The sequence below is a fragment of the Copadichromis virginalis genome, linkage group LG8, assembly GCF_057382275.1.
Source record: "Copadichromis virginalis isolate Kocher_CV1m ecotype Utaka linkage group LG8, C_Virginalis_male_GT1.1, whole genome shotgun sequence".
In the NCBI taxonomy this organism is placed as follows: domain Eukaryota; kingdom Metazoa; phylum Chordata; class Actinopteri; order Cichliformes; family Cichlidae; genus Copadichromis; species Copadichromis virginalis.
Window position 1 is genome coordinate 28,467,277 of NC_140625.1, and position 135,163 is coordinate 28,602,439.

Genomic DNA, 135,163 nt, shown 5'->3' on the forward strand with positions numbered 1-135,163 from the left:
TTTTGCAGTACGAGTCAGGCAATTAATCCTGAACTTTCTGAAATGTGATTCAATACCAAATAAAACAATTTTTTATGCTTGATGCTTTGAAAGGCTGTCTGTTGTACCTCAGGTCTAAACAACTGAGCATATGAAAATCATTTTTGACACAAATAGGGCAGGCGGGCAGACACACACAGGATATATGATAGCAGATCACGACACAGACAAAGGAAAACACAGGGCTTAAATACACAGAATGGGAAACAGGAGGGAAACACAGCTGGGACAAATCAGGGCTAACGAGACAAAGGAAGTGAAACCAGACACATTAACATAAGACATGGACCTTCAAAGTAAAACAGGAAACACAGACTGAACTTACAGACACAGACTCACAAGCGGACTGCAACAGAGGGAACAGAGATGTGAGACCAGGGCAGACACAGACACTGACTGGACACAGAACAGAGGGAGTATGGAACCAAACTTAAGAACTACAAAATCACACACCAAGAAGAACTGGGGAAAAGAGAAATGCAAAACAGAAACCAAAACCTTCGCAGTAATAAACCAAAATGCGAACACATAAAGGTACAAAACTGAAAACACTGGGTCAACGACCCAGGTACCCTAACAATTCCAAACTGCTGTCCATATTTATTACCAGTATAGGTTCATTTATGTCTAAAATGATGTCTTACTCAGAATTCAATTTTCTTTTTTGCACTCCTTTAGCACTTTTGTTTTGTGCTAAAGGAGTGCAGATTTGATTCCATGTTATCCAGTTGTGTGTCTGTGTCCATCGCCGTTGCTCTGATTTCAGATTGACCGCTTGACCATCTTCTTTGTGAGAGCTGATGAAGCCAAATATCATCTAGTACAGAAATATCAGGCTCAAATGTCAGAGCTGCTGGACGGCTCAGCTGGTCGCCTCTGTGGCTTTTCGTGCAGAGGCTCAGGGTTCAAGTCTGGGTCTTTTTATTTTTTCATAGATCATGTTCATTTTTAGTTTAGAAGAGCACAATGAATGAGTCCAGCTTAGAGTGAAGACGGGAAACAAGCACGAAATAGAAGTGATCCTTTACTGTGGCTGATACAAAGCCCCAAAACTATAAAGTCCATAACGGTAAAAAGGAATGCAAAAGCATGAAAGACAGGCAATAAATGAATTAAACACCCAAGAGTAAAGTGTGCTGAATGAGAGGAGAACATAACAGAAACACATCTATATCTAGATGATCGATATAGATATCTATCTGGCTCAAGAATCTTAAAAATTACTATTCTTTGGTCGTCATAAGAGCTGGAGAAATTGTTTAGAACCTTTCCTTTAGTAAAAGTAGCAAGAAAACACAGATAAACACAGGTACACCCAAGTGAATTCTCAGATACTAACTGATACAGCATATGCATCTGTTCATATTGCCCTTTTTTTTTAAACCATATATGGCAGGAGTTCCCCTCTCCATCTCTAAAAACTTCTTTACACTGCACTCCAACTCCTCTACATCACACATGTTGCCTGAGGTGGCTTGCAAGAGAAAACACATCTGTCAAAACAAATCAGAGTGATTGTTTCTTTGCTAATGCTAGCACTATTCCACACAAGACACAGATCGTTTCTGATCTCAGAGCAGTAAAGGCAAAGCCTGGGACAGTTTATCCGGCATGCTGCTCTCAATTAAGGTTCTACGGATGTAAATGGAATCAGAAGCGAGCGGAGTTAATCCAGCTTCCGGAGACAATAGCCAACTGTGGCCACAAGATGGCAGAAATTTAATTAAATTTTCTTGTGCAAACAAGCTAGAAGCTTTATGACAGTGCAGTCTTTGCATGTAAGGCGAGAGATTGCTTCAACTTTGGTCTTAATTAATGTCTGCTTTTTACATTCCATGGGGCAAGCCTGCCTACACACACACACACACACACACACACACACACACACACACACACACACACACACACACACATAGATACAGTGTAATTAAGGGCACAGGTGCGGTCAGAAAACAAGAGAAAGCAATTATAAGCGGGTGAAATACTCACAGAGAAACTGCCTTGCCCTTCCCCACAAAGGATTAGGTGGGAAGTAAAACTGAACACAAAAAAACCCTGAAACATAATCTTAAAAGTACACTGGATGCTGATGGCATGAACACAGAAAAAGAAAGAAAGAACAGAAATATGGAATGAACAAAATGCATAAGAAATAACCAACTCAGAATATAAGCTAGGACTAAATAAAGACCAAGGGCTCTAATATTTATGGAGTTTAGAGGCTTTCCTGCTTTAAGCCTAATCAGCAATTAGAACAAACAAACAAAAAAAAAAAACCCCAAAGAATCAAAATAATAATAAAAAAACTAAACAGAAACGCATAATGCACCATAGTAACCATAATACACAAAGTTAATAAATGAAGAAACTTGAGATTTACATGCAGATTGGCAGGAAGTATCAGACAAGCTGGAGAATTCAGCCGGTCATCTCTCTGTGGATTTTAACTCAAAGTTTCAAGCCCAGAAAAACTTATATTATATCATTTTATAATCACAATGTAAGAACCTCCAGGTGCTACTGATTTAGCACCTGGCTCCACAGCTGCACATCTCAGTAGGTTAAATGAAGGGTTAGAGATCAGAGGGTGAGTGTTTCAGACTTCTTGTGCACTCTCCATGAGGAAGTCGGTACTCATCTGTAGTGTCCAGGTAAGAGACACTATAGATGTATAAACCAGCATAAACCAGCATACTCATGCTGGTTTATGCTGCAAGTTAGATTTTATGATGGTGTATCCTAATTGCATATGACTCGTGCTCAGTGTCTCGCTTTAACAGATAACCCATCTCTGATGCTTCATATGATGATCCACTCCACCCCCTCTTCCTTTCAGCCTTTTTATGTGGCAGGTCTAATCTGCAGGCACTGGAGGGCTGGTGCAGCTCGTTTTCACATCAGTGACACTGATGTGCCAAAAGCCCTCAGAGCCTCTCCTCCCTAGTATTAGTATTTATTTATTTATTGTCATTGTCAAGAACAATGAAATTGCGTTTGGGGCTTCCATACAACCCAAAAAAAAGAAGAAAATAATAAATACCCCTTAAAACCCAAGTGTACATATTTAACCCAGTGTGACTCCAATGCAATAAGACAATCCTTAGCAATAATGTTCGTAGAAATTCAGACAAAGACCTGAGAAACATGACAAAATACAACAATGCAACCCATTCAATATTATTGTACTGTGAGATATGATATCAGATATGATAGTTATCTATTTAAGAAAGAGGGGGGGGGGGGGGGGAAGAGAATAAAGATATGATGCACCAATGCAGACCAGTTCATTGCTATTAAGAAGTTGGATATGGTTATTGTCCGTGAGAGGGGGGCAGAGAGTTCAGGAGCCTCACAGCCTGTGGATACAGGCTGTTGGCCAGTCTGGATGTTCTGGCCTGTATAGACCTGTACCTTCTCCCTGAGGGCAGCAGATGGAAAAGGTGGCGCGCAGGGTGATGTTGGTCCCGCAGGATACTGTGCACCCTCCTCAGACAGCGAGTGGGGATACCGTTTTTGATTTTGGTTGCTCTTTGATTTGACTTTTGCATACATCATTTTTTTGTTACAACACACTTATTTATACGACTAATTCTGCCGACTACAGACACCATAGTTAGCTTGAGTTTGTCATGAAATCAATATCCTTAGTATCCTTATTTTCCTATTATATTGTTTTATGTACTTTAATAATGAAGGCTTGTAGAGCAAGGCCACTTTTGACTCACAAAGTGCTCACCCAGACTAAAAAACAGGAAGTTTTAGTGCACAGGCATATTAATAGATAAAGACACAGAAAAGAGGAACTTTGCATATAAGCAATGTTTAAAAAGAAATATAAATGTTTTAACACACTATGAGTCGGTTTTCTCTGTTCTATCATGGGGACAAAAGAATCGGGGATAAGTTCTTTCCTTGTTTATTTAATTTAAAATAAATAGTCTTAGTCTGCATTTGTGTAAGTCTCCCTTTTTTAAAGGCCTTGTGACTATTTGTTCACCTGTAGCAGAAAATCCAGCTTGTTTGCACACTCTCCTGGTATAAGTTCCTACATAAGCCCTCTGACTCCCTGTTGGCATCTTGGTCAGACTGACTGAGAGAGTCTCGCTCTCCCTTAGGGTTTGCAGTATATCGAGTGGAGCAGAGCCTCATAGTTACCATTTCATCAAACATGAAGCATTTTCAAGCACATGCCAGAGCTGTCAGTGTCCACGCTTTAAGCAAGACTTGTGTTTATTATTCTGCATTTTCTTTATTAAACTCACTTTGACCCTCCAGACCTGCTCAGACCTGCATCTCTGGCCCCTGCTTTCCACTCCTCTTGGTACATTCCCTCAGCTTCTTTGCTACAAAACAACAGCCCCCCTTCACCCAGCCTGCCAAACTACCCGCTCTCTTTCTTATTCCCGGGGAGTCAATTAATGCTGTTTTGTCAAAGCTGCTGGCGTGTCTCTGTTACGCAGCAGTTAGTGGTGCATTAGGGCATCACAGTCCGTTCATCTGGGTGTTTTTTTCACACAAGAGATTGCCTCGCTTCACAGCACTGGATACTTGATACACAATCCACTAGACAGTGATGATAGATGATTGACAGGTGTGGTCCTTCTCATACAGTCTTCTGCAGAAGTACAGTAAGGTGTACCTGACTCACAGGTGCTGTCTATGTCCAGATTTTAATGTCCAACATGTCTCCTCATCCTCCGTTCATTTTATCCAAGCTGTCATGGGGTGAAATGTAGGTGCACCCTGGACAGGTCTCTAGTCTATCACAGGGGTAACACTGAGAGACAGCTATTCACTCTCACACCTATGGGTGATTAACCTAACCCATGCATGTTTGGAGTGTGGGAAGAAGTCAAAAAGGCCACTCAACCACAGGGAGAAATCTACTGGCTTTATAAAGTGGGCTAGATGTTGACTAAATATTCATCGATCCATCTTATAGATAAAATGACAAAACAAAGGTGAAATGAAGTCAAAAGCTAAATACAGTGCAACAAAAGACAAAGACAAAAAACTGCAGTAAGTTCATTCATTTAACAAGTGCATTAAAGCTTTAAAGAAAAAACATCCTGACATTATTCTGCAAGATTTCAATTTTCTTTTTTTGCTCTGTCCTTTGCACTGAAGTGACTGGTGCAGCAAAGAATGAGTCCTCTGTGAAATACCCAACAAATGCAATTTTGCACAAAGCATCTGTATGAAAATTAATGTCCAAAGATAGGAAATAGTTTAATATATGTGAGTAGGTCATGTTCCCCTTGTCCTCTCAGGCTGAGACCAACCACCTTTCTATCGTTTCTGCATGTGTATGTTGTTAACTGTACTTATCTCTGCTCGCACACCTGTTTCTAATCAATACTGACCTGCAGTATTTAACCACAGCTGCCCTTTCATCACCAGATCAGTGGGATTCTTCCTGATGTGTCAGCCTGCCTGTGCAAAAACCTGTGGAAAGCTGAAAGAGCTTATCTGTGCCAAAGCTCGTTAAACTGCATCCAAAGTAACTTTGAATCCTTGGATTGAATATTATTTAATATCTGATGTAACAATTGGTTTTTTTTTTGTCTCATCCTTTGTGTAAATTTGAGTTAAAACTGTAACATAATTATCAGTCATCAACATAATAGATCTGGCTAACAACCTTCACATAAGGAATTTCAGCTAACACAGGTTAACATGGTCAAACTTTAATATCTAAATCATATCAGTTATGCACAAATGAACATATAATTAATTTTTATTTTTTATTTTATTTTATTTTTCTAGAAAAATTTGTAGAAAAATTAAATCCTTTGTCATGTATAGGAACACACTGTACACACCTATTACAGTCTCCTAGTATACATATCACAGTATAAAACTTTTCAGATCAAAATACAAAATACAATAGAATAAAAGTTGTTTATTAAATGCAGCACAGCAAATTTAAACTGCCTCTGTAAAGCTAGATCAGGATGTTTAGTGAGCATTTAATGGCACTTTCTCACTTCCACATATAAACCAGCCTCTGTCACTTTATCGTTCATTTCCTAAGGAGACATCGAACAGGCGACCATCTGCCTTTGATGAAATATATGCTCACTAGATGAAAGCAGCAGAAAGACTTAAATGTGTGCTGACAGTTTCCACATTTACAGTCCTTTGATTCCTTCATGGATGCCATGTTGCTGCTTTTTGTTGCTCAACAGCTTTCTGGAATATCACTTGACTGTTTTCAAAGAAACAAAATGAAGCAATATCAAACATGTGATGGAGAGGCCTCCAGGAGAACAATGGCTGATTGTGTGTGCCCAAACATCCCCCTCCCCTGCTGACTCAAGGATGCTTCCTGATCTGAGAGCTGAAGAATGTAATGCAGAGTCATCACTTCACTCATGAGCTTAATTAAAAATCCCTTTGTCCGTTCAAAAGTGTCAGCAGCAGCTTTAATCTGTTTTATTATGTTCCAAGCAGCAGCAGACGCTGGCAAAGTTTCAAAACTCATTTTCCTCCCACTTCTTTGTGCACAGATTCAAGAGATCTTTCAGGAACAGTGATGCTATTTTCCAGAGATTTGATTGGTCGGTAGGAGATTTAAAGCGGTGAGCTCTAATCTGGCACATGACCTCCTCCAGAGCAGATAATGTTGACAGTATGATTAACCATAGGAATGCACTCCGGTGAGAACAAGTTACCATGGTGATGTATCAAACACGGGTTAACCCCAAAGTTTAAGATGAAATCCTGCTGATGATTTCAGATCCTACTTATAGAACAGGTCTCAGAGAGTTCTGGTGGATGTTAAGCCAAGATAAGGCCTGCAGTCAAACAGTTAAAAAAAACTACTCCCCCTTCCTAATTACATTACCTTGAAGTAAAATGTCATGAGTAGATGGATTTATACAGACTTAGAAAAACTTATACTGGGCTTTATAGTTTTTGAAGCAATTCTCATACCAGAAAGTTCATTCTCACCACTTTTAATCCATTTCTCATAATAATCTGTACAAAAGACACTGAAGCAATCTGAACCTTTCTCAAATGTCAAACCACTCAAAGTCCATCACTTAGCGACTGAATTAGGACCCAAATCCAAACAAAGGTGAGCTGTTTATTCTGGCACGTGTACAATAAATCCAGGACTAATATACATAAAGTGTCAAAATCCAAAGATGTGCACAGGTGTACACAACCAGAAACACATAAGGGAGGTTAACAGCATGCTGAAACAAAGACTGAAGAAAACATTTTGTACAGGAGGGTAATTATGAGAAGTGGACACAGCAGGGTGATGAGAGGCAGGTGAACAAAGATGAGACAGAAGTTAAATCTAACAAAGACACTAGAGACACATAACAACAGAAATATGACAGTTAAAAACAGCTAAGTTATCAGAAACTAGATTCAAGGAATCGCAACAGAAAATCCCAAACTAAGAGCTAAACAAGAAAAACATTTAAAATAAATCTTACAGACCATGATGTTGGCCAATGAATAAAAACTTCTCACCTCTGTGTTAAGATCCCAAATGTTTTGATATTTCTTCCCAAACCTTACTGTACTCTTTGAAGAGAGTACTGCAAAAAAGTACAGGCCTAATGTAGAGTAACAAGTGTTCAAGTGTTAACACAAAAATGAAACTTTAAGGATTTATTTCAAACTTTATACAAATATTGCAGATCCATTCATTTGATCCATTTTCTGCTTCTCCAAGACCGGGTTGTGCGGATAGCATCCTAAACAGAGAAGCCCAGACCTCCCTCTTCCCAACCACATCCTCCACCTTATCTTGGGGAACACGAGGTGTTCTCAGGTCAGCCAGGAGATCTAATCTCTTCAGTGTGTCCTTGGTCTATCCCAGGGTCTCACGGTAGGACACGTCACCCAGATGGTGTCCGTGTAAAGTGCCTGAACCACCTCAGCTGGCTCTGAGCCCCTCTTGAATGTCTGAACTCCTCTAACTAAAGTGAAATTGAGAAACGCAAAATGACACGTGAAACTATATGTCTTAGAAACAAAGAAAAAAAGGCTCCAACATAGAACCCAGCAGCAGGAGCTATATAGTACAGTAGAGTCAACACACATGTATATATACAAACATAAATGTAAAATTACCATAAAAGTAAACAAAATGAAATATTACAGGAACATCCTGTCTGTCATCTGTGTCACACCACATCGCTGTTCCTACATCACATCCAATCACTTCCCTTGAAACACAGAGGGGAGTGTCTTTTATATGCCTTCCTGAGCCTCAACAAGTCGGTGGCGTGATGTCCTCACAGTCAGAACATCTGAATATGAATTTCTCAATCATACACCTTCCACCTCGAAACAGAGAAGACTTCCTTACTAGGGTTTAAATGACTTCAGTGGCAGGAACTTCATTATTATCTGTTGGTGGCTTTCAATCCGTTCCCTCACATGGTTCGAGTGGTGAAAACCTACAAATTTCCACATTGGGTGGCATATTGGCTTTCACAGTCAGCCTCTCATTTGGGGGAATGAGGGCACTGGAGAGGCCATGTACAACAGCTGAAGAAGCCAGTCTGTGGAGCAGCTCCCAAGGATGCAGCATGGTAAATTACCCCATGCTGAGCATTAGCAACACTCATTGTGGTGGTCTGGCACATCCACTCAGGCCTCTTTACTTTATTCAAGTCAAATCCTGCCTCATCCACACACATAAAAATGTGCAGCATCTCATTTGCATCCAACTCAACTATCTTAGCTTTGCAAAAAAAGAAAGCGCCTAAGCTTGACGCTTGTGCAGTCAGACATGTCTGTCTCAGGTGGAGACACTTTCAGAGACGATGCTTTGAAAAATCCCACCTTCCTCCACAAGATCTTTTAATCTAATGGCATCATTTTCTCTCACCTCTGCCACCTGCTGCTCGTCTTAAACATGAGCCACGTGTCTGTGTTTGAAGTAAACCTCTTTTTACATTTGCATGAATCCATACAACCAGGACTACACTGAACTCCATAGCAGAGCGTTAAAATATCATAGGTTTGTTTTGTCCTGTTCCTTCATATTTGAGCTCAGCCAAACAGTTTCTAAATTTTCACCTGATTTCATACATCAATAAAATCCTCTAAGCAGATGTGAAAAACCATTGCAGCCCCACAGACAGGAGATTTGATTTCTGTAATGAAAATGAAATACCACTGTGTCAAATGTATCACTTTTTTTTATAACAATAAATCTACAAACACCTCTGTACATCGCCTGGGAAAAAAATCCTCAAGCCAAAGAATTTTAAATTAAATAATAAAGATGATAAATATGACAGCCGGCTGCCGTTGGTGAGTGATGAAAGCAGACAGAGCGAAACCTGGATCGAAGGGAAGATCTGAACAGAGTCCAGCACTAAGCCCGTCTGTGGATTTCTGCCCTGATGTGAATAACAGAGCGAGAGAGAAAAATCACTGTGCTTTAACTTTTCTGCTCAAAGAAACCAAAGACAGACAGATTTATAGTTAGATTTACTGAGCTCCTCATCAGAATAGCAGACATCGCAAAACCAGAAGTCGTTAAAAGTCACCACATTTATTTATTTTGAAGCATTATTTAGATTTAGCATAATTTAAATGATCAACAACATATAAAAGGTGTGTGCATAGAATCACCAGTAACAAAACAGTGAAAAAGTTTAAAAACTTTGCATCAAAAACACTTTTTTCCTCCTAAATTCTGCTTCTGCTGCCATCTTTTCTGTTACTGATTTCAGTTCAGGACTCTTTGAGCACTGCCTCTCTCTCTTATAACGTCTCTGACTGATCTTGGTTGGTTTTCCTTCTTTTGTGATCGTTTCCCCCCTCTGATTAGTTTCACCTGTGTTGTCCTCAACACCTGTTTCCAGCCAGTCAGCCTCCGCAGCTACTGGAGGTTTTTGTTATTCTTGTAGTCAAATGTCCGAGCATCCCTTGTGTTTATAGCTATTCCTTTTGACTTTACAACAAGAGCCACACACAGCTCACACTGATATCACATCATATTGTATCATATCATATATTTTCACATTAAATCCTCTAAATGTCTTAACATGAGAAAAGGAAATTTAATTTCAGCAGTATGTCACATTTTTTCTCCATGATGAAGAAATGCTGCTGCAGGATATGAAAGACATCTATCAGCATGGCACGTGCCAATTCTGGCCCCCAGGCCTTATGTTTGACTCCCCTGCTCCAGCTCAGCGCCACATCTAGAGTTGACTTTTGTTTTTTAGCTGGACGCTAAACAAGCATACTTTCAGAAACTAGAAAGTGTTACTTTCCTACATTCAGTTTTGCATTACATTGTTCTTGTTATAGGCTTTTCATGCTGGCTGGATATCAAATTTCCTTTGATATTTACTGTAAATGCACAAATTAAGAGAAATACTGAAGCCTCTCAAAGTTAACGTTTGAAAAAGATTTAACCACTAAAACACCCGAATACACACACTGACTCATTAGGGCTAATTATTGGACCTGAAGGTGACTTCTTCCTTGCAAATGAGTGGTGACTAAAATGAATAAAGCTAGATTTTAAAAGAAGAAGTCCAATTTCAAGAACTGGGGTCACAGAAAAAGTTTCAAAGGGATAAAAAAAAAGTTAGATTATCGTATATCAATCAGGCTCAGTCAGTCAGGCATATATAGTCATGTAAGATAAGATTTAAAAAAAGGTGGGAAAGTTAAAGATAACGTGCCAAAAATATTTTAAGGTGACTGATAAATAATTTAGTGAAGTTTTTATACCTGTCCACAGAAGAGGAACTCATTATATTAAAAAACAAACAAAAAAACGTTTTTGCAGAACTCTGCAACAAACAAAACCAAGTACAACCTGTGATTGAATACTTTCAGAACTAACTTTAACAGCAATAACTTAAAGTAATAGTTTCCTGTAGGACCTGATGCAGGTCGATGGACACTTGGATGAGCTGTGACTGAAAGGCTTTTGTTTTGTTTCAGTTCATTGAGGTTGAAGAGCTTTAGCTCTCAGACAGCTGCAGTCTCATTTGAATCCTTTGGTATACAGAGGAGTTCACGATCGACTCAGTGTCTGGAAGACACCCAGTCCTGTGGCTGCAGAACAAGCCCAACTCATCAGCCCTCCGTGCCTGTGCTGACAGTCAGTATGGTGTGTTTGTGCTGATGTGCTGTGTTTGGTTTTCTCCAGATGTGGTTGGTCATTGACAAACATCGCCATTTTGGTCTCATCTGTCCAAAGGACATTGTTTCAGAAGTGTTGCGGTTTGTCCAGATACAGATCGAAGCTATTCTGCATTATTCTTTTCACAGAGAACAGCTTTCTCTCTGCAGACCTTCCAAATAAACCACACTTGTTCGGTTTTCTTCTAATTATACTGTCATGGAAAAACATTTTGAGGCCTGTAGTTTTTTTGAGCATTGCAGTCTGACCTTGGGATGAATTTGCTGGGACGTCCGGTAACAGTTTAGATTCTTTTTATCATGAAAAAAAGCAAAAAACTACAAAACATTTAGCATCTTTTCAGGTGGGAATATTTGATGGTTTTGTATCATTAAACTCCAGCTATCAGTCAGTTTGTATGGAAGCCCGTTTCTGCCACAAAAAACAAAACAAAAACAAAAACCAAGTATCCATAACTCGAAATTTCAAGTTATTTTCTTGAAATTTCGACTTATTAACTCAAAATTTGGAGAAACGGAATTAGCTCTGCCAATCAGTAATCTACATGAATGAGATCACTTTTTGTTATCCGGAAGCATATGGCGCAGAGTAACGTGCACTCAAAACCTGATCACAATAAATTGGCGCTTTCGCGAGTACTTTTGCTGATAGTAACGCCATGTGATTCCGCTAATAACACAAGGATTTCATCATTTTTGAAGCCACACTGAAAATACTCAGCAATCTGTGCATTCATGACTGGATGTAATACCGGTAGCTTAGCTGTAGCATTTATACCTGGGGGCTAACAAGGAAATGACGTCATTCACATAGATTACTGATTGGCTGCCCTAACTCGAAATTTCGAGTTACTTTTCTCAAAATTTTGAGTTAATAAGTCGAAATTTTGAGAAAATAAGTCGAAATTTCGAGTTATGGATATTTTTTTTTTGTGGCGGAAACAGGCTTCCATAGTTTTGGCCTCTAAAATACATGGTTAGCAAAAGGTCAGCACCTATTATGACGGATGCCATCAGAAACAACACTGCATTATCCTGCTGTTATATCTGTCCTTGTTTAATGCTGATGAACTAGATTATTATTTTGGTTGAAGTAATTACCGGTCTGTTATTGAGGTTTATCCTAATACAGGCTTTTAAAGATGCCCTCTGTTTCACGCATTGATTGATTAAAAAAAAGATGAAAAACTGAGATTAATAATCTAATAATTAATAATCACTATTTGAGCAGGGACTTTGACCTCCCGATTCAAGGTCCACGAAAGGTCCAGATTGGTATCAGAGTAGTGCAGATGGGTCGCTGTTCCACTGGAGATCAGCAGAGGGAAACGTAGCTCTCTTTCCTGCGCTCCTCCTCAGACAATAAAAACAAGGCGAAGCCCACACAGTCGGCAGCATCTCGGCTCCATTCAAAGACGTCTGAAGGGGGGGAAAAAAATCAGAAATATGGACACACGGCCGCCGGTCTGGGACTAGAGATGTAGCTGCAAGGATGCCAGCCAACTGCATCTCCCGTTTGCTCCTCTTCGTGTCGGTGTGCGCGGTCTGGGAGGCGCTGGCCAAATCTCTTCCAGATCAGGGAGCACTGGGTAAGCTCGCCATACGGGGGATGCGGCACAATGAGGAGATGGGAGTGGTTGCATTTTTACGGCTTTTGTCGACAATCAGTCGATCTGTGCAGCGATGCGCCCTGATTTTATGGCAACCTGAAAGATATTTACGGTTAATTACAGGCGAGGCTTTTTGCCGTGCTTGCCCCGGGATAGCGTCGTCTTTTGGCGGTATAGATTCTTTAATATCTGCGAGTTGCTTTGACAGAGAGGCCACGCTGGTGGCCGTGAGCTGGTTATGTCCCCGTGCTGTGCAGATGTGAGAGATTCAGATGTGAGCGCAGGCCCGAGTCTGTTGTTCCTGTGCAGTGTCAGGCCCAACTAAGCCGGGCCTTCATGTGTGTCATTGTTGCTTTGCACAGTGAGTAACGGTGAGAGCAGGAGGGCCTGCGGTCTTGGAAATGTGTCAGTCCCTGAGCCAACATTTTAGATTTCTTCACTCCAAAATCAATTCCCCTGCATGAGAACCCCCCCCCCCCGCTATTGTTCCGTTAAATAATGCTTCAGCAGAGGCCTTAACATACTCCGTGTTTATATTATTGTGGTGCATGTTTAAGGACATTATGTAATTACATTGCATTATGCATGCCTGAAGCTATTTTTGACATGCATGAATGGTCACAGGCACAGAGAGTGCAGGAATGTAACTGAGTATACAGTATTTGAGTTACTTGCACTTGCAGTGCTTTCCTGTTGTGACCTTCTCCGTTTACAGCTCCACACCGTAGAAGGAAATGTTCTTCTTTTTAATCATCGTCCTTATTTGTAGAGTCTCAAAAGCAAGCTAATAATAACCTGGAACTACAGAAGATTGCGAAACCGTTCCTAAAATGTTCTTTAGTGGTCCTGTATCTTTTATTCTGTGCAGTGAAAAGTGGATTTCTATTGATAATTCTTCACTTTAGTTTTCATATTGTCACTTTTACTTTTAGAAAAAGGTTCTGAATGCTGCTTCCACCTCTCCTTTAAGAAATGTTTTGTCTGTTAAACTAACTTTTTAACATAGATTTTGCACCTTTGCCTCGAGGGAGGAAATTGTCATTTAATTGATGCGTCAGGCTTGTTTCGGGAACAGCTCAGCAGTTCTCCTGACCTACAAGCATTTGCACAATGCTACAAATCTATTCCTGTATTTAGAAATGTCAGATTGCTGACACATTCGGGTCTAAGTTGTGCCGCTTTATGTACTTACTGCTCGGTTACAGCCCTGGCAGGTGTTCTTTGGGTCAGCTACTGTCACGACACATCTGAGATCAGGCCCTTGCACTGTGGTCCTGTGACTGAGTCAGAGCAGCCAGATTCACCCTCAGCCAACATTGTTGGTCGAAGACAAATGTGGCCCATGAGAAAACTGCACATGTGGCTGAAAGCAAGTCCAAACATGTGTTAGTTAAAAAAAACAACACATTTTTTTAAATCATTTTCTTACCCTGTAAGACCAAATATTGGCTCACTCGTTCCTTTTTATGATGTTACACTGAATTTCTGTGAACATTTAACTCTTTTCTAACAGTTGGTCATTTAATTGACAAAGCCTGAGTTAGTCGAGGCCAAACATTACTAATAAGTAAACTCCAGATGTGAAACACAGACCATACATTGTTTGCTATCTGGGTTGGTGGAGATGTTGCTTGTTTTGGAAGGAAATAGATTAAATCAAAACAAGCTTACACCAAAGCGTAATCCATCTGCAGATTTTTCTTTGCATCCGTATTGAGTCAGGTTTACTCCTTTTTGCATATGACTTTAAAACATAACGTCAGAGATAACAGAAACAGCGCAGGTATGATAAACACAATCAGAGCCTTTAAATAATCTTCCTGTAAAACATATAATGGGTTCAAAAACAATGGCACTTTGACATTTCAGTCCCTAAAGAAGAGTTTATGGCGATTATATTAAAAGAAAAGCACAAACTGTACAAGAAATAAGAGGCTTCCTGCCTTCGATTTTGACAACCATTCGGTGAATTTAAGTTGTGTTTTGAGATGCGTCTACTGAATCACTTCTGAAGGACACTGAGGGAGTGAAAAATTCCCACTGCGTCTCACTGTGACTCTCTGTGTTTGTGTCAATGGAGCTGCTTCAAGCCTTCAAGTGAGGAGCCCAGATTGAGGAAATCCTCTCTACACACACACACACACACACACACACACACACACACACACACACACACACACACACACACACACACACACACACACACAAAGGAGCCTTTATTGGACAATTTATGTTAATGGATGGCAGCATTTATGCATGCACCGTGGATATGGACACACAAACACCCACACACAAACATACTGCTTATTATCTGAATGTAGCCATTAGCTGCTGTCTCTGGAAGAGTTGTGCATCGAGGGGTTTGTCACTGGAGGCCTGCGCGGTTTTAGCTCACAGTCCTTCAGGGACTGAAACACAACAAGCCAGCTTTTTGGAGTGTCAGCTTGTATCCATGGGAACATCCCCAGCATGACCCACATCTACGTCGTCCAAGAGACGAGATGAGAAAATGTTCCCGAGCTGACAAGAATGATGAGGGGATGAGGGGCGGAAATAGCCACGCAACGGATTTATGGCGGGTGTGGCTGTGATGACTACAAACATCATCATCAAACTAACAACAACAATCATCCCCCGCTGGAAGTGATTAGTCTGCAGCAGCAGCGCACACAGCTCACCGGTCAATACATTTAAAACTCTGAATGCATTCTTCATCAGTCACATCTGTTGACTCATAATATACATGCTGTGGGGTCAACATAAGTTACACCTCCTGGTGATGTTATAGTCGCCGATGCCCTTAAAGGAGACCTATTATGCTTTTCCTAATTTTCTGTCACGTAGATATATTGTTACTATGGTGGATGCACAATAGATCATGCTGCAGACTGACCTACACATTCAGCTTTAAGCAACTTTTTTCTGGTCTTGGATCTGTGTGATGTCAGTAAGAGGAGATACCTTTAAGCTCTCATCTCAGGCACAGAAGCCCCACCCACCTGATGTTCAAACCTTCAGTTTACAAGGGTCAGCCAATCAGAAGAAAGCCGGCTTAAAGTGGGAGGGGCTAAAATGCTTAGTAAAGGATAAATAAGATTATTTAGATTTTTGTTCCACTCGCTGTGTGTTTATACACCACTCTGCTTTTAATTACTACTTATTATTTATCTCTGGCTTTCTTCCACAGCGGTTCTTTGTCCTGTCCCCCTCCACTCACCCCCGAGCCAGTCGTGGCAGATAACTTCCCTTCCCTTAATGGCTATGCCAGAGTTTTCTTCCTGTTAGAGGGGAGTTTTTCCTTCCTGCTGTCGCCAAAGCACTTGCTCATCATTGCGGTTTTTGCTGTGTTATTTTATAACATACTTCAGAACATAAAGCACCCTGAGGTCACTGTTGCTGTGATTTGGCGCTATACAAATAAAACTGAATTTAGTCTAATAGAGTCATGCAAAAGAGATTCATTGTTTTAAAAAACGAAACTACCTTTTATATACATGAAAGTAAGTTAATACTGAGAATCACCATGACTTTTTTTCATCAGCACAAAAAATATTATTGCCAGCTAAACATCCTGAATATCTATGAGTCGATATGAACTGTTAGATGATTTAACAGTGCTGTTTGCTAACTATAGACAAAAACACATGTTTTTAAATATTGGGCCATTTTGCTTCTATTATCTTTCTTTTATGGAAAAATGAAGTTAAAATGTTTATTTAACCCAATTTTGTCACTTGTACGTATGTAATTTAATACTTACTTAATAGGAATATATTTGCATATTTAAACATAAACTTTCTGAACACTTATAGCAAAAATCATTAATTACTTTAATTTGAACTTATTTAATGTAAGTAATTAACTGAGGAAATTTAACATTACCATTTTTAAACATAACTTTTCAGAAAACTTTTAATACAAAAACCATCTCTGTTAATGTGATTAAACCTAAAGCCTGATTATCTCCTCAGGCAATTCTAATTATTATAGTAAATAAAATACAAAGTGTATTTAATGTTTTTATTTCACCTGTTGGGGCACATGCTGTGTTTCATGGTAATTATGCGGCCTTCGCTCCGTGTAGGTCATTTTGAATGACATTGTAACGCTGCTGCATAAGTATGCCGTCCTTGTAGGACAGCTGAGGGTGACTTGATAAATTGAGCCATACTCAAGTGTAATTAGATCTTTAAAACTGCAGTTTAATGAGACGACACAAGACACAAGACTGGTGAATCGGAAAGCTTCGTTTTTAATATGACAGAAATGTTATAGAAGAAATATCTTTTATTTTGTTCAATAACTGACTAAATATTAGCCTTGTTTGTTCAAAACACTCATCAGTTAGCTACTGGCTAATTACTCTCCCTATTTTTCTCCTTGCAGAGGTGCAAATAAGAGTCCAGGTGTTCGACAACAGCGACCTGTCCCAGTTGGCAGACGCTCAGGTGGAAGTACACGGCAACCAGACCCTGTTGGCGTCCAGCCGTGCTGGCAAGGATGGCGTGGTGAGAGTCAACTTCCTGTACCGTGCGGGAACATGGGTCATTATTACAGCCTCCAAACAAGACTACGTCACCAACTCTGTGCCCTGGCACTCCAGCCGCATCCCGCGTAAGTCCAGCGCATTTTACGACTTGTTTGCTTTTTTCTCTACTTGGCAAGTACCGTAACGGTAACGTTGAGCCTTTAAAATGTCGGCTATAGAAACATTAGATGCTATGTCCATCTTTTATATACATCCAGTAGATAATAAAACCTAAAAAGTATAAAAAGTATTTTTTACCTGTTGACCTACCTCATCCATTTTAAGGTTACTCCAAAGGGTGCGCTGGGCTTCAATACTGCTGTGATTAAAATGGAAGCAGCATTTCTGTTGCATAAAGCCTGGTAGTGCCACAGCTCAGGTTTTTTTTAGAACAGGATCACAGGATCTCTTGTTTCTAATTGTGGGAATAAAAAGATGTCTTTTTTGTTTTGTCGCTGGAGTTTTCAAATCTCAGTCGGGCCTGTCAATGAGGACGAGGAGACTGGATTTAAAAACTGCGTCATGTGTAATTCACCCACAGAATCCAGTTTTTTTCCTTTAGCCTTGAGGTTATGGAGCTGCTTTTGCCTAGATGATGGTTATTTTTATTATTTTGAGTCGTAAAACAAACTCTGTCTCAGCAGTGTTCCTGCACCTGTGAAATCTGCTGATTTCATTTTCTTCTTCTTGTAGTGTATGCAGCAGTCAGCCTGTACCTGCTCGTTCAGAGGCCGGGAACTCTTATTCTGTACGATGACGTCCTGCAGGTGCTCTCTGGGTCTCCAGGTAAAAACAGCCTCTAAAAAAAGCCTCATGCAGAACATATTTAATATAATATAGACTCATTAGAAAACGATAGTCCTGTTGTGGTGATTTGGATTGTTCAGTTTGGCCATTTGAGTTTTTATTTTTTATTTTTCAATACCAGAATTATTGCAAATCATCACAATCTCGCAATCTCGTTGCCTTTTAAATGGTTGTTTTGAATTGGTTCTGCACCCACTCCCAATCAGTTGCTGTCTTGGTCTTGAAAGCAATCTTGGTGTGTCAAATTAGCAATAAAATTCAGTAAGAAGAGACAGACGGATATAAATTTGCATTTGAAAGGAGGCAAGTTGCTAATTACATGCAATCTGTTTGTGACATTTTGGTGATTAACTGCAACAAAATGCGGAAAATAGCAAATCTGTTGCACAGAAGTTCACACTAACTGGCTTATGTTCAGAGTTCAGCCTGAAACTCAAAGATCTGAAACAGAAATGTAGAAATGAATCCACAGACAGCGATGCCGTTGCTTCAGGGGCACTTTAACTGCACAATTACAATGGTGCTCGACAGCCTCATGTCAGGTTTCCTGGGTCGTTGACCCGGTATTTTCAGTTCATATTCACTGTTTATCTTCCGTATGTTCCACTTCCTGTTTTATTGTGTTAGCCCTAGTCTGTGTGCATTATGTTCTAGTTATCTTCCCATTTATCATTAGTCAGATTGAGTCCAGCTGTTTACTCACCTGCCCCTAATCACTCATCATTTAGCCTGTGTATTTAAGTCCCTCAGTTTCATCAGTTCATTGTCTTGTCATTGATGTTGTCACTGCTGTTTCTGTGTGTGTTTTCAGTTCAATCAGTCAGTCAGTCAATATTTGTTCATCCAGCCCATAATAAACACCGTGGTAATCCTTCATAAATTAATGTCCTGCGTTTGGGTCATCTCTTCCTCGCATCCACACACGACACCTCTGACACCTCACCTGTGTAGGAATATAACCAGAATACAACCAACTGGCAACCAGATGAGATAAGATAAAGATAAGATAACCTTTATTAGTCCCACATGTGGGAAATTTGTTTTGTCACAGCAGGAAGTGGACAGTGCAAAAGTTATATAGCAAAAATTAGAATACAATATGAATAATATACTGTAATGTACACAACTGTACAGAATAGAATAAAATATACAATAAGATAAAAATAGAATACAAATTCGATACAACTTTGTATTGAGAGTGGACAGGTTGAGGGCGTTGCACATTAAACTTCTGGGTGAACATTTGGTCACCACAACTATTGTGATCAATTACTGAGCATGAAACAGTTCAGTGGTTCCTGTTTTTACCCTCCTGTGACTGAGCCGTTACACAACAGCAGAGCTCTGAGACTGTACTGTATTCCCTCCACACCCTGTATAAATGAAATTCCTGGATCCCAGCAGGTATTTTGATCAGGTTTGTTTTCTTTTTCCTAATTTTACTTACTTCAGTGCGAAGTAATGCATATTTGTGAACGTGTAACCAGTTTTTCTTGTCTATGGTTAAACAGTTACTGGATCCAGGGTTGGATCCACTCCAAAAATTAACCACTTCTGAGTTGTAGCAGTCTCCATCTTTCAAGAAATTTTGTGGCAAATCCTCCACAATCCTGCTAATAATGAGATAAACAAACAAACAGATAAGCCATAATTAAGGATTCACACCCCTCTCCACAACCTTAAGCCTAGAAGAGCTGTGCGTTATTATTACAAATATAGCTCAGTCGCAGCCGCCTCCGTACAGCTGTGATGCACTCACACATATATCGTTACACCTTTTTGAGCTTTAGAAACAAACACGGTGGTTGTAGGCGTGATAGACTGTGAGGAGGGGGATTGTTTCTTTTTCAGGGGCTCGTAACCAGCCGCTGGTGCAGCTCCAGAGGAAGTCCATTCAGCTGCCGTCCAGCTCCAACTACACAGCACTCACTGCTGTGCTGACCACAGCCAGGAGCCAGTATGAAATCGGGGGATTCCCCTTCCTGCTGGGCCAAGAGACCAACAGCTCAGGTCAGTGTCAGTCTGTCAAACTGATGTTACAGTGTGGTCCAAGTTTCTGTGCCTTTCTGGATCATCTGAGGAGGTTTCATTTCTAGGTCTTTCCAATAAAATTTTGCACCGCAGTTTGCATGGATATTTTAGTGTGTTTTAGAAATAGTTGTCCCAGATCTGACTATAAGCTTGCTGTAAATAAATTGCTGCTACTTTGCTAATTTATTGTCATTTATAGTCACTCGTATACCACCCTCTGGTAGCAAAATGAAGATCAGAGTTATTATTCTGTTCATTTTTAGCTATTTGTATTTGTGCCTCACCACCAATACAGGTGCAGAAACTGGGTGGATGGACTTGACGGCGCTGGCAGTGGTCAGCATTCAGCTTTTTGATAAAGATGGCAGCGTGATCCGCGTTTCAGATCCGATCCACATCTCTGTGCCGCTGCCATCAGACACCCGAAACAGGATGGCCACGAGTGTGCCCGCTTGGCTGTATCAGCCAAAGACAGGTAAGCTGTGTGCTAAAACTTACAAATAGTCTTTTATTAATGTAAACTATGTATGTATGACTGTACTTAGAGGCTGCTGATCATTTTCTTTCCTCCAGGGCTGTGGGTTCGGAACGGGACGGGCTACATCAAAAAGGACGGGACGCAGTTTGTCTGGAACGTCGTGGTTCCTCAGATGGGATACTGGTTGGCTGCCTTTCCGACGTCTTCAGGTATTGAAAATGAAATGGCTGTTATTGGTAAAATGTTAACTGGTGACTCTTCATGTGCCTTTTTACTGCTGTGGAAACACAGATAACAAGAAGCTGGAGAAGCCTTTACTATAAGATTCACTTTATCGTCCCTGAGGAACTCAATAATAAATCAATAAACAAGGTGATTTTGTAGGACAAGGTTAAATAGCCTTGAGTTTGAAGCATTGATCGTATGAAAAATGATAGCTTCCTTAAACTTGCATCCGTTTTTAATGGCCACCAGGGGGTGACTCCTCCGGCTGAAACAGACACCAAGATGGTGACAGCAAAACCAATGGGTGGTGTCATGTAGCTATTATCAGCTGAACCAAGTTCCTGATTATTTCATGATCAATGTAAATCAAATTCTTTCCTCCTCACTCACTTTACAGACAAACTAGCAGTTGTTTGGACAGCATAATAGGGAGCTGACATGCTATGAATGAATCTGAGTTAACTTTTGCAATGATGTCTTGCAGGTTTAGGTTTGTCTCATCCAGGCTTGAGGGATATCACCACCTACCACACTCTGTTCCTGCTCTCCATCCTGGGATCGCTGGCCCTGTTGGTGCTCATCTTGCTCTGTGTGCTGCTCTACTACTGCAGGTGTGGGGAGCATAGGTCCAGGTCTCACTTTTAGGTTTCTATTTGTAGCAAAACGTGGGTTTATTTTAGTCCTGCAAAGCCTATTTTTTTCTACTATCAATAAATTAGGACCACACCCACCTGCTGTTTATGAGGGGTGACCAATTATAAGGAAAATAGCTTACCAGAGGACGGGCTTGTTCTACACATCCAAAACAGCTTATTTTAAATGTGGGCTTAATTAAGGTCCGAAGAAAGCTTATTTTGAGCAAAGATACTCCAGTAGACATGTTTCCTTTTTTTTTTACTATAAAATAACATATGAAAAACTAATTAAAAGTTTACTGTGTACAATAAGCATTCATACTTTATTTGAAATGGAACTTTGACAAATTAAGGGAGCTATTGAGTACTGCAGTACACAAATAATCCACCAGAGGGCAAGAAGCATGCGTCAGATAGTGTACCTGTTTTTTCCAGCGATGTACTGATCTTGCCTATGATAAAGGTCTTAAAAACTGGCTTTATGGGGTTCCTGCTTCATTAGACAGTTTTTGAAATCCCTCCCCTTTTTTGCAGCTGTTTTGCTTCCTTCTGACTTTCAGTTTTTGTTTATCTTTCAGACGGAAGTGTCTGAAACCACGTCGACAGCAAGGCAAACCTCACACGTCCAATCTAAACGGTGCTAAGAGAGACCAGGGCACATCCACGTCACGGCTAAATCTGATCTGTGGAGGCCATGTCGAATCAGGCCCCTCCAATGACAAATCTGACTTGTCGCCATCGCGAGACTACCAGAGTTCAAGGGAGGATTTAACTAAGCATGTTCCAGCCCACATGCTACGACACGCAAAGGGTAAAAATGCGTCAGGTTCCCAACGGGGTGAAAGCTTCCCCATGAAGGTTACACGTGCCACAGAGACCAACAACTTGGACAGCCCTTTGCTGCATGACGACTACAACCGGAACTACAGCCCCAAAGACAACAAGGAGTCCGACTATCACAGACACCACAACGCCAACGACAATCGAGGGTACTCCTCCGATCCCCCATCCCCACCTCGCTTCCAAGGCTACGTCCCAAGCCAGTCCGACAAGCCTCCGGATTATTCCGCAGCAGCAGCAGACAGCCTTGCCCGACCTACTTCCCTCAACACCCAACCAGGTCAGATCATCTTTTGCAGCTCCATTGACCAGATGAAGGAGAACATGTACCGTAGCATGGTGCCAACCCTGGTTATCCCCGCCCACTACATGCGCCTGCCATCTGAGTTTTCTGGCAAAGATGGCAAGGACCAGAAGGATCACGACAAAGATGGCACACAGATGGGAGGGGGCCAGCAGCACCATCACCACCACTCCCAGAAACAAGGCCAGCAGCAGCAACAGCAAGGAGGATCTCAAGGCGACGACTCTGAAGAACCGAGCTGGGCATCTGACTCATCCGGGGGACCTGTGACCATCCCAGTGCTATTCAACGATTCCACCATGGCTCAAATGAACGGGGAACTGCAAGCTCTGACAGAGAAGAAGCTCCTGGAACTTGGAGTTAAACAACACCCGAGGGCGTGGTTCATCTCTCTTGATGGTCGAGCTAATGCTCACGTGCGCCACTCCTACATAGATGTTGGGAATGACCTCAGTGGCGGTGGTGGATTCGGAGGTGGCTCCAGCAGCACTCCACGGGATGTCAACCTGGAACCGCCTCTGGAGGCCCAAGAGCGAAAATCAGCTGGAAATAGAAAGGGAAAAGATGAGCGCTGGGGGACGGGAGGACGGAAGGGCCACGGTGTTAGCAGCAGCGGCGGGAAGAGTTACTCCAAGCTGGCCTACCCTGACCACAGCGAGCCCAGCAGCAGTGAGGGACGTCCCGTCTCTCCCGAGGAGAACTCCCTAACCCCTCTTCTGGACGAAGGCCCGTCCTCCCGAGGATCCACCATCCCTAGAAGAGGACGCAGCCGCGTGAACAGCAGCCGCAGCAGCAACAGCGAGAACCGCCGCGACTCCATGACCAGTCCAGAGGATGATTCCGAGGACAAAGATGAGAACAAGAAGAGCCCCTGGCAGAAGATCGAAGACAGGCCTCTGATGGTCTTCCACCCCAGGAAGTGAGCTTTTTGAATGAACACTGGAACTATAACAGCCTTGTGAAAGAGGAGTCTTTCACATCACCGAGAGGGAGGTCACAATAAGCACAGCCACTGCTTCACCAATCCATATCCAGGTTGTTGTTTGACCTTTGTGTTTGCCAGTTACTCTCGTAGCCTCACTGTCAGTTAATCCCTCTGGTTTCCACTGAGTTGTAGATTGAAATCTGTCCAGTTTATTGTGAACCCCGTCTCCTATCACCTGTCACTGAACCATGGTCTGAGCCATTGCACATACTGACTGTGGAAATAGCCATTTTATAGAGCAAAATATAAGAATAGAGCACTTGCTAATAATTTGATAACTTATTGATTGATACTTACAGAGTATTTGGAAGTGGATGGCATTTTTTATGGGACGGATGGGAATTCTTGGCAAATTAGGTTTTTTTCCCTGGACTAATTCTACCCAGATGCTCACAATGACTGTAGAAGATGTGAGTTTCTTTTTTCTTCTCTACTCCGAAACAGCTTCCCTGTCTGAGGAAGTTGTGAAAGTTTGTCATTGAGCTCTTGTGAACAGATTACAGAAATATTATAAAGTCCAACGTGCAACTTGCATTTTGCTCCTTCAGGGATGTTCTTGATTTCCTCTTCCTCCTGTACTGTGTTCATGTGTTGTAATTACTTACTCAAATAGTAATGATTTGAACTGTTCAGCATCATCTCCATCTTCTCTGTAATATCACAGTGATCTACTGTACAATTTTGCCAAAAGTACGCATTTCTGCCTTTCTTCTCTTGGTGAGAGTTTTGGCCAGCAGAGACTTTGTTGCATTTGGGTCATTCCAGTAAAAATCAGTCAGTGCCTCCCACCTGACCCTGTTTGAATCAGCAGATTTTTTATACAACAGCATCTGTAATAAAGAAATGTAAGGTTTCACCTTAATACTGTGGATATTTTTACAGTTATAAGCCCTCAAAATACCTAAGAGTGGTTTAAAATTCAGCTCCTTTTAATTCACATTAAAGCTCTGTTAAAAACTTCAATTTCACACCCACTCTGTCACAACCCAAAGGGTCTCAGGACGAGTGGATGCTCTGAGTATAGGTCAACATATGAGAACACTTGCGCTGAACAAAAGTAATGGCCAAAGAAAATTTGGAGACCCTCAAGGATTTTGAAAAACTTCTTTAGAACCTAAAATTTTTGGATAAATGTGATTTATCAAAATGATTAAACACAGTATGTGAGCACCAATGTCATTTCTCTGGTGAAATATTAGATTTGTTTATGTAAAATCTGTGTTCATCAAAAGCAACATTATGGCTTTTAGACTGTGACACTTGGAGATGGTGTAACATTGATTTGCTCACAGTTTCTAACATTTATGATGTTAAAAACTCAAGTAAAACCCTGTGTACTTTGAGGGCCTTTAACTTGGACAGTATTTATAGAATGAAGGTAAAAATTTGCATGGCCTCATTAAATTTGAGGGGGGGGGGGGAGCCGTGGAAGCTTCTGAGGGGGTCAGGTGGGATTTTTTATTTTTTTTTTCAGATTGGGCTGATTTTATATGGAATGACCCATTTATCTTGTGTAAATACATGCCCAGATATTTGAAAGACCATTTGGTATAGAAAGGTTGCATGCATATGAATGTATGAAATAAACAGAAGGCACCAAAAGCCCTCCCCTACAAGTTCCTGCTAGACAACCCCTAAACGCCAAGAAACAAGCGTAGTTCCAAACCGCTTTTACTTGAAGACTTACTATTTCTGAAATATCCTACTGAGATCAGCGGGGGTTGCCTGTAGACAGAGCCTGAACCACTTCTCTCCTGTAAGTGCCTTCTTTCACATAGGATCGAGTGATAGGCATGCCGGTCCCTTTTTAAAATGCAGTCAGCGGTCACCTAAACTCACTGTCGAGATCGGCAGGCACTGATAAGCACACTGCATTGCGGTAACAACAACAGCAACACGCGTCACTCTGGGGAGCATGCCTGCCAAAACAGACAACTTTTCTTGCGGCTATTCCGTCCTTGGATATCTTAATTTCTTGTATCTATCCTCTTTTTTCACGGAACCTGTAAATGGTATGATCTATATGAGATTTTATGTGTATACAATGTGCATGTTAAATGTAGAATAGGGTGTTTTTAATGATTTTTTTTAACTATTATTATTGATAACAAGGATGTTTGGCACAAAATGATGCATTGGACTGTGTTGCCAAATGAACTTTATGAAGATACACTGACTTTTCCCTTAATCCAGTTCTAACGAAATTCACTTCCGGTCGTAAATGTTTACAACGATAACATACTGACCAACACGCTCCTGCTGTTACTAGCATCACCACTGCCTATTCAACAACTGTGAACTTAGCGAGGCTGACGGCTGTTTTGTTGGTGGTTTTTGCAGAGTAATGGGTTGCTTATGAAGGGAAAACGGCTGTATAAAAGTCATGCTGACATGTTGGTCCTTTGTACCATTCGCTTGCTGTTCATAAGCCTGTGTCAGTAGCCTATGGAACAAGCTGAAAATGTGATGTAAATCAAAGTCTGAAGAATAGCACAACCATGAATCGAATCCTGCTAAAATGTTGCGCCCACTGCTGTAAGTGTACTTTTATTTTTTTGAACCAGATATGGAAAGTATTGAGTTGTGCAATCGTGGCTTTTCTTGCTTGTTTATGTTTTGCTAATGAAGTGTTTTCTCAGATTTGGTGAACGATTTGACACCGAATCCCTGAGAGGAAACTTCAAATCTGGCAACCTACCGCGCTGGATGTTTTTGATAGTTAAGAGCATCAAGAGGACTGAGCTGTAGGCCTTCATCCTGTGCAGTAAATCATCGGCTTCATTCACCTGGTCAGTTGTTTGTAAACTGTAAATTGATTCAACTTTCTGTACATGAGACAAAATAGAAATAAATTTGTTCCCACGGTCTGTCTGTGTTTGGGATTTTATTTTAAAAAACCACATCAAAACTAGCCTCTAATTAGGTCAAAAGTCCATGAAGAAAAATAGCAAACTCAAGCTGTTGGAAAAGTGAATGTAGCAGAACAAATAGATGGCAAATAGATGTTCCACCAAAGGATACTGAGGGCAATCAAGGAGAGAGGAAACAGCTGGAGGAAAAGAAACAGCTGAAATTAATCAAGATCAAAGATACAATTAAAGGAAATCTAAATACAAGACACAAAACACAACTCACTGCCAAACTAAATCAGGAAGCAGGCAAAAAACCTGACAAGAAGATAAAAGAATAAAGTAAACCTGAGGTATCAAATATTTAGAAAACTAAGTGTTTTCAAATAAATAAAGTAAAATAAATTAATTTACTTTGATTTAAAAAAAAAAAACCCAAAATAAAGTATACAATAATAACAATAATGTTTTACATATTCTAATCATCTAGGAGTGGAAAGTATGCACATATAATTAATCCTTCTTCATAAGTGCTGAAGTATTGTTTCAGCTTCCTTGTTGATAGAAACTTCAGGAACATCAACATACATATTTGCACAATTTTATTTCCGCACGTCAAAGGAAAATGCCTCCAATTTTGGAATGTTGACTGCAAAATCTGAGTAGAAAAAGAATATAAAAACTAAACAAACAGAGATATTATTTGAAATTCAACCATCATTATCTTTTTATTATACCTAATAAAGACTATGTGTTTTAAGCAACTTTTGCCATGGTTTTTCTCCACACACACACAAACACGAAAACCGTAGGTTTGACGTTGCCCACCGCTTTAAGTTATAACGTCCTTCTCTTACAGAAAACATGCTTTCAATACTTTGTGATGTTTGAATTCTTACCACATCTGTGCCAGTGTCGTAAGTTTTCATAAATTCAAATAATGCAATAGATAAAAAGTTAATTTAATATTCTATTTTTATATTATTTTGTTGTTGTTGTTTTATTTTCCTAACCCTGGAACGCTGCAGTGTACTGGCCCTTTAAGACGCTAGCCTGTAGAGTCACGTGTCAGGCGTCATGTGATATAAGTATTATCAGAGACTGTTTGCTTTGTGCGTTCTGGGTGTTGCAGGTTGTCACTACCACATCAAACGGTACATGTATGTGACCCTTCAGGCGAGGTAAGAGGATGATTTCCGTTTCGTACGTTGATTTAAAAAAAAAAAAAAAAAAGAAAGAAAAGAAAAGAGAACATCCGCTTAACTTCATTTAAACCAGCTAGCTTTGTTTTTAGCTGCATAGCCTGCTACGCTAACTTGTATTTTTATTATAAAAGCTAGCGTTAGAAAGCTCTCTCCTTTCAGCTGGTATTTTTTATAAGTTCCAGGTTATTTTTCTTAAACGTTGTCACTCCTTTTACCCCCTGTAGTATAATGCAGTATTTCCTAAAAGCATAACATCGACTGACAGTGTACTGTTGTTTTTCAGGAGTATGCAGAAAAGTGCCCAGTGCTGATAACGATTAAACTCTTTCTACCTGCTCTCGGGATTCCTGCTAATCATGGTAAATGTTTTATTTCGTATATATTGCTTCAGTATTGGCTTTGTAAAGGTTTAGTTTGTATATTTAAGAAAAAATAAATAAAAAGTGGGCGGAAAGCGACTAAACCCCATCCCCGAGCTTTACCATATATTGACATATGCACAGGTGAAGTTTAGCAATCTTTCACGTTATGAATTGTTGCAGTTGTTCTTTTAAAGTCGTTGACAGTAATGTTTGTCTTTTATTGAAATGTGAGCTTAACGTGTGTTTACAAAGAAACTAGACCTTCCATTATTGCCCTGTTGGTGCAGCCTTTTCTTATCTATTTTCATTTGCTATGTACCAGATCTGTTTATATTGCCCTCCCACGTTAGATTTAAATGGGTGTCGTGGCGTTGCCCTTTGGCATCGTGTGTAGGTTGTCTGTGTAGGTTCCCACTTATCTGGGTCATGGTAGTCTTTAGATCTGGAATATATGGCAGCTGGACTTCATAAGGTTTTGAAGATATTTTACTTGTCATCCAAGAGGCTTCTTGAGTTTTAGAGAGGGAATGCTGTCCTTTCACACCTTGTCTCAGGTGACTGACATCATGCTGGGCTGGAGCAATGCCTGAGGTTTTACTTGTCTGCTCAGGTGACAGGATTGACCTGCACAAACACTTTGGGTCACTGCTCCCAAAATGACCTGGGACAGTTTTTCTAAACCTAAAAAAAAAAACTGGGTAGAAATTTTGAGATTGAGCCACTATATGAGCCATCATGACTCCTTTCTAGTTTGTAGCCAGTGTGACGATTTGGTAAAAGTTAGAATCTGGCAGGTGAAACTAAAGTGGATTACCTGTTTGAATTTACTTTAATGATTTGTGCTCTTGAACTAAATGCCATGAACAGCACGTCAATCCAGAGCTGAAAGATCTTATGAACTGATCAGATCGTTTCAGCAGCACGTTACTTATAGATCTGCTCTCTGATTAAGACAGTGGATCTGTATATGACCGTAGTTAACATAAGCCAGGAAATTTATCAAATGTCAGCATCCTGAGCAGTCCCTAATCTTTAATCTTCCCCTCATGTTTGCTTTTTTTTTTCTCTCTCTACATCTTCTTGATCTCTGAGAGTATTGCACATTAATATTTTATTGTTGGACAGTCTCTCTAATTGGAGATCGGGCTGAGAGACAAACTGCACAGAAACAGTTTGTGTTTTGTGCTTTTAGAAACATTGCATTTTAATTCTTGCGCCCCTTTTTTGCAGTACTAGTAGCTACTTAAGAGGGACTATAGGATCTTTGAAATTGAACATGTCTCTATTACAAACCAGGTGTCTTACTTAGGTTAAAGAAAAGAGAAGGAAACGAATAAATAGAAACCTGTGAAATGCAATGATGTAAGATCTTTAAATAATAGAATGCAATGATTCTAGTAGAACAGGAACTCATGAAGCTAAATGGGTATTGAGGTGTATAAAATTTGAAAGGTTGCATTTGCCTGTGCTCATGGCAGTGGAGCTGAATGCCATCAGTAATAGATATGGACGCTATCCAGAGTGAGAAGTGCAAAGAAACACCCCAACGCTAACCTAGTACAAAAATATGAAAGTGAAAATTGACGTTTTGAGCAGACGCATAACGCTATTTTAAACATGTTGCATGTGTTCAGTTTGAACATCCCTTTTTCATTCTCAGTACAGAATCTGCAAAAGATGAGAAGTCCTTAACTACAGCAAAATGTATTTGTTGGAACTTGGTCTCAAGTGACAGAGCTGTAAAAGCAAGCTTCATTTTCATATTTGGGCAGTTTCAGGCGTCATCTTTGAATTGAACTGTAATTAGATGTAAAATGAGGAGTTCTATAAGGCTAAGCTTTTATAAAAGTTAAAGTTTATGTTTGGACTACTTAAAGGCTTCTTGTTAACAAAATTAAATTCCAAGAGGCTGCATGAGGCAAACTTTTCACTTGTATTAAAATTAAAGCATCTCCATAAACTGCAGCTGTCTGCCCTGAGTTTAAAATCCCTGCCACAGATGCTACTGCTTGCCGTCTACAGTGCATACTGTTATTAAATTATATTTGAGGAAATATTTGTGGTTTCAGCCCAGAATTGCCACCTTGTCAGAAGCATCCAGAGTTTTAGGAGACATTTCAGAGTGTTTTGTGTTTTCTCGTGATTTCCTCTTAACCTGTGTTTTAGCAGTGTGTATCATCAAAGTGGTATTAATAATCTGTTTTCATTCCTGATGCTCATTTGAGGAAAAACGAAGACAAACAAGATGAACAAGAGCTCTTCCAGGAACGGTGATGCCATTTTTCTGAAGACTTAATTGGTCTGTAGGTGGCGATTTCTTACCTGTTCTCTAACGTGGAATCTAACCGGCACTGGAGCAGATAATAACATCATGGCTATGTACTCCAGGAAGAAGTGAACCACCTTCATAACATGGAAAACTTTTTATTTATTTCCATCCAGCCTGTAAAATGTATAGCAATTAAAATGTTATCACAAACTTGTGACATGAGCCAGCAGGAACGTCCAATGAGTTTAGTTTTTCTGGGACAAAAAGTCACTGCTGTATCACAACAGTCCAGAGGAAAATCAGTCTTAAATTGGCACTAAATCTTTTTTCATTACATATTCAGCAGTCGGTTAAGTCTGTTATTCTGTTCTTTCTGCTTGAGCTAAAAGGCCGTTAATGATGCTAGCGGCCAACTAAAAATAATAGACATGAGTCACTTTCAGTCTGAGTTTTTGCAAAAGCCAATAATTGAATCTTGAACTCATGACTTGCCATTTATAGTGCTGCTGTTTAGGACATAAAGTAGTTATGATATGAAGGGAACGTCAATCTCAGAAGGATCTGGGTTTGTTTAGTGGCGAAATCCAGTTTCAGTTGAAATTCTTTTGCAGCTGCTAAGCATACTTGTCTTTGTTTCCCCCCTCCTCACTCACAGCCAGAATAAAACCCAGAAATCCCCATAAGGGTTTGTATTAATCGCTCACAGCCCTGTCCTCTGTTCCCTGTGTTCAGGCTCTGCAGATGGGGTTCTTGTGTTTGGCCCTGCTGGGTCTGAGCTCGGCGCTGGTCTGTCCCAATGGACACACATGTCAGAACAAAAACACCTGCTGCAAGAATACTGAGGGGGGATACGGATGCTGCCCGCTACCACGTGTGAGTTACCCGTCACTGTTGTGTCTGACCTGGATGTTAATCAAGTACACTATCGTGCTTCTATAAGTTAAGACGAGGGTAGCAGCCAGGTACTGCTAACCAAATGCACTTGATTCATCGATCATCAGTGAGTGTGAGCGACGAAGAGTTTGCTAGTCTAAAGCATTTGTGTGTTTAACACAGTGCTGAAGAGGGAAGATGCCAGTAATGATCTCAGAGGAGCAGTTGTTGCTGCCCATCAATCTAAGGGAGGGTTAGAAAGCAGTTTCCAGTCAGTCTGAAGTCTGTCATTCTACATAAGTGGAAAACATTGGATACAGTTGCCAGTCTTCCCAGGAGTTCAGGTCCCGGCACGTTTACCATGAGATCAGACTGTCCAGTGCTTAAACTGAAAAAACCAAGATCTGCATCTCACACTCTACATGCCTCAGCGTGTTTAAGTTTGTGACGCACAATTTACAAAAAAAAGAAACGGGTATGACTTGTTTACAAGTGTCAGGAAAAAGTGCCTTGTCATGGCAGCACAGCTTAGGTTTGCAGAGTTGCATGTGAATATTCCACAAGAGTTGCAGAACAATGTTTGTTTGGCACTGTATAAATAACGTTTGATGTAATCTGTCCAAATGACAAAAGCACCTCAATGCACTTTATATTATATGATAAAGACCCTACAATGATTCAAAGAAATTCCCAAAATTGGATGACCCTGATGAACAAGCACTTGGCAACAGTGGGAAAGAGAACTCCCTTTGAACAGGAAAGAAACTCCTGGAATCAGGCTCAGGGAGGGGCAGCAATCTGCCACGACCGGTCGGGTGTAAGGGGAGGAAGACGTGACAAAAGATGCTCTGTGGAAGAAAGCCCGAGATTATTAATAACATCATCAACAATCATGGGACGTGCCCAGCAACCTAGGCCTGTTGCAGCATAAATAAGGGAGGGTTCAGGGTCACGTGTTCCAGCCCCAAGTACATGCTTTATCAACTCTAATCTTAAAACGTCATTCCAAATGTCAGCACAGTGGTGGAGAGCTGAGGGTTTGTTTCACAGCCACAGCGTTGTACTCTAGAGTCAAATGGTCAAAGCGTGGTCCAAACTGGATCATGCACCAGCACAATGATTGTAAGCACAGCAGCAAATCTACAACAGAATGGGGGGGGGGAGAAAAGACTGAAGTTATTACAGTAGTAGGTCAAGCTGCAGACCTCAACCCATTAGAGGGCCTTCAATGGCGCAGTAGGCGGGGTCACATGGCAGTTTTACCCACAGACACCACTCTGGCTTGTTCTGCCACAGTAAATGAGTAAAACTGGAAACCTGCAGCATGTAAGCTGTAGAGTACAATTTTCCTAGAAGCTAGCTGTGAATAAGGCTAGCGCTCAAACTCGGGCCGTTTCTCAGCCATAAAGCGCTCTCACTGAGAACTGAGTGTCCGTTGTACTGATCGAGGATGACACGGGGTTTTATTTCCCTCTGTGCAGGGGCGTCTTCCTCCTGACGGTGTTTTAATTTTGAGAGCTTGTTCATATTGCTCACACGCTGAAGGGGAGTTCTTTTAAAAATATAGTATTAGAAAGTTTAATAGAACAAAACAGTCAACATACAGTTTCATAGAATGACCTTGAACATTATGCATATTATTGACAGTATATATTATATGACTTTTGTACAAGAGTTGCAGGATATTTTGTACTATAAACTAATAAAACTCAGTATTTATGTTCTGCTTGGGAAAAATAGTACTGTAAAATAAAATGTCAGTTTGCTGTCACTTAAAATTGATTTCAATTTTTAAGTTTCCTCTCAGTGAACCTGTTTCTCTTACACTCTGTTTGAATCCCTCTGTAGGCAGAGTGCTGTTCAGACCACCTCCACTGCTGTTACGAGGGCACCCTGTGTGATTTGGTCCATGAGAAATGCGTCAATAAAACAGTTTCCCTGCCGTGGATGACCCGACTCCCGACCCAGCCTCAGGTGAAGGGGGTGGGGCAAAGCTTAGCTTCTGTCTTTAGACATCTTAACGTTGATTACCCCACCAACAACCATTGGAAGATTATCTTAAAGGAATCTCCAGTGAACCAAGCTCAGTTTTGTTATCTGGATACGTTTGCTCAGTTGGTGTTATTTGTTAAAATAATGGAATTGTCTGATCTGCTTTGTACGTTCCTCCCACCCCAAAAACAAATGACTTAAAAGAACAACACTCATGGGTAAATAAGGTGTTTGAAGAGGTGCGGGGAATGTTTTTGAAACGTGCAGAGTATTGAGAGGTGCAATAGTGTTGGTTTCACGATGGCACTACAAGCACAGATGCTTCGACCTCCCCCACACAGGCTACCTGATCTCTCTTGGTGCAGCGCCAAGATGTTTCCACGGACTTAATCTCTCCAGCAGTTGTTTGTTCTCTTGTCTTGCAAGGAAAATCTATATTTTATATATGTATATTACGCTGTGGCTGGAGTGATTTTCAGTGTGTTTTAATTGATTATTGATTCCTTGAACTGTTCATATTTGAGTGTTTTTAAGCCTTTTGTTTGTTTGACCATGTGGCGTCCTTGCATTTGTATGCGTTGGCTGTGATGTGATTGCTTCAGCTCGAGGAGACGGTGAAGGCAGTCGTTTGTCCGGACCAGGTGTCTGAGTGTCCGGATGACACGACTTGCTGCCAGCTTCCTGACAGCTCCTGGGGCTGCTGCCCCTTAGCCAAGGTGACACACATAAGCACAAACGCCATCTCTTTGCCTAAAATCACTGACTCACACAAGCCCCAGGTTTCTCACACCAAAAAATGATCAGCTGTTTCTTGCATGAGTTCTTGACAGGCTGCCTATGAAAGTTTGTAGCTGTTTAAAATGAAATGTGATGTATTTCTTCACCAACACTGTATGTTTAATACGCACTTCAGTTTGCCTCAAGTTTCACACACACATTGAAATGGTTTCAGACCATGTTTATAGATGATGTAAAGGATGCACAGGCTTAGAAAATGCAACAGCTTTAAGAATCTTTAAGTTTATTTGCAACCCTTCTACTACCACAAATTCCTGACACTTCATTTAGTGATGACTCTGTTTTAAATCCTTAGCGGTGATCATTCATTTTATATTAAAAAAACAAACAAAGTGTCATTGGACTTGTGGTTGTCTGTGTTGCGTCTATTTGCCAATGTCTTCAATCATGTTGCCTCAACACTCATTGAGGGGTGGTTGTGTGGTTCTGAAGTTGCTTCATGAACAAATTGGCTGGCAACACAGAATGACACTGCACGTCTGCCACAGACTGCACATTTTCTGAAGTCAAAATTAGTGAGTCTGACCTTTTGCTGAATCACTCATAGCTGCTGATGTCAGCACTCTGCAGCTGCCAGCAAAGGCAAAGAGGGGAGAACTTGATCGATCCTGAAAGCAGCTAAAACTATAGAAATGTCAGAATCTAAAGTAAGTGTTAAAAATGTCAGACACTTAGGATTTGATTTAGACACACCAAAAATGAAAACTTTATACATTTCAGCTTTTTCATATTCTGATAATGGCTAATACTGTGTGAATATAAGTCTTATAATCTCTGTATACTCCTGGTGGAAAATAAAATAAATGTCTGTTCAGAGTGAAATGACCAGTTTTAGACATTTATTTGCTTCAAATGAAACACTTTGAATTTCTTCAGTATTTAAAACTCATTGAAGCTGCAGCATTTCCTTGGAATCAGATGGTGTTTGTTGGCTGCACATTCAGCAATCAGTGCTCATTTGCTTTAATAGAAAGGCACATCTGCCTGTTTTATTCAAACTACTCTATATACTGAATTAAAATGTCTCACGTGCATCAATTGTTCATTTTTCATGTCCCAGTTGTATATCTATAGTGCTGGTGTGCTTCACGATCCCGTGATCTTCTCTCTGCAGGCGGTGTGTTGTGACGATAGGCGCCACTGCTGCCCTGAGGCAACAAAGTGTGATATCGCTCACTTGCGGTGCGTCTCTGCCTCGCTGGAGTCTTTCCCTCTGCTGGCCAAACTACCTGCTAGAAGGAGAGGGAATAACCCAGGTGGGGATTACATCATATAAATAAACAGTGAAATGTGATGATCATGTATTCACTTACGTTTCTAAATTTATATGCAGATGATACTGTAGTGTTAACAGAAGACTGCGTTTCTCTTTAGGTCTTACTACTTTTGTAGCTTCCATTGGCAGTTCAATATCGTGCCCTGATGGGAAACTCAGCTGCCCGAATGCTTTCACATGCTGTCTGCTACCCAGCGGAGAGTACGGCTGCTGCCCATACCCAAAGGTGCATATAAATGCTGTAGATGTAGTACAAGTGATTTGAATTAAAGTATTCCAACAGTTTCCAGCATTTTCCATATTTTTATGTTGCTGAATTAAAGCTGTTTGATTCTTACTGTACTGATTGGAAGAAAACATTGACACGAGGGTTCCTAATAAGGCTAAAACATCCTGTGTTTGAATCTCATGCAGGCCACATGCTGTGAGGATCACCTTCACTGTTGCCCTGCCAACATGGAGTGTGACCTGAAGCATTCACGGTGTAGGCGTGGCGAGACCGTCATGCCCCTGATGAAGAAGATCCCTGCTGTAGCCAGTGACAGTAAGTCTTATCTTTAAATTAAAAAACAAACATTGAATAGGATTTTATTGATGGATCCCGTGTCACTTCTGTCATCCCCTCAGTCAGTTGTCCAGACAAGAAGTCATTTTGTCCTGATCACACCACATGCTGCAAGATGATCAACGACACCTACGGCTGCTGCCCGATGCCCAGTGTAAGTAGTATGAAGTCACTGAGCGATGGGGTCAGTTTAGATGAACAGGAAGTTGCAGAGAGACCGACTCTTACTAGCTAAAGGTCATTGTGAAGCTTTTTAATATTTTATCAGGTGTTTAGTCTTTTTAGATATCAAATAAGTGGCATATCTAACAAACTGAAGGCTGCTTTTGCTCAAATGTAATGAGTCCCTGTTGGAATTTCCTTTCATTTATGAATTTGAAATACTTATGGAGAGTTGATTCAAAGTGTTAAGACTTCCTTTTGGTAGTTTTCCTCTGAAAGTCAATACGAGGTTGAAAGAAACGCTACAACATTGCAATGAATGAAGTAATCATTAGACTGAAAAACCAGAATAAGCTGCACAGTGCTTCAAAATGAATGGATAATTAGCCAAAAACACTGCAAAATCGAGGCAGGGATATTCTTCAGTGTACGTCCTTCACCTGAGCTCTGCTCAAAAGCTTTTCAGTTACTGAAAGCACAAAGACTCATAAATGAAGGTAGTTGCAGTAAAGGCCCAGGAGAGCAGCTCGGGGGAGGAAATGCAGTATTTGATGAGGTTGAGTTCTCACTTTCACACAATCATTGATTGCAAAGATTTACTACTTCTTTCAGGCCATCTGTTGTTCAGATCGCATCCACTGCTGCCCTGCAGGCTCAGAGTGCGACCTGTACCACAGGACCTGTGAGTCTACCCAGAGAAACCCCACCATGACACTGGCAGAAGCTGCAACCGAGCTCCTTAAAGTCCAGAGAAAAGGTGAGTGAGACGGCCATCGTCACATCTTCTGTGATCAAACTCTAAATATTTAATGTGTTTCAGAGAAAAACATGTTTTAATACAAATGTTTTATTAATATCTTCAGTAATGTTGCCTTAATCTGTTTGACTGAAATTCGTCAACTTTAACGTTTTGAGTGGAGTGGGAAGAAGCTTTTCTCCATCTGTTTTCATCTTGTCAGTGATTGGGTTTCTTTGTGCCAAAATTTGACAAGGAGGAAGAAGAATGTGTGAAATGTATATCTGGTTGTGCTGCATTGTGGGGGGGGTTTCCCTCAAAACGTTTCATTGAGTCAAGCAGTGTTACAGGAATCTAAAAATGTTAGCTTCTGTGGTGGTGATTTTTATTGTTCTGCAGACCTTTCAGTCCATTCCATCCCCTGCAACGACTCTGTGGCCTGTGCTGACGGAAGCACCTGCTGTAAAACACTGAAAGGAGACTGGGCCTGCTGTCCGTTACCACAGGTACTTTTCCTTTAATGACCTGTTCTCCTCTCCGACAGGGAGACTGTAACTCATGTGAGTTATTGTCCATTAATAAACACGAGTAGAGCTTATTAATGGACTCTCCTTTAGGTAATGTAGTAGTTCATTTGCAGACTCTAAGTCTGGGTTGTTCCTCATCCCTGAAGGCTGTGTGCTGTGAGGACCACCTGCACTGCTGCCCCCACAGCACCATTTGTAACCTGAAAAGCTCCACGTGCGACGACTCCACAGGTAACGCCGTGACTCCCATGCTTGGACACGTGCCGGTATTTCCTTTACTGGAAGACGGTAACAACAGGTGCGACAAATCAACGACATGTCCTGGGAAATCCACCTGCTGCAAGACTGCGAGTGGCGGTTGGGCCTGCTGTCCGCTGCGTCAGGTAATCCGGGGCTGAAGTGAGGACTGCTTTCTTCTGTCTTGTCTCTAGTATTCAAAATGCTGAGCTCATGAAAATCCTGTAACCACAAGTACATCAGGCTCAAACCATCAACAGAGAACTGAGCCAGATTTTTCTGAGGAGGGCAAACTCATGCTGATGTGAGTGGGCGAACAGTGGCGCAGGTCAGCGGGTGAGCTAGTAACAATGAGCTAATTCGTAAACAAACATGCCAATTTATTTCAAAGACTCAGAGCAAATTGGTGTGTGTTAAACAAGCAGACTCGATGAGGGAGCGGGTACCGATCACCGCCTTTGGAAAGATGTGCTAAATTAATGCTGCCCAGGACGCTCACACAGGAGATTTATGATCTTAAGAGTTTACATTTGTAAATTAAAAAAAAAAAATCAATTGGCTTACATGGCTTTCTAGTAGTTCGGTGTAACACTCCTCTGGTCTGTATTGTGTGTACCTGCAGGCTGTGTGCTGTGAGGACCACCTGCACTGCTGCCCCCACGGCACCATTTGTAACCTGGCAGCCGAAACTTGCGATGACCCTCGGGGCTTCTCTCCGCCCGTCTCCTGGCTGACAAAGGTAGCAGCTCTGACCTTGGAGGTGGAGGATGAGAAATGCGATGAGAAGACCAGATGTCCGTGGGGCTCCACCTGCTGTAAAATGAACTCCGGACAGTGGGCCTGCTGCCCTTTACCACAGGTCAACATCTCCTTTCTGCCTCCTGATCATATGTGCTGGCCAGATTTAACTTTGATGTGCAAATAGCCAAGGGTTTGTTTGTTCTTGGTGTCAGCTGTGGTTATTTCTGACATCCTGTTCTAATTTTTCTTACTGATACTTGAATTATTTTTATCCACAGCACATTCAAACACGACAGAAATTGTAATGATTTGGTTAACATTAACCACCGAGCCTCTGTAATTTCTCTTTTTTTTTTTTTTTTTTTTTTTTTTTTGTCTGGCATCATCTCCTAATTCCTGTGTGATCCCAGGAGTGCTTTCATGGTGCATAAGTGGCTCATCTTTAGGTCATGACCTATTTCTGGGTGGTTATTTGTTTACTGTAGTAGTAGTAGTAGGCTTGTAGATTCCAGCTTCCAGGTCTTGAAAGTTCATACTCATCTGTTAAGCCCTATTTGCACAGGATTAGTAGTACCAGGGGACCTTATGTGATTTAAACACATGCACGCCCCTCCTAATCCTGAATTAAATTCATTAGAGGTCCCCAGGTAATCCTAGATCCAATGTGAACAGTGATTACAGTCCAGCTTAAGACGTGTGATGATTAGAAAATGTCAATCAAACCCAAGTCTGAGGATGGAAAATAAGAAATCAGCTGTGGCTCTGAGTGCATTTCAGTAATGTCTCATTCACACTAGTTTAAACACAAAATGGAACAGGACAGCAGCCTGCTTGTAACTCAGGGAAACTTCATTTTTTTTTTTTTTTTTTTCGGTGACAGTTTGCTTAGAAATATAATTATGATCTGTTCACAGAATTTCTGTTATGAAGCAAACAACAGGTTTCCAGACCATTTTTTCTTTTGAAACTTTCTTTATTTCTCACCACACTCTCAAAGCCTGACCTATAATTATATTCTAAAAACTCTCCCTCCCTCCGACATTGGGGTCTTGATTGATTATTCTGGACCATATACTGCATATACTTAGTGTTGACAACATCAAAGAAATACCAAATGTAATAAAAATTCTACACCCACAAAAGAAATATTTAAAGATGACAATAACATCCTGGCATCAAACTCTCTCCATCCTACTCCGCTGACCGACCGACCAGCCCGGGTTGGCCTGCAGGCTCACGATACTCAGGGCCTCCTCTGTGCGTTCCCTGAAGTGAGTGGCCACTGTGGAGCGCAGCTGATCCGCCCGTATGGCATACCGGTGTTGCTGCAAGCGCGCTCCCAAACAGGCCCAAATTCCCCCCACATACATTAAACCACAATACTACATCGTAAGACCCACGCTGAGTCGCAGGCCTTCACACCAGCTGTCAAAGATACTTTTAGCAGTCTCACTCGTCCAATGAATGCCATCAGCTATGGTATGGAAGTGTTGTTGAGGTATGCACGGTAAATAATTATAATGTGTACTGATGAAGTTATTGATCATAGTGAGATTTGACTGTTGGAGTTTGGATAGTGATCTGGAAAAGTGGATGTGGGCTACAAAAATGTCCGCATTCGGAAACACGGCTTTCGCCCCATTCACCACCTTGCGTAGTTGTTTAATTGAGGTCTTCTGAGGGTCCTGATCCTTATTATTAAGGCCTACAGACAAGATCACCATTTCCGTATTTTCACACACCGGCGTCATTTCCAACAGGTTGAAGAAATGGTAAAAGTTCGCACCCGGGTAGCTCTCCACCTGAATCTGATCATTCTCGAAGGGGGGTATTCTATTTAGATTGGAGTCCCCCAAGAAAACTACCGGTTTATCAACTTTGATTCTCCAATCCTGTAATTTCCTACTAGGCCTCGCCCGATGGTAAGTAGGTGTATGGTAACCCCCCTCTGCGCCCCTCGTCTCCGCCCCCGCCCCGACCGGCTCTCCCTTTCCTGTAAGCCCGCGCCCGCTGTGAGACTCCCTCTGCTTTATTTGCCACACGGTTTTAAACTCTGCCGCCGAGCCATTGCTCTCATTATCCTCCTCGCTCAGGTGAAAATTACTCTCAATATTAAAATAGTGGGGATCAGCGCGGTCCAATGAGTCACTGCTCAGGTTTCCCGCTGGCTCCTGCTGTTGCAGGGCCTCAATCGTCATTTCACCCACTACCTTGTCACCTGTTTCAGCAGAGGTTTGGATTTTTACTCGCTTTTGTTGTTTCATTATAGGGTCCGGACCATTTGTCCGGTCTCCTGCGCGAGACGTGGAGCAAGAAACTGGAGGGGTGGCGGGCTCAGATGGCAACCTGTTCGCGGCCGTTAAGAGCAAGTCGCGGCGCACAGTATTTCTAGGACACACAGGGGGGGAGCACAAAGAGGCAGGCAGAATGTCATCAGCTTCATCCAAATCTACCACAACATTTGATCTAACTCTGGCTGTTGCCTCCACCCTACTCCCACCCTCTCCCGTCTTCCCCCCATCTACATTTCTCCCCTTTTCTACAATTACCCTCGGGAGGGCTCCCGAGGTGGCCGGCGCACGGGCATTAACAGTCTGAAGCTCATTCAGCTCCTCTAAAATAGTTTTCCTTTTCCCCAACGATAGGTTTTTCTGATGGGAAACATTTTGTGTATTACTGCTACTAGCAGTCTGGTTTTTCACCACTGTAGGTAAGGGTGGAAATTCATTATCATCTCTCAAATCAATCGGCATTACCCCCGATCTTCCCCCCCCTCTGTACTGTGTTCTGTTCCCGTGTGTGGCCGGCCTCCGAGCGGGCCCTCCCTCCACCCTCTTCCCCTGACGATTTAAGCAGAGTTTCAACTGTTGACATTGTAGAAACTCGTAAGCGAGCCCCGTATCTTTTAAAAGCCCACGTCTTTGCCACCTGAAATGACACCTCAGTCTTTCTAGTTCCTTTTAAAGATTCAATAACAGTGGCATAATGATCATAAAGAATATCTAGATTTTTGGACATCCAAGAGTCTGTGTTTTGCTCAAGTTGCCTCCTAACTTGTTCTGTGGGCGCAGCCGGTTTTATAAAACTAGAGAGCCTGGACACCTGTTTTATCATACCCCTGGGGTATAAGCCCGTGTCGCGTGCTTCTTCAATCACACTTTTATGGTGTACAGTCTGTATTAATTTAAATATATTCTTCGCACTCTTCCTTGTGTCAGCATCAAGTGCACGCTTTGGTGCGGGAGCATCTTGTCCTCCTTGTTGTCTAACACGTCTCATGTTCGGGCGACCCCATCCCTCCCCGTGCCTCGTCCCCTCCCGACCCCCAGCATGCGTAGCCAGACCACCACCAGACGAACTTTCACCTAAGGTTTCAAAGTTATTGTTTTGTACCTTATATTTGTCAGTGGGGAGCTCACCTGAGTTTCTTTGTGTTTGTTGGACCACTCGATTCAGGCTCAGTGATCTCTGTCTCCTCCGTGCTTTTCGCTGGTGGCGTGGAAACGTCCATCCGCCATCCTGCATGTCGTTTTCTTGCAGTCGTGGCGTTTCCAACCGGTGTGCTTCCATCCTGGACCCGAACAATATAGTAGTCCCACCGATCACGGGCGTCCCCGCGTCAGTGTCTGTTGGTCGGTTGAGACTCAAAAAACAAGAGGGTTTAGGTGCACACACCGATGCCTCGCTCAGATCCAACGCCACCTCTCACTTCCCGTTTAGAGTTCACGGTCAATTCGCTACAGGTGAATAAAAACTCCCCACTTTACAGTTGTAAAAAAAGTTCGTCAATTAAAATAGTCTTTCATGTGACTGGGCTAAACAAAGTTACTTGTCGCCCATCTCTGGAAGGGCTAAAAAAGTCGCCTTTCTTCCAACAAATTTGGTCTAGCGTCCCTGACGTTTCGCGGAGTTACCGCTTCTTCAGAGGGATACATGCTACTAGGTGTCCGGAAGGAGCGAGGCATTTAAACACATTTCCTGGGAGATGCCCAAGTCCTGGGCCCCTATAAGAAAGAATAAAAATAACCATAGAAATTTGTAAAAGATAAAAATAAAACCCATGATAATACCATTCAAAACCATAAAATTATTATTTATAATCTTTATGATTAAAACATCATCCTGCTGAGGATGGTTTAATAAAATATGTGTATGTGTGTGTGTGTGTGTGTGTGTGTGTGTGTGTATATGTGTATATATATGTATATGTGTATATATCAATCAATCAGCTGGATAGCGTAGTGGTTAAACTACACGCCTTTGGAACAGAGGATCGCAAGTTCGATTCCTGCCTGGGGCGTCTGTATCCAGTAAGGGTCCTAAGGCTAGACCCCCTATGCTAAGCAAGCCTACCGCAGACATGAGCGAGACAGATAAATATGAAGGCATGCCGGCTCGGACGTCGCCCGGATCAACAAGGTCCGCGTCAGGTGTTGAGGAACCAGGGCACCCTGACGAAAAGTGGGCTACTGGAACAAGAAGGCATCGGTGGGCAAGGGACGAAAACAGGGCGTTGTTGGAATGCTACTACGCAAGTAACCCCGGCGGAAGGGGCTACATGAATAGGATGAGGGACCTATGGATTCTTCGATACCCAACATCCACAATGACGGCGAAACAACTAGTAGCTCAGTGTTCCAACATTCGAAAGAAGGGACTGCTCTCACAGCTAGAGATTGACGAGGTACAACACAAATGCTACGGCAAGGAGGAGTCAGGACGCCAGGTCAGGGGGGAGATATCATCACCCCCACCTGAGATTGGGTACATAGCCCCAAGTGCGATAGGACAAGGATCGTTGAGTGCGAGAGGAACTGACCTGAAAAATAGGATCATGGCCAAGCTTGAAACCTGGATCCCCCGTAGCCGGTTACCAAGATTACGTGAAGTACCCTCAGAAGGTCTGCTAGATGATGTTAATGCAGCACTACGGACAATACCTACAACCACGGTTACCGACACTAACAAGCTGATCTACAATACGGCAGCAGTGATCAGTGAGATGCTTGGCTACAAGTTGAACAGCCACAAGGGGCAGTACCCTCCATGGAGAAGGAGGCTAGAGGGCAAGATCAAAGTAGCACGGAGGGAGGTTAGCCAACTAACGGAGTTGCAGAAAGGTGCGACAAATAAGGTGCCTAAGAAATACAGCAAGCTGTCCATACCTGAGGCCTTGGAAACTGCCAAGCAAAGACTCACAGCCTTGGCCAGCCGCTTGAGGAGGTACACCAGAGAGATAGAAGGCAGGAGAATAAACCAGCTGTTCTCCACAGAACCAGCAAAGGTGTACTCTCAGTGGCAAGGGAACAATAAGAGAACAGCACCACCAAGGCTGGAGACGGAGCAATACTGGAAGAGCATATGGGAGAAGGATGCAACCCATAACGGCAATGCTCAGTGGCTAGAGGATCTGAGGGCTGACCACAGCGACCTCCCTGAACAGGGTCCAGTAACCATCACAGTGGCAGATATCCAAGAAAGGGTCTCCAGTATGAAGAGTTGGACAGCACCAGGGCCCGACATGGTTCACGCCTACTGGCTGAAGAAGCTGACTGCACTCCACGAGCGTCTGGCAGCACAAATGAACCAGCTGCTAGTTAACGAGAGACACCCGGAATGGCTAACTGAAGGCCGGACGGTCCTGATCCCCAAGGACCCCAAGAAGGGACCGGTCCCCTCCAACTACCGACCAATAACCTGCCTCAGTACTACATGGAAGCTCCTGTCAGGCATCATATCGGCTAAGATGAACAGGCACATGGGTCAATACATGAGCGGGACACAGAAAGGAATTGGCAAGAATACCAGAGGCGCAAAACACCAGCTACTGGTAGACAGAACAATCAGCCGAGACTGCAAGACCAGACTGACCAACCTGTGCACTGCCTGGATTGATTACAAGAAGGCCTATGACTCAATGCCCCACAGCTGGATACTGGAATGCCTAGAACTGTACAAGATCAATGGGACCCTAAGAGCCTTCATCAGGAACTCAATGGGGATGTGGCGTACAACACTAGAGGCCAACTCCAAGCCCATAGCACAAGTCACCATCAAGTGCGGGATCTATCAAGGAGATGCTCTGTCCCCACTGCTGTTCTGCATAGGCCTGAACCCCCTCAGTGAGATCATTAACAAGACTGGCTACGGATACCGACTACAGAACGGAGCAGTTGTCAGCCACCTCCTGTACATGGATGACATCAAGCTGTATGCCAAGAGTGAACGAGACATCGATTCACTGATCCACACTACCAGGCTATACAGCAATGACATTGGAATGTCGTTCGGACTGGAGAAGTGTAGTCGGATGGTAACAAAGAGAGGGAAGGTAGTCAGAACTGAGGGGATTGAACTACCAGAAGGCAACATTGCAGACATAGAGGACAGTTACAAGTACTTGGGGATTCCACAGGCGAATGGGAACCATGAAGAGGCCGCTAGAAAAGCTGCAACCACCAAGTACCTGCAGAGGGTCAGGCAAGTCCTGAGGAGTCAGCTGAATGGTAAGAACAAGATCCGGGCCATCAACACGTACGCCCTGCCCGTGATCAGGTACCCTGCTGGGGTAATAGGCTGGCCAAAGGAGGAGATAGAAGCCACTGACATAAAGACAAGAAAGCTCCTTACCATGCATGGAGGGTTTCACCCCAAATCCAGCACCCTGAGGCTGTACGCTAAGCGGAAGGAAGGGGGCCGGGGACTGGTGAGTGTCAGCACCACAGTCCAGGATGAGACAACGAACATCCAAGAATACATTAGGAAGATGGCCCCAACTGACCGAGTGCTCAGTGAATACCTCAGGCAGCAGAAACCCAAGAAAGAGGAGGGAGACGAGGAACCATCATGGAAGGACAGGCCCCTGCACGGTATGTACCACCGGCAGATAGAGGAGGTGGCTGATATCCAGAAATCCTACCAGTGGCTGGACAAAGCTGGACTGAAAGACAGCACAGAGGCACTAATCATGGCAGCACAAGAACAAGCTCTGAGCACAAGATCCATAGAGGCTGGGGTCTATCACACCAGGCAAGACCCCAGGTGCAGGCTGTGTAAAGATGCCCCAGAGACAATCCAGCACATAACAGCAGGGTGCAAGATGCTAGCAGGCAAGGCATACATGGAACGCCATAACCAAGTGGCCGGCATAGTGTACAGGAACATCTGTGCCGAGTATAACCTGGAAGTCCCGAGGTCAAAATGGGAGATGCCCCCAAGGGTGGTGGAGAATGACCGAGCTAAGATCCTGTGGGACTTCCAGATACAGACGGACAAAATGGTGGTGGCGGCTAACCAACCGGACATAGTGGTGGTAGACAAACAGAAGAAGACGGCCGTAGTGATCGATGTAGCGGTTCCGAATGACAGCAATATCAGGAAGAAGGAACACGAGAAGCTGGAGAAATACCAAGGGCTCAGAGAAGAGCTCGAGAGGATGTGGAGGGTGAAGGTAACGGTGGTCCCCGTGGTAATCGGAGCACTAGGTGCGGTGACTCCCAAGCTAGGCGAGTGGCTCCAGCAGATCCCGGGAACAACATCGGAGATCTCTGTCCAGAAGAGCGCAGTCCTGGGAACAGCTAAGATACTGCGCAGGACCCTCAAGCTCCCAGGCCTCTGGTAGAGGACCCGAGCTTGAAGGATAAACCGCCCGCAGGGGCGTGCTGGGTGTTTTTTTTTTTTTTTTTTTTTTTTTTTTTTTTAAATAAATAAAAGACATTATTTTGTAAGAAAGAAGGTGAACACAAAAAAAAAAATATCTCTGAAAAGCAAGAGGGATGGGGAAAAAAAACAGAGCTAAAGTTAAGACAAATATAAATCAATTGGGGATGGAGAGGGAAAATATAATAAAAAAACTAGGTAAGGGAGTGGGGTCCGGAGGGAGTCTTAGGGCTGTCGCGGACCAGGGGGAGAACCCGACAACGGGTAACATCCGGAGCAGGAACGTGAAAACAGGGAAAGAAAGGAAAAAGAAAATACATAAAAAAATCTACAAAAACTAAATAAACAATCAACCCATATTCACCTTCATTCCAAAACTAAAAAGGCTATGTAAGGCAACCCATAATAATAAGAACCCTATATTAAGAATGGCTTTTTAAGAGTAATTGAACAAATAATCAACGAAAACCACAACTTGAAGGGCTGCTTTTCCTATTGCACTAGGACAGCCATTATACTCCCCAATAGATGATGGGGGGAAGACATCACTATAACGAAATCAGGTAAAAGGTCCAGTCGGTCAGCGGAGGCCTCAACATAAATAAGAGGGCAAATTAATTCTTATTTCATGGCCACCTCAACCCAAATGCTTGGCATTTTTAGATATTCACTCCCCACTATAAGGTTTAAGTTTCCCAAATGCAGTTACCAACTGTTAATATTTCCCCCAAGATGTTAAATTTAGGGTCATGCGGCCTGGGCAGGGTCATCTTCCCTTTTAATTCTCCAGTTCTAATAGTATCTGCCAAGCCAAAGTGGTTAGGTTTAGGGCCATGTGTCTAGTTAAGACCATCCTCCAAATTATCCACATTCTAGGGACACTTTCTTAAGGCAAAATGGTTAGGTTTAGGATCCAGTGGCCTGGGTAGGATCATCCCACAGGTTATACACAATGAAGATACAAAAAAAAAGAAATTGTTAAATTCAGATTATTAAATCTTTTTGAGAAAAACAATTCAATAAACTCAGTAATCTCCATTTGTCCCAAGGAGATGCTGTTTTATATTTCAAGGAGTAATCAGTCTGTTTACTAAGAGGTCCTTTTAGGAATCGTGGATGGATGTCAGATACAAATTCCTGGCACAGGCTGGTTAGGTGTTAGGAAACTATAGCTTAGATGTTTTTTAATTCAAACTTTGGTGCACGGTCCTAGGAATTACTGAAACATCCCATCTCCACTTACTCCGCTCTTCTCCTTCTCTCCAGCATACTCCTCTTCTTCTTGGGTGCGTCTTGTACCTTCTTCCATATGTTGTCAATCATAAAACCGTCCCCCAATGTCTTTATTCCCCCCAGGCCATAAGGCAGACTCATTGAAAGTTCCAGCACTGTCACCAATACTAAAAAAGGTCCCAAAGCCATATTTCTCCCATAACTCCCTGGAGGGGATGTGACCTCCAAGAGAAAGGGTTTTTATCGTTTTTGATTTTCTTATTCATTTTCAACAATAATCACACTCCATGCAGTTAGTAATTATAATGAATCCTCACACTGTTAGTGTTACACTCTGTTCAAAACAACCTCCATGCAGTTCTGTCATGGGGACTTATGGCAATCAGGGAAACATACTCAATATTGACAAGTAGTCTTTGTATTTCATTTTGAGCTCCTTAACTGCAGGACTACAACGCCTGTGGATTTATTTCCAATATTTGTCGCATCTGCGGCAGATTTACTGCTGACTCTGATCAGGAAAGTGAGACGTCGAAAGAGAGGTAAGCGAGCCGGCGTACTCGTGCGTTTGAGGAAACGCGGACTGAGAACGGCCCTTCCTGGGATCTTCCTTTCTAATGTACGCTCACTCTGGAATAAGATAGACGAACTGGCCCTGATGAGAAGCATGAACAGAGACTTTGCCTCCTCCTGTGTCTTATGTTTTACGGAGTCGTGGCTCAGTGAGGACATCCCGGACTGCGCGCTCAAGCTGGAGGGCTTTCATCTGCTGCGCGCGGACCGGCAGGCCGCTCTCTCCGGTAAAACCAAAGGTGGAGGTGTCTGCTTCTACATCAATAGTGGCTGGTGCACAGATGTAACAGTGATTGCTCAGCACTGCTCTCCCTCTCTGGAATATCTTTTCATTCACTGCAAACCGTTTTATTCTCCGCGGGAGTTTGCTTCATTCATCCTGGCCGCTGTTTACATCCCGCCAGACGCGGATGCGCAAGCAGCTCAGTGCGCACTCGCAGAGCAGATTCTCCACATGGAGCGGACATACCCGGACTCTCTCATCATTGCTCTTGGGGACTTTAACAAAGCCAATCTGAGCCATGAGCTTCCGAAATACAAGCAGTATATTAAATGCCCGACCAGAGAGGAGAGGACATTGGACCACTGCTACAGCACGATCAGCGAGGCCTATCGCGCGGTGCCGCGCGCTTCACTCGGACTTTCTGATCACGTCATGATCCACCTAATCCCCGCGTACAGACAGAGGCTGAAGCTCTCCAAACCTGTCGTGAGGACCAAAAAACTGTGGAGCAACGAGGCTGTGGAGGAGCTTCGCACGTGTTTGGAGACCACAGACTGGGACACAATGAAGGCTGCTTCTAACAGCTTGGACGAGTTTACGGACACTGTCACCTCCTATATCCACTTCTGTGAGGACAGCATTGTGCCATCACGCACCAGGGTGAGTTATAACAATGACAAACCCTGGTTTACTCCTAAACTCAAAAAGCTGTGGCTGGAAAAGAGTAAGGCGTTCAGAAGCGGAGACAGGGACTGCTACAGAGAGGCCAAGTACAGGTTCACTAAGGAAGTGGACATTGCCAAACATCAGCACTCTGAGAAGATGCAGCAGCAGATCTCAGAGAATGACTCGGCCTCTGTGTGGAAAGGTTTTAGGAATATTACAAACTACAAGCCTAAAACCCCCCACTCCACTGATGACTTGCTCTTAGCCAACACCCTTAACGACTTCTACTGTCGTTTTGACGAGCCATCAGGCAGCCTTCACACCTCCAACGACCCCAACAATAGAGGCACTTTGGACACTCATTCCCCCACCTCTCCCCCCTCCATAGAGCCATCACCACCTTCAAACTGTTCACCTGCAACACCCGCCCCCTCACCCCACACAAAAGAGGATTTCACACCACCTCCTCCGACCACAACTCTTCATATTCATGAAGCAGATGTGAGGAAGCAGTTTAGGAGTCTGAATGCTCGGAAAGCTCCCGGCCCAGACGGTGTGTCTCCTGCCACCCTCAGACACTGTGCAAACGAGCTGGCCCCAGTGTTTTCTGGCATCTTCAACTCCTCACTGCAGGCATGTCATGTGCCTGCCTGCTTCAAGTCCTCTACCATAATCCCTGTCCCCAAGAAACCTAGGATCACTGGACTAAATGACTACAGACCCGTGGCTCTGACATCTGTGGTCATGAAGTCATTTGAGCGCCTAGTCCTCTCCCATCTCAAGACCCTCACGGCCCCCCTCCTGGACCCCCTGCAGTTTGCATATAGAGCCAACAGGTCTGTAGACGACGCCATCAACATGGCCCTACACTTCATCCTGCAGCATCTGGACTCCCCAGGAACCTACGCCAGGATCCTGTTTGTGGACTTCAGCTCTGCCTTCAACACCATCCTTCCAGACCATCTCCGAGGCAAGCTCTCCCAGATGAATGTGCCTGATCCCATCTGCCGGTGGATCACTGACTTCCTGACGGACAGGAAGCAGCACGTGAGGCTGGGGAAGAATGTCTCGGACTCCCGGACCATCAGCACCGGCTCCCCTCAGGGCTGTGTTCTTTCTCCTCTACTCTTCTCCCTGTACACCAACTGCTGCACCTCCACCCACCAGTCTGTCAAGCTAATCAAGTTCGCAGATGACACCACCGTCATTGGGCTCATCTCTGACGGGGATGAGTCTGCCTACAGGAGGGAGGTTGAACGTCTGGTGTCTTGGTGCAGCCACAACAACCTGGTGCTGAATGCCCAGAAGACAGTGGAGTTTATTGTGGACTTCAGGAAGCACACAGCCCCACTCCCCCCCCATCATCCTGACTGACACCCCCATCACCTCTGTGGACTCATTCCGCTTCCTGGGTACCACCATCACCCAGGACCTGAAGTGGGAGCCCACCATCACCTCCGTCATCAAGAAAGCCCAGCAGAGGATGTACTTCCTGAGGCAGCTGAAGAAATTCAACCTGCCAACACGGACGATGATGCAATTCTACACTGCAATCATCGAGTCCATCCTCACCTCCTCCATCACCGTGTGGTACGCTGGAGCCACTGTCAGGGACAAACAGAGACTGCAGCGTGTTGTGCGCTCTGCTGAGAAGGTGATTGGCTGCAGACTCCCATCTCTGCAGGACCTGTACACCTCCAGGACACTGCGGCGTGCAGCCCGGATCTCAGCTGACCCTTCTCACCCTGGACACAGTCTGTTTGACCTGCTCCCCTCAGGCAGGAGGCTCCGGTCCATTTGCACCAGAACCTCTCGCCACAAGAACAGTTTCTTCCCCTCTGCTGTTGGACACATGAACAATAACCATATGACTGTCCCCGCCACTAACACATGACCCTACGCTGTGTCACTGCATCATTTCATGTCTGGCACTGATCACCACCTGCACTCATGTATATATCTTTCTACGTAGCACTCATAATTCTTATTCTCATGTATATATCTCATGCACATATCTTTCTTTCTACATAGCACTTTAATTCTTATTGTCTGCACTGAAGCACCGCAGCAATTTCCTAATGTTGTAAACCTCAACATCTGGCAATAAACCCATTCTGATTCTGATTGAATCTTTATTTGGTCTGTAACTGTTGGCAATTAGATGTGTTGACCAGCCTGAAAAATGCTCAACCTTTGGACGACAACCCGGCCATAAGCTGACTACATGGGCTGCCCTCCAATAGGCAACTGGTCTCAGTTGAAGGCTGACCACATCTCATCTTTGTTTGTTCACAGGAATCAACTTAACTGGTTAACAGCCAGTTGTTTTGTTGTTAATCCATAAAAATGGGATGTTGCCAAGCGCTACATTGTAACGTTGCAGTTAAGTTTCCATCCTGCAGCAACTTTGTTTTTAAAGGGTTTTTTTTTTTTTTTTTTTTTTTTTTTTTTTCTCTTCTGAGTGCAATTGTCTACATGACCCCCATTCAGTCACAGACCGGTATCAGACTAACTTGATCCTTATTGCTGTTTCAGTCACATGGCAGCTGACCGGGTGATCGGGCATGGGCCCGTCAAAGTGGCTGTTTCAGTGACTTCATTGCACAGTTTCAGTAATTTTGGTCAACCTATGCTCTCAACCCTGTTCTCCCTCATGTGACTGTAGAGATTTTCTGTACTTTGAGACAGCTGTTATACCTGAGTGGATTTTTCAGAGGCAAAGACAAACTGATCGAAATTCAAAAGTCTGAATTTAAATGTATAGATGTGTTAAATCATCCAAAATACTCCTTCTCTTTTGGGAAGATGTAACAGGAAACACTGAGATTTACACCTGGAACCAGTGGTTTAACAACAGAACTCTTAATAGTAGACAATTAGTTGGTGTTTTGAAGCTGACTAGAGGTGGATCATATGGTGTCAAATAAAATGAGGATAACTTTTCAGCTGTTTCATCAACAGAAGAGCAGCCTGTGATGTTTTGAAGGATTTCAGTCTGTGATGTAGAACTCGTTCCTTGTTTCGTTCCAGGCTGTGTGCTGCAACGATCACGAGCACTGCTGCCCCAAAGGCTACAAGTGCAATGTGGCAGAGGGCACCTGTGACAAACCCGGTGGCCTCAGTGTGGCCTGGCTGCAGAAGATCCCAGCCCTGCAGGAGGAGCTCGGCCAGACTGTTTCCCATCCAACTCAGAACATGTGCGACACCCAGACCAGCTGTCCCAGAGACACGACCTGCTGCTTCATGGAAAAGGAACACAAATGGGGCTGCTGCCCTCTGCCGAACGTGAGTTTAACCCCTCCCTTTTTTAAATTATTAATTCTTTTTAAATGGGAGAGTGTCAGTTACCCGTGTTGCCCGTCAGGCTGTCTGCTGCAAAGATGGAAACCATTGCTGCCCCAGCGGACACACCTGTGAGCCCCACCACTTCTCCTGCTCCAGAGGTTCCCATGTTATACCGTGGTTCGCCAAAGTGAGCGCTGTAACAGAGCCGGGCGCCGTGATCGACGTTAAATGTGACAACAAGAGCAGCTGCGCTTCAGGGACGACCTGCTGTAAGCTGAAGACCGGAAAGTGGGGCAGCTGCCCGCTGTTCAAGGTTTGTGCATCAGTGATGTTCAGACTGTCATTAAATCCTCGAGTTTTCCACAAAGGTGCTCATTTGATAAGATCACAAACTGATCTGTGACATTTCTGCAGTGTCTTGCTGATGTAGAATATCATTTGGTTTCACAACAGACTAAAATGAATCAGACAGCAGTTTCAATAGTGATGTAAAACTGGCTTTCTTTCCTGTTTAAACAAATTTGGTGCTTACAGCAGGAAATACAATTGCCATTTAGACCATATTTTTGGAGTGTTCAATAGTGTATATAGGGAAAAGCTTAATAGGAATCACTGAAATGCTTCACTCGTGGCTGTAACATGTTAATATCTGGCATCGTGGTCTCTTCTCAGGCTGTTTGCTGCACTGACCACGAGCACTGCTGCCCTCAGGGCTACACCTGCAACATGCAGACAGGAACATGCGAGAAGCAACGACACTACCACCACCTCAGCACCATCCCTCAGATCGAAGTGCTACAGTCTGTGAAGGAGGACGAGGAGGATGTGGCGTGTGATGGCAGGGGCGAGTTTCGCTGCTCCAAACGAGACACCTGCTGTAAGATCTCCGCCACGGAGTGGAGCTGCTGCCCCTCCCCCAGGGTACGTTCACCTGTCAGTCCCTCCCACTCATTTACATTTGAAGTCATTCTTCCAGCCGTGACTTTGGATGGTCCTTGTTCTAGGCTCGATTTTGGAATGTTTATGTTAAAACTTAGCAGGTATACTATATGTTGCTGTGCTACTACTCATCTTTGATAATCGACTTTTATTGTTGCTGAATTCATTCAGCTCATATGTTTGTTTAGAATAAAATAAGTTTGAGCCTTGCCGATTGATTCGGTGCTGAACACGCTGTGTCTGTTCTCAGGCCGTCTGCTGCTTTGACTCGAAGCACTGCTGTCCTGCCGGGTACTCGTGCGACCTCAAGGCCGGAGGCTGCACCTTGCAGACCCAGCTGACCTGGGACTCGTGGTTTGGGGACCGAAAGAGAGACACTGTCCACCACGGACTCTAATCCACTGAAGTGCAATGATGATCTCAATCTTTCCGTTATGTCATCTACTGGTGTTGTCTGTGGACAAGAAGGGCTTCTTCCCGTTTCATTTCGTGGAGGTGCATTCACTGAGTTTTTTGCACTCTTGCGTATTTTTGAGTTTTGTGTGGTTGGGGGGGATTTGGTCCACATATGCAGGAAAAACATTTGTTTAATTGCTTTTTGCCAATGAAGGAATTTTAGTGAAGTTGAAGTAGTTTTCAAGGGGGAAGCAGGTGAAACCTAGCCTGCATTCTGGTTGAAAATATTTATTGCACTCCTTCAGAACCACTCTACATCTAGGTTCCAGGACAGCTTTACAGTGCGTCCGTTTCAACCTGCGGTGTTATCTGTTAATGTCAGATCTGAAGTTTTCTTATAGGTAACAAACCCCATTTCAAAATAAACTTCAGTGAATTCGTCTCTTTTGAAAGTCTATTGTTTCTGCTGATATTTTTTCTCCCCCTTTCTTCTTCAGACAGAGTAGCTTAGCATGAGTGAACTTAAAATAATGAACCCATACAGGGAGCTTGACACCTGCTCTCAGTTCATTCTGTCTGAAATTGGCTGCTTCACTCCTTTAGCTCTACGTATCTTCTGATTGGCTGCCCAAAACTTTAAACAACAGGTGGGTGCAGCGGGTGGAGAATGCGCTCTTCAACCTTTAAGATAGAGGAGCATGTTTTTGTACCAAGGTTGGCAGTTCCTTTGAGTTTGTGTAACAAATCTTATGCATATTTTGATGACATTTGTTGATACTTTCATGAAAGAAACTCCCTGATCATTAGTGTTTAAACATGAGTGCACAGAGCTGGTCTACTCTCTGGAAGAGAATCATGAATGTACAAACTGCCTTTTTGTGAGCAACATTTCCTAAATAATCTGACTTGAACCACGTGTCTTCTCTAAAAGGCAGTTTTTGTTAAGTCAGCAGAACTGTATCATCTTTCCTGATGGTTTATTCATTAAAATGGCAAAGTTGCAAATTAACCACTTTAACAGTGGAAAAACCACAAATCTGGACAAACTAACAGGTAGCCTTTGGAATTGTTTCCAGTGTTTCTGAATTTATTAATGCAGTTGTTAATTTGACTGTTTCAGGCTTAGAGGATGAAATCGAGCTGTCCGATTAGAGCTGCTGTGATTGTGGGCACATTTACTTTATGGTAAAGTGGTTTTGGTGTCTGGAGACTCGATGTTTCACTGACTCTTAAGAATGTCAAACATTTATTGTTGTACATGCAAACTGAAATGTAGGCGTCTGTAAAGGTGAGAGGAAAACTTTAGACATTTCACTTCCAGAAACGAAGGATTTATCGGAACGTTTCATGGCTGAGCCAGTTTTTAATCAGGTTTTCATAACCATTTCACGCTTTCGCCACAACTTGGCTGCTTGTTGCTGTTTTTAATGTTGCCGCCAACAAGCAGCACCATTAATAAAAAAATAAATAAACAACAATAATTAAAAAAACATTTCTTTCCTCATTTGGAAGCTGACGGGACACGAACGAGCATCGAGCAGTTTGTGCCTTCTTCAGTAGGAGTTACTTGTATCCTTTGGAAAGTCTTTTGTTTTGTGCAGTTGTAACATTGATTTGCATCTTTGTCTTCATAGAAACGTAACACAGGCGCTCAGGAGAATCTTTTGGAGTTATTTGTGAATTGAGACTTGGTCAGTGTCACAGTTGGTAATATGTTTGAGTTTGTAGATTCAGGAGTTCCTAAAAAGCTGAACGATCTCTTAAACTTAAGTAATTTCAATGACTTTTAAATAACTGTCATGTAAAGTGGTTTACAGATTGGCTCAATCTGAAAATAAAAGTTCATTTCGCTGATTTCCTTTGCTTGTTTGTGGTGTTGTTTTGTTAAAATGTGTGCAGGTGTCACTCAAAATGAAGGAAGCACTTAAACTGTGTTGTTTAACTCCAAATCAATCACACTTCTGTGAAATCAAACTGTCCACTTGGGAAGCAACACTGACAATCAATTTCACATGTTCTGCAAATGGAACAGACAACAGGTGTAAATGATGGGCAATCCCCAGTAAAGGAGTGGTTCTGCAGGTGGTGACCACAGACCACTTCTCAGTACTTGTGCTTTATGGTTGATGTTTTGGTCACTTTTGACTGCTGGCAGTGATTTCACTCTAGTGGTAGTATGAGGCGGAGTCTACAACCCACACAAGTGGCTCAGGTAGCACAGCTCATCCAGGATGGCACATCAATCTGGGGTGTGGTTAAAAAGGTTTGCGGTGTCTGTCAGCGTAGTGTCCAGAGCATCAGAATCAGAATCAGAATGGGGTTTATTGCCAAATGTTGAGCAGGTTTACAACATTAGGAAATTGCTGCGGTGCTTCAGTGCAAACATAGTGTCATAAATAGCACTTAAATAGACATGGAAAAAAATAAAAGTAGGGATAAGAATTAAAAGTGCTACATTGAAAGATATATACATGAGTGCAGGTGGTGATCAGTGCCAAACATGGAATGATGCAGTGACACAGCGTAGGGTCATGTGTTAGTGGCGGGTACAGTCATATGGTTATTGTTCATGTGTCCAACAGCAGAGGGGAAGAAACTGTTCTTGTGGCGAGAGGTTCTGGTGCGAATGGACCGGAGCCTCCTGCCTGAGGGGAGCAGGTCAAACAGACTGTGTCCAGGGTGAGAAGGGTCAGCTGAGATCCGAGCTGCACGCCGCAGTGTCCTGGAGGTGTACAGGTCCTGCAAAGATGGGAGTCTGCAGCCAATCACCTTCTCAGCAGAGCGCACAACACGCTGCAGTCTCTGTTTGTCCCTGATAGTGGCTCCAGCGTACCACACGGTGATGGAGGAGGTGAGGATGGACTCGATGATTGCAGTGTAGAACTGCATCATCGTCCGTGTTGGCAGGTTGAATTTCTTCAGCTGCCTCAGGAAGTACATCCTCTGCTGGGCTTTCTTGATGACGGAGGTGATGGTGGGCTCCCACTTCAGGTCCTGGGTGATGGTGGTACCCAGGAAGCGGAATGAGTCCACAGAGGTGATGGGGGTGTCAGTCAGGATGATGGGGGGGAGTGGGGCTGTGTGCTTCCTGAAGTCCACAATAATCTCCACTGTCTTCTGGGCATTCAGCACCAGGTTGTTGTGGCTGCACCAGGACACCAGACGTTCAACCTCCCTCCTGTAGGCAGACTCGTCCCCGTCCGAGATGAGTCCAATAACGGTGGTGTCATCTGCAAACTTGATTAGCTTGACAGACTGGTGGGTGGAGGTGCAGCAGTTGGTGTACAGGGAAGGTGCTACCAGGAAACAGGCCAGTGCATCAGGAGATGTGGAGGATGCTGTAGGAGGGCAATAGGAGCAGTAGGACCACTACCTCTGCCTTTGTGCAAGGAGCACTGCCAGAGCTCTGCAAAATGACCTCCAGCACGTCACGAATGTGCATGTGTCTGCTCAAACAGTCAGAAACTGACTCCATGAGGGCCCTACGTCCACAGGTGGGGGTTTTGCTTACAGCCCAACACGTAGCAGCATGTTTGGCATTTGCTAGAGAACACCCTGATTAGCAACTTTGTCCATGGTGACCTGTGTTCTTCATAGATGAACTTTATCATATCTCTATCATAATATTTCGAGCTCAAATTTTTAATATAGAAAAATATTAATATGCACTTGTAATAAATGTTACAATATACCATAAAAGTACAATTGATTATCACAAAACAAGAAACAAAAGCAAAATCCCAAAGTAGAAACTAACATTTTCTGTGTATGTGTACATATTAAAAATGCAAACTTCTTAAAAAGGAAAAGCACTCAGATTGGAAAACTAAAACAAATGCACAATAAAAGATTGTAGTTTTTTGGCCAAAAATGACTTCCTTACTGATGATATTGGGCACAACTGGAGAAACACTGCCAAAGTTGGGTTCGCATCTTAACTTTGTAAAGCTTTAACCATGAAATAATTGCTACAACATTCTGGCATTTAATTATTCTGGCGTGTTTACATAACCTTCAGACTTTATATACACCCATCATTTTTGTGCAGTTTATTGCTCACAGTAGCGCTGCATGGGTCTGACTGTATACAGTGGGTTTTTGAGGGGAAAAGGAAATCGCACTGATGTAAAGGTCTCATTTTGACCTTCTGGAGATGCACAAACACCGAGGTTAGTGTCAATCAGCCCACTGGTCTCCTGTCTGCTCAGCATCTGCCCCCTGCGGGCCTGGAGAGACATGACAGCACATGCGTCAGACTGACTGCGTCACTTGTCTTTTCAGCCCAATAAAGCGTTCATTCTCAGCACAAAGATGGGTTCAGTACCTTCCAGTAGAAATACGGGACGATATTCTCCAACAGCAGAATCAGCGGCAGGACGACCACTGTGATGCTAAGATCTGATCAGACACATTCAGTCATCAGTAGTCCGACAATCACTTCAACACAGAGTTGATTGATTCACGCCCATGTTTGTATCTAAAATTTCACCAATTTCTTTGAATACTGACCATCACAGCCCAACTACAGTTTGTCATTGTGCATTCAAAGAGCAGCGAGGGGAGTAACCTCCTCTGGATAGATTAATCAAGGTTTGTTGTTTGGCCACATGTTGCATCATGAAAGTGAAAATATAACCATGAATTTGCATCTTAGCAAAGACTGCTGGAACATAATGTGAACACTTCTATCATGGCCACCAGCCTATAAGGTACAGGAGTGCCTGCTTTTTATGCCAACAGGCTGCTCAGTTCCCACAAACTTTAAAGAAACGATACTGGTAGATTTCATATTTGTTCAGTTATTTAAAAATCAATATTTATTATCCATGACCTACTCCTACGTAATATTTTTAAACAAAATACAATATACGTTATAATTCCCTTAAAAGTAAACACTGCCCCAACAGTGAGCTGTCTTGGAGAAAGTTTTGTGGTGTTTATGAATTTACTTGTGTCTGTGTTTTTTGTTGTCTTCTCCGTCATGCTGTTTGCTTTTTCTCTTTACAAAAATGACATCTGGGTTTAGAAGAACACCTGTCAGCATTTCCTCACAAACACACAACATAGGTGTTAAACACATGTACTATCAGCACTGAAGTCATTGCTGATGTCACTAACGGGCTTACCTGAGCAGGTGAGATCCAAGGTATTGACAGAGGACGATGATGTTGCTCATTCTCTCAAAGCAAACGCAGACTGAACACAGTCATGTATGAGCTCCCACACAGTCCTGTCAGACACCCTTTTCTTTCCTAAAGAAATAGCAGAGCCACAGCCCAGATGTTTACAGAAAACAGCTGCTTGTCTCAGAGTCCAGCCAATACTGTGCACTGCTCTCCATTCTCCCATATTTTTCACCTCCACTGTGCCAGCACAGCGACTGGCTCCGCCCACCACCCTGACATCAGGGTCTGACGAGAAAGCAGAGTATCAATAGTAAAGAAGTCAATGTACTTCTGCAAATAATAAGTTAAAAAAAACTTTACTGCTCATTCTCTTCTGTGATTCATTTTTTCTTTAATTTGTTTATTTACCTGCTGAACTGTGTGTCCCTATAGGCTGGACGCCTGTGGAGAAAAGCAATGAATCCATCAGTATTAAGCAAGAACTTGACTGGGGCTCAGCCATAGACAGGAAAAAAATAAATTATTCCCAAAAAGTTGATTCTGTTCATCTGGATGTAACATTTTCAATGGGAGAAACGTTTCATCACTCATCCAAGTTCCTTTGCACAATAACTGAAGCCAGCCTACTGAATGAACAATGGGCTGTGAGGTCAGTTCCTTGATCATTAATGCAGTACTATTACATGCACTTTAAATTGTTTCTGTTACAGAGTGAAAAACAATGTTAATAAAGTTATTCTTTGTTTTAAGGGGTTTTTTTTGTTTTCTTTAATGTTAATAAGGATACAATGTTGTGCAGAGATGTACTTATATTAACAATTTAGACAAATTATACTATTTATAGTTGCGGGGGAGAGTGGGGGATGCAAAATGTTTTCTTGTTCCTAAGGGGGGCGTAGCAGAAAATAATTGCGAAGCACTGCCCTAAAGTATCCAAATCATAGACTCATACCACCTCTCCATCAGTAAATTTGTCATTTTGCCACGTACTGTAAACCTAAATACTCTTGCTACGACGCTCCCGCATCATTTTAAGCTTTTCCCGGCTTCTCCTCACTTGCCATTCCTTCCTGTTCACCTCCATCCTCTTCCCTGCTTCAGTACATTCACTTTCGGTTCAACACATAAAATACTTCCACACATGACTCCGTTTACGCTCAGCCATTGTTGTGAGTGGGCACTAGTGATGTGTGGATCAATACTGAAATATCGATTCCTGTGATACCAGTTATTTATATTCTAGAATCGGCTGTATAAATGCGTCGGGGAGTCCTTTAGTGCTGCAGGCAGGCAACGTGTTCAAATAGCGCACAACTGCAGGTTTTTTATTTCTATATGATAATTCTGCATTTTTAAGCAATAAGAACAAGTAGTCTGTTGTCATGTAATCATTATGAAGCTATCATTTGAAATACAATAAAACATTACGTTTTTGTACAAATTATCGGAATCAGATCAGTATCGTCGATACCACCCTGAATTTTACTTGGTATCGGATCGGAAAGGAAATCAGTGGTCTAAGGGGCTGCGACACCTTTATACAGCCATATTTCACATGTAGTTCCTTCCAAGTTAGATAATCCGAATGATAAAGTTTCTTTCCACTGTCTTCCTGTTACTGATAAAGTACAAATTACTCAAATTACTAAAATATCGATATTTTAATATGAGAATTGATTCTAGAACATAAATACCAGGTATCAGAGGAATCAATATTTCCGTATCGATCCGCACACCACTACTGATTTCCTCTTCAAGGCCAGCTGGAACAGCAACTCTCCACCAGATCGTCTGCTAACCAGCGTTATTGTCGCCTCACTCATGCGCTTCATTGCAATTTATGCTTGTACTCGTTTTGTTTCTCTTGTGCCTAGTTGTGTCCACGGATTTTTTACCTCACCGCCTACAGTTTCCTTTCCTTTGCTGCTGAATTTGCCCCTCTCACTTTGGTTCGGACTCCCTTCTTCTTATCACCTGCCTGCCTCCCTGCTCTCACAGTTAGACCACCTCACAGATTGGACCCCCTTAAACTTTTGACCATATAGTGCAACCTTGGGTCTAGTAATGGAAGCGAAGGGCTTCCATCAGTATTTTATCTTTCCCAAATTACAGTTGCTGATTGATTTTGAGGGTAGAAAGACCAGTGAAAATGTCAGGCTTCAGATTTCATTGTGCAAAAAAATGGTTTGAAAGTGGGTCAACAGACATTATTACCTTTCCTTAATATTCCTCCCATAGCACCAAGATAAACACAATGTTTTTTTCCTACCCTTTCTCTTGTTTATGTATGCTTTTGCATTTACACACACACACCAACGCAAATCCATGGAAATGCACATTTAACAATTATAATCATCTTAGCACCCATGACCACAACGGTCTTCTACATATAAAAAGATATACCAAACATATTAAAGCTGACTTATACGTGTTGGATGTCTTCTTCTGTGCTTCTTGTTCTTTTTTAATTTAACAGCAGCTGGTATTTAACACAAAGCATCCTACCTGAGCTCAACAGCAGCATCACCATCAGAACCACAAAGTGATCCATTTCAAGGTGGGCTTCTCTCTGCACTGATCATTACATGTGCTACACTCGCTATTTATCTTCCAACAGGAAGAACTGGAACTTCCCTCTTCTTTATCTAATTTTGGTGGTTTTTGATTCGATGTAAAGCGTCTTCATTTCACTCACGCTTGCTTTTTTTGAATTGACACAGATCTGTCGGTTCAGTTTGTCTCTGCATTAAAGGAGTCCATCATCATATCAGTCACAGCTCAAAGTCACAACATGTATTTTATTTGACATTTATTTTATATCAGAATTAGGGGTGGGCGGTATAAACGGTATATGATACAAATGATACGAACTTGGCCAAGAGATTTTGACCATACCACTGTACCGCGAAAACACATGTTGATGGTGTCATCAAGCTGTGCCTGTTTTGGTCAAAAGCATTGCAGTGGCTGCAAACAACATGATCTGCAAATTACGCCAGGTTACAGTAGTCGCGAAGAGACGAAGCACATTTTAGAATATGAGGAAAGCCAAAAACGGCGCTTCCTCCACTTCCGTACCATTGATTCATTAATGTTGAATTCTCTCGCAGCTGTTCTATTCCCGTGTTGTTGCAGTAAATTAATGACTAACCTCGTATTGTGGATGGATTATCTCAGTTGTTCTCCTGACTGAAGTTTGGTCCGTTTACAGCATCCTGCCATGCGATTACATTTGTCCCTAACCATCAGGAACCCTCCTGTTAACTTTTATCGAGTGGAAACGTGTTAGCGTTCCTCCTCCAGCTTCACAGTGACTCCAGCTATTTTAGCATTATATTGTGCTAAAATTACTTGTAATTAATCTCTGTTTCTCTTCCACAGCATTTCTTTTATCCTGTCTTCCTTCTCTCACCCCAACCGGTCCTGGCAGATGGCCCCGCCCCGTTTCTTCCTGTTAAAAGCAAGTTTTCCCTTCACACTGTGGGTGTGCCGGGTCATATGATTGTGTGGGTGTTTTTTTTTTTATTATTGTAGGGTCTACCTTTTAATATAAAGCATCTTGAGGTGACTGTTGTTGTGATTTGGTGCTGGATAAAAAAATGTTTTAGTAATAAAAATAAATACAAAAATAAATGAACGTGAACATATTCGTCTATAGTGGAAAAGTATGTATTATTTAAGCTTTTTCAGCAAGACAATGAACCCAAACACGCAGCCAAGGACACTCTTGACTGGTTGCACAGAAAGAAAAAAAATAAAGCTGTTAGAATGGCTCAGCCAATCACCTGACCTGGATCCAACAGGAAATCTGTGGAAAGAGTTCATAGAAAGGGCCCACAGAACCTTTAGGATTTGAAGACTGATTGTGTGGTGAATGGGCCAAAATCACACCTGAGGAATGCATCCAACTAGTTTCTCCATACAGGAGATGTCTTGAAGCTGTCATCACATATAAAGGCTTTTGTACAAAGTATCAAATACATTTAAGTAAACATGTTAAATAATTTTTCACTGTGTCATTTCTCATTATTACACATAATTTATGGGCATCTGTGGTTTGGTTTCTTTCTATGTGTGGACTGGATAGGTTGTTATCTACATATGGTGAGAATTTCATGTCAACAGAATCTTTAGAAATGTATTTATGCAGAAGAGAAAAAGTCACAGTAGGTAAGTGGGATGTATGTTTTGCTTTTTGTGTAAGGATGACCTCACCAAATTTAATGATCACATCATCAGCCAGGCAGATTTTCTAAAGACGTTTATTTCAGCCTTGAGTCTTTGCCTCCCAACCTGCTGTTAAAAGGTCAAATTAAGATTACAGGAGGAGGAAAAAACAACCTCTGAAAGGAGTAACGTGAACATATATTGCAAGATGGAGCCAAACCTTAAATGAAATGACAGATTACAAGCCATTAGAGTTCTCGAAATAAAACAGCAAACATCCACGAGTACATCAGAAAGGTTGCAACAACTGACAGCGTGCTTAGCAAATACCTTAGGCAGCAGAAACCAGAGAAACAGGAGGAGACATCACGGCAGGACTGTATGTACCACCGGCAGATAAAAGAAGCTGCTAACATCCAGAAACCCAACAGGTGGCTGGACATAGCTGGACAGAAACCCAGCACAGAGAATGTGTTGAATCATGGCAGCACATGAACAAGCTCTGAGCACAAGCTCCATAGAGGCTGGAGGTCTCGAGTTCAAAATGGGTGGCCGAGAATGTACAAGCTAAGGTCCTGTGGGACTTCCAGATACAGACGGACAAAATGGTGATGGCTAACCTGCTGTACATAGTAGTGGTGGACAAGCAGAGGAAGACGGCCATAGTGATAGACATAGCTACATCAGGAAGAAGGAACACGAGAAGCTGGAGAAGTACCAAGGGCTCAGAGAAGAGCTGGAGAAGGTGTGGGGGGTGAAGGTAACACTGGTCCCAGTGGTAATCGCAGCACTAGGTGCAGTGACTCCCAAGCTAGGCGTGTGGCTCCAGCAGATCCCAGGAACAACAAGGATCCTCAAACCCCAGGCGCCTGATAGAAGACCAGAGCTTGAAGGATAGATCACCCACAGGGGCGAGAGGGGGATTTTTTTGTGTTCCTTACATGGTGGAGGATGGCTTTGCCTCAATGCCAAAACAGAAAAATATGAACAGTCAGAGGTTAAAGTGGGATTTGGAGAGTGGGGGAACAATAAGATCTGTTATAGTGATTCAGCATGGGGAAAATACGAATTCAAAATCATTTCTGTTGTGAGCTCCAGTAGATTTTCTTAGTGGCCAAGCTATGATCAGCTGACCTGCTGCTTTTTGTAGATTTACACCACTGAATTCAACGATGTCAGCAGATGTTACACAGCTATCTTGCTTGAGTTTCATTTCCTCCACTAACAGTATACTGTATGTTCTCTTCATGCTAAACTGTATAAAGTTGGTATAGTGAATGAATTCAGTGAATGAATTGAAGCATCATCAGCTTTAATGTAAATTAAACTCTACTACACTTGATGAAAGCCAACACTGACAACACTTTACTGACAGTACTTTACTGTGAATTCACCACGTTAATGCAAGCATATTATAGGGATGTATAGCCTTCCTAAAATTGTTAATGATAAGGACTTAGAAATAATATTTAGTTATTGGAAGTCTGATTTTACAAATCAGAATTTATCTGTTGCATGATTAAAATCTGCAGTTTACACACCACGGAAAATAAGCAGTAACTTTGTGGTTTGTAACCTCAGAAGAGAGATAAGATGTTCCATCTCACGTTCAGCACAGAACCATGGCTCGGTTTCTGAGTGTCTAGATGAGTCTTTAAAAAAACTGGACAGTCTGGGCAATGAGCTACAAGAACATTTTCTAATTTAAGTCCAAAGACTCGTGCTGACAGATTTCTTTCTCTGTCACAGCAGCTTTTTCTTCATCACATAGAAAAACAGTTAAATATGTAACTTCTTTACACTGACAGAAAGGGGAGTTTCAGGTTAAAGCGGACTGTTTGGGTGAATGTCTGAGTTTGACACCCTTGATTTACTCTGAAGGAGTGCAGGTGTCAGTGAGTTGTAGTCAGCATCTAGCTACAGAAGAGGAGCATAAAGGGAGTAACTACATGACATGATGTTTTACAGCATTTCTATCAGCTCAACAACATCATCACACGAACTGCTTGTGTGCTAGCTAAAGGTCCAGCTGCTTATTTCACAGAGAGAAAGGAAAGAGAGCTAACTTCACTGAGAGACGGAGACAGATAAGAAAGACAGAACAGGACAGGAAGAAGAGATGATAGATTTAAAGATAAGGACTGCTCAGTGGTGTTTGATAAACTGGATGTTAAAGCTGACATGTAAGTCCTCACACTTAAATCAGATACTGATTTTCATATTGTGAAACATCAAACTGAAGTAGACTAACTGTGTTTTAAAGGTTGCATGAAAATCCTCTGCAGGGTTCCTGCACCTGCTGAATCCCGTTTTAACTTCCCATACTCATTTTCCTGTTTAGAGGCAAAGTCACCCTCTACAGTGAAGGCAACAGAAAGTAGATTTTTTTTTACATTTTTCTTCTTTTTCTCTGCTCATGTTCAACTTAACCAATTTAAGCTAATTACTTTTAGCAGAATTAAAATTCATACCACTAATATTGTTTCATCATTACATTAATGTAGCACATGGTTCAGTTAGCTTTGTACAAAAATAGCTGGCGCATTGAGGCATTGGTTGTTGTGATTTGGCACTATATAAATAATTGAATAGAATAAAAATGTCCTCCAAGGGGTTACTTTTTCCTTTCTTACTGGGAGTACATTTTAAAGTCTGTCCTTTTTCACTTTTACTTGCGTAAAGAAGTTGAATCAGTACTTCAGCTTTTACTGGAGTACTTTGTAACACTAGTATCTGTACTTCTACTTAAGTACAGAATGCCTGTACTTTTGCCACCTCTGGTCATCTCAAGAACTTTAATGGCTTGTAATCTGTCTCTTCATTTAGGATTTGGCTCATCTTGCAAGAAATGTTCCTTCCAGAGGATGTTTTTTCCTCCCCCTGCAGTCTTAATTTGACCTTTTAATAGGCAGGCAAACACTCGAGGCTGAAATTAGCTTCTTCGTCTGATGATGTGATAATTAAATTTGGTGAGGTCATCTGTACACAAAAAGCAAAACAAGCCCACACACTTCCTGTGACCTTTTCTCCCTGTATCATCTAACCCCACCCTCTCCACCCAGCTCCTTCTCGTCATCAAAAGTTGTTATGACGACCTGAGTAAACAGAAGAGCAGAGCAGAGACACAGCTGTGATGGTGGGGGTGGTCTATGTGTGCCTGTCCTACTTTACTTTGAACTTGGAAGGTCAGAGATGCCAGGCCACCTCTAGTGGTAGAAAGTAGAGCAGGGCGATATGACCAAAAATATTTATCACTCTATATACATTTGAAAATTTGCGATAACGATATAACTGACGATAGAATTGACACTAGACAAACTACTTTACAACTCCACAACTTTATTAGTGCAAAAAATCCCATCAATGTATTTTCACTTAAACAAGCAGCTGTTTTTTATGTGCATTAAAGTTATATAAAAATCTAACAGTGCAAATGCAAATTCCTTGCTGACAGTTTAACCAAAAGGCATTTCCAGCTGACATATCCTCAGCATTACCATGTATAATATCCACAAAACTTAAAAAGAGGTTATACACACACAATATTATGTTGAAGCACAGTACGTATCACTCCGCGAGGCTCCGGCTTACGATAGCCGTAATGCTCCGACAATCCATCAAGCGCCGCTTCGTAGCTTAGCAAAGTCGCACTAAAACATTTGACAGATTTTCGAGTACCACATATACCAAGCTCCTTAGACTCTAAAGACAAGAGTTTGCACTATATATATATATATATATATATATATATATATATATATCAGTCTTCCCTTTTGTTGACATTCCTTAAAGTGCAAATTCTTGTCTTTAGAGTCTAAGGAGCTTGGAAAGAAAAGCGTCTGGACTTCTTTAAGTTGCTTGAAGACGTTTCACCTCTCATCCCAGAAGCTTCTTCAGTTCTAAGGTCAAATGGTGTCTTTAGACTTTTCGTATTCCCCCTCTGCCTCCCTGGGCCCAAGAAGCAACAGGCACTGCACCCAAAGCACCAAGGGCGGCACAGACGGATACCTTAGGTGTTCTGCGTCACACCACACATAGGATAAAGGCTGCAGTTAGTTTGTGCCTGTCACATCCCCTAATTTTGGAAACAAATTGGCTGGGGTTTAATAACCTTTTGGGGCAGTATGTGGGGATGTGATCACAACTTTTAGTAGCGTGTAGTGTCTGGGCTCAGGGTGACGCGGGGGGAGGAGACTCACTAGGGCGTCACTACAAGGGCCCGCCACCCCGTGAGAGATTAACCACTGGAGCAGTCTCGGGATGACACCCAACTCTCAGCCTTTGACCAAGTGATAGAAATTGATGGTCGGACCTACGTGCACATTGTATTACTGAATGATCCTAACAGAAAAAAAAAAAAAAGAAAACCAGTTACCAATGCCTTTATAAAAAAACTGTTATATTTTATTTCACATTTGATAGTAACACACTCTGTTATTGGTTAATCGTTTGATATAATAAGAAAGTTTAATGTAAATAAATACATTAAATCAGATGACAACGTAGCTGACACTGTGTTTATAAGTATTAGGTCAACCAGAACTGTTCAAATTGGCAGCCACACATCAAGTCTTTATACAAACAATATTAAAATATAAAAAAATATATATAATGAAAGAAACAGTTGAATTAATATGAAATTATTGAATTATATGAAATATTATGGCTAAGTGTGCCACAGCGTTTCTCTTTAAACTACTTGGGGACACTTTTACTGGCAGGCAGTGATGTCACTGCAAGGCAAGATTCTGTTGCCATAGTCTGAGTTTATTTTGAAAGCTCACTTACAGAACTCGCTTAAACAGCTTAGAAAAGACAAGCACATGCATTTGAAGAAATATTCACTACGTTTTCCTGTTTGAAAGATTTTAAAAATTAAGATGAACAAGGAAACGAGAAAAAATACAAGTCCAGCAGATAAGAAAGGTCCAGGAGATCAAAGTAAGTAAACAAATACATCAAATCTGTGTAAAATCCCCCAAATAACAGAATCTACATTTCTAAAAATGTTGACACTCTGTGTAAAAATGAATCATTTGAATCCTGTGTTTGAGTGAAAATAGCAGAAATACAACATGTCTAATCAAAGAAAGGTTACTGGGGCACTTTGTCTTTGGTAAAATAATGGGACAAGTTTATTCTTGGACTCAGCAGTAAAAACAGACCAACAAGTGTCATGAAGCTCTAACACTTAGTAGACCTAGTATGGACTGGTGTTGCTCTGTTTTTATCAAAAGGATGAACTTGTTATTAGAATTTAACCAATCCTCATTAAAATGCCATCAAAATCCTTCCAGTCCTGATGTCGAGCACTCTTTTTCACTACTGTGTTGTTGTTGTTTAGGTAAGTAGCAAGCAGCTTGGCTTTTATACTCAGGTGAAGAGCAAAATGAACATTTAGGCTACAGCAGAGAGTCATTTGTGTCACAGCTGTAGTAAAACAACATGTGTGTTTGTCTTTTCAGGTGAATTCCAGGCCAGATACGTGGAGGAGCACCATCTTGGAGGAGGCGGCTGTAGAGCAGTGTTTGCTGGCTACCGGATAACGGATCGTTGCCCAGTAAGTGTTCAGATGGTGGGAGTAAGACAGGCAGTAACGCAGATAAGGGTTAATATCGTAAGCTGAGACGTGTCTTTTAGGTAGCCATCAAACACATTCCAAAGGACAGAATCCCCATCAAAGTGACGGTAAGTGTGCAACACTTGAACTGTTTTTACATTCCTGGACTGAGTGCAGCGTTCACCTGTGGAACGTCTCTTCCTCATCATCCACTTTGTTGGAATATATCAGGGTGAAAACGCGAAGCGGGTCTTGGTGGAAGTGGCCATTATGCTGAAGCTTGCAGCTGAAGCGGATGGACCAGTGGGAGCGTCAGCACCCGTGTCTCTGCTGGACTGGTTTGACCTCGGCACAGAGCTGATCCTGGTGCTGGAGAGACCCGTCCCCGCTGTGGACCTGCATGATTACATCACAGCAAATGGAGGATGTTTACCAGAGGAAAAGGCCAAGGTAAGTTGACTGGAAGAGCCTTAGACTGTACAGCATTCAATCAAAACACAGAATATCAGAGAAGCATCAACCTGTTGACTCATTACTGTCTTTTTCATCTTTTCCAGGTCATTCTGAAGCAGCTGGTTGATGCAGCAAAGCACCTGGAGGATAAACACATCTTTCACCGGGACATCAAGAGTGAGAACATTCTGATTGAGACCGGCTCAGATGTGCCTCGTGTTCGTATCATCGACTTTGGACTGAGCTGCTTTGCTAAGGAGCGATCGGTGTGCCGCCTCTTCTATGGTAACATATTCAGCTCCTGCTCTTCACACATGTAGCAATTTGTGCCTTTTGTTTTACAAGAAATTGTCATTGTGTCTGTTTATTAGGTACAGCTATTCACACCCCTCCCGAATGTTACGGACGCAAAAAATACAGGGCTGGACCCACCACGGTGTGGCAAATGGGAGTGGTGCTGTATGAAGCGCTTCATGTGGGGGACTTTAATACCATGACGTTCCTCCAAAAGGAACTGAAATTCAACAAGGATCTGTCGCCACGTAAGAAAACGTCACGCTTCAACATTCACTGATGGCTTGGATCACTGGAACTATCATCTTCATCTGTTTTCTCCTTTCTTTCTCTCCAGACTGCCGGAACTTCTTGGACGCATGTTTAACCAACGTCCCGGAGAAGCACCCAACGCTGGGGGACCTCCAGCTTCACCCCTGGCTCAGATAGCCCGTCTCTTTCACACACAGACACACACTTCATATCTTATCATATAAGTGTGATACATTACCTAACTTTCTTTTTATTAACTTTTTTACAGGAAAAGTGTGTTTTTAGTTTTTTTGGCCTATTCTAAATTTTGTTATCCTGGAGTTCCTGTAACCCCCCCAGCCATCCCAGGAAAGGGGATCTCTCTTTGAATGGGCTTTCCCCAGGTTTCTTCCCATCGATCTGGCCCCCCGGGGAGTTTTTCCTCGTCTTCATAGAGAGCTTGGGCTGGGTCAGGAGCTCCATCAAAATTGGCCTAATTTGATTAGTCAAATGTAATAAAATACTTTAATTAATCAAATAAAATTTAGTAAAAGTCTGAACATTTAATTTCCATCAAAATAAAACTTGTTTAATTCAACTTTGGTGAGAATACTCTTTTATTACCATTTCAAGGATTGTTTTTTACCCAAAAAAGAAGAAAACTGAAAATGAATCAGGTTAAAGTTTAACTACTGGCCTGCATTTACCAGTAAGTACAAACTCTCCACAAGTACCACTTAACTCAGGTTTCCCACGGCACCTGTGCAGAGTTTCTGTTTATGACTGCGCTCAGGCCTCTCCAGTTTTGCCCCAGAAAGTGGTAAAAAATTATTTTTAATAGATCCTGATTACATAAAAACAGGTTTTATGGTTTGCCCTCATTGGCACTGATTTATTATTTCCATCAGTGAATGAGAAATGAAGATGCTGAAACAGCCTCAACGAGGCTTTTCACTTCTATGTATAGCTGATTCGACCCACCAACAGCAGCGAGGACTGGAGTGACAGTAACCCAGTGACGTGCGAGGAAACTTTCTGCACAGCCTCACAATTGGTCGACCTCTGATTCCATTCACGTGTTGCCAGGGAGAGGGACCCTCCACCCAAATCACACACATAGCGCACTCCCTCCTATGGTATTTTACTAATTCACACAGGAATGCACCGTCCAGTTGTCAAGGGACAGAAGAAACGGAGCTTTTTTTTTACAAGTGTAACTTCAAATATGTTATGCAATCATTATTTAACTCTATACACAAACAGATATCAGTGTGTGTGTATATGTAAGGACATCATATCAACAATAGGGTTCAATTTATCAACAATTTGATTTTGTCTTCTTTTTTGGTTCTGAACAGTCTGTCACCAAATAACAACATGAGCCTCAATTTGATTCTTACGTTTATACAAAGTATGATTTCTACTAAGATTTCTTTTTCACCTTTTCAGCAAATTAACTCCAAGGTTGTGTATACAAGTGGGAAGAGAGTTCGTATGCATAACTGTACAAAACAATAATTACACAATTCTTCACAGCATCTTAATATGTGCATTGTTTACACAATATCTCTATTTAATTATTAAATCATCATCAGTACCTTTATTATGAAACTGCTGATTAAGCTGCATGGTTTTCTTCACCACAATACACAAAAGATTTTAAAGATTTCATTCAGTTTAATTTTATTGTATTTGTGCAGCTCCAATTCACCACAACAGACACCTCGGGGTGCTTTGTATTGCAGGGTAACGACCCTGAGATATATGAGTGAAATGTCCAACAAACAGACGAACCCCTGCGAGCACGGTGGAGAGGAAGAACCTTTCAGCAGAATCAGGCAAGGGGAGGGGCAGATTTCTATGTGGTCTCAGTGCATCATGGGAAACCCACAGCAGCATATCAATGAGGTCGCCTGAGATCTCCCGATCCACCCCTTAATGAAACCAGTTATAGGCCCCACATATGGGTGGGCTGAAATTTGGCGTTCTATTTTGATTTTTTCCAGCATTTTTGAGCCCTCACAACTTCTTAAGCACAGGGGACACGTTTCTATTGCTGGAAAACAATGCTTCTCTTGCTCTACATCTTTTTTATTGAAAATAAGAGCCGTCATACTGAGGCTTAGAGCTGAACAGTGGGAATTTGGCTTTAAACTGTGACACTTGGAGTGGGTTTAAGACCCAAGTGTCATCGAGGACAGCTACGGAATCCATGAAGCGTGTTTGAGGCTGGTGTGGGCGAGTGGGTGGGCCCGGGTGACAGAGGTGCAAGAGCTCGTAACTCACACACATGGTCAGCCAATCAGCAGGGCCTGTGGGGGCAGAAAGCCGGTAAGTTACACTTGGAAACTAACAAACACATAATAACACAGAACGGACAGACAGCAGAAGACAGAAGGAGTCACGAGAGGAAACCTCGATCTCTTCTGCAGGATTTCAGCTGAACCCGAGACCAGCTGACTGAGCTCCTAAGGTAATGTGCTCTGCTGTGACTGGATGTTTGAGTCAGACTTTGCTGAGCTGGAGGTGTCCTCACTGTCAGGTCACAGAGTAAGAAGGACGTTTGAGGCTGATGGAAAGTTTAGTGATAGTTGCAGCATTTCCAGAGTCTAACATGTTGATCTTGCATGTCCTGAAAGTCTGACTGGCTCTTAGATGAAGCTCATCTGTAGATAAAGCCTGGTTAATTCCATATTATCAAAGTAAAGCTCTTCAGGTATCCATTCACGCAGGCTCTGTGCGAGCACTTCCAGGACAAGTGTGGCCTCTGTGAGTGGGAAGAGTGTCTGTTTTGATCCCCCTGTATTCGCTGTCAACATGGCGAGCCCTGAGGAAGAGAGACTTTGACAGCTGGACAGCCTCAGTGGAAGGCATGCAACCGCCCCTCTGTGCGCTATTTATATTCACCTTGCCGGGCTTACAACCGGTGTCCCTTCATTCACACCCCGCCACGGCAAATGCCACCACATTAAAGTGCTTGTCAGCTACAAATCAGTGGTTTCTACTACGGCTGAATTAATCAGGGTTCTTGTGTTGCAGGAACCTAAAAGTAAGGCATAAAGGATTATTTTAGACTCAATTACTGCCTGATATTACAACCCGGTATTTGTCATATCATATCTGCCATATCTTGTGTAAATATGACAAAACTAGGGTTGTATAATTAAGGATATAAGAATGAAATAGTTTTCCTGCTTAACATAAAAATGTAGGATAGATATTTAAATAATTAATGAAAAAATAAAACATATTCACATATTCATACATATTTCTCAGTGGTTCCAACTGTTGAAATAAAAACAGAAAAGATATCCAACATCACACATTTCCGTACAGTATACAGTATATTCCTGATCATTTTATTATAGGACAACTCCTGGCTTTAGATGATGATTCATTTGTTTTACAAAAAAACGGATGGATCCATCTGCACATCAGGGAAAGAAATGAGCTGAGCAGCACCTAAAAAATCTGATCTATAGTGACCCCAAGTGGTTAAACTCCTTACCTGTGCAGGTGTTGTCCCTAAACAGTCGATTATAACGAAAAAGCAAACTCAGTCTATTATTTTGTTCTTGTATAAAATTAAAGCAGATTTAGGGATAAGCATTTGCATCTGCTGCCGCTCAAAAAGCTCACATATTAGTTTTCTTAGACAGGCCTACTGATCATAAAATGCTTCTAACCTTGTTAGAAGTCTTTTTAAAGCATTTAGCTTCCTTATACTCTAACTTATTAGCAGCCAAGCAAGACAAATATCTCCCCATTCACTACAAGGGTTGGGGACCAAATTATATTAAAATATTCAGGATGAAACCTGCTAACTTTGGTTATTCTCAGACATTTTATCGCCAAGAAACAACAAATGTATCCATCTTTTATCCGCGCACATGGTCTCTTAACATTATTCTACATAGTGCAAACACACACCTTTAAAGTACTAAAAGAACAGGGTCCATTCTGTGTGGCCAAGTTATCCACACCAGGGTTTTTAGTAGGATCTGACTTACTTCAAAATACTCCATGTGAAACTTACTGTTTTGGTTTCTCTTCTTTTAAACATTTTTCCATCTCCTTCTCTCCTCCAGTTCTAGATGCCGACCGACAGCGACAGAGACATGGCCATACCTCGGTTGTTTAACTCCAGCACACCCTTCATCATCGTGGCCGGCGGATCTGAGATCTCGTTTCTCACCAAAGTGGACGATAATCAGGGATGCGAGGAGGAGAAGGACTCGCTGGTCCAAGCCATCGGCCCCCACCTGAGTCGAGTGATGCAGCGCGGCACAGCCAAGCATGTTGTCACACAGGGGCGTGAAGTTTCCGAGGAGAATCCGTGTGTTTCTATAGTCGCGCAGGCTGAGCGTAAGTAAGACTGAGGTCAGATCTGAGTCAGGACTGTTTTACATTGTTTTCCTTTTTGTCTTAGCTACTTGCATCCTTCTATTACTTTGGTTTAAAAAAACACACAATGAAAGCACATGTAGAGTACATCCAGCACAGGTCTCCAGTCTATCATGGGGCTGCACAAGACTTAATGCAAGCCCTGAGGGGCCAAAAGACTTCATGTCAGCACAAGATGAGTACTTCTTTAATCAAAGGGCTTTGATCTTGCTTTTAAAGAGTAATGACTAAAACAGGCTTAAAGGTTTTCAATTACCTATAATTGTTTTGAGTTGTACATCAGCACTTTTCAGGTTTGCAGAACAGCTGCTTATGCAACCGAAGATCACTAATGTTCACTACCAAGTAGGTGTATTAAAGAAGTGGTGCATTAGCTCCTGTTGTGCAAAATGACATAATAGCAGCTAAAAGCTTCCAGAGAGGAATGCAGAGAAACCGAAGACAACATTTTTACTGTTACACCTCTGAATGGAAGCATGCAGTTGTAGCACATGGACCAGTTAAAAGGTCCAGGCTTTTTCTCCATTTACACATTTTTAAATCACGTTTATGAACTTTAATCCACAACGAGACTTCTCTAACTCTAACTCCTACTGTTTCTCTGTCCCAGGAGAAGACTTCCAGGAGTTCAGCCCGACCAACACTCAGTGCCCCTACTCTCAGTCTCGCCTCCTCCAAAAGCACAGGTAAAGAACACATCACACATTACCTGTGCACAGGCTTAAATGCCCTCCATGGCCAAAAATATAGGATACAGGTATTATATGGCTTCCATTTAGCTTGTACGTGAGGGTTCAGGGTTCTTTATGTGCCTGGGTATGAAGGAAGCTTTTGTGCTCATGACCAGCTACATATTTGTATTCATAGACAATAACAAGGTTTTAGCTGTGCTTTTTCTGTGTGCATGAGACAATGACCTCTTCCTGCACTTTAAATAACTCATGTGCTCCAAACAACATTGTGATCAGCTGGATTTTAAAGAAAGCATTACGCTTTCTGTGTGGGAAACCAAATTTTCATACTTCTTCTCATTTGCAGGACTCTCGGTAAGGAAGCGACTGTGAGCGACTCAGATGATGAGAACTTTGAAACAGCCACCAAATTCCCGCGCTACCACCTCCAGAGAAAACAGCGCCGGAAAACCAGAACCACACAGAGCCTGGAGGAAGGGGAGGAGCCTCCTATCATCCAGGGTCTGTGGGTGCAGGAGATTGATTGGCTGAAATCAGCAGACAGAGAGACGACTTCATCAGCTGAAATCATACCTCCTCCTCCTCAGTTTACTGACTCGGCCTCAGACCCCTGCAGAGACTCGTGCATGTGTGACAGCTGCAGCTGTGCAGACGTTTGTGACTGTGTGAGGAGATCAGAGGAGGCGTCGCCGTCAGAGGACCAATGCAGATCCGTAGATACAGAAGACACATCCAGCACCGACCACAGAGGAGGCTCGGGCTCTGATACCGACTCCGTTCGCACTCATGAAAGCGACTCAGACTCGTCTTATGACGTTGATGTTGGCACACAAGGCATCATGTCGACCTTTGACCTCATGTATGTGTCTGGATTTACCCCTTCCTCCAATGCAGGATGGAATTCTGACTCTAGAGGAAGTGTGCAAAACTCACTGGGAAATTCAGAGTATTCCCACAGCCTCAGCACTGAGAATACATCCCAGTGTTCCTTTGGGTTTGATGACATGAGTGACACAGTTTTAGATGAGCTGAGGGGCAAAGTGGCACACATACCAAAGCTGCTTGTTTCAGCTTTCTGCAGAGATTTCATCAAACAGATCCTAAACAGCTGGAAAACATCAAAACCTGCAAACGAAGGACTCATATTTCATGACGTAAGACATTCACATCCAGTCTATCCACACTGTTTTTGTTTATGGACAGTAGACAGCAGAAGCAGTAGTATTCAGTCGCTGCAGGCTGCATCAGTGCAGCATTTGGTTCAGCTTCTAAGGAGATGCACATCAGGTTACCTCGTAGCGTTTCACAAAGACTCGGATTTAAGTAAAAATTTCTCTTTAACCAACAATAATGAATAACAATGTTTTTAATTCATAATTTAGTAAAAAATGAATGAAGTGTAAAAATCTGTGACATCTAAACTCTGAATGCAGATGTTTCACCACTTAAAGGTGGAAACTTTTACTTCGTGTACAAGATGTGAATGTTTAGAAGCTAAAGACACATTTAAAATACAATAAAAGTTATGAGCCAAAAGAAATCAATAAAAAAATAAAAATAAATAAGGTAACTTACTGTTAGCAGTTCTCCAAATGGAGAAACCTTTGCTGAAGAGCGGCCTCTGCACCAGAGGGAACAACGCCAGGATGAAGAACTGTTAACAGTAACTTGGTCTAGATTTGAATACTGGTGGTGAGGTAGGTGAAGTGGCCTGAAGGGAAGGCTCATCTGGGATTTCAGCGCTTAAATGAGGAAGACTGGCTGTAAAAGGTTTTTTTTATGGGGGATTTGTGATGTAACTCGTTTCCTTTTTTCTCTCTTTGTTTCATCAAGCATCTCCAGCCCAGCAGTTTTCAGTACAGAGAGGGAGAGGAATACTTTGTCCTTCATCACATCCAGAATGGATCATATGGTGATGTGTTCTGCGTTCGTGACAGAAGCACTGGCTTCAAATGTGCTGCCAAGAGGGTAAGCCAAGATCCGCTGAGTCAGTCATTACAATCCAGATGTGCTCCACCCGGGAGGTTTAAACTCCCGAGAGCTGACATGCTGATTTTATTTAAACTGATTTCTGTTATTTAGCTCATTGTTGGCCGTTCTTCTCAGATTCCACTGAGTCATTTCAGCAGCGAGGAGGTGAGCACATGGAGTGCTCAGAACTCTCCTCGAGTCGTGGAGCTCTTTGGAGCTGTGAGGGAGGGGCTTAACGTCGTTCTCCTCATGGACCTGAAGCCAGGTAACCTAACTACACGCTACAAACTGCATAAAAACCGTCTGAGCAGTCTGAGAGAGTAATCATACTCTCCCAAACCCCATCAGCTTGTTTAGCCCAGCTTCTAAAGGAGATGAACTGCCTACCTGAAGATCTGGCCCTGCATTACCTTCATCAAACACTGGGGGCGCTAGAACACCTACACCAGAGAAGGGTGGTTCATTTGGATGTCAAAGGTATGTGTTCTGTTTTTGTATAATGACTTAGATCTGAATGATAATATGTAGAAATTAAGAGAATTCAAACCCTCTGGACATTTTAGAGTGACCAGTGTGGTCCTAATCATTTTATATATAGGATAAATCAAATGTGCAGGTGTATGCGGATGTATTCAGGCATTTTACTTGAGGAAGTAAAAAAATATCAGCAAATACTCTTAAAAATAATCATTAAAAGAAAACACTGAGAAGCAGGAGCTATAAGCGTCTGGCCTCTTTGCATTATTCACTGAGTAGATAAAAACAATAATGATGTCATGCTTTATTTTTAGGCAGTGCATTTTATAGCAAAATTTTTCTTAATTTATAGAAGTTGCTAAAAAATAAAGGACACAAATATATAGGTAGTACTTTTATCTTTAGTTCATTATACACATTATTTAGGCTCATTTTGACTTTAACTTGCAATGGAGACTTTTACTTGTTTTGGAGTATCTTTCTACTGAGATAAGACGTGCTAAACTCTACCCCGAGTTTTTTGTGAGACCCCAAAGTACCTTTGCAGAGATTTTATATAACCAGTAGAACATACAGAGAAAAGAGCTCAGCGAAGCCTCAAGCTGGTGGTTGTGCTGTCAGCTAACATCTCCTGTGATGGTACCTAATCCTAAAGGGACACCTCACCCCTAAACCCTCGGTAATCCCTGCTCATACGATTGAGCAGGAGGGGTTTGCTCACATTAGGCCCCTCTATTGTGCTCTGAGCTCATGTCTAAAAGCTTCGCTCATCATACATCTGTCAAATTACCCACTCTCATCATATCAGATAGCACAAAGTTCCTGTGCTTTTTTTGTAGATGGTACCTCATTCTACCTCGAGATGGCCGTTCACGCTTTAGCCCCCCCATGCACCCATCACTCTTACAGCCTCTGACAGCCTCCTGCTTCTCAGTCAACTGTTTCATAATGAGCACCCAATGAAAACAAGCTGTCCCACTGAATCCTGCGTGTTGATCTTATTCCAGTTGACAATGTGCTGCTGTCTGCAGACTGCAGAGACACATTCCTCTGTGACTTTGGTCTCTCAGAGACTTTAGATGACAGTGGATGGAGCACCAAGAATTTCAGGGGTAAGTTGATCCTCAAAAGTCTGAAATAAACTATGGTGCAGTTTACAGATGACTAACCTTTTGGTTCAAACACCATGATTTTTATTGATCTAATTAAAACACACACACATATATATCACAGCAAACTGTCAGTCTTTTTAAAATCTACTTGTGAAATGATCTACTGCTTAGGTTCCCATAAATACACAAAAAGGAGTTTGCAATGAATAAATCTGCCTTTCACCATCATCTTTCAACCTTTAAACATTCATAACTTTAAAAGATAGCATGCAATATTCTTAGCCTACCATGTTAGCATTCAAAGATTTGCAACAGTCTTCTCAGTATTTGATTATTAACCACAACGCTGGACATATTTTGACCTCTACATCGTTGTGAGTGGCTTTTTGAGTTTAAAGACTTTTAATTCATTTAACGTTTGTGAATGTAGGAGCTGCATTCCCCGGCACAGAGACCCACATGGCCCCTGAGGTGGCACGAGGGGATCAACTCTGTGCCAAGGCGGATGTGTGGAGCAGCTGTTGTATGCTACTGCACATGCTCAATGGATGCCAGCCATGGATACGTTACTATTCCCATCCACTGTGTCTCCAGGTAAAAATCTCTTATTTGCTGTTTGTGGAAAATCAGACAGTTACAGGCTGAATGGGACAAAACCACACTTGTGTATTCATCTGTTTTAGATTGTCAATGAGCCTCCGCCTCTGTGGGAGGTGCCATCCAAGTGTAACAACTTCACAGCTAAAGTGTTCAGGGCCGGATTCCAGAAGGACCCCGAAAGAAGAGCGTCAGCAACTGAGCTCAGGAAGAAAACCACCAAGGCCCTCAGAGCAGGTCCATGCACCTTATGATCTTCTAATCATTTAAGTGTGTACAGTTTATATTACATTAGAGTTGTGAGAGCAGTGAAATCATGGCCCACAAACTAAAATGAGTTTAAATCACGATACAAGCATTCAAAGCCTTTAGAGAAAAGCTGCATGTAATCACCAAACACATAAAATTAGCCAAAATAAAGCCCATCTTATCAAAACAGCTTTTTGAGACAGTAATCCAGTAATCCATGCCTTTGTTACATGTAGGCTGGATTATTGTAACGCACTTTATTGTGGGGTTAGTGATGCATCCATTAGGCGTCTGCAGGTTGTGCCAAATGCTGCAGCACGTCTTTTAACTGGAACAAAAAAGTCTGAGCACATTACCCCCATTTTAATTTCACTCCACTGGCTACCTGTACATTTTAGGATTGTTTTTAAAATTCTCTTATTAGTTTTTAAATCTCTTAGTGGCCTGGCCCCCCACCTCTCAGAGCTACTACAACCATATACACCTGCCCGTTCCCTTAGGTCCGCCAATCAGCAGCTCCTTAAGGTACCGAAAACTAAGTATAAATTTAAAGGTGACCTTTTGCTGTAGCTGCTCCAAAGTTGTGGAATGATCTGCTCTTGCACGTTACACAGGCCTCTTCTCTTTCTGAGTTTAAAAGTCTCCTTAAAACATATTTATTCGCTGAAGCCTTTGGCACTGTTTAAGGGGGTTGACTCAATTTTTGACTCAACATGTTTTATTTTATTTGCGTTATTTAGTTATTTATTTTATCTTATTTTATCTTATTTTTATTTTATTTTTACTTTGCTTATGCTATTTGCATGTACAGCACTTTGTGAACTCTGGTTTTATGTTAAAGTGCTTTATAAATAAAGATGATTTGGTAAAACAAATAAAACAGATTATATAATATCTCCAAGAGGGAGTATCTCCTGAGGAAAATAAAATAGGACCTGTATCCAAATCCACTTTTTGCCAAAGAAGGGACTCAGCTGTCTATAGATGCCAAGTATTTTAAGCATATTGTGACACTGCAAATTATTTTCTCCACAGTTGGAGGTCTGAGTTCTTGGTCCATGAAAAGCGCCTGTGAAAAACTGTATCATGTCCAGAACCAGAATGAAGACGCTCGCTGCTCTTTGTCCCATCAGATTCAGAATAAACCATCACATACTGGCTCAGCACCTGCTATGTACTGGGTGAGCCCCTGGAGAACTGCAGCAGTAGACGAGGACAGCAACGACTGGTCAGAAGGAAACTCAGACAAAGAATCTGAGTTGGAGACATTTTGCTTAACTGGGGAGTGGGACTCTGAGCCAAAACCACTGCAGGATGATTACATCACAAATGACAAAGACTGGAAGACTGGGTCTGATTCAGAGGTAGATATATACATGGCGGAGGACGAATATATTCAGGAGAAGTGGCTGAAAACTGACAAGGACTATGAGGGGGATTGGGAAGAGGAAGGAGATGAAGAGGAGGAGGAAGAGTGGGATTCTACCGAGTCCACGGAGTATCTTCGTGCTCTCCGAGGCCTTTTCCCTTTACTGCAAAAAAGTCACCAGATAGAAGAGAATTCATGGGGATCAGAAGCAGAGCTGGAATACCTCAGAGATGGTGAGTCATAAAACAACTCATTACTAAAGCCCCGAATCATATTATTATTATAAATGTGGCTCAGATGAGGTTACAGAGCTCTTTGTTCTTCGTGTCATATTCAAAGATACACTTTTAAATGGGACATATTATCCTCTTTCTGTTATTCTGTCATTTATTTGCAGTTACAATGATGGACGCTCGTAGTCTGTTTATGTAAACCTAATCCAAAAATTCCAGCTTCAGACTGCAATAAACACTCGTTTTCATGCATTTTTAAACTCTTGGTTCTGCATGATGTCACAGAGACAAGATATCCCTAATATGGTCATTTCAGGCACACATCCACATGATCTTCAAATGTTTTGTTTATGGGCACAGCTAATCAAACAAAGTCGGTTTAAAGGGACTGGAGCTAACTTGGCTTGTTTCAGACAAGGTTGTCAAAGCCTCATCAGTGTCCGCTAATAACAGAAACTTTTCACATGTTGTCCTTTACTAGATGTGACTAAAGGTACCAGAATCAAGACCCCGTCCCCTGAACCTCGAGATGAACCACCATCCTGCTTCAGCTGCTCTGACACATCGCAGATAGATGCCTCAGAGAAGGTGAGTACCCGTGCACGAGGGATGTAGCCAACCTTGACGTCACTTACTGGTTTGCAAAGTCTTCGCCATTTTAGCGTTTAGAAACCAGACATGACATGACAAGCTTTGCTTAAGGCGCTTCTTCACTGGCTTGAATTTTGAGACTGTTACGCTACGTCCATCTTTTACATAACAAACATGAGCATGCATGCTTCGTGTAAGATAAGAGATAAGATAGAACTTTATTAATCCCTCGGGTGGGTTCCTCTGGGAAATTCGACTTCCAAAAAGCACAGCAACGACCGAAGTTACAGTTACAGAATTGTTATATATATATATATATATACACACACACACACACACATATATAAATACAGAGACAAATATAAATAAAATATACAAAGGGGATAAATAGAATAAATAGGAATAAAAAATAAAAATACAAGTGAATTGCACATTTCAAGTATTGAGTCTATGTGTGTACATTTATGTACAAAATAAAATCCTCCACAAAAGAAAATCTTCTTTCTTATTTTTAGGACTCTGATCACTCGTCTGATGACCTCAGCTCTGGCATCTTTTCCTCCTGCAACAGTCAGACTGATGCGTGCTTGGAGTGGTTAGCTTTAGCCAATTGGCCGTCCTCACAGTGCTTTGAGGGTAAGATGGCAGGGACGCACCTCTGTGCTGATCGAGGGCTGTTGGCAGAATTTTTCTAATGCTCTGACATTTGCAGGTATCGATATCTGGATAGAGGACCCCGAGGGCAAGTGTTTGAGGATACGCGAACGTAGGCGGATCAAAGTGGGCCATGTTGCCATAGGCATTAGTGATCAGGTATGAGAGAGTTTTAAGATGTCCAGAAACCTTTTAGCCATCAGACCGAGGTTTCTGTTTTGTTTCCTCAAAGTGTATTTTGGTTTGCTTTTTTTCTCTTTTCTTATTTCCGGAACAGAAAGTGAAATGTCCCGAAGTACAGTTAAAGAACAAAATTGGGGAAGTTTAGATTTAAATCTGTAACTATCTAATGAAAGAACAAATATACTAAATTATCATTACCACTTTGCAAATACATCTGACACCCAGTCAGCCAGAATCCATATGAATAATTACACCTGTCGCTCAGATCTCAGGGAAAGCCTTCACTTTGGAGACTCTGGACAGGAAGACGGTGTCCTTTGAACGAGAGATCAGAGAGTCTGGTCTGTGGCTTCGCTGTGTTCCTGCTACTGACAGATGCCAGCACTGGAGGTGGAGAGTCAGAGACGGCAAGCTCGAACTTCGAGAATGAGACGGATATTTTCTGTTCTCTGTTGTTGTTTTGGTCTTTTGCACTAATTTAATTTGTTTTTTCCATTGGGAAAAGCTTTTAAGCACTTTAAAACTTTTCTCAGTGCATTTACACATAGCTCAACATATATAATCCATTTTGACAGAAAAATGGGCAAAAAAGCTTAAACACGGGAAAAACAAAGATACCAATCAAGCACTTTATTAGGAACACCACACTGGGTTCAGGTAGGCCCTCTCTTTGCTACCCAACAGCCTCAGTTTACTTCCTGTGTTGCCAGAGTTGTTCTTCTGGATTCAGACTTGCTGGTTAGGACGACGTCGACGTAGGTCGTCTGAATTCAGTCTCATATTCATAAAACCACATTTAAGATGAAGGAACCATTAGAAGATGACTCCTTCCAGTGTGACTGGTGATTGTTGGTAATATGCTGGCAGAAAGAGACCAAGAAAACATTCCCCATGTTATCCCACTGACACCAGCAGCCTGGGCAGGTTGGCTCATGCTGATTTTGACCTACCTTTTACATGGCGATAGATCCTTGCTGCATTTCTGCTATCTGGACTGTATGTGATAATCTCACCATCCTGTGTTTAGATTAGATTACATGTTTTTAAATCCAGTGAATCACATTATTAACAGGAGCCGTCTGAGACTCCATATTCCTGCAGATCCACCAAGGCTGAAAATTCCCTCCATGCCACACATGAACTGAGTATGCACAGGATCCGTTTTTTGTTTTGTTTTTTTCCTCAAGGAATCCCAACACAATTTCTCATTTTTGTTCTTTTAGTGTGATATTTTTTATGTATTTTTGTAGCTGTAACACAAAATATCCAATCCTTCAAACAATGGTAAAGGATCCCTTCAAAATCTCCCAGATCCAGACCTGAAATGATGACCACTTTGAGGTTGTGCAAAGTCCCACAGCTGGTAAAGATGCACAAACAAACCGAATCAACTGCAAAAATAAACTGTAATTTGTACTTAATAACTACTTACATGTCCGTTACCTTACCGAACCCCAGTACTTAGCTTATACTGCTGTGTTAAACCAATGTCATAACCTACACCCAGCCTGAGCCGCTCCCTACCAGAAATCCAACAACACATTGTAGGAATCCAGACCTCAGCCCCTGTGTTAGGTCTGTAGTGTGAACACAATATATTGATGAGCACAGGAGTAATATTTCTGCAAAATAAAATGTAAGAGGGATTTACATGTATCTAGCTTGCTCATTATGCAAATACAACAGCTAATATGTGGAGATATGTTGTTTACCTCGTTTTAATAACTGTTAGTTTTGTCATGCTCACCTCTTTCCTTCATTTCAGCAAAGTGTTGTTGACATCTAAACGTTGAGCTCTGACAGGATCATCTCTGTTTTCACTGGTGTTAGCAGAGCAAAGCAGAGGAACGAGAATAAAAGCAAACATTATGGTCCCATTATGGTCAACCATTCAGCACAGCACTGTAAATGAAGCTTCAGAGTTTCTGCTGCACTGGTGCCACGTGATTGGCTAACTGAATAACCACTATCACAAGCAGGTGTTCCTAATAAAGTGCTACTTGAGTGTACAAATAAAAAAAAAATTGATTTTCAGGTTAAACTGTTTCTATGTGTTTTAAGTAAGGATACAAGTAGTTTACACTCCAAGGTTATAAACGTGCTTGAATAAGAAATGGTGTTGGTAGGGCTGTAATAGGTTGTGACATCTGTATTTTTTTATTTTGTGTGTTAAGATTGTTTCCCTCTTTCCGTTCTCCTGCTTTTTTTTTTTTCCTTTTATGGATCACTAGGAACAAAAAAAAAATCCGTTCTCTGTATCTCTGTTTACTTTCTGATGTGGAAGAAAGAGTTTGTCATGTCATCTGTTTCATTTAGAGTTTAAATGGCATGAAGCTCCTTAAAATGATGTGTGTTTTCCACAATATACAACAAGGCTGGAATCTCTTGGTACTTGAATGTGTCTTACATTTTATATTCTAATAAAAAATGACTCAGAGGCACAAAAGTTGCTGTCTTCTGCTCATTTCCAGCTATTGCCTTTCCCAGTGGTTTCTGACTTGGTGTCATTTGAGAAAGACCAGGATTAGACCTGCTGCACACTGTAAACATTTACAGCACTGATAACGAGGCCCAGCCCTATAAAAACAGATGCTGTTAAACACGTTCTTACATATGACCAGGAAGGTGTATGAAAACGGTCGCCTCAGCCTGATCCTGTTCATTCATTAATTGTAATATAGGTATTGATCTTATACAAATTGTTTTTGTACAGTATAAACTGTATTTGATAAATATCAAATATAAAAATGTTTCTGTCTGGGCATGAAATATACAATTTTGTATTATTTGTATTTGAAATAGTTCAGCTAGAGGTTCCCACTGAAGAGAGATTCATGTTATTAAATGAAAGTAACTGTACATGCGACACTCTTTATGACTATAGCAACTAGCTGGCTAACCTTGGCTTGCTTCTCATTGACATCAATGGCAAAAGTGCCATAAACCCAGACCAGTGCTTGCTTTTTGTCCTTGTGTGGTGTTAACTGTTTGTTGACATTGCTAATTAACAGACTTTCTACCCTAAGGTTAGCTGATGATCTCACTGTTAATGCTGTGAACAGAAGAGTGGTATTCAGACAAGGTTCACATGAACAAGCACAGCCATCTTTAAACTTTTTGTGGAAAATTCAAACTGACTCACTGATGTAAAGGTCACTACAAAGTCCCATTTTTTAGTTATGTTACAAACCCTTTAAACTACGAATAAAAGATGCTCAATAATTTATTATTAGACTTTTTTTTTTAATGTATTGCTACTGTAAGGCCCACAAAGTGTAAAAAGATATATGCTTCAGAAAGTGTAGTTGACGTGGAAGTGCCTTAAATATGCATTCTTTCTAATGACCAGCAGGGGGCGACTCCTTTGAATGCAAACACACTTCCTGAAGTTTTTCCTTCCTTGATCTGTGCCCTCAGTAAAGTCTTAGCTGGTTGTGCTATGTGCTTATGAGCACAATCAGCTAATTTTAAGTCATACTGAAAAACAACATGAAGTTTCCTCTTTGGCTCATGACTTGTTAATCATAAGATGGCAATCGTTGGCCTGTGGTGTCCACTTTTTTCAAAATACCAAGATGGCAACAGTAAAAACAAAACACTCATCTTGAGTCACCAGCGCTTCACTAGCCAATGGGTGATTACGATGACTACACCCATCTTTTATATACAGTCTACAATAAGGCCTCACATTTCCAGCTTGGTGCTTGAGGAATGTGAAGCTTCTGAGTTTTCTTTAAACATTCCTCCAATAGCAAACACAGCCAATAATAATTGCAGACATCAGGTGCTGTTAACTGCTGACAAGTGTGATTAATTACCATTCTAAAAGTTAAACCATAAATGATTAAAGACAGTGGTTGTGAGACTTGCAGACAATGAATTTATTCATGATAGCCTGCAGCCTTGGACTAATCATATAATAGATAAATGCTAGCATTTCTGTGTCAGCAATTTGAATTAACACAATTAAAATAAGTCAGGATCTAAAAAGAAATGTCAGGATGTCTCTTCAATAGAGTCCACAGGAAGGATTTCACTGGTTCAAGTCTTCAAAAAAAATGCAATTAATCAGATTATGAAGAACGAGATGGACAGTAAGGCCTAAAAGTTGGGATCAGCCAGGATCTTGAGTCCCGGCATGGAAAAACGGGCCTCTAAACAAATAAATGTTAGAACTCTCCACCTCTCTCACACAATTGGAAAGAGTGCTGGAGAGGCCTTCGGTGACCCCAGTGATCACTAGGTTTTACTCAGAAAATGTGCTTAAAAGTAAAAGCAAATTAAACATCCATAAAGATGAAAAACGATCAAAAAGTAAATCAAAATGACCACAAGCAAACATAGAGGAAAAACAATAAACTAGAAACAGATTTTTCTAATGTTGTGTTTCTGTGTTTTGTTTTTTTGACTCCCTATAGTCCTTGTGTTTATGCGTGGATTTTTTTATTTATTGGTGTCTTTTTAGGGTTATTTATGTTTATTCATGGACCCATGTACTTGTTGGGGATCTCATGGATCGTTTCCGCTTGACTTGTATGCTTTTTTGCATGTCTTTGTGGTTATTCATGTCATTTAATCGTTATTATCATTATTTGTCTCTTTTGTGGCCAATTTCTGTTTCCCTGTAGTCATTTCTCGTCGATTAAAAAAGGGGAAAAAACAGAAAAACTATGAGGGCCCGGTTCTCAGTGTCTGAAACTTGAATAAACTTGTCTACGGCTCACTTCCTCGACATTTTGTACACTGTGCGCACAGGGCTCTGCCGACACGCTGATTGGACCGCGGCGTCATCTGGGCGGGTTATCCGTTACACCATGCGTGCTACGATTGGACGCGGTATGAGAGTGGGAAGTGGCCGTACGCCGGTGTCTCCCTGGTTGCGCAAGACGCCATTTTGGGGTGACAGTGAGAGATAACGGAAAGATCGAGAAGCTGTCGTTTTAAAGGTAATAACCCACATAAACTCGCTTGTGTTTTGCCTGTAACGCCATTTATTGTACGGCGATTGTCGCGCGGTACCAGCGATTCGATTTAGTTTCGCCTGAGCATGACGTCACGAGGTTCTTTCTCAACTGTGACGCGGCATTTAGCTAACGGCTGTTAGCTTAGCGAGCTACCGTGTATCAGCTCTTTTAATGTTCACGCCACAGAAACCAGGCCTCAGTTTTCCAGGTGGATTTCGTAGCAGGTCGTCGTTATATGTATTAATAATATATGCTGTAACCGGCAGTGGTCTTTAGACCGTTGACGAACGGTGTCGCCTGTTCGTCGCAAGTTAGCATATGCTAGGAAAACTAGCTATCTAGCTGAAGCATCCGCCCTTAGTGAAGCGAACTGTATCCTGTTTCGAGTGCTGGTAACCAGGCAAAGAGACCAGAAAACTTCAGACTTTTCACAGAAAATCTGCGCGTTCACATAGCAGAACGTTTCAGCCTTTATTGACACGTACTGATATGAACTTTAACATTAACTTATCTTGACCTTATAGTTGAAAGCTAGCGTCTTGTGACGGCTCACTCGTACAGGAACATTATCCTAACCTGCTATTGCAGAGTTTTCTAGCTGGAACAGGCCTCTCTTATCTTTTCATCAGTTAGCTATTCGCTTTATCCATGGTTGTACAGCTTAGCCTCAGGATATGCGATTTTTCTGCTGTTAAATAATTGACACATAGGCAGTTTTAACACTTCTGTAGTGTAGAAGTTAATGGCTGATATGGACGGCCAGAGTTAGCTCTTAACTTAGAGTCGTAGACGAAAGCCTCAATCATTCGTTTGTGTAAACATTTAACTTGTTCTCCTCCGTGTGTCACACAATGTACCTCTTTTTTTCGACTAAATATACAGCTGTCATCGAACTGCTCTAATGTGGTGTGCCTCTACGAACTGACTAACGATAAAACGACGGTAAATCAGTCCAGATGTCAGCTGTTTTCTCTATGATACATTTTCCCTGTGTTCACTTCCTCTCACCATACTGCACTGAAACCGATTAACAGCAGACCTTACACTGTCTTAACCCTGTCTCTGTCTCTGCTTTGACAGCTTCATCACCATGGGGAATGTATTTGCAAGCTTATTCAAAGGCCTGTTTGGCAAAAAAGAGATGAGGATTCTAATGGTGGGGCTGGATGCGGCTGGAAAAACAACTATCCTATATAAACTCAAACTCGGAGAGATAGTCACCACCATTCCCACCATTGGTATGAACATTTACATCTATCACTCCAGTGTCATTGTAAAGAAGCTGTATTTTTAGACTGCTATGAGAAGATTGTAAGTTGTTAGTTATTTCCCATTGTTATTTGAGAGGACAAAAAAAATCCTGTTCAGCAGATCTTCAGGTCTTTTAAACATTTGACTGTTAATTTGTTTTAATTACTAGGGATACACTGTTACGGAACTTAGGGCTATGAATAATATATCTACTTTTTGTGTTTATTTTTTTATTTTTTATTGCAATTTACTTCTTACTTTGTTTCAGGGGAAGTAATTAAATCATAATTAAAATTAACTGATCTATTTTAAAGTCTTTAACCAGGAGTGATGTAATAAATATTGGCCACAAAGACAGGTGAATGCCATTACCAGTCAACAGGGTGACCAATCATTTTGTAGCTTTAAGCAGTTATGGTAATTTTTGATTAGTGTGGGTTTTTTTTTTTTGGGGGGTTTTTTTTTGCGAGGGTCCAAGTTTACTGTGTTTTGGTCTACAGCAGCCAGATGTTTCCTTGTGTCCGATTTTTGGGACATTTCATTTTAACAATGGTTTAACAAAGAATAAGTGATAAAATGAGAGTAACTGAAGACCTTTTCTTGATTAAAATGCAGTCAGGAAATGTTGACTTTAAAAATAAAAAAGTCATATTAGGAACAAACAGTGGAAAAAAAAAAAATGTAGAAATCTTTACCTGCGTGTAGTGTTTGCTATCGAGTGGTCCAAAACCTTTTAGTGACTCATCTATGTTTCCTCTCCTTCTTTTTCTTTTTTTTTTTTTTCCTTTTTCCAGGTTTTAATGTTGAAACTGTAGAATACAAGAACATCAGCTTCACAGTTTGGGATGTGGGCGGTCAGGACAAAATCAGGCCGCTGTGGCGCCACTACTTCCAGAACACTCAAGGTGAGGTGAAAGGGGGGGTGTGCAGTGGCATTATCTTAGCTGGCAGTTGTGTCAGTGAGCATTACTGCCCGTAGGTGGCCTCGTTGGTGCATAGAGGATATTAAAGAGACCAATGACTCACATGCCATTGTTCCATTCTCAAAGGGCGTATTGTGTGACTCCTCTACTGTTTCCTGATGTGTAACTCATCAGAATGTATAGCCTATGCTGTCTTGTGTTTGCCAGTCATGATCCGGCTTGTAAGCAAACTTAAGTTGAACATTTTGTGGTATCTTTAATCTGCAGAAATTTATTGTGATTGAAGCCACCTTATTTGCTGCACTGCCATCAGTGCTCCTGTGGTTTCCCTGCATGCATTAGATGAACATCACCTTCCACATACTGAGCACCCAAGTGTGAAACTAAATGTGTCAATCATTTCAGTGATGATCTAAGACGCAGCATCATTTAACAAACAGCATGTCTGACTACAGAATTTTCTTCTACAGCAAACAAGGAAAGTTGTGTTTGGGTTAGAGTGCCGAGTATTGGTTAATGATTTCGTGATTAAGGTGACAGAAAATCTTTCTTTCCATCATTTTTCCAGGCAAAAAGATTAAGGCTCTATGCAAAATTAGGCCTGTGGACCATCTCAATCTAGTCTGTCCTTAATGGTCTAGCCTCTCCCCAAGAAATGTTAAAAACAAACAAACAAAAAAAAGTAAAAACACATGATACTTCATTTTTTTTATGATGACCTGTTATATCTTCACTCTAATGGTAAAGTTCTTAGCATGCAAGTGGCTTTTTTGACAATCTAACAGAAAATTCTGTTTAAAGTATGGCCCTGTTCTTACATTATCTAAGTCAGTATTGTCTTCTGGGGGCGTGGGGGGGGAGCTGCCCATCACTGTTTTAGGTTTTTAACACTGACTGTTTTTACCCTGTAGAGACGTAATTTTCTCTGTCAAATGTGTCATGGTGCTGTGATGCCCTTAATGCTCAGACAAAGTTATTGTATTACAACTGAAATGCTTAGAATATCTAAAAATTGAAATTGTCTCTATCAGTTCTGTCAAAAACATAATGAAAATGGCCATTCTGAATTATAGCTTGATATCTTTATCCCGACATGCAGAGAAAGTCCAAACAGTGATAAATCTCAGTCAGGCCTCCACATTTATGACATCTTTCTGTCCGAACATCCTGAGTTAAAATGAGTTTGTACAACTTTGTAATAATTAGTAAACATGAGTAGAAAGTTGCTGGTTGGTGTTGTGTGAAATGTTCCCAAGTTACCGCTTCGCTGTTAGCTTCCTCTGCACTATGAAAAACAGAGAACTGAATAGTTCAGACCATATAGCGGATTTTTGTCTCTGATATCTGATCCAGGTTCTGTAGATAGAATTAACCCAATATCTAACCAAAATATCAGATTGGCGTTAACCTAAAAAATGCGTAATTATCTATCGCTTAAGGTAATAAAGAATCAACCCTCAAAGCCAAGAAAAACCAGCATTCCTGTTCTTGATCATGATCCCTCAGCTGAACACCAGCTGAGTCTCAAGAATCCTAAATTTCAGGCAAACTGACCAAATTAACAGCATCACTGTGTCTTGTAGATATTCCTTTCATTTTTGTGCCCTTCACATCTTCACAGAGTCTGTAATGTAACAGGTCAGTGAGGCTGCATACAGATTCTAGCTTCACAAACAAATAGTATCTCAGTTATAGACCGGAGCTGAGCATGTGATCACGTCGTCCCCTGTTACATGAATATAAAAACATCCTGTTTGTACATTCGGTGAGCTGTGGGTATGATGAAACATTTCCTCAAACAAGCTGGCATACAGATCAGGAAGTGTGCTTCAGCCATAGGACATCTAACAAAATGACCTCAGTTTTCTTGGCTTTGTCTTTATTTTTTGTGTTAAATTTGAAGCAGGAAAACATCATTCAACACTGTTGTACTTTCATCCATCCATTCGTGTCATGAAGCTTTTTTTTTTTTTTTATACGGTCATTAAACTGTCGGTTGTCTCAAAATACAGCTTTCACATGATCTATGACAACTGAAAATGATTTGGCAGCTTTAAGTCATAAATTAATCTGTACTGAACTTAACAAATGACTGGTGTGTTTAACAGCTTCTGGATTTAATATATTCTCACAGTCAGCAGACCTGCAGCTGCCAAATCACAAATTATTACTCATACTTTTTTTTTTTTTTAATGCCCACTCTACTTTACTGTTTTGGGGATTAATAAATGGCCAGGAGAGCTGGTCCAGACTGAATTATTACTGGAACAGAGTCAGGGCTTTTTATCTGGGACAATAGAGCACGTATTGTAACCAGAATATAAATGAAGACATGTTTCTGCATTTTTTTTTTTTTTTTTTTATGCTGTGTATTTTTTATTTTTTATTTTTTTTGTATGCAGGGCTCATCTTCGTGGTGGACAGCAACGACAGGGAGAGGGTGAACGAGGCGAGGGAGGAACTGTCCAGAATGCTTGCTGAGGACGAACTCAGAGACGCCGTGCTGCTTGTTTTTGCAAATAAACAGGTGAGTTTGCGTTTCAGACACACGTAGAGCCAAGAAAGGAAATGAGCCTCAAATTTACTTCTCAATTGGTTTGGATGAAAAAGCTTTCAGATATAAAGATCAAGACTTTATTTGTACAGGACCTTTCTTTAATTAAAAAAAAAAAAGAAGCCTCTGCTGGTTCAGAGGCAGAAATACAAGTATCAAAATGGTGTGAACTTCCACCTTAAATGTTTCCCTGTCGGGGATTTATATACTTTGAGATAGGACTGGGGAGCGTGTAGCTAGCCGTGTTAATGTGGGCAGGCAGAAATATCAGGCGGCCATATTGTGGGAGACAAAATCCATAAATTGGTGCATCCTGCTACTAACCTGAAGGTTGCTGGTTTGAGGCCCTGTACTTGACTCCTGGCAAAAATAAGCCAAAAACAATAACCTGACAAAACTAATATTTAAAAAAACGAATGCAGTCCATATGTAGAAGCTATTTCATTTTTATTTTTTTACAATGAAGAACAGCTGTCACTGCAGGATCAACATCTGCACATTGATTCTCTATTCTGAAACCTGCCCTGCGGTAGGTCACATGTATTGAGAAGAAAAAGAAAGCATTGATTAGATAAGGAGCTTTGTTAAATGTTAGGCTGCTGTTGGGAAGCATTTAAGTAACAAAGTGTTGCAGGTTACCTTTGTGGTGGCCATCTTGTTTTCCCAGTAAAGAGGAAGCCTGCCTCAATTGCAGCTCTTTTATAGGCCAGTCTGTATTAAGAAGGTGTGTCTTGAGAGTATTTAAAGGGAGCAGGAAATGGATTGGGAGCCATTTTGAGAAGTTGCTGTCTGCATGTGCATGATGTTGGCAAGAGATAATAAAACAATTACTTTAATTAAAATAGAGTGAAGTCTGATGTTTCCCTCACCGCCCCTCACTGTGTAACAGCTGCTCATTCATTTTCTTTGTCAGAACTGTCAGTCAAGAAAAATGCAAATGATGATAAATCTCAGACAGATTTAATAGAAGTAACACCTTTTTTTTTCCTCCCTAAATGAACCGTGACTAAAACCACTACAAACCACTTTGTTACTGATCTGTTGAAATCTTAAATGTGCTAACCAATAGACCTAACCACAGACATCAGTGACAGCGGAGAAAAACCAACAGGATATCGTCTCATCTACCTATCAGAACAGGTCATACGTTTGTTTCGGCAGGTTCCTCAGTTCATGTAGATTCCAATGTTTATCTGGTGTTTTGTGTCTGCATGCTCTGTGTCAAGTTCACACCTTTGAAGCTTGGCTGTGTTCAGTTAGCAGGGGGTTCTGTTCAAAATCTTGCAGAGAGGCTGTTGTTGGTCCGTCTTTGCAGACTTTCTGGTCTGTGTGCAGATTTTAGCACAGTATAAGTACAGGATGTGAGGGAACCAACAATTGATTAAATACAAAACTTTCCATTGCTTCTGGCAGGTGTGCACACTTTCATGAGGGTTTGAGCATGTTCAAGGCCTCAAAAATGGAATTCATTACTATTAATTATACTACTATAATAATACTATTAATAACGGCAGCATAATAAAACTTGTATTAATATAAAGTAGTGTATTAATAGATCCCTATAGTAAAATAATAAAATCCAAATGTAAATATTAATAGAAATATGAAATTTAAATCAGTATTACGACTACTACTAAGGATCATTCAGTAAATGAATAATAAATGAGCCTTAGCACATTCAGTGTTCAGGCTGTTGTGAAAACAACTCCCATGATCTGTCACCGCATTATGACATCACTAGATGTTTATTGGCCCCCACCATCATCTATTCTGGATAACCCTCCTCTCTGACTCTGAGAATGATAAAAATAAGATTATTTAATATCACCTGAAACAAATGACTTATACTCAAACTCAGCAGGAAAGTTTTACTGAGAGCCGATCCCCAAACACTTGTATTGGACTGGAAGGTTTTTTTTGTCCTCCCCTCAGCCACTGCTGTAGCCCCCTAGTGGCCATTAAAGAGAGTGCATGATTAAGGCACTTTCACATTGGCTGAATTGTTCAGAAGCTTTTCTACTGTTGATGGAAGCTTGTGGGATTTTTGGTTCAGATGGTTAAAAATGGTTAGAACTGCATCATAACTGGCTCTTTCCTCTCCCTCTAGGATCTCCCCAACGCCATGAACGCTGCAGAGATCACAGACAAGCTGGGCCTGCACGCCCTCCGCCAGCGCAGCTGGTACATCCAGGCCACCTGTGCCACCAGCGGAGACGGCTTGTATGAGGGCCTCGACTGGCTCTCCAACCAGCTGAAGAACCAGAAATGATCCATTCCAGCAGTTTTGAATTATTATTTTTTCGTTTGTTTGTTTGTTGTTTATTTTTTTTCTGTTTCGACACAGCGGCAGCACCGGATTCAGGCCCCCCTCTGCGCCCCTCTAACTCCTCTGCCCTGGCTCTTTCTTTCAACGCCTTCCTCCTGCTTTCTCTTCCTCCTCGTCCGTACTCTTGGGGCTCTAGCCTGTGCTGCTTGTGTGTGTGCGTGTGGCTGTGGGTGTGTATGCCTGTGTGGATGTGTGGGTGTGAAGGCGTCTCTGTGTATGCTGGCTGGGATCGGGAGTAACCCTGGCGTGCCTTTTACACACCTCCTGTGGAATCAGCAGTCTGGTTTTCAAGCCCCCTCTCTCTCTCTCTCTCTCTCTCTCTCTCCATCCACCAAACTCAGTCTCTGCCCTGCTCGGCCTACCCCCCTCCTCACCTAATCTGTCTTGCACGGCCCCCCCCCCCCCCCCCCCCCCCCCCACCCACCATGACCCTGTTCTGCCCCGCCCTTACTCTTCAGAGGAAGCACGGTTTTCATACGGCAAAGAAAGAGCAAGGGTGCAACCCCCCACTCCTCCCTGTAGAATATATCTATGTTGACTAGAAATGCCCCCCTCCCTCCCACCTTCAGTGCTTAGGTGTTCATTTTAATCTGATTTTTGAGACCTCAAACCCACCAAGAGATTCAGTAAATTGCATCTTAACCTGTATCAGGTCGAAGCAAATGGAAAAAAAAAAAACAAAAAATGGAAAATTTAAAAAAAAAAAAGTAAGAAAAGAGAAAATCCCATCCTTGATCATTCTGGTGTCATCTGAAAATCATGCTGTTTGTTTTATTAATATTATTATTATATTGGAATATAAAAGATTATTCTTAGCAATGGTTCTCCAGTGAACACTACCTTTCTCCCCTCCCACCACTAAGTGAGAGCGTGAAGCACAAAAGAAGAGAAAATTAAAAAATTAAACTCTACGAGAATATGCAATTCTTGACTTTGGGTTGCTGGCGATTAAATCCTGGGATTAAATTAGGATTTTCCTTTTTCTTTTTTCTTTTCTTTTTTTTTTTTTTTTTTTTTTTTTGGAGATGACCTTCAGTGTTTCCATGCCAGATACAAGGTGTTGGACATTTCGCACACTTCAGACTGAGGCAGGTGTCCTAATACATTCACAGGCGTCACATGTTATTCCTTTAAAGAGATGTTACATTTTTTTTTTCTGTAACTAGTTTTAGCATTTCTATTTGTACTTTGACTGCTGAACCAAATGCATTTGAGCAGTATGACAAATCCTGTATATGGAAGTAGAAAGTGCATCCTCGAGGGCCTCAGACGAGTTTTTTTCTTCTCACCAACGGTTGGCACATTTATTTTGAAAGTCTGAAAGCATCCAGCTGTGTGTGATCTTTTTTTTTTTTTTTTTTTTTTTTTTTCCCCTTCCTGGTCGGGATGAAGGATTGGCACCAAAAAAAAAACAAACCATGATAAAAAATAAAATAATGAAGGCTCTCTATAACTGTGAACGGTCCAGACGTCTGGGTGTTTACAGGCAGAAAGACCAACACAGTAAGTACTCTGTCGGAGGCTCGTCGGCGAGCTGGAAGGACTTGGTGGTAGACCTGTTGAGGGGAATGGGTGTGCAGTTAGCTGGTCGTCCTCAGTGTTGAACCATGGGGGTTAGAGCTGGCACTTCTGTCAAGAATGATTGTAAATCTGTAAGTTCCCCTATAAACTGTTTCTGTGGGGATTTCCTGAACACATTAATAAACATGATTTGATCCAACAGCTGTTGGAGAGGCTTTTTATTTTCTCATGTGTTACAGTAGTGGATCTTTGCATTAAACAAGGTTGTAATAATGATGCAATCCCTGTGAAAGTTCAGGCCTTAGATGGCGCCCAAATCTGGTCAGCTTTGTTTTTTTTTGTCCACATGGTTCACAGTGTGGTGGTGCACACTACTAGTGTTTAACAAGCAGGAGATCCAGAGAAGGGATGCAAATCCCTTGGAATTTTTTTCTCCAGGAAGGGTGTTTGGTGGGTTTTTTTGTTTTGTTTTTTTAAATGTGGAGCTACTCAGATGACTTGCTCAACATTTTTCTGGTGGTTTTATGGGCACAATTATTCATTTCAAGTCATACTAAGTAAAAGCAAAGCTCATTTTTTGAGTTATGCTGATTATTACAGTTAGGAGGATAAACCACACTATGCTTGGTGGCTAACCTTTTCAGTTGTCTTAAAGCGAGGAAATATCCATAGAGGCCAAAACCTTTTTGCAAACGAGTTTGTTTTTGCTGTCAAATTAAACGTTTTAATATGGGGTCTATGGAGGTAAGGATGAGTTGCAATGCAGGCAATCTATTCTCCAAAGTTAAATTTCACCTAATTTAAATATTTATGTAAAGTAGGAGTGATTGATATATTTTATCTAAAACATATGACTCTGCAAACTGAAGGTGATGTTATGCTGTCAAAATGTGTTGATGACTGTACAGAGGAGGGTTCCTGTCATTGATGCAAAATAAAGGAAACGCGTCTTAATATTAATTCATTCAGTTTGGCTCTCCTGGCTCTCCATATAGTAAAAACGTCTGTCTGCTGAAGTGGCTGCTGGCTGCAGAAACACTAACCAGGAAAAGAAAGATATACTAGGTTGTTTTCTCTTCAGGACAGCGTTTCTGTTCCTGTTGGGTTTACTCAGACGCACTTCTTAAAATTTTCTTTCGCCAGCACAAAGTCTGCATTTGACTGAACTGTGGGAATTCTTAATCTATCAGGAAATAACAGCAAACCTTTCTAAAAGAGAAGAGAAAAAGATTTAATAAATGAAGTTGCTGCATTCATGATGTGAAATTACTGTGAAGGCACAGGTTTGCATAATTACCTTGCAGAGGCAGAAGTGTTTCCTTTAAGTTTAAACATGAATTTGTTTATGAAATTTTAACTTTGATTGTTGAATGTCTTCTTTAAACTGTTTCTTGCTCTGACAGCAGTCTGTAAAAATGTAACCAGGACTAAACTGCTGGTTAAACTTTGAACAGAAAACTCCAGCCTCCAGATTTAACCTCTAGGTGGAGACAAACATACACAGTCACGTACATGCAGGCCTACTGCAGACTAGAGTTCCAGTCTGAGTGAGAATGAAACTATAAAATAGAAGCTATTGGTCATAAGTAAGGCAGAAAAAGCATTTTGGTGTCTGGTAAAAACAAACAAGCAAAAAACAAAGTTTTTATTAGTTTATATGAAACACAAAAAAGGCCCAGATTGTTCATTTTTATTCACTATTAAATTTCAGATGTTAAAATATCAAAATAATAAAAACTAAAGTGCCCAAATCTGTTTTTTTTTCTAGCCAGTTATTTTCTTGACTAAATTGTGAGATAATTTATTCATATATATTTTTTTAAAAAGTTCAACTTTGATAAATGAAGCAAAAATACTACTTTAAAATATAAAAGCCTTGTATATGCAGTAAATGAAAATAAATCAATCCTGAAACTGCTGGATGAAGTTGGATGGAACCTTTAAACCAGGGGTCCCCAATCCCAGTCCATGAGGGCCGGTGTCCCTGCAGATTTTAGATGTGTCCTTGATCCATCACAGCTGATTTAAATTGATAAATTGCCTTCTCAACATGTCTTGAAGTTCTCCAGAGGCCTGGTAATGAACTAATCATGTGATTCAGGTGAGAGATCTAAAACCTGCAGGGACACTGGCCCTCGTGGACTGGGATTGGGGACCCCTGCTTTAAACAGTAAAGGCAGCCAATCAGTGACTTTTAATATTAAACCAGCAAAGATTTCTGGTTCCCGCGTGGACAAAGAAGGCCACGTTTTCTTGCTCTTCTAGTTGGGCCTCTGCTCTAAGAAGGTTAAAGAGACTTTTCTGGCATACAATTAATGCAAAAAGATGCAAAATAGCTACAGATAAACAGATGCAATGCAAACACAACGACACTCAAAAGTGACCACAAAATTATCCAAGCTAACTATAGTGCTACAAAGAGCTACTTAGAGACACAAAAAACTGCATAGAGCTATAAACGAGCCAAAAAAGGTGCAGAATAACTAAAGTAATGCAAAGCAACAAAACCTGGGTTACACAACTGCATGCAAAATGAGCAGAGAGATGCAAAAAGCAGACACAAAGTAAGGCAGAGCAGACAAAAAGGCCCAAATGATCACAAAGTGACACGAGGATAAAAATATCACAATGAGACAGAAAGAGAGAAAATAATAACAAAACTGATGCAAAGTGATTTAAAACGATATAAAAATGCAGAGATGATACAAAACATCTCCATAGAGATGGAAAATTCTCAAAACAGATACAAAATACTTAAAATAAAAAAATGAGACCTCACAACTGGGATGCACAGAGGCACAAATAACCACAAAGTGACAGGGTATGGGAAAGATGCATAAAGGAAGTAAAACTAGACGTGGAAAAACTGCAGAGACACTCCCAAGGGACGTGTGAAATAAGTAAAACTATAGTAAAACAAGAGGCTCTGGATGCAAAATGACCATTTGATCTATGAATCATGGGTAAAACTACCCATCAAAAGAGATTTCTCCTCAAATTCTTTCCTTTTACCTGAGTCCACCCTGCTTTACTGGCTCAGAATATTCTGTGTTCAGGTTTGATTCTGTACTCTCTGCTTTATGTAAGTGTCTTGGTATTTTCCAGGAGAAATAAAAATGGCACAAGAGTACATGAACCCGGAAGGTACAGACATGTTTAAACTGTTTTTTTTTTTAATCCGTAAACGGCAGCAAGGGCCTCGGCGAGGGAGGGGGAGGGGCCACCGTGCACACCTGACGCACTGGCTCCTCCCCCTCTCACCTCTTTAGCACACATACGCAGTTATCGGCTTTCTGTTTGGCTGCCGTGGGTTAGAAAAACGCGAAGCTCAGCATCAGAGTAGGATATTAACAGTATGGTTGACAGCTGAAACCCGCCAACCTAACAGACGGAGTTTACAGGTAAGTCTTCAAAGATGGTAACTGGTTGTCAGAACAGGTGCAGGCTGGTTTTGTAGCACGTATGAAGCTTTATCTTAAGTCAAGGTGTCAGCCGAACTCGGCCGAATTGGCCGTTGGCTCAATTTAAACTAATTACGTATGTGTTTAATTAGACGGACACTTTGTAAAGACACTTGTACCATTTTTTTTTTTTTTTCGTGGTTTCATTAAAGAGTTCTGGCGCCGTGCCTAGAACTCACCTGTGTCGGCTTGAGTTCGGGCCTTATTGGGGCTTCCAGGGTGCACAGCTCGTTATTTATTGTTTGCAGATGCGGTAAGAAGCGCGATGTGTCGAGAGAACTCAAAGATTCCTGAGTCCATGCTTGAAGGCTTTAAGGTGGACTTGAGAAATCAGTTTATTTACCTAACAAACAAATATTTCCCAAATAATGTTAAAATGACTCGTGTAGTCAACCGAACTTGACCGAATTGATCACTGTTTTTGTCTTAATGAAATACAGCTGTGTTCAATTGGACTGATGTTATAGGAAAGCACGTGGGCGATTATCCCACAGTTTGACTATGGAGTTCTGTGACGGCGCTTACGCCTCACCTGTGTTAGCTGTGATTTGGGACTTAATTGCTGCTGTCAGTTTGTACAGCTGGCTCTCTTTTCATTTACAGATGTGATAAGAGGCTGTGAGCTGACCCAAACATTCCCCGGGATAAGCTTTAAGGGTTTGAGTGTGACTTGTGAAATGAATTCCTTCCCTTGAGCGCACTGTGATTTCGCCAATAAAAGATTACATCTAGGGATGGGTTTAGCCGAACGTGGCCGACTTTATCATTGGCCTGGTTTCAACTAAATAACTGAATGAATTGGACAAAATAAACACGTTTAAGACACTTTTCTTAATTTTAGTATTAAGTTCTAGCGCTACATCTGTACCTCACAGGTGTTACGTTTGCTGGCAGTTTCACTGACGCCTACAGATAAATGTGTCACATTTCTTAACATAAGGTCGAAGCTTTAATGGGAAATTATGAAACAGTGTTTCTTAGTTGGCGGATAAACGCCTACACTGCCAATCAGTGATAAGTGTTTTCCCTCCATGTGTCGGCATGTTTCAGGTACTGTATCTACAAGAGGAGCCTTATCATTGGCCTACTGTAAACTGTACTGTTGGATTATAATTCATTCCGACTTTTAGTAGTTGTAAAGGAAGTTGGACTTATTTATCCTAATAAATCAATCAATAAAATGTCATTTTCACAAGTTAAATCATTACAAGTGAGAGATTTCATAGTAGAACGAGTATATTGCAATGTGTGTCAATGATAAATGATCAATCACATCTGAGGTAGACCTAAATGTGGCAAAAAAAAAAAAAACCCTTAAAAGTCAAGTCTTAAACTGTGAAATGAATAATTTTGCCACTGGTGAAGCATTTATTCGAGGGAAATTTGATTATGGAGAAACAGGGTCACTACTTCGCTAATAAAATGGGATGATTTGCCCCTTATTAATAAGGAATGATACAAAATCAGATATATTAAACTAATGAGCTTCAGAGGTTTGAGACTTTTATCTGTTAGATATTTTAAAGACCCCAGAAAATTGTTGCCAAATGAATGAATTATGAAAATTAGCCAGATTTAAACTGTTATTTTAGTAGTAATCAGTCTGCAGCTGATACAGTTAAACTGCTCTGCTGTATTGTGAGAAGGCCCTTTCTTAACAGTGAAGTCAATCAGACGTGACTCGGTGAGGGTTTGTTTCTTTTGCAGTCTGAAATGAATACTTTGATATTTTAATGTGTAACTCGGGTTTGTGGTACTTTATTTGTAGTGATGGGGATTTTTCGCGTGCACACACGCCATTTCAAGCAGATGAATAGTGTTGGCAGCCCTTGACTTGAAGTTGCAGATTTCATTCAGCTGCTTTGAGGTCCACCGGTGCTTTTCTTCTTTAAACGCGTGTACACCTGTTCACACATGGCTCTTTCAAACTGGGGAGATTTTGCACCACTAACCGCTGCACACTGGGTGTCTGTGTTTGAACAGGGCAGTGTTATTGATCTGCTGTTTTGAGAATAAAGGCAATGTTCGGATACCCCGGCTCTGATGTAAGGATGGTGTTTTTTAAAAAACCTGCAGACTGGCAGCACAGCTCGTCACCTGCTACGCGATCTGCATGGCAATAACAAGGAGACAATAAACCCAGTCAGTGTGCTCTGGGTTCATTGTGTCTGTACAGCGTAGACATTCAGGGCTTTTCTGAGAGAGGACAATGTCTAATTGTTTGAATATGAATCATAAAAAATGCGTGTCAAAAGTGACGAGTCAAGTTTTCAAATTGGAAACAAACCTTGTTTCGAAGGCCTTTAATTGGCAGCTTGGCATAATTTTAAAATGAGAAATCTGATAAATGACAGGAGCGTGATAAAATTCAGATCAAATCTGAGGTGTAAAACTGACAGCAGCGAGGTGGTGGAGCAGGTTTACTGCCGATGGTACAATTGATGGTGGTTTGCTTGAAATGTCATGAAGCAAAACTCTGAACCACAGTGAACCTCGCAGTGAGAGCAGGGGAGACTTCTAGGCTGCTTCAAACTAGAGACGGTGTGTATGAGAGCTGTGATGGTGGAAGTAATAGTGAAATCTTATTTTGGGATAAAATTGTAAGGTACTGCAATGCTTCCTTTGTTGCGTCCTTTAGCAGAGGATATACTGGATCCTCCTTAATGCAAGGAAAAGAGCTGATGCCATCCAATAGTACATATGTTCGCTTTCTTACAGTGATCAGTGACACAGATCATGCAAATGTTAATTTGCAGTTTTGTTTGGTTTCGCTTCCCTTTCATGCTGTGACCCACTGATATGGTTTCAACCTTAAAAATTAGTATTAGTTTTAACCTGAATTTAAGTGTTGCATGAATTAATTGAACTTCAGGCACAGAAAGCTTAAATGAAGGCAGGAGCTGCTCTCGATCATCATTTCTATTTATTTGAAATTACAGCTCTGGCAGTGAAGTGGTATTTTTCACCAGTGGCTCAGGAAAGCCAGTAAAAACTCAGTGGGTAAAGTATCGAAGAGTCACCTCCTGGATTTTAGTTTGACGTCAGCAACATGCAAGCGCAGAAAGATTCTTTTCTTTTTTGTTTTTGTTTCCTCACGTCTTTAGGAGTTATCCTTCTCACCTTTCCTTGATCTCATGACTTTTTTTTTCATCATGATCAAGGAAAAGTGTTTAGGAGAAGCGTCACAGGTATATTTGTCTGGTCGGTTTGCTGCAGACGGCTTTTTGCACGACACTTTTTGGACCCGTTGGCAAACTGATGCAGAATTATTAAAGTGAGATGTTGCCTGATGTGACTGAATGTGCTCTGGCAGATTATCATTTAAGGAGAAAAGATCGGTTCACTAAAATAAAAATAAACTAGATTAGACGGAGCAACAGAAAGTTGTATCTGATGGTTCAACATAAATCTTGGAAGAAGTATGGAGGAAATGTTTTTAGCGTTTCAGAATAAACAAATGTCTTAGAAGATAGACATGTCTGTGTAAGATGTCTATCACATGGCTAGCGCCTCTCCACCAGCTAAATATGAAACTTAAAAAAAAGAAAGAAACCCTTGTTAGCGGTGAACTCAAAGTAAATACAATGATAGTAAAACTGTATTAACCCTGCTTTTCCAGCTTTTATGAACCTGTAACTCTGTTTTTATATAAGCTTGACTTGTATTTTTTTTCTAGAATTTGCTTATAAATGATTAAAAATGATTTTTAAGAGGTTTGTATTTGATAAAATCCTAAAGTATCCGAGCGGGTACTTCAATTATTAGTGGCAATCAGTACTAGTTTGAGAAGAGATCTTTGAGAGAATGTTAAACTGTTTTTGTTTAAAATGGTTCAGCTCCAGGAAAAAATGCAAATGCCATCAATCCTCTTCTGCTGATCCTTTTCATGGGTGCGGGGGGGCTGGAGCCTGGAGCCTATCCCAGCTGTCTTAGAGCGACAGGCAGGGTACACCCTGGACAGGTCGCCAGTCTGTTGCAGGGCTAACACACGCACACAGACAACCATTCACATCTATGGGCAATTTAGTTACCAATTAACCTATCCCCAGTAACTGCATGTCTCTGGACTGTGTGAGGAAGCCGGAGAGAATTCACGCAGACACAGGGAGAACATGTGAACTCCACACAGACAGACCCCGTCCTGAAAATGCAAATGATTTAAAAAAACAAACAAAACGACACTAAAACTTCATGCTTTCTTTTATTTGATACAAACCAAATCAGTGCTCTCTGTTGCAGCACGGTGTGGGTGTTTACGGAAATGTTCAGCGACCTATAAGGAAATCTGTTTTCATATTCAGACGGTGCGCCGCAGCAGTAGGTGTTTGTGGAAAATCAGGTTCACATTTATCTCGGGCTGTCTGCCACACAGGTTTATTTTCAGAAAGACAAACATGACTCAACCGAGCTGTTGTTCTAGTAGTATTGTATGCTAATGCGTGTAATTGTTGTCATGTTATGAGAGGTATTTTGTTTATCGCCAATTTGCACAAACATGGTGACAAAAAGAGCTTCCGGAGATCAGCAGCAGATCTGAAAAACAAACCTCTATGTGCAGTAGTTTGTCAACATATGGTTAAAAACTAAACCTCCTTTCTAATATTACTGTCATGAATTAAAGAGAAGAGAGAAGCTTAAGTATTCCCTGAGATTATAAATGATGACGTGTGAGGTTGTGTGGTTTTTAAAAAAAAAAAAAATTTATTTGGTGATATCTCAGTGCAGGCATACACATTTCAGTACTTGTTATTAGGAAGTGAAGCAGTATTATTTTTCTGCACTTATTATCTTCATGTTATATTGAAGATTTTAATTCAAAACAAAGAAATTATATTTAACTGAAGTGTGGAGATAATTTTTGGACCAGCTGCTCGTCTGTGACGTGTTCACTGACATGTGGTGACTCGCGGTGCTCTGAACACTTCGTAGTCCTGTCGCTGTCTAAAGCCCACAGCCTACCTGAGCACTGATCATGTAACCAAGAGAACCGTTGCTTATTGAACGTTTTCTCCCTTTCAGATCATAATCTGTAAATTATAAAGGCTATGTGGGGAAAAATCTCAGATCATCTCCGACATTCAAACTCACTTCCCTTAAATTGCGTCTCTCCCTCCTCTCCCCCCCCATTCCTTCCCCATTCTGATGCTCGGTTTGAACTTCCGCTGTTGTCTGTGTTAGTGAGGCGATGAACAGGTGTTCCTAATAAAGTAGGTAGGTAGTACCTCTGAATGGCAGTGGCATAATATCTGTCTTTTATTTTGAAAAACTTATGAAAGTAGTTTTGGTGAAATGAATGAAAATGAGGCAGATACAAGAGATTGTTACCCTACAGGCTTAAACTTTTAGAAAAGGCCAACATAAGTAACACAGAAAATGGGCTTGAAATTGTATCTAGTCAATATGTTTTGACTAAACCATCAATATAGAACATAATCCTGAAACAATAGCTAATGAAAAATACTGGATATATACAAAATAATGTAAAGTTTGTCCAAAAACATCCATGATGGTTTAATCCTAAACTGGCTGTAGGTGCGAATGCCGTATGACAGCTGGCTCCAGCCCAACTATGACCCTGATTTGGGTAGTCAAAAATAAATGGATGGAAAATCTGGAATCAGCAGGAAGTGTTTACTGTTTCTATTAATATCGCTCCAATAATGCAGCACAAATGTTGTTATGCTTAATCTCACATTTGTGACGTACAGCTGGCTGATTAAGCTTTAAGTATACATTTAGCACTTGGAACACTCCCTCTGTCTGAGTAAAGGTCAGCAGTATTTTGCATGTGGATTTCACCAGCAAGGTCATTGCAACAAGGACGACATCGGCTGCTATAATAAACCTGAGCTCTCGAGCAGCCTGTGACTAAGGGCTGACCTTCACCTTTGCCCTCAGGTAACATGGAGGTGGCAGGTTCATGGTCAGAAGTGTTTGAGGGCTCAGAGACGAAGGAGGAATCGTCCGAGACGCTGTTGGGCAGCTCTACTCTCACTCTGGCTCCTCTGGTATCAGACTCGCCATCCATCCGCCGCTCCCAACCCATCCTGATTACCTCAAACAGGTACGACCAGCACACACATTAGTCACGGTGACTGCTCAATACACACACCATGGACATGAATCATTAAACTCATGAAGAAGGAGGTGGATGTTGACTCAAGTCAGTGACTCAAGAGTCATCTGATGTTTAAAGAAGTGAGTTTCTGTTCCTCCCAGCAGATGTAATAAATACTGCGAGCTGTCAGTGGGTAGATGTCACACAGGTGCTGTTTGACTTCTTTTCTTTGCTGGGGTTCTTTATCACGGCTTGATGGATGAGCTAAGACAAAGAGAGCGACGTTCTCATGATGCAGAGATGTCATCACCTCGGTGTCAGCGCAGTAAAATGAATAGGTGTTCCACGTTAGGCAAGATCAGGAAGAGGAGACCGGTTCCTCTTTCCAGCAGTGGGAGAAAGAATATAGGCTCTCCCACTGCTGCAGTTCCCCCCCCCCCCCCACACACGATTATGAATCATTTAGCTTTATTAGTGTCCATGAGTGGGCTGATATCAGCCCAACAGCTAAAACAGTATTAGATAACAGCATCTGTCTGCCTCTCTTTCACTTTCCCTCCAGCTGTAAATTATCTGACCTGTCTTCTTCACTCTGCATGAGCAGAAGAGGTAAAGGCATGTTATACAGCTGGAAATCTCACAGCAAATGCAGCACTATGTGAGGAGTGCACTTGGAAAAGTGGCGCATAAATATTTACGTGACTTTAAAACTAAAGGAAAAAATCCAGCTGTGTCAGCTGAGACTTAATAGGGTGACGGGGATGATTCCCATGAAACCTGGGAAGAAATCCAGACTACATTCATGGTTTAATATTCGATTTAATTGATGTGTTGCTTACAAGTTTTAGCTGAGCTGTGACTAGACCTGGCAAGTTTTATAGAAATTCAGGTGCAAGGCTGAGGCGCCCTGTTTTAGGTTTATCATGGTTTTGAACAGTTATCATCTTAGTCTGCACATCTGGGTGAGAGGAATATTCCAGGAACTATGACACCATTTTTTCCCGATTGATCATGAGATGAGGCTTTTATAGACAACCTGTTCCTTAGCAGGTAGGTCTGCAGTGTAAGTTACCATGGTGATATATGTGGTAATAAGTGAGCACCCATGAAAACCCAGGCTTAAACCTCACTAAGTCTCAAATCCTGCTTGGTATTGCAAACCACCTGTAATCTCAGACTAAAGGGAGACCCAGCTAGGATCTCGAGCTGCTCATCACCAGATACCGATGACTGGCTGCTAATGAATGTTGTCTTGGTACCTTACCTGACCTCTCAATGTCTGATCAACGTGCAATATGAGTGCAGGCCTGCAGGGGCGACCTGTCATGTTGTTGAGTTTATGTGCACGCTGCAGTTAGCTACGTCAACTTCTGTCTCAAACACGTGAGACTTGTTGTTGGGATTCATTTGTCTCAATTCTCAGCACCAATAGATATGAATATAATCGGCTTCATTGTGTCTGCATCATGCTTGTTACAGTAGATTATTTTTATCATCAAGATAAATATAGAACATTACCAGGCTTATCATTTAACTGCACAATGAGCTTATTTGTCAGTTTTTCTGAGTTTGCCTCATTTTGATGTCGTTGTGTTCTTTCTGTCTGAATGTTTCAGGGCGAAGGGCGTGGAGTCGTTCTCTTCCTCCGTCCCGTCCATACCAAACCCGTTCCCTGAGCTTTCCAAATCTCCGGTGCTCATCAGTTCATTTCCACCACAGTCGAGTGACAAACATGTAAGTGTCCTTCCTAATCAGCTAATTCAGAGATCCAAGGTAACCCTTTAAATGTTTCCAGTAGTAAGTATTCTTTTTGTGTTTTAATAGCTCTAAAGTCTCTTTATTTTGACTATTTTGTTAAAGTGACCACTGCATGTTTAATCCTTTCATTCCCCATTTTCAGTTTCCCTGAATTCAAACCTCATTTCAGACTTTCAGTCATGCCTTTTAAAAGAATACGTTTTACAATTCTGCAGGCAAATTATCATTAATCCACCTTTGAAAGCTGTCCCCAGTGGATCCTCCTGTTTTTTTTCTACATTAGGTTGTAATTTCAGTTTCACTTGCGGCTGAGTGCCAGAGTCAGGCTAGAGGAGTTAGAAAGTACGACATGGAGAAACACTCTGTTGGTTTAGGTCTTTTATTTTCATGGGATTTATTGTACTTTTAGAAAGTGTTTGTTTGGGCTAATCAGAGCTTCTACTGAGTGAATTCCATCACACCTGCTTGGCTGACAGGTGCTATCAGAACACGGAGCCTTTACCTGTCTGATTGTGACTGACAGCAGAGCTATGTTGCCATGCCTGCATGGACTTATTTTGAATCACAAACACTGCCAGAGTAAGCATGTCTGCAGTTACATCAGCATGTCAGCGTGTTGCGCGAGCCAGCTGTGGACTGGATTTATTACTTCACTTTTTTTCTGAATATTCCACCAGAAAATATCGATGCTCTTACCTTTTGTCACCCTCGATTTGAGTGACGTCTGCGTGAGCTGAAATGCACTCGGCGTGACTTAACTTTTTGTTCCCCTGAGGCAGTCTTCAGGTCTTTCCAGGGTTCAACAAAATCAGTGTCCCAATAGTCAGACTTCCTTCTCTTTAAATGAATCGTTTGAGGTTAGTGAAACTGAGTGTGACTCTGCGTGGGCTTTAAGATGAAGCTGCAGCCTGCCTTCTTTTACACATGGCCAGCAGCACAGAGGCGCCATGACTGGGACGGTGAACCCAGGTGGAGTGAAAAAAGTTTATTTTCAGGTTCGACAGCAGACGCGCTTCATTAGCGTATCACAATCAAAAACCCAGTGAAAGTCTTTTTGTCACACCACCTGCTCAGCAAGCTTAAAGGGGAAGAAAACAATCTTTTCAGCTGCTCCCATCCAACACCAGCAGCTCCACACACAGCGATAAAATACTGAAACTAAAGCTGATCTTTGCTGCCATCTGTAAAATCACAGAATGGTGAGTTCATCCAGATCAAGAAGCTGAGCGAGAGAGTGTGAGTCCAGCTTTGAGGCCACAATTTGTGCATAGGAGTTTAGTCATGCAGACACAAGGAATGGCCAAAAGCACTTCCATAAATAATAAATCCTTTTTCCACTTTGCTGTGGAAGAACTTGACTGTCCTGCAAAGAAACCTGAACTCTGTTCCTCCAACACACCATCTCTGAGCCGGGATGTATCCATGTTGGACCTTGGTAAATTTCTGACTCCCTGCAGCTGGTTAAACATCTGGTGCTGGCACAAAAAGCAGAGGATCTTTGCACAAGCTGATTAATTGGGTTTTAATTTAATTTACCATTTTGGTTTCCAAAAATTCTGAAAATGAAATGATCAACTCAAATGCACAGGTAACATTGAGCCATCAAACAGTTAATTTAAAAAGTTTTAATTTAGTAATCTTGATTAAAAATAATGCATCCTGACCTGTTTTTGATCCCATCAGTAGCAGGAAAAACTAAACCAGCGCAGGATGCAAAGTCGTTAATGGAGCATTAACCTGAAAAGAAACAAACGAGGGATGAGATTGAAATGAATCTGGAAACACAAAAGCTCGTGAACAGAGTCGTGAGTCAGCTGCGTGTGGGCTGCAGAAGATTTTCAGCTTTCCAAATGGGCTGTGGCGATCTGGAGGTTATGAATGACTAGCATAGAGGATAGTCTTCACTCTTTGCTTTCCATTAGCGCACATGTGCATGAGTGTAAAGGTGTTTGTAGTAAACCAGTGAAACCAGTTCCTTTTGGATTAAAAGATAAAATCATGAGCTTTGTGTCTTAAATACGGAAACGTATGTATTTATCTTTTTCAAATGAGCCGAGTGAATAGTCCGTGGACTGACTGGATGCTGACCTGTGGGGATTTCAGCTAAAAGAATTTTCCTCCCCCATAATCCCACTTGGTCAATGGGTACCTATTATTTATTATGTCTGACGCAGTCACTCGCCCAACCAGTCTGGACTTAATTGATTGACAGGCGCAGGTTTCAGGGGTTTCTGGTCGGGCAGGTTCGTTGTCTTTTGCTTGAAAGCGTGCTGCGAGATCCAGACAGTGTCAGACAGCAGCGCTCTGTCTCATCCTGACCGGTGAATAACCTGCACTCAGTTCACCTCAGCAGCATCGGGAGTGCATGGACACGACTGCTTCATCGGTCTGTTTACTTCAGCGTGTGCAGAAGAAGATGAAGATGGGAGAGGATTGGGTCTGAAGCCTGCGGTGTAGATGCTCAAAGTTAAGATGCAAACAAGATGAAGACTAAAACAAGCCTCGCTCATATCACACTAAAATTAGGAAGAATTTAAAAGTCCTTCAATTTAAGTGTCAAGGCTTATTAAATACATTGTGGCTGTCTGACGTTGCACAACAGTTGGCAGGATCTTGGCTGCTTGTCTCGAATGCGCTGATGTTGAAACGGTGCCAAAACCAGCTGCAAGACCCGTGTAGCGCACTTGTTTGCGTCTCAGTGCTGTTTTTACCTCGCACTACAGTTGTTCCACAGGTATAGCCAGTGGTGCCAGCAGTGAGCTTGATATCATACTGTGCACGTAGCGTCTAGCACCTCAGTGGTGATACGAGCAGAGCATCTGCAGTCTCTCTCCAGGATCCTAAATGCTGCTTTTAAAAAGCAGTTTTCATTGGCTCATTCCAAATCCAACACTGATCTATTTTCCTCATCTGGTTATTATAGTTTATTTATTGCCTGATGTGGTTGTGATAATTGTCACTAGGTGGTACGGCAAGTGTGTAATTGGAGGTAATATGAACCTCAAAGCTGAGTCTCACACTGAATTCTTAAAACGGAGCGTTCTTCTGCTCCTCCCTTAACTCGGTGACCTATCGCAGTTAAGTTCAGGTGGCTTAACGTGAATGTAGAGGGTGGGAGCGAAGACGGATCCCACTACAAGACACATCCGAGGATGGATGCTCAGGAATCTGAGCTGATGGGCTTTAATCACATCTGTTCTGCTGTTAAATAAGAACGTGCTTATCAATGAGGTCTTTTTTTTTTTTTCTTTCTTTTTAAAGTGCAGGGGAAATGATAGCAGTGTCTGTATGTGGCACAAGGACGTAAACACAGGGATGGGTCAGGGTCTCACGCTTACTGAGGCTCTTCTACAAATCATACAGTTCAGCTGTGAGCACAGATTTTAAGTTTGTCAGTAAATCAGCGTTTCGTTTGTTGCTCCATCTGAGCCGTCAGGTTATGTCAAATATTCATGGTTGCCTGTAAAAAGTGCACTTTCTCATAGTTTTTAATTCTCACTTAGCTACTAATAAAAAATAAATAAATAAATAAAAAAAGCTGCAACCTGTGTCTGAAACTTCAAACTATAAAATTAAGTCTCTTGGGAGATTTATTGGCTGTCAGTAGCTCACAATGAGAGCGTGTTAAGTTAAAAAGCTAATATCTAAATGCAGAAAACAGAAGGCGTCTCTGCAATTCTGTTATGCAAGGCTGGGAAATTATAAACTAAATCTGACTTCATATTATCATATGAAGTTAGATTTTGTTTCTAATTTTGTTTTAACAAAGATTAATATTAGCATCAGCTGACTTCATTATGTGTGAAGTATTGGATAAAAGTGTGTGTGTGTGTGTGTGTGTGGGTGGTTCAGGCGATTAAGGTGTATGGAGAGGACAGCCACAGCAGGTCGGTGTGGGTTTCTCCAGGAGCCACAGCCAGGGAGGCGTGCCACATGTTGGTGCAGACGGCTCACTGCAGCGACCAGGAAAACTGGGCCCTCCTCGAAGTCCATCCCACCCTCGGTCTGGGTAAGACGACGCGGTGAACGAACCTTTTAACTGCGGTATGTCGAAATTTCTCATACCTCATCCTGTCTCCACAGAGAGGTGTCTGGAGGACCACGAGGTTGTGTTGGAGGTTCAGGCGACCTGGTCTCTGAAGGGTGACACGAGGTTTATGTTCTGCAAGAACTACGCCAAGTACGAGTTCTTCAGGAAGCCAATGGTATGCAGCTAGCCGTTTGTTTAAAACCATGTGACAATGCAAATCTAAAGAGAGAACTCTAAGATGAATAACCCTTTTTCCTTCTTGCATAACAGCAGACTCTGAGCAGAGGTATTTTCAGCGTCTTTATTAAACAAGTCGGTGCAGTGGATGTTAATAAGGCCTGAAGTCATGGTGGCTTGATTGTCAGGTTGCGTGCTGGTGCAGACACACTGACTTAATTCCTCAGATATTTCATTACATCGACTCTGTGCTGTCACCTGTGCTGTTAAACAGAAACGACACTTGAAACGCACTGAAAACAGTCCCGTCCCACAGCTCTCTAACGTGTGCCCACACTGCCTCCAGAAGGCTCAGCAGTGAATAAGATCATACATTTAGGCCTTAAACTTGCACAGTTGCATAAAGCAACAGAAATTGTGAAGCACAGTTAAAGATGATGTTAGTGAAAGTAAGAAAATACTGCGTTCTCTGAAGTGTTGCTAAATTATGTCACATTAGTTTGCATGGTGTGGCTAACGCTAGCATCCATGCGCTCAAGCTGAATGTGGTTAAATATGAATGCCAGTTTCCTCTGATTAACTTGCAGCTGCACATTTCTTAAAGCCAAAGCACTGCTGGACCACACTGTCCTCTCACAGAGAGGGGGAGCTGTCAGGGATGCAGACTGGGGAAACAGTCCTCTCCTCTTCAGTACATGTCAAATAATTGGTGTAACTGCTCCTATTATACATATACAGGGCTTGAAATTCATATTTCATAGTACAGTTGGCTGGAGTTCCTCCTTAAATGCGTAGCATGTAGTTGTGAGTGTAATTGCAGGTTATGCATTTTCCTCTTCTTGCCATAGATTTTAATATCTGCAATCTCTGCTTTAGTTTTCTTTTTGCTGTCCTGTCACATCTGCATCTCATCATGGTAGATTTTACAGATCCAGAAGTGCATTTTAAGTTCAAACCCTGGATATACTCGGGGATATTTTAAGATCAGATTTTAAAATAATTTATGTAAACTTTATTAGCTTTTCTCTTTGTCCTCTTAGCCTCGTGTTATTTTCCATCAGTTGACGTAGGTTGGCGTTTTGCTCCTGCAGCTCTCTGTTGGTGTCTTGAGTCTGATCGCAAGAGCTTTTGAGCAGAGGGTGCACACCGGGTGTTGACCAAGTCAGATGTTGGTCCACCTCTGCAGCACATCTGGCCCATCTTTCTGGATCTGTGAAGTGTTGAGCTGAACACTGTTTGTGGGGATTTTCCCACGTTGTAAATGCTGCATTTGCTCAATGCTGCACTGAAATCAGTCGGTAACACAGTCCAGTGACTCCAGCAGACACTTTGCCTTTCTGGGATTGTGTAAAACGTTTCTGCACGTTAGCACCTGTCAGACAATGGGTGTTATTTTCTTTCCTCTGGTGCTGGAATTACCCATCCAGCCACATTTGTGGCTACAGCACTGAAAACAAAAGCTGCAGAGTAAATGTTCTTTATTTAATCTTTGCTCAGTCACATTACAACATAAATGCTTCACTTTGCAGACTGTTGGATGGTTTCAACAGTTTTTTTTTTAAAAATCTGATGATGAAATTTCTTTTGTGGGTTTTAATTTTGTTTATGCATAATTATCTTTTATAGCAGTTATGCAAGTCCTGCGAGTGCAGTTATTCCTTTATATGAACGAGATTTTAATGCCAATAATAAGAGTTTAATGTTTCCTCGTTGGTTTTCCATCAAATCTTCACGCTCCGGGCACACTGGGTATTAACCGTCTGCGTTAGTGTTAAATTTAAGTTGATGAACGTGCAGAAACCTGCATGTTTTAAGCTAACAAAACCACAGCAGCCGTCTCCCTCTGGGCACTTTGAAAGTGCCAGTTTGGCACCAGTTTGATTTCTTTGTGCACACGACTGGAAATTTACCTCGGGCTTTTTCTGATCACCTCTCATTTTATTAAATTTTTTTTTCTCTCCACGTCTTGAACAAAGGATCATGATTGGTGGAAGGTGTGGTGTATATTTATCTTTGTGTAGTTTGTCGTGTTCCCCGCTCACTGATTGGTTGGATGAAGTCACAGGAGGAGAAGAAGCTTCTTTGTCATGTAAATGAGTGTCTGATCGTTTCAGGGGTATAATGACAGTCCTCTGCTTCTCACAGCTCTTCTTCCCAGAGTCCATGATCTCCGACAGCGCTGATGTCAACAAGGGTATGACGTCATCAGAGCTCATTAAGGTAAACCGTCCTGAAATCAGAAGCTCAATCACAACGGCTCGCTGAAAGCACTGCTAGATCTGTCAGCTCAGAGCTTAATGATGTTTAATGTTGCTGCTCAGTGGTTTACACTGCGAAACCAAAACGTCTTAAGATTATAATTGACAATGTAAAATGAAACGTGTATTTACAAAGGTTCAATCAGAATGATGGGGTACAGCAAAAAAAAAAAGAAATGGGTCCAGCATGAATATTACTAAAAAGTAAAAAGCCAGTATTTGTTTTTAATTAAGTTTTAATAAAAAAAAAAAACTCTTACTGATGCATGGAAAAACCAAACGACTGGTTAAATTGTTTTAATCACATTGAAATTCACATTTCAAGACTTTTTTTTTTTTCTTTTTTCATTAACTCAAAAGAACCAACAAATCAGACTCTCTGGGTTTCTAAGAGATTTAACTCACAGAAAATCTGTATAAAGTTTAAAGATTTGGGGCTCTGCGTTTGAACTTTAGAAAAAATTGCAATGTGTCGTCTGACCTGCAACGCTTTGAAAATTCTGCCAGTCTTGGCTGGCTGTGCTCTACACTCGGCACTGATCTGGCTTTCTCCAGTTATGATGAAGTATCAGTACCGTAGTGCTGGCGGAGAGTCAAAGCCAAGTTCTGATTTGATACCTGTGCTGGATTAAAAAGCTGTAATCCTCACTGTAAGGAAAACACTAGAATTTTATATATATATTTTTTTAATCTGAAAAGCATTGTCCTTGACTCTGCTCTTAAAACTATTTAAAACAAAATATGAGAGAGATGCTTTCAAAATGCACATTTACTCGTGCCTAAATCATCTGAGTACTTGGAGTCTCTGAGTGCTGAAGTGCTTTCAAAGTATGGAAGTATGTGATTTGAGGTTCCTGCAGTAATGCTGTAGTAATGAGTCGTGTTTACTCATCAGAACCTGCTCAAGTCTGGGACCTGTCCGGAGATCCAGGGTTTCCTGCATGTTAAAGAACCAAGTCGAAAGGCCTGGAAGAAGGTCTATTTCTTCCTTCGCCGCTCGGGACTCTACAGCTCCAGCAAGGGCTCGTCCAAGGTCAGCAGGTCCAGCACAGTCACAGACTTTAGTCACAGTAACTACATGACCTCTAGTTTGAGTAAATCGAGGTTCTGTGTGTGTCTTCGTGCAGGAGCCTCGTCACCTGCAGTATGTGGCTGATCTGGGCGATCTGAACGTCTACACTGTGGTGAACAGCCGTAAACTATACGGAGCGCCGACAGACTTCACCTTCTGCATTAAGGTGAGCTTTTTTTTTTTTTTTTTTTTCTTTTCATGTTTGTTCAGTCACCTCTTCAATTTAGCATTCCTCTTGCCTGTGTAGTCTTTGTGGCTCATTGAGTCAATAAAGATCACTTTCACTTGTCACACGAAGAAGGAAACGGGTGGATTAATGATGGCTCTGAAGCCATGACGGTGAACCTGCACGCACAAAATCAGAACTCCTTTGCTGAGATGTGGCATCATTCCTGTTTTCTTTACTGCAGATTAGCCGCTGAATTGAAAACACACATGGGGAAAATTTGGCCTGGAGGCTGGATTGAGATGGTCAGGAGTCCAGTTCCTGATATCCTGAAAGGAAAATTAAATGACACCCAAAAATCGCTACAAGCTGCAGCATGGTGTGCATGTGGAGCAGCTACATTGTCTAAATTTATTAATGATACTAAATATAGTTTGACACGGAGTTGTGGTGCAAATATTGGCTTTCTTGTCATTGAGCTGGATGTACGCGGGCGCCACCATCTTGGACTAGGGTTTGCGAAAATGGAGCACTGGCTCTCCTCCTGCTGCAGGTTCTGGTTGGAGGAGTCCTCCATCTCACAGTGGACGACCATGCAATGAGTCTCACAGCAGCTCAACTCATCAGTCAGCCAATAGCAGCTTCTTATGGCTGCTGGTAGCACTGCATGTTTTGATTTGTTAGATTTACACTGAATCGAATGGCGATCTTTTTGTTTGCCATGGAAAATAAAAGATTGGGGAGCTGTGTGTGTGTGTGTGTGTGTGTGGCCCAGTCTCTCATATTGAGACATTTATTTCTGTTTTATTCTAAGTTTTGGCAGTTTCTTTCATGTTTCTGTGCACCTCCATTAAATATACCTTTTCACTTGTGTTTGCACAGCCTTCCAAAAATCCCATCCGTGTTCAGGACCTGAAGATCCTGTGTGCTGAGAACGAGCAGACACGAACTTGTTGGACGTCCGCCTTCAGATTGTTCAAGGTATTGTCCATATTTATGCAAGAAACGCCTTGTTTATCATTTTATTTTCCATGTGTACTTACAACCATCTTGTGTGCTGTCAGTACGGGAAGCAGCTTCAGCGTAACTATGAGATGTCCAAAGCAGCTCCACAAAAAGTGGAAGGATCCAAATTAGCAGATGGCAAAGTGAGCTCCTCACACACGATGCACAGAGTTTGAGCCTCTTTGGATCGTCCTCTCATGTTCATGCTCTTCTTTTATCTGTGTGGGCAGTCAAAGTCGGAGGCTAGCCTGGTGGCCATGGACTTCTCTGGGAAGGCTGGCGGGAGGGTCATCCAGAACCCGATGGAAGCCCAGAGTGCAGAGCGGGAGGAGGGGCTTGCATGGAGGGTAAGGATGGAGGGAGGTGCTGATGCAGGACCAGACCCCCATTTTTAATTTAAAGAAACTATTAATGGAGCACCTTTCCAGCACGTTAGTACAGTTTGGTCCTGGTTGGATAGTGTCCAGTGATTGTACTCACGGGTTTGCAGCTGACGTGTGCTACCTGAGAGCAGTGAGGCTGATCCAGAACAGCTCCGGCCTGTGACACTGACGGCGAGTTGGCCGAGACTCCATCAGAATCAGAATACTTTATTGATCCCTGGGGGAAATTATTTTTTGTTACAGTGCTCCATTATAAACCAACATTAAGACAAGACAGACAATATGCTAACTAAGAATAGTACAATATATACATACATACATAAGTCACTTATAAATAAATATTTGGAAAAGAAACATGTGTAGTTGTAGCAGCAAACAGTGTGTTAAGTGGATGCGTTGTACAGGGAGATGGCCACAGGCAGGAATGATTTCCTGTGTCGTTCAGTGGTGCTTTTCGGTAATCTCAGTCTCTCACTGAACGAGCTCCTGTGACTGACCAACATGTCATGGAGTGGGTGGGAGGTGTTATCCAACATTGTCTTTATCTTGGACAGCATCCGCCTCTCCGACACCACCTTGAGGGAGTCCAGCTCCATCCCCACAACATTGCTGGCCTTACGGATCAGTTTATTAAGTCTGTTGGCATCTGCGACCCTCAGCCTGCTCCCCCAGCATGCAACAGCATAGAGGATCGCACTGGCCACCACAGACTCATAGAAAATCCTCAGCATTTTCTGGCAGATGTTGAAGGACCTCAGTCGCCTCAAAAAATAGAGACGACTCTGGCCCTTCCTGTAAAGTGCTGTGGTGTTTTTAGCCCAGTCCAGTTTATTGTCAATGTGTACTCCAAGGTATTTATAGTCCTCCACAATGTCAACACTGACCCCCTGGATTGAAACAGGGGTCAAGTGTTTCCTGGTCTTCCTGAAATCCACGATCAGTTCCTTGGTCTTTGCCACGTTGAGCTGCAGATGATTCTGCTCACACCACGTGACAAAGGAGTCGACCACAGCCCGGTACTCTGTCTCATCATCCCTGCTGATGCATCCAACCACCGCAGAGTCATCAGAAAACTTCTGAAGATGGCAGGTCTCTGTGCAGTGGCTGAAGTCTGTGGTGTAGAGGATGAAGAGGAAGGGGGAGAGGACAGTCCCCTGTGGTGCCCCTGTGTTGCTAATCACCTTGTCAGACACACACTGTGGGAGACGTACATATTGTGGTCTTCCTGTCAGGTAATCAACAATCCAGGACACCAGAGAAGCATCCACCTGCATCGCTGCTAACTTATCACCCAGGAGGGTCGGCCTGATGGTGTTGAAAGCACTGGAAAAGTCAAAAAACATGACCCTCACAGTGCTCGCCGGCTGGTCCAGATGGGTGTAGACACGATTGAGCAGGTAGATGATGGCGTCCTCTGTTCCGAGACGAGGCTGATAAGCGAACTGAAGGGGATCCAGATGTGGTCTTACTATGGGTCGCAGCTGGTCCAGGATGAGCCTTTCCAGGGTCTTCATGATGTGGGAGGTCAGTGCCACGGGCCTGTAATCCTCGGGGCCACTGGGACGAGGCGTCTTTGGTACAGGGACGAGGCATGATGTCTTCCACATCACCGGGACCCTCTGCAGACTCAGACTCAGCATAAACAGTTTATGAAAGACTCCACACAGCTGGGGGGCACAGGTCTTGAGGACAAGGGGACTCACTCCGTCTGGTCCAGCAGACTTGCCTGAGTGAAGTCTCCTCATTTGCATCTCAACCTGGTATTGAGTGAAGGTGATGGGTGGGGGAGGGGTGTCAGGAATCTCACAGGAGGCAACATGTGAAGAGAGAGGCTGGCACAGTGGTGTGGCTCTGGATTCCAGGCTGACTGCAGGTGAGGTTGTGGGGGTGGGAGCAGACACTGTGGTGTCGAATCTATTGAAAAATAGAGAGCTCCAGAGCTGATTGGAAGAGTCATAAAATCCCTGTTAGCTTTATATGCAACGTTATGACCCCGTGTAAAGCACAGCTTTTAATAACATCACTGAAGCAGAAACTTTAAAAGGACACTTGTACGGTTTTATATATAGAAACAAAATTATTTTAGCGCTCTCAGATGAAAGTAACCCCCCCACCTCCCCCTCTGAGGCTTCAGAGCTTGCTTTAAAATATTCCAGTGATGGTTGTCAGCATTTCCACTGCTGCACAGCAAACGGTGACTGCTGATTAACTTGGCATACTTTATTTTTCTTAATTGTAAACTTCCCCTTTACAAACACAAGGTTTGAGCAGCAGCCGGGAGGAATGAACATATTTGGAATATCTACTCTCTGACATCCTACAGAGATGTGCTTCGAGCGGCCTCTGAATCACAGCTCGGGTTTCACTCAGTATGTCCAGATAATCCCTGTGTGAAACTTGTGAAACGTCTTTAATCTGAGCATCCATCAAACTTGCTGTAAAGGCTTTAAAAGGAAACCTGGTGAGGATGCTTATGTAATGTGGTTTCAGCTCGACCTCATGGCGAACAGTGAATGGTCACAAAATAACATCAATAATTGTCTTGTTGTTTTGTTTACATTCAGCCCAGAATGCTTGAAATGTCTGCAGCACAAACTACATGTTGTGGACACTCTTAACCGTTCACCCGTCGCTGTGGCAACCAAGGGAAAAAATGTCAGACCATTATATTCAAACTAGAATCATAAAAAGTTTTTATTGCCTTGCTGAGAAGTTTTACTATTTAAACCTAACAGTAGATTTTATTGTCTAATCCTAACAGATGACAACACCATTAAAATAACTAATGGGCTAATAAATAAACATGAGTGGTGAAATGATCCATGGCAGCGTCAAACCTCCGGCATCCAAATGTGGACTTTTTCACGATATTTATTTTTTTTAAAAGTGAAAAATATTCACTTTGTGTACATCGATGCAAATTGGTACATGTGAGATGGGACCAATGGGAAAATTAATGGAAAAATCTAAATTGGTTGCTGACGGAGGAATTTAGACACCACAAGATGTCTTATTTTTTTTTTTTTTTTTTTTTTTTTCCCCCGTTCCACAGTGAGTGGGTGCTGCTCGCCGTAAACAGCAGTCAGAGTGAGGTGTGCCTGCGGCAGGAGAGCAAATCCTTCTCTGCACCGTCCATAGATTTTTCACTAGGCGCTCTTTGGAGGGGAAAAAGTCACTAAATCAGCAACTGAAGCCTGACAGCCACTGCTGTCGGAGAGAGAGAGATGTCAGGCATCCAAGCAGAGATGGTGCAGGCTTTATTTCCACATTTAATAAAAACATGCATATTTATACAGATCTCTAAAAGGGAATAAATTCTTTTCACAACAAATATCTGGTACAGATGTAGACCTTCAATTCTTCATGATTTTCTCTTCCACAGAAATTTAGATTCCCTGTGTTTGATCGGCGTTTGCTCTTAGCTTGATGTGATAAACCTAGACTACAGCTAACTCACCACCCAGCCTGAGATTACTGTGTTTTGTTTTGGGAGGCGAGGTGACTGATGTTTCAACTGGTTTCTCTTGCTTGTTTTTCCTTCTCTGCCACAGAGGCGAGAGGCCCTGAGGTGCAGTCTGCCTAACCTGAACTCTGCTGTGAGCCCTTCCTGTAAGTTCACATGAGTGGAGATGTGGGTCGTTGTCTGGGGGTGGTTGTGTTTTTTTTTTTTTTTTTTTGGTTTTTTTTTTTTTTATTTTATTTATTTTTATTTTCTTATTAGCCATCCACAAGACCCAGCTGTGGTTTCATGGTGGTGTTTCCAGAAAAGAAGCCCAGAGACTGATAGAGAAGCAGGGGCTGGTGGACGGGTGAGTGATAAAGGCATCACATCTGTAAGAGTGTCTTGTGGACTGATCGTTTGTATTCAAGTAGTTGTGTATGGAGAGTATTTAGCATGCGAATGTAAAACTGAGGTTGTGCTACTGCTATTAATGTTAGCCAAACACACAGATGGGGACAGATTATCTGTCTCATCCGGACTGGGTTAGGTCACCTAGAAGGAACTGGAAAGGCCCACTGCTCTACTTAGCCTGCTGCCACCACAACCCAACCTCAGAGGGAACATGGTGATGCCCTTATTTCTCCCTTTTGTTATTCTCAGAGGGAACCACTGACACTTTCTGCTCATCACTGAGCTGAAAGGGTTCCTGTGCGAAGCGTTACCATCTTTACTTACAATTCCTAAGTAGTCCACAAAGCCTCATTGGTGCTCGATGGCTCACTGGAAGGCTTGCATGCTGCTACCATGTTTTGTTACAGCTCAGCTCCCATGAATGTTTCACCATATTTGCTGGGCGACCTGATTTACTTGCTCAATACAGCTTTGTGGGTTTTTTTTTTTTTTTTTTTTTTAAACATGAACAAAGTTTACTTCTTGCAGTTGCAATCTTTAACCTGTAGAGGTCGCCTCTCATGGTGCTTTTGTGCAGTGTACTAAAATACTCCATACAGCATCCACCCTGTCAGATTTAATAGAGGAAGGTTTCAGTGATGTACTGAAGATCATATATTTGGGTTTACTGGCCAAGTTGACATAAAGCATGTCCTCTGTGTAGCTCTACCAGTGATCCCACAGGCTGAAGGATTGTCTGTCGTGCATTTCTCTCGCAGTTTTAACTCGAGCTGCTTTTTGCAGGATGTTCCTGATTCGTGACAGCCAACAGCACGCTCAGTGCTTCGTCCTGTCGCTGTGCTATCAGCTGAAGACCAAACACTACCTGGTGATCCCAGTGAGTTCCCTTCATTCAGTCCCTGCTTAAAAGGAGAAGCCTTCTGTGCGTATGACGCGCCCTAATTTTGATCATCTTCGTGTTTGCAGTTTGAGAACAGCGGCAGGAAGTACTACACCATGGACGACGGCGACACGCTCTTTATTGACCTCCTGCAGTTGGTCGAGTTTCATCAAATCAACAAGGGCATCCTGCCAGTGTGCCTCAAACACCCCTGCGTCTGCGTAGCACTATAAACCCACAGCTCCTTCACCTCACCTCTGCCCAGCTGCATCACCACCACCCAAACTCCCCACTCAGGTTGTCAAAGAAAATCTCTCACTGCAGTGTGATGAATTTATCAGGCTGTGGGACGAGGACTCGAGGGAAGACGGGCGAAAAGCATACTCTCTGCTCCTCCTCCCTTTGGTTTTAAACACATTCTCCACATCGTGCGGCTCCAGACTGTAGCGTTTTTTTTTTTTTTTTTTTAAATTTTAATTAACGAGCAGCGGCCCCACCGGAGACGGTTTAATTAGCCGCGTTAGACAGACTTTTTAGCGCTTTGGGGACCATGTTGATGACGTGCACTTTGATTCGGATCCATGCTGCGGCTGCCATGAGCAGTCAGACTTTCACTGTGTCGAGCAGCACCAGCGAGAGGAGGTGGTGTGTGTGTGTGTGTGATTCTCACCTGCACAGTAGAAGTGTGGCCAGCAGAGGGCGCTCTGACTCAAAGCTCAGAGGAGGAATTCATGGATTTCTCAGCTCAGCGTAGGAAGAGAGCATGTGTGGATTACTGAGAACATTTAACCATACAATGCACCTGGTTGCAATCATGTAGCATGTAAATTCTCACTCTCCTGACTGCAGTTTTTTTTGTAATTGTATTTGTGCCTTAAACAGAACCAGCTTTAATTCGTGTAACAGTAAAAGCTATTTCACTGCTGTATTTGCACAATGATGGTGAAGGGGAATCTGTCTTGTTTTGGTTTTACGAGAGTAAAAAGCTAACTGCAGAGGAGATGCGGTCAAAGCTATACATCAACTCTGTCGTAACCCTTTATTTTATAGGTTGATTTCTGACAGTTTTCTGTGTAATTGGGGAAAGTGTAGTTTACACCAAAAAGCAGAGCTGGTGTTGAGGTGGAGAGAAAATGCAATAATTACAAAATGTTTTTCTGCTTAGAATTTATTTGGAAAATATGCACCAGCTTTTTTTTTTTCTTTTTTTTAAATTAAAAATCAAGCAGGGGGGAGGGGGGCGATTGACTACACTTCATTTTTGGATTTTATCATGAAGATTTGTTGCTGAAATGTTTGCATGTATACCCACATGGGCATTATTCATTCAAAGACAAATTTAGTTTCCACTCATTTTATTATGTTGAACAGCATTTGTGACTTTTATTGACATGAAATGTTTTCAGATGTTTTATATGTTGAATAAACTTTCATATTAAAGATTCTGAATTTAAAATGATTATTTTTACTACTCAAACTTTGATCAGATTAAGTAAAGTCTGTTAAAGCATAACAAAGGGATGCCAGCCTGTCCAGTTTGGAGCAGAAACCACTGCGAGCCTGTTTCAGCTCCTTTAGTGCAAATGGACGTGACTACAGGTGCGCTGGAGAGGAAATGAGACTACCTCCATGGAGGTCATGGTTTAACAGGTGACCACAGCTTGATGATCGCTCCTCGTCCCTCCTGACTCTAGCTCTTTTGTTTTTTTGTCCTTGTGGCTGGTGGGTTTGCATCATGCCTACAGTCCATTTAGGTTGCACAGAGTCCAGCTCCTCCAGGGTGGCACATTTATGGGCTGTTACACGAGAAAAGAGCTGATGAAGGACCTTAACCCAGCAGCATGACTGGTACCTGACCTCCAGTGGGCTCCTTCAGCATGTTTTGGCCAAACTGTTAGACACCATGAGGTGACACGCAGACCTGATGTCCTTCAGTCAGACCTGTGCTAGCACACCGCTGTTCAGTTGGCGTCAGCCTGAGAACACACAGAACTGGCAGCTCTGTTATTGGCACCCTGATCTCATCGCAGACAGCAAATTCACACTGAGCATGTGTGACAGATGTGAAAGAGTCTGCAGAGACCGTAGATGAGACCATCATCCAGCATGACCCGTTTGGCAGTGGGTAAGTGACGGTCCGGGGAGGTGTATCCTTGTTTTTTTTTTTTTTTTGTTTTTTTTTAGGCTCCATTTGTTTCTTGTTCTGTTTCCCATATTTATGACACATTGAAAAACATCAACTATAGTTTTTAATCAATTTCATGCAAAAAGGGGTTAACCTGAATCATCTCATGCGTTCATGCTAGGTATTAAGTGTCTGCCTTGAGGCTTCTGCAGCAGTAAATCCTATTAATCTGGGTCTGTTATCCACGATTCAGTGCAAACATCACAATGTAGTCATTCGAAGTGGAAAATTACAATAAAATCAAAGCTTGCGATGGTAAAAACATTCACAGCTATCCATTATGTTTGCCAAATGAATGGAAATTCATATCAAAGGGGCAAAAAAGTCGCAATTAATGTTACAAGACACTTTTACAATTTGTTAAAAAAAAAAAAAAAAATCTATCTCTCTCAATCACAGAGGGACCTGTAAAGGCATTGCTGAGGTTTAGGTGATGTCACAAAGTCAGCTTAAGATTAATTAAAGACTTCAGTAAAAAACAAACTAAAAAGTACTTCATTTTAATGACATCTGGCCAGTATGGAGCTTAAAGATTATATAACGATACAGAAACTTGGTGGTACATGGGGGGGGGAAGGGCTCACAGACCCCTCAGAGCTATCTGCTGTGTCATTAAAGAGGCCCACACTGACTAACCCTAATGTGGCTTTGTTTATGCATTGATTGATATGGTGTACAGTATCTGTATTGGCAGGAACTCAGATTCAGAAGTATTTCCTCTAGTTTATGATATATTTACATTATGTTTTGTCCATGTTTGATGTAAATATTCAAGATAAGTGACAGAAAATAAGGCAAAGCTGAATAACTCCACTTTATAAGGTAGCATCTTCTAGTTTCTGAATGTTAAACACATGCTGTGAGACACAGGTACTCATGTCTGAACAAAATAACCTCTATGTTAGCTGACACGTCATCACTTCCTTTGCCTGTGCCATCAGACAGTTTTGACAGCCCATCTGGATCCAACGTGACGCATGCAATTTGTCTGCATGACTGACGCCGCTCTACCTGCTCCCTGGTTCTTTTTCATACTCTTGTCTTTGGTTCGTGGTCAGTTTCTGTTCTTTCCCCTCTGTGACGTCTTCCCTTCGTGAATTCTTGCCATCCAGATACTGTAGGATCAGACTGAGGATCTCAATAGCAGAAAAGCTTTTAACAACTTTTTTCTAAGGGAAAATAAGTGCATACAACAGATTAACTAGTCATAGATAACTGTCCCACAGCAAACCAGTGTTTTAGCAAGTTGGTAAAACAATGTAAATGTAAAAAAGCTGCCTGGTGGAAGTTACGAGGATCAGTAAAGATCTGAACCTTCACCTCTGCTGTCTGACACTGAAGCAGAGAGAGCAGCAAGTTTATTCCTCCTGAAGTAAAGACTTAAAACATACATAGTAAAGGAGGGTCTGCCTGTGGTGTCCCTCTGCGGGGACTCTCCTGCTGCATGATGGGAAACCCTGTTGATAAGACGATTCAATTCTTTTTCTTCTTTGAAGAAAAATAGTGTTTTTGATTTATTTTATTCATATTTTTATGTGGCATGGTTTTGCTGACAGCTTCAATATTTTCTTTTGCATTTTATTTCTGGAAAGACTTCCGGTGACTTTAGTGCAGAAAAGTCACGAAACATTTTCCTGAAGACGCTCCGAGCGAAGGGCCCGCTCTGACTTAAAATAGATTACTGTGAAGCTTTTAACAGCCTCCAAACTAGATGAACATTAAAAGACAAATCTGGAAGCCCTTTGGTGGAGCAACATGAAAGGCTGCCTTAAGGTTACTGTGCACAGATCCTCTGCTGCTGCAGAAGCTGAAGAGCTGATTTCTCCACTGACCTGCGCTCTCGCTCTGTGTGTGTGTGTGTGTGTGTGTTTAAATACCAGTGTGCTCGGGTAACCCTTCCTCTTACTGCCAAGGCGTTGCTATGGCAACAAATTCTTTTCTCTGTTGGCCTAGATGGGCAGGTAAATTAAAGGGTAAAAGAGACAGAAGGCAGACAGGTCAGGAAGGCTTCAAAAAGAGCCGTGTGAATGAGCGACACAATTAGGGCTACATGATAACTGATTTAATTTCTTTGGAGAGCCCGAGTGGAAAAAAGAAATGAGTCTCCTCAGCTCAAGTTCAACAATCCATGAAAAAGAGACGGAAGAAATAATTTTCTAATCTTTTCAGGAGGGGAACTGAGAGCACGCCTTTAGGTTTTAACACTCAGTGCAAGAGTCAGATATTTAAAAATGAATCCAGCCAAAGTGTGTGATTCAATGGGCCTGTGTTTGATAACTCCTGGTGCGGAAATCACTGAATTTGGATCAGCAGCTTGAAATGATAAAGAAACGTCTGCCATTAAAAGTGCATCTGAATATATGATCAATCAAATCCAAAAATAAATGATCAAATAAATAAAATTAAGCTCCTGATGTCCTGCAATTTTTTTGTTTGCTTTTTGTGTGCATAAAATAAAATTCACTGAATTCATCTATCATGTCTGTGTGTACAATAATCAACAAGGGAAAAACTGATACTAACTTTGATACTTTGTCTCTTTTCAAACTGTTGTCATTTTCTTGTGTCTGCTATGTTTCTAATATTTTTGTGTTGCATTAAAAGTTGCATGAACACACATTTTCTTTGCAGCAGCATAAATGCTTTTGTCGTCGTGGGAAACAGGAACCATATTTTAAAAAGAAACTACTTTGGTTAAAGTTTGGTTAAAAAGGAGCTCGAGTTTACCGACCTGTTTGTACTGTTTTATGCTTACATGTGTTTACTCAGAGTACCTGCTTTGAGCTCGTCTCCCTGCCCACCTTACCCACTCTCACCCTGCACAAGAAGACTTTATCTCATTGTCACTTATCTGACCAACGAACTTTTACTTTGTAGCTTTCTGCACTGTGTGCTGTGCTGGAGCTGATAGCAGAACATGCACCGTTTTCTAAGGTTGTAAAATGCAGTCATTAGATTTCAGTTGAAAGTAAATGACTTTTCTGACCTTTCTAAATAATAATTACAAAGCTCTACTTCTCTAGTTTCAGCTTTTACTGCTAATTATCGTTCAGTTGAGTGAACTTTCTGTTCTAAAAGGTGTGTGAGAAGCTGTGAAGGACATTTGTTTACTCTTACTTTTAAAATGTGATGCACAAAATAGTTAATTAGCAAACTGGCTGTTAGTAGGAATTAAAATGCAGACTGTGTTGCTTGGCTGGGATCGATGCTTAGAAAAGAGGAGAAAATTGTAATTTTTCAGCCTTTCATGCACAACTGGAAGGCAGAGAGATGCTGATGCTTCTTAAACTCTTAGCTTTTCGTTTGAAATCGCTTCTCTTACAGGTTTGAATCGTGGCCTTTGTGAATGAAGCCGGTCCACTCTCACCTCGATGTTTAGTCTTTTTTTTCTTTACAGCAAAATGACATGCAACTCAGGTCAAGTGGTGCTTTAGAAATGCCCTCAGATAAAAAATATGGTCATGTTGGCTCCTTGTCAGCCTGACCGACTTTCAGTCAGTGCATGCTGGGATAGCTTTAAGGGACACGGTGACCTTCACTAACACAGGCCAAATGAAACTGCACATTAATTTGTAGCTGTGGCAAATGATACTGAGATACAAATATACAGGATACGGAAAGGAAAAATGTTTCACCCTCATGTTCAACACACTGAAATCCAAACTCTCACAAAAATGATGAGTAAAAAGAGAGAAACAAGTCTCAGACCTTTAAACACCCAGTGTTTGGTTTTTAATATGAATGAACATTCTAGTGGAATGTTTGACATTATTTCTCTCATCCAATATGTTTTAGTCTATGACTTCTTTTTTTTAACAAGTAAAATTTAAATTCCTGAGAGAAAATTATGAGAAGAAAACTCAAATCTAAGAGGAAAAAATAAAAAATGTATATTTAAAAAAACTTTTTCCTGAGGAAGGAAGAAGTAAAAACATGAGAAAATCCTCCACAGATTTATCAGGAAAACATTGAACACAGATTTTGAAGTTATGAAGAATAAATTACATATTTATATGAAAACGAGAAAAAATGAGCAAATTTATAGGATAAAACCCACAAAGTTAAAGGGAAAAACTGTCTTTGATCTACAGGGTTGATCTACCATGGCTGTTAGGCTAACTGGTGGCTAAATTGGCTGTCTCTCTGTGTTAGCGCTGTGACAGACTGGTGCCCTATGACAGCCCCAACAACGCTGAGTTGGGTGTTGAGACTATGAGCCACCCTTTGTCATTAGTCGTTTCTTGCCTTTCACCTTCTATTTACTTACTTATTTTTATCATCAATTTGGAATATGTTTTCCCAGCATGAATGAACATTTGCATCAAGCATTCCAAATTAATGAAGATCTAACACTATTGAAAATGTACAGTCCAACTAATAATAAGTTAGAAGTACCTGGCCAATGAATAGGGTAGGGAAGGATAGGTGAACGCTGAAATAAATGAGCTTTGTTTCATTTGTTGTTGCTGTCTGGACCTTTGTCTTCTTTAAAATAGTAAAAACTTGGTTTTTAAATTGCTGATTAGCTGTTCGCACTAAAAACTACTTTTTAATTAATTTAACTACAAAAATTTGAAATGCATTGCATTCCACATATTCCTCCTTTCATTCATTATATTCAGACTTATGTGTCTCTCTCGCCCCTGTGGGCGGTCTTTATCCTTCAAGCTCGGGTCCTGTACCAGAGGTCTGGGAGTTTGAGGGTCCTGTCTTTCTTTACGAGCGTCGCCATGATGGTAAATGGTCTGTATTTGTATAGCGCTTTACTGATCCTATCGTTCAGGTCAGTTCCTCTCACACTCAATGCTACTTCTTCAGTCATACTTGGGGCTTGGTACGCAATCTCAGGTGGGGGTGATGATGATATCTCCCCCCTGACCTGTTGTCATGGCACCCCCTTGCTGTAGCATATGTGCCGTACCTAGTCAATCTCTAGCTGTGAGAGCAGTTACTTCTTCTTAATATATGTATATATATATATATATATATATATATATATATATATATATATATATATATACACATATACACACACACACACACATTTTCTGTCTTATTTCTTTATTGCTTTTGAGACAGACCCGAGCTCTTTTGTCTTTTTGGCTCGCGTATATCACTGCAGGTCCTAGTTTACCCTTTGGATTAAGCATCCCATTAGTGGGCTCACTGGAATACAAAGTGAAGCTTTGCTATTTAGCTCAGTTGTCTCTGGTTTGCTGCCACCTGTATCCAGCCAAACTGGAAGAAAATCTGTTGATATAATGCCTGTGACAGCAGAATTAGGCTGCTTATGAAGTTTTCTTTGGACCAGAAATCTAACACTGACAAAGCAGGTGATTACTGTTATTTTGTAGCTGCCAAACCCAAATAGAGGTGCTTCCATTAGGGTGAGGAAAGCCAGACAGCTCGTACACAGAGCAATCAGTTAGCAGCAAATTACTTGGGTAGATCATGTGTATGACTCATATTGTCAGCGTTTTGCCCTTTGGGAGCGCTGCAGCCACCAATCATGAACCCAACAACAAGCTAAGCATCGTAATCAAATAAAACCCAGTCCAAGAATACACCGTTGACACATTACAGCATAAAAGTCAAATGTTTTCACTGCTTATGCGCTTCAAATGCTTTCTACATGTCTTTGTATTCCTTACAAAGTCAACTCGCATATTTTCATAAAAATGGGATTAAGTCAACGTTAATCAAATTATTAAACACACTTTAATTTTTTAAGGTTAAATATCCTCAACAGGAAACTCAAATTTGACAAACCATAACCAACAAAGATGGATCCCTTGGACACTGAGGTGTGCTGCATTCGAGGTGTTTCCTGTCTTGTGGATGCCTAATTGGCTGCTACACCAATAAGGTACTTATAACTTCCTTTTGCCACTAGGTGGCACTTTGACTATGACTAAATATTAACATCTAGATGTCTCCAGATTTGGACTCAAACATGTGACATTTGGAACATGTTGGACAATTCACCCTGAGTCATAACAATCTCTGCTGTGATGAATGATTGAAATTCAGCATGCTACAACATCTTAAATTTAAAAGTGTAGACTTCCAGTTGGATTTAATGTACAGACCCAGGAGGAATTTTTTATACATCATAGATTTTACATGATATGCTTGGATTTCATAAACAAAGGTGTAGTTAAGTGTAACGCCACGGCTGCTTCATAAACATTTTGTAGGTGGTGCTGAAGTCATTTTACCACATAAGACCCATAGATGATGAAAGCTCTCATCGTTTCAGATGTATGTTGCCAATTTTCGAGAACTTTTTAAGCCTTTTTGACCCCTTGAAAAGAACTTCCTGTTTCATGGTGAATCACTGTTGAATGAAAACCTTAAGAAACATCACAGTCAGATGATTCTTCCTGACACTTTTCAGGAGGATGTTTCCAACCTATCTCACGGATGGCAGCCACAAATCCATGACTTCAGTACAACCAATCAAAATAAGAATTTGCAGATATCACCCTTATGGAGAATTCTGATGTACATTTTTCCGTTTTACACGGATCTTGTAAAATATGACGAATCCTTTCACTGTTCGTACGTCGTAAAATATTGAAAAGTTGTGCATGGATCAGTGTAGATGGAACAATGTCACCTCCGTCACAACCTTACGTTGTTTCACAATAAAGTGCTAGAGGAATACATTTTATCACCACCAGGGATTAAAAAAGTCCAGTTGCACCTGGGTTGTATGTCACCTAAAGATTTTTCAGTTTTGCCTTACAATAACTGCACCACAAATGTGCCGTACAGAAGACAGAGAGCTCTAAAAGCTATTTTTACGTGTACAAATAGAAAATTTTGGTGTCAGCATATCAGCGTGAGCATAGAGTTTACAGCACTGGTACTGCACTGACGATGTGACCCAAATTTTAGTATTTAGTCTGCCAAATGGAGTGAGGGGGGAAGCTTCAGATCAATCCTTATTTATCTCTTCACTCTTCAAACATCATACTGCACATGATAACTTGAACAGACCCTGAGCAACTGCTGCAAGCTGGAACTATAAGAGACAGAACAACTAGGTCATCTCCTATATTCACATATTTGCTCTCTTTTTTTTTTCTTTTTTTGTCAAATCATAACTGTTCACACTGTAATATTATCAGCATGACAAAGGAAATAATTTGAATTTGACAGGAATTTATTTTCACGTTAAGCAGAGCATCACTGCTCTCTCCTATCTGTGCTCCAACCAGTGGTCATCAACCCGCTGCACTCTTGGTGTCACAGCCTCGCTAATCTAAAGTGGAGGTAAAGGCAAAACAACTTTTTCATGTCAATATATGAAATGTAATACATTTAGAAAAAAACATAATGCATGCAGTTGTTGCTACTACAGATGTTTCTAGACACGCCCCCTCAGGACACAAACATGAACATGGTTGTGTTGGTTTTGTTTTTGCTTTCCATCCTCCTGTCTTTCTTGGTCATACTTGGTTTCATGGTAAAATAGTCTCCTCACATAAATACCTTCCACTCATCCTGAACCATTTGCACCAACATATTGATATTAAATGCACACAGTTAAATGAAAACAATAGAAATGAGTACAATGAAATTATCACGAAGCCACAAAAGCTTCACTCGATTATGATTTTTTGTTATTGAAATATACAGGAAGGAAATTCTTTCATCTCCTTTCATAAGTTTCAGTTATTTAAGATGATAAAATGTACGCCTTTCACTTTTTATGTGTGGATAATTAAAAAAAGGAGAATATCTTGTCACATTGTGCCATGTTGTGAATTTAATTAAAACTGAGCATTGTTACATCTGACATCATAAAATCCCACAGTGGTTGGGCTATAATAAAACGATTTATGACACAGCTGCTGCGCCACTATCATATTTAATTGACGTCTCTTAAAAATAAGGCTCATTTTTGGTTAAATGTCCGTTTCCTTCAACTCCTCTCTGCTCTCATCTCGTCCTCACCTCCTCCGCTTGTGTTTCTGGTAGGAGTTAATAACACATAAAGAGAGGAGTCGAGGATGTGCAGTTTGAGCAATGAGAAAGGCGGCTCATCACTTTGCTCCTCTGTCAGTTTTCAGTTTTCACTGCTTTGTAATTGTCCGCCCCACCCTCACCAGTTTCATCTACACCCAATTAGGCGGTTGCCCTCGTTTGAGTGTGTCCAGCTCTTCCTCGTGTTGACCTCATGTTGTATGACCTCCTGCTGCCTTTTCCCTGCTTCTCTCACCTGGATTGTTTACACAGTGCCTGCCTTCCTGTGCCTGACCATGGACTCCCCTGACTGTTAAATTGACCAGTATTACATAAAAAATTTAGATATTGACTCAGTGATAACTGAGAAGCATAAAAAAGAACAGCCGACAATTTTGTTGGGCAGCAACAGAAAGTTGAAGTAAAAAATCTATAATATATAGCATCTTAATAATTCTTTGCTGGTACTGCATCCTTGGCTGAGTGTGTTTTAGTGTTAAAATTTGCAGAGAGCAAGATTAAAAAGAAATGGCACATACTTGTACAGCACTCATTATTTCTCAACTGTTTATTTTTTGTGCCGGAGCTTTTCCATCCTAATTAATTAGTCAATATGAGCCCTGCTGCAGCAGCTCCCACAGTTCCAGTGGCTGCAACGCTTTCTCTTCTTTGTCTCTCTAAATCATTACATGACATCCAGGAGAGCCATTCAAATCTGTCCGCTCAGTCTTAGAAATGCATTAAAATAACATAGCGGGGTGTTTACCTGACCCACTTTTGGCATAATAACTCACATTCACGCAAGGATCAAAGTGTCTGTCTGCCCGATTCTTGTGAAGTCTAAAAATAGAAGAACTGAATTAAAACCAGAGCAGTGACAAACAAAAGGTGTTTGAGCCATTTAGCAGGGGCAGGGATAGCTCAGTAGGTAGAGTGGTGGCCCCATGACCGGGAGGTGGTTCAAATCCACTGCTCCCCGGGTGCCCAATGGCTGCCCACTGCTTCACTGAGTGAATGGGTTAAATGCAGAGATCAATAAAGTAGACATTCTTCTGAACCCAGATGGATGGCATCTAATTGAAAGGCAGCCTGAGACCGTTTCAATAATTTCATCCGTATTTAATGACAGACTTGCCCAATATAATATGTTAACACACTGATACATTAGTTTTATTGTTTTAATGACAAGGTGTCTTTGATTAATTCTGGCTTTATGTTGTTTTTTCCAGCAGGAGTTTGAAGCTTTTGATTCTCAGTTGCTAAAATACCTCATCTATCAAGCTGTGGATTTAATGACTGTGAAACATGCTTTATTTCACTCTGATGTTCTCTTCTCTGTTTTTATATCCCTGTGTCTATCCAGGTTTGCCTCCTATCTGTTTAAACTCCAAAAATCCTCCTCCTCCCAAACTACTCAGGATACCTCAGCTCTAAGGTATTGTGAGTTCTGCAGACCTGTACTCATCCTGCATTTGCTAAGCTCATTTTTGGAAATGTCCAGTTATCTACAAGCATCTCTGAATTGATCCTGGACCTGACTGAGTCCTTTATGTGGGCTCTCTGACCTGACCTATAGCATAAAGCTGATAATGGAGGGCCAGAGCTGGCTGCTGGCACACTGCCTACGCCTGCAGCCAGCAATTAAAAACATATATAATTCATGGCTGCTGACCATGTAAAAGTCCACTGTGCTCGTGAGCCATCTTTGATCATATCTGTGGTGCGGTGCCATCAGATTTGCCCACACAAAATGTGGGGATTGTAAAGGCTGTAGCTTAAAGATGGTCATAACCACTGTGACGTTATAGTGACTGTATGCTGCCATCCAGCTTTGCTCCGTGCCCTCACAGGCTTCTCTGAGGTGGAGCACGTCTTTCACTAATAAGGAGGTTGGTGGAGTCGCTCCTGATGCATTCACAGGCGTCTCAATGTGTGTGAATAGATAGAAGTGCTAGAAAGCACTTAGAGACAGAAAGAAGTGGTGTCACGAGTGAACGAGGCATGTTGTATAAAGCACTTTGACTGCTCAATAAAAAAGAAAAGTGCAACACAAGAACCAGTCCATGTACCATTAAGTGACTTCCTCATGCAGTACCACAGTTCCTCTCTTATCATATACTTTCTCTAGTTCCACAAAGACACAGTGCAGCTCCTGCTGACCTTCTCTGCAAGTGGCCTTAATTGGCATGACAAAATAAAGTCACTTGAGTGAGTGCATCAGGCTTTTTGACAGGAAATCATACAGGAATATTTGGAATTATAACTGCTGCATTAATTTTGGTAAAGCATCTGAATAAGATTGATGACCACCGTGATGATAACCAGGACAGCAAACTAACACGACAACTAAACTTTCAAAATAAGAGCCTGAAGGGAAAGTAAAATGAGCACAAATTGTGACAATGAGTCGCCATTTATGCTCACGTGGGAAATTATCTGGGAAATAGTCTGAAAACATTTAGACATTTTCAGCATCATCAAATTGATAAATCTTTACCTTCATGACATTACAAAGGACAGATTGTGCTTCATTCACTGGGTTTAGTAAGGTAGTAAAACATATTCCCCTAGCAGAGAATCTAAACTGCACTTAAGGATCAAAGAAAAAGAGTCATTTCGTCTTATGTTAAACCCAGAACATGACCTACTCCTGACCAGATGACGCATTCGGCACACATTACCATAGTGTGCTATTCAAGGTTCAGTTTTTCTGCTGTGATGTGATGCCACCACGATTCTTTTCTTTTGCTGCTCTAAAAGTACAGGTAGACTTTCATGACACTAGTGTAACTTTCTTTGACGGCATGTGTTATCGTGACAGGGGTGCCACTTTTTCATTTTCACCCGTGAACCTTCAGCAGGTCTGTGTACAGCCCTGCTGTGTACAGCCCTGCTGTCACTGGACTTGAACTGGTGTCCCCTTTTCCTGACATATGGCAGTTAACAGGGACACCGTGAGTCCTTTTGAAGTTCTCTCCACCTGCCTCTTCATCTGTCTGCGGGTAATTGCTGCCGCACGGCGTGGCGTATGTGGGGTTACAGCGCGTGTTTCCAGTATCGCGATTCATTATTCAGCCCCCCTGGCCAGACGTAGCAAGAGAGCAGCTGCTCTTCCTCTCACCGGTCAACCAGGAATCCATGAATCTCTAATTATCCTGTCATCTCTGTCTGTCTCTCTGCCTTTCCTCTCTTTTTCCTGTCACTGCTCTGTATTTATTCCTTCTCTCTTCATCTGTCTGTTTTTCTGCTTGGTCTGTCATTCAGGCCTGTCAGCCTGTCACCCCCTCAGTCTCCTCCTCCTCCTAGTGTTCTTTCTTTTAACCACAATCCCCCCTCCCGCATTCTGCACTGCACTCTCCAAATTTTTGCTTTACATTTAAATATTGCAATCCAGTGTTTATAAAGTCAAAATCTGCTTTTAATCCACCTAAGAAGCATGTAAACAAGCCTTTTTCACCCCTCTGTAATTACATTTCCACTGTTTCTCTCTCCTCAGGGTGCATTTGTTTCTCGCTAAGCTGTGGCTGTGCGCGCTAATTGCTTCGCCACCTATAGAAAAGTGCCTCTGATGTCACCTCTCAATGAGCTTTCGAGAGAGAAATCAAGGCCGAGCATACATCACAATGTTATATGTTTCTATTAGCCACCTGTGACACCTGTGGGGGTGTGTATGTGTGCAGCAAAGTGAGGGCGAGTAGCTCAAAGGCAAAAAGCACACACTCCAGAGCATTATGACAAGCACACGAGCGTCCATCCATCCCCCCAAGGCCCAGTGAGTGCCATCTTTAATTTATAGCTATGTTTTATTTACCAGCACGTCAATTCAGGCCACTAGGCAAGAAACAAGGCTCCGTGTTGGCGGGTGTACAGCATCCTGTCCACTCTGTCAGAGCACACATCCCACACTCGTCTCTTACATAAAAGTTTTAGTAAACTTTGTTCTAAGGTGCAGCAAAATTAAGAAGTTCAGTTTACACATCATTTACACACAAGCTACACTCATTAAATTAAATGCAATTATAACTGTGATCCTTTGATTTACATTATTGTATGTAATCATGGAACTGCATCATGTTACTTATCGAAGAAATTTGGCTAGCGAACCAACTTCCACTCAGATATCAGTGTTTCTGCCATTAGAAGCTTTGCACCTCAGGCTCGATTTATGTATTTTCTGGAACACAAAAACTCATAACCACTCACTGATTTATCTTATTAGCTAGTGATAGCACCCATGTACTTATCAGGAAAGTGTTTGCACAGGTCGAGGGAGGTCTTCCTGTAGAGTTTTCTAGGACTCAATCTTTTTGCAAAGAGGTGAGTCACCCCCTACTGGCCATTAGAATGCAGGCCTAAGGGTCTTGTGCACTGGCTTCATTATTCACAGTCAGAGGCTATGCACATGTTTTATACTCTCTGTTGCTGGAAGTGAGAAGTGAACTTTTTCCCTAATTTTCATGGCACCCCTGTTGCGATAACGCATGCCGTCAAAGAAAGTTACACTAGTGTCATGAAAGTCTACCTGTACTTTTAGAGCAGCAAAAGAAAAGAATCGTGGTGGCATCACATCACAGCAGAAAAACTACCTGAATAAACTGAAACTTGAATAGCACACTATGGTAATGTGTGCCGAATGCGTCATCTGGTCAGGAGTAGGTCATGTTCTGGGTTTAACATAAGACGGAAATGACTCTTTTTCTTTGATCCTTAAGTGCAGTTTAGATTCTCTGCTAGGGGAATATGTTTTACTACCTTACTAAACCCAGTGAATGAAGCACAATCTGGCCTTTGTAATGTCATGAAGGTAAAGATTTATC

General features: G+C 41.8%; 6 protein-coding genes across 11 annotated transcripts; all 6 read left to right on the plus strand.

The window, feature by feature from the left end:
• Positions 1-12,478: 12,478 nt before the first annotated feature.
• fam171a2b (family with sequence similarity 171 member A2b) lies at positions 12,479-26,488 on the plus strand. The gene is made up of 8 exons (XM_085466958.1): positions 12,479-12,767; positions 17,175-17,402; positions 18,010-18,102; positions 19,975-20,133; positions 20,450-20,629; positions 20,728-20,841; positions 21,342-21,468; positions 22,071-26,488. The coding sequence occupies exons 1-8, from the start codon at positions 12,671-12,673 to the stop codon at positions 23,557-23,559; spliced, it is 2,487 nt and encodes an 828-aa protein (XP_085323084.1). The 5' UTR covers positions 12,479-12,670; the 3' UTR covers positions 23,560-26,488.
• A 1,066-nt stretch (positions 26,489-27,554) lies between these two features.
• On the plus strand, positions 27,555-55,041 carry grnb (granulin b). 4 transcript variants are annotated; one of them, XM_085466959.1, is made up of 17 exons: positions 27,555-27,651; positions 27,959-28,034; positions 31,039-31,179; positions 33,028-33,153; positions 33,774-33,887; positions 35,084-35,225; positions 35,344-35,471; positions 35,660-35,789; positions 35,873-35,964; positions 36,585-36,729; positions 37,108-37,214; positions 37,382-37,618; positions 38,095-38,331; positions 51,598-51,852; positions 51,932-52,165; positions 52,525-52,773; positions 53,042-55,041. In XM_085466959.1, the coding sequence occupies exons 2-17, from the start codon at positions 28,032-28,034 to the stop codon at positions 53,186-53,188; spliced, it is 2,487 nt and encodes an 828-aa protein (XP_085323085.1). In that variant the 5' UTR covers positions 27,555-27,651; positions 27,959-28,031; the 3' UTR covers positions 53,189-55,041. The 4 variants fall into 4 exon arrangements, with proteins under 4 accessions (XP_085323085.1, XP_085323086.1, XP_085323087.1 ...); XM_085466960.1 differs by having other exon boundaries at positions 37,117-37,214; XM_085466961.1 differs by lacking the exon at positions 37,382-37,618.
• Positions 55,042-67,281: 12,240 nt separating this feature from the next.
• LOC146703645 (serine/threonine-protein kinase pim-1-like) lies at positions 67,282-70,301 on the plus strand. Its single transcript, XM_085466964.1, has 7 exons — positions 67,282-67,421; positions 67,946-68,040; positions 68,121-68,168; positions 68,272-68,490; positions 68,598-68,778; positions 68,865-69,035; positions 69,125-70,301. The coding sequence occupies exons 1-7, from the start codon at positions 67,361-67,363 to the stop codon at positions 69,214-69,216; spliced, it is 867 nt and encodes a 288-aa protein (XP_085323090.1). The 5' UTR covers positions 67,282-67,360; the 3' UTR covers positions 69,217-70,301.
• A 1,022-nt stretch (positions 70,302-71,323) lies between these two features.
• Positions 71,324-83,990, plus strand: map3k14b (mitogen-activated protein kinase kinase kinase 14b). Its single transcript, XM_085466963.1, has 15 exons — positions 71,324-71,491; positions 73,107-73,383; positions 74,033-74,108; positions 74,461-75,268; positions 75,948-76,082; positions 76,221-76,350; positions 76,434-76,562; positions 77,570-77,674; positions 78,105-78,268; positions 78,358-78,508; positions 79,556-80,122; positions 80,604-80,710; positions 81,229-81,349; positions 81,426-81,526; positions 81,816-83,990. Exons 2-15 carry the CDS (start codon positions 73,113-73,115, stop codon positions 81,978-81,980), a joined length of 3,030 nt encoding a protein of 1,009 aa, XP_085323089.1. The 5' UTR covers positions 71,324-71,491; positions 73,107-73,112; the 3' UTR covers positions 81,981-83,990.
• Positions 83,991-86,393: 2,403 nt separating this feature from the next.
• On the plus strand, positions 86,394-95,290 carry arf2b (ARF GTPase 2b). 3 transcript variants are annotated; one of them, XM_085466965.1, is made up of 5 exons: positions 86,394-86,496; positions 87,595-87,752; positions 88,560-88,670; positions 91,091-91,215; positions 93,350-95,290. In XM_085466965.1, the coding sequence occupies exons 2-5, from the start codon at positions 87,605-87,607 to the stop codon at positions 93,509-93,511; spliced, it is 546 nt and encodes a 181-aa protein (XP_085323091.1). In that variant the 5' UTR covers positions 86,394-86,496; positions 87,595-87,604; the 3' UTR covers positions 93,512-95,290. The 3 variants fall into 3 exon arrangements, with proteins under 3 accessions (XP_085323091.1, XP_085323094.1, XP_085323093.1); XM_085466968.1 differs by lacking the exon at positions 86,394-86,496 and adding an exon at positions 86,605-86,914; XM_085466967.1 differs by lacking the exon at positions 86,394-86,496 and adding an exon at positions 87,317-87,456.
• A 9,163-nt stretch (positions 95,291-104,453) lies between these two features.
• grb7 (growth factor receptor bound protein 7) lies at positions 104,454-121,633 on the plus strand. The gene is made up of 14 exons (XM_085466969.1): positions 104,454-104,614; positions 106,225-106,342; positions 110,219-110,375; positions 110,450-110,571; positions 112,719-112,793; positions 113,727-113,864; positions 113,959-114,069; positions 114,952-115,050; positions 115,134-115,217; positions 115,305-115,421; positions 119,009-119,066; positions 119,179-119,266; positions 120,094-120,187; positions 120,277-121,633. Exons 1-14 carry the CDS (start codon positions 104,454-104,456, stop codon positions 120,421-120,423), a joined length of 1,569 nt encoding a protein of 522 aa, XP_085323095.1. The 3' UTR covers positions 120,424-121,633.
• The last annotated feature ends 13,530 nt before the right edge of the window (positions 121,634-135,163 follow it).

Coding starts and splice junctions, on each gene's coding strand:
- map3k14b (XM_085466963.1), top strand. CDS start 73,113: ATGCCGACCGACAGCGACAGAGACATGGCCATACCTCGGTTGTTTAAC. Junction 73,384..74,032: donor TATAGTCGCGCAGGCTGAGC/GTAAGTAAGACT, acceptor TCTCTGTCCCAG/GAGAAGACTTCCAGGAGTTC. Junction 74,109..74,460: donor CGCCTCCTCCAAAAGCACAG/GTAAAGAACACA, acceptor TCTCATTTGCAG/GACTCTCGGTAAGGAAGCGA.
- fam171a2b (XM_085466958.1), top strand. CDS start 12,671: ATGCCAGCCAACTGCATCTCCCGTTTGCTCCTCTTCGTGTCGGTGTGC. Junction 12,768..17,174: donor TCCAGATCAGGGAGCACTGG/GTAAGCTCGCCA, acceptor TTCTCCTTGCAG/AGGTGCAAATAAGAGTCCAG. Junction 20,842..21,341: donor TGCCTTTCCGACGTCTTCAG/GTATTGAAAATG, acceptor GATGTCTTGCAG/GTTTAGGTTTGTCTCATCCA.
- arf2b (XM_085466965.1), top strand. CDS start 87,605: ATGGGGAATGTATTTGCAAGCTTATTCAAAGGCCTGTTTGGCAAAAAA. Junction 87,753..88,559: donor CACCACCATTCCCACCATTG/GTATGAACATTT, acceptor TCCTTTTTCCAG/GTTTTAATGTTGAAACTGTA. Junction 91,216..93,349: donor TTGTTTTTGCAAATAAACAG/GTGAGTTTGCGT, acceptor CTCTCCCTCTAG/GATCTCCCCAACGCCATGAA.
- LOC146703645 (XM_085466964.1), top strand. CDS start 67,361: ATGAACAAGGAAACGAGAAAAAATACAAGTCCAGCAGATAAGAAAGGT. Junction 67,422..67,945: donor GAAAGGTCCAGGAGATCAAA/GTAAGTAAACAA, acceptor TTGTCTTTTCAG/GTGAATTCCAGGCCAGATAC. Junction 69,036..69,124: donor CAACAAGGATCTGTCGCCAC/GTAAGAAAACGT, acceptor CTTTCTCTCCAG/ACTGCCGGAACTTCTTGGAC.
- grnb (XM_085466959.1), top strand. Junction 31,180..33,027: donor GATGCTGCCCGCTACCACGT/GTGAGTTACCCG, acceptor ATCCCTCTGTAG/GCAGAGTGCTGTTCAGACCA. Junction 35,472..35,659: donor GCTGCTGCCCATACCCAAAG/GTGCATATAAAT, acceptor AATCTCATGCAG/GCCACATGCTGTGAGGATCA.
- grb7 (XM_085466969.1), top strand. CDS start 104,454: ATGGAGGTGGCAGGTTCATGGTCAGAAGTGTTTGAGGGCTCAGAGACG. Junction 113,865..113,958: donor CCAGCAAGGGCTCGTCCAAG/GTCAGCAGGTCC, acceptor GTCTTCGTGCAG/GAGCCTCGTCACCTGCAGTA. Junction 115,422..119,008: donor AGGAGGGGCTTGCATGGAGG/GTAAGGATGGAG, acceptor TCTCTGCCACAG/AGGCGAGAGGCCCTGAGGTG.